General features: G+C 33.4%; 17 protein-coding genes and 1 long non-coding RNA gene across 22 annotated transcripts in view; 7 read left to right on the top strand and 11 right to left on the bottom strand.

The window, feature by feature from the left end:
* The window catches only part of LOC104880824 (seed biotin-containing protein SBP65), a 1,617-nt gene extending 310 nt beyond the window's left edge, over positions 1-1,307 (bottom strand). The window contains exons 1-2 of the mRNA XM_010658726.3: positions 237-1,307; positions 1-82 (exon numbers count right to left, since the gene is read on the bottom strand). The exon at positions 1-82 is cut by the window's left edge and continues 310 nt beyond it. Of these exons, the coding sequence (XP_010657028.2) occupies positions 1-82; positions 237-1,304 (1,150 nt within the window). The 5' untranslated portion in view covers positions 1,305-1,307. The remainder of the gene's footprint in view (positions 83-236) is intronic.
* Positions 1,308-4,621: 3,314 nt separating this feature from the next.
* LOC100255693 (protein trichome birefringence-like 39) lies at positions 4,622-7,255 on the bottom strand. The gene is made up of 5 exons (XM_002279821.4): positions 6,663-7,255; positions 6,409-6,580; positions 5,462-5,637; positions 5,218-5,376; positions 4,622-5,140 (listed from the first exon to the last, which is right to left on the bottom strand). The coding sequence occupies exons 1-5, from the start codon at positions 6,953-6,955 to the stop codon at positions 4,846-4,848; spliced, it is 1,095 nt and encodes a 364-aa protein (XP_002279857.1). The 5' UTR covers positions 6,956-7,255; the 3' UTR covers positions 4,622-4,845.
* Positions 7,256-27,156: 19,901 nt separating this feature from the next.
* Positions 27,157-28,782, top strand: LOC100266164 (1-aminocyclopropane-1-carboxylate oxidase homolog 1). Its single transcript, XM_002276272.5, has 3 exons — positions 27,157-27,794; positions 27,914-28,235; positions 28,345-28,782. The coding sequence occupies exons 1-3, from the start codon at positions 27,274-27,276 to the stop codon at positions 28,561-28,563; spliced, it is 1,062 nt and encodes a 353-aa protein (XP_002276308.1). The 5' UTR covers positions 27,157-27,273; the 3' UTR covers positions 28,564-28,782.
* Positions 28,783-32,195: 3,413 nt separating this feature from the next.
* LOC100260734 (1-aminocyclopropane-1-carboxylate oxidase homolog 1) lies at positions 32,196-33,751 on the top strand. Its single transcript, XM_002276303.5, has 3 exons — positions 32,196-32,792; positions 32,910-33,231; positions 33,319-33,751. The coding sequence occupies exons 1-3, from the start codon at positions 32,266-32,268 to the stop codon at positions 33,535-33,537; spliced, it is 1,068 nt and encodes a 355-aa protein (XP_002276339.1). The 5' UTR covers positions 32,196-32,265; the 3' UTR covers positions 33,538-33,751.
* Positions 33,752-33,853: 102 nt separating this feature from the next.
* LOC100255665 (1-aminocyclopropane-1-carboxylate oxidase homolog 1) lies at positions 33,854-36,095 on the top strand. The gene is made up of 3 exons (XM_003633226.4): positions 33,854-35,161; positions 35,223-35,544; positions 35,658-36,095. The coding sequence occupies exons 1-3, from the start codon at positions 34,632-34,634 to the stop codon at positions 35,877-35,879; spliced, it is 1,074 nt and encodes a 357-aa protein (XP_003633274.4). The 5' UTR covers positions 33,854-34,631; the 3' UTR covers positions 35,880-36,095.
* Positions 36,096-46,841: 10,746 nt separating this feature from the next.
* On the top strand, positions 46,842-48,807 carry LOC100250486 (protein trichome birefringence-like 42). Its single transcript, XM_002276347.4, has 4 exons — positions 46,842-47,472; positions 47,552-47,726; positions 47,893-48,077; positions 48,159-48,807. The coding sequence occupies exons 1-4, from the start codon at positions 47,069-47,071 to the stop codon at positions 48,637-48,639; spliced, it is 1,245 nt and encodes a 414-aa protein (XP_002276383.1). The 5' UTR covers positions 46,842-47,068; the 3' UTR covers positions 48,640-48,807.
* Positions 48,808-48,924: 117 nt separating this feature from the next.
* LOC100250516 (uncharacterized) lies at positions 48,925-54,888 on the bottom strand. Of its 2 annotated transcripts, XM_010658728.3 has the most exons (7): positions 54,754-54,881; positions 54,580-54,633; positions 52,590-52,733; positions 51,502-52,288; positions 51,313-51,417; positions 49,607-49,782; positions 48,925-49,529 (listed from the first exon to the last, which is right to left on the bottom strand). In XM_010658728.3, exons 3-7 carry the CDS (start codon positions 52,674-52,676, stop codon positions 49,329-49,331), a joined length of 1,356 nt encoding a protein of 451 aa, XP_010657030.1. In that variant the 5' UTR covers positions 52,677-52,733; positions 54,580-54,633; positions 54,754-54,881; the 3' UTR covers positions 48,925-49,328. The 2 variants fall into 2 exon arrangements, with proteins under 2 accessions (XP_010657030.1, XP_002279986.1); XM_002279950.4 differs by lacking the exon at positions 54,580-54,633 and having other exon boundaries at positions 54,754-54,888.
* A 3,925-nt stretch (positions 54,889-58,813) lies between these two features.
* Positions 58,814-72,018, bottom strand: LOC100245387 (uncharacterized). The gene is made up of 15 exons (XM_002279973.5): positions 71,632-72,018; positions 70,956-71,068; positions 70,517-70,566; positions 69,924-70,157; positions 69,627-69,779; positions 69,032-69,127; positions 68,921-68,940; positions 64,961-65,075; positions 63,668-63,699; positions 61,008-61,108; positions 60,809-60,881; positions 60,562-60,593; positions 59,623-59,713; positions 59,349-59,460; positions 58,814-59,256 (listed from the first exon to the last, which is right to left on the bottom strand). The coding sequence occupies exons 1-15, from the start codon at positions 71,916-71,918 to the stop codon at positions 58,945-58,947; spliced, it is 1,821 nt and encodes a 606-aa protein (XP_002280009.3). The 5' UTR covers positions 71,919-72,018; the 3' UTR covers positions 58,814-58,944.
* A 1,104-nt stretch (positions 72,019-73,122) lies between these two features.
* Positions 73,123-75,182, top strand: LOC100267668 (ABC transporter G family member 10). Its single transcript, XM_002276386.4, has one exon. The coding sequence runs from the start codon at positions 73,356-73,358 to the stop codon at positions 75,180-75,182; it is 1,827 nt and encodes a 608-aa protein (XP_002276422.1). The 5' UTR covers positions 73,123-73,355.
* A 1,775-nt stretch (positions 75,183-76,957) lies between these two features.
* LOC100267703 (transcription factor bHLH30) lies at positions 76,958-79,397 on the bottom strand. Its single transcript, XM_002280038.4, has 2 exons — positions 78,576-79,397; positions 76,958-77,774 (listed from the first exon to the last, which is right to left on the bottom strand). Exons 1-2 carry the CDS (start codon positions 78,858-78,860, stop codon positions 77,280-77,282), a joined length of 780 nt encoding a protein of 259 aa, XP_002280074.1. The 5' UTR covers positions 78,861-79,397; the 3' UTR covers positions 76,958-77,279.
* A 14,457-nt stretch (positions 79,398-93,854) lies between these two features.
* Positions 93,855-98,406, top strand: LOC100262542 (ketol-acid reductoisomerase, chloroplastic-like). Its single transcript, XM_002280058.4, has 10 exons — positions 93,855-94,444; positions 94,615-94,707; positions 95,504-95,569; positions 95,758-95,898; positions 96,279-96,506; positions 96,625-96,742; positions 96,824-96,963; positions 97,072-97,239; positions 97,432-97,587; positions 97,800-98,406. Exons 1-10 carry the CDS (start codon positions 94,157-94,159, stop codon positions 98,166-98,168), a joined length of 1,767 nt encoding a protein of 588 aa, XP_002280094.1. The 5' UTR covers positions 93,855-94,156; the 3' UTR covers positions 98,169-98,406.
* Positions 98,407-103,631: 5,225 nt separating this feature from the next.
* Positions 103,632-106,593, bottom strand: LOC100852554 (putative pentatricopeptide repeat-containing protein At1g12700, mitochondrial). Its single transcript, XM_010658730.3, has 2 exons — positions 105,114-106,593; positions 103,632-103,906 (listed from the first exon to the last, which is right to left on the bottom strand). Exons 1-2 carry the CDS (start codon positions 106,591-106,593, stop codon positions 103,632-103,634), a joined length of 1,755 nt encoding a protein of 584 aa, XP_010657032.2.
* Positions 106,594-110,661: 4,068 nt separating this feature from the next.
* On the bottom strand, positions 110,662-111,799 carry LOC100242026 (senescence-specific cysteine protease SAG39). Its single transcript, XM_002280210.4, has 2 exons — positions 111,329-111,799; positions 110,662-111,254 (listed from the first exon to the last, which is right to left on the bottom strand). Exons 1-2 carry the CDS (start codon positions 111,759-111,761, stop codon positions 110,662-110,664), a joined length of 1,026 nt encoding a protein of 341 aa, XP_002280246.3. The 5' UTR covers positions 111,762-111,799.
* Positions 111,800-116,967: 5,168 nt separating this feature from the next.
* LOC100247167 (senescence-specific cysteine protease SAG39) lies at positions 116,968-118,066 on the bottom strand. The gene is made up of 2 exons (XM_002280168.4): positions 117,634-118,066; positions 116,968-117,560 (listed from the first exon to the last, which is right to left on the bottom strand). Exons 1-2 carry the CDS (start codon positions 118,064-118,066, stop codon positions 116,968-116,970), a joined length of 1,026 nt encoding a protein of 341 aa, XP_002280204.1.
* Positions 118,067-119,317: 1,251 nt separating this feature from the next.
* Positions 119,318-124,562, top strand: LOC104880825 (uncharacterized). 4 transcript variants are annotated; one of them, XR_009467114.1, is made up of 7 exons: positions 119,318-120,043; positions 120,129-120,272; positions 120,365-120,516; positions 121,069-121,144; positions 121,220-121,280; positions 121,358-124,172; positions 124,324-124,562. It is a non-coding gene; the product is annotated as an uncharacterized LOC104880825 (long non-coding RNA). The 4 variants fall into 4 exon arrangements; XR_002031175.2 differs by having other exon boundaries at positions 121,220-122,924; positions 124,097-124,172; XR_009467113.1 differs by having other exon boundaries at positions 119,406-120,043; positions 121,220-121,441; positions 122,853-124,172.
* A 3,161-nt stretch (positions 124,563-127,723) lies between these two features.
* LOC100257415 (senescence-specific cysteine protease SAG39) lies at positions 127,724-128,885 on the bottom strand. The gene is made up of 2 exons (XM_002280179.4): positions 128,390-128,885; positions 127,724-128,316 (listed from the first exon to the last, which is right to left on the bottom strand). The coding sequence occupies exons 1-2, from the start codon at positions 128,820-128,822 to the stop codon at positions 127,724-127,726; spliced, it is 1,026 nt and encodes a 341-aa protein (XP_002280215.1). The 5' UTR covers positions 128,823-128,885.
* Positions 128,886-136,942: 8,057 nt separating this feature from the next.
* Positions 136,943-138,042, bottom strand: LOC100252285 (senescence-specific cysteine protease SAG39). Its single transcript, XM_002280194.5, is given in 3 exon segments — positions 136,943-137,371; positions 137,373-137,536; positions 137,610-138,042. Coding segments are annotated over 3 exon segments (1,026 nt in total).
* A 3,261-nt stretch (positions 138,043-141,303) lies between these two features.
* LOC100264311 (senescence-specific cysteine protease SAG39) lies at positions 141,304-142,396 on the bottom strand. Its single transcript, XM_002280227.1, has 2 exons — positions 141,967-142,396; positions 141,304-141,893 (listed from the first exon to the last, which is right to left on the bottom strand). The coding sequence occupies exons 1-2, from the start codon at positions 142,394-142,396 to the stop codon at positions 141,304-141,306; spliced, it is 1,020 nt and encodes a 339-aa protein (XP_002280263.1).
* Positions 142,397-142,673: the final 277 nt, after the last annotated feature.

Here is a 142,673-nt window from a genome sequence, read left to right as displayed (position 1 = left end):
TATGTTCAGTTCCCCTTGGCGACATTTCTGGCTTTCCTTGATCTGGCATTGCAGACCTAGTTTCCTCGCCTCCACTCTCTCCCTGTACAGTTAATATCATAAACTGAGACCACGGTATATGGGCATTATTTTCATGAATCTAACGGTAGAAAAATAAGTCCAAATATAATGTCTACTGCTTTAGGAGAAGAGCAGAATAGCACACATACTTTGGACGGATAATTGGTAAAGAATACCTTGGTTTCAGGTGATTGCTTGGCTGCCAACTCTTGCTGAGCCTCCTCCCTTTTCCTGCCAGTGTAGTCTACCACCTTCTCACCCGTATACTCGGCAGTACTCTGAATAGCACCTGCAGCTGCTTTAGTAGCCTCCACAGCTTTCTCAGTAGTGTAATGAGCCGCACCCCATCCAGTGGCCAATGCCTTGTCTTTCAACTCCGCAGCCTTCTTCCCTGCATACTCCGCAGCTCCCTTGCTAGTCTCCAAGCTCACATCTTTGGCTTGTGTGGCCTTTTGCAAGGTGTAGTCCTTCCCTTGCTCAGCTGTTTGCTTTGTGTAATCCGCTGCAGTCTTGCCTGCAGTTACAAGGGTGTCCTTGGCAGTGGTGTAGCCTTGTTGACTCTTCTCTAAGGCTGTGTCCTTTACTTGGGCACCCTTCTCTGTGGCATAAGTAGTTGCAGATTCCACTCGAGGAGCCACTGATTCTTTCACATCCTGCAACTTCGACGCACCCAGCTCCTTGGCCTTCTGGTACCGCTCTTCCGCGGCCCTAATAGCCTCTATCGAATTCTGTTGCGCCTTTTCTCTGAACTTGGAGATCTCTTCTAGTGAAGGTGTGGTTTCTTTCTCCTCATCACGACCACCTTCTTTGCTACTCCTCTCTGTATCAACTTCTCGTTCTTCGCTTCCTCCTCTACTGGACCCCTTCTCTTCTCCAACATTCATTTCGAACTTCCCTATGGCACGAGGCCCTCTTGACTCCCCTCCTCGTGCTTCTCCTCCTTTCCCAGATCCCTCTTCACTCGGAGGGACTGTACTTTCACTTCTGGCCATATCACCACCTTTCACTCTCTCAGAGAGAGACTCAAAGTGGCTCGTCATCTTGGGGACTCTTTCCACCTCCAGATGAGTCTCCCTCTCCTTAGTCGTGTTGTCTCTCCTTTCTTGCTCAGATGCCATTGTTTTCGACAAGGGTCGTTGTGGGTTGTGTATGAAAACGAAGTGAAGCAAGAACAAGGTTTTAAGAAGGAGAAGCCATGGCGGTCTGAAAAGGAGAAAGTTGTGAAAACATGCACAGGTGGACATGTGGTGGCTGTGTTCTGCAACGTGTTAGGGTTGTGAAAACTTGAGAGGTGACTCATCCATAAAGTACTTAAGCTGAAATACACGTGTTGGCATGACCGTGGAGAGTTGTACACCATTAAAACGACGTCGTTTGCGCTGTGCTTATCTCTAGACAGGTTCATGATCCTCTGCGATGAGGTAAGCTGTAGGCACAGCCCAACCCATATATGTGAAGATGGAAGTTCTGAGGTTGGATTCTTGCAAGGTTTCATTGGGCTCACATTCATGATCCAACACCATCTCAAGAGAGGCCCAAAAAATCATGCTAATGATTTACAATTTTACACAATCTCACCATATTTATTTTGCACATTTTTGTTTTATTTTTGCATGAGCTAAATGTATCAAATATTAATTAGTTAAAGAAAGAATTATGTCAATCATAATGAATTATATAGAAACAAAAACAAGAAGATTCTATAGATCTATATGAGATTGAGGTATTGTTCATGAGGAGAATCAATGAGGAAAATTTCTTGGAAGATAGTGCTCTCCCATTAGAGAGGTACCAATCCTTGGATCACAAAAGACAGAAACACGACTTGGGGAGTGGCTTAGCCATGATGACTAGAAATATGAGCTTCACATAACAACCCTTTATTGACTTGTTCACAAACAAAATAGTAGTTAAGAACATGTTTCATGGGATGAAACCAAAACATGGGATATGTTTCATCACATGAAACATGTTTCATGTTCACATATTTAGTATATGAGAATCGTTTCTTAGGGAAACGATTTCCCCTTGTATTTCTAAATGGGTAAAGTTTCTTTTTGATAATATGTTTGAAAAAAAAAACTTAATTTTTTAAATCATATTTGTCTTTACTAATAATAATAATAATAATAATAATAAGTGGTATTTTCGTAAATCATCATTCTATTATAGATTAATGCAGTATTTTCCTAAATCATCAATAATTTGTTTATTTTTTATTTATTCAATTCTTTAATTATAGTAAAAGAGAATTAATTAATTTAAGTTTCTATTAGATTGATTAAGTGGAAGAAAAAAAAAAGTTTCATTTTCCCTCTAAGATGACCAAAAATCTCCATTAGTTGTTTCATTAGCAAATTTCCTACCTTGGGTTGTAAATAAAACTACAAATACGATAATCACTCTATTTTCTTAGCATAAGATCTCACTTTCATAGACAAAATAGGAAGGCTTTAAGAGATGAGAAAGAAGAATTGTGTTCCCTACCAATTTTCTCAAAATGATATTTCTTATTATTTTTTAATTTATAATGATAGATTTTTTTTTTTTAGTAGTTATAAAACTCTCATAAATTACCATCCTCATTTTCTATTTATTGGGTCGGATAAGATCAACCCATTTAGACATCAAAACCCATTTTCAATAAATATCATAGTAAAATATAATTATATCAATATTTTTATTTTTAAAGAAATGGTTTTTCTTTTGGGGTTTTATTTAAAAAAATAATTATTTTGGAGTTGATATATATATATATATATACTCTAAGAGATAGGTTTTTTCTTGGCTAGTATCGATTTTTGTGCAGGAAATTTTTTTGTCCTTATTTTTTCTTTTTGAGGTGAAATCATCCCTTTGAAAGAAGGCCTATGAAATTTGTTTATCAAAAATTTTCTTAAGCAAACAAGATAATTTCAAAAGATATTTTCCTACGTGATAATTTCTGTTGTCCTACCTCGCTCAAATTATATCAATCTTCTAAATAGTTTCTTGACTCCTATATTTTGCAAATTACTTTTTAAAAAAATTCTTGTTTGTGGTAAATTTGGAATTAATTTGAAAAGTGTGATAGTTTAGAAATAATTTTGTTAAATTATCCATACTTCAATAAATAAAAAATCCTTGGTTAGTGGGTTCTGGCTTCTATGGTCTAAGTTTCTTCAAGACCTATAGCCAATTGATATTATTAGAGTGTAACATTGTAGCTATTTTGTTATTATTTGCCACATGGATGATAATTCTCTAGTATCGTGGTCTTGCAAATGCGACAACAAAAGTGTTATAGCTTCAAACTCTACCTCATGATATTTGCATTTCCTCTTCCTCACGTCTTGCTCTCATTTGTGACAACATTAGTGCCCTTCATTTGGGCACAAATCTTGTCTTGCACGTAAAAATGAAACACATTGAGATTGACTATCATTTTGTACTAGAGTGTGTCATTGACAAAAAGCTAATAGTTGAATACACCCTATCAATTGGTCAAGTGGCCAATATCATGACTAGCTAAACTGTTGACCTCATCTTGATTCTTGACATTAAGAACCAAACTCACGGTGGTGTCTCACCCCATTCGCTTAAGGAGGGATATCAAGGTGTAACTTTATAGCTATTTTGTTATTATCTACCACATGGATAACAAATCTCTTATACAGCACCTTTCTATTATATAATGGAATCATCCATGTTGATGCAAGGTTAACTGAGGTCAGATCCTCCTTACGTTATGCCTCTCAAAGCTTTTGCCTAGCGATGGAGAACTGGGTAAGCATCTTTCCTACACAAAGGATGTACGGGCACGTCCCTCCAAAACTTAGGTCGGGTAAGGATAGGTTAGGTCCCTCAAAAGAGAGAGTGAATGGGCTTACTTATGCATGTGTACTTGGGCTATGCATTAGGAGGGCTTTTTATAGTGTTCAAGAGAAAGCCACTATAGTATTGACTAAGCATTTTGACTTTCTCTATAATGATGGTTGCCTTGGAGGTGACAAAACAATCATTACAGTTTTGAGTGGCTAACAGGTGCTATCAGAAGTTGTGTCATGATACAATTGTCCGTCATTTCAACTTGTTGGAAGTATGGGATAGTGTGTGATAATTAATTGACATGGACGTGAGGATCGAGAGAGATCCCATCAACCACTTCCATGTCAGATGTAAATGATTACACATAGCAAGAGGCCTTGAAGGTTGGCTGGGAGATGTCATCCACTTAGGGAGTTCGGTGCCATTTGTCGTATGTTCGTGTGGTCCGGATGGAGGGCTTCGAGCACTGTGACAGTTATCAAGGCAGTACCGAGGGAAAGTGACACGTGGAAAAGGAGTCCCCATAATCCCTACTCTAGCTATGGGCTAAGCAAACTCTATTCACTTTGTGCTCCTTTCTTCTTTTTTTCATTTGACATTAATAATTGATATACTCATTTATTATATTTGATTGATATTAATTTCATAATCATATGATTCCCACATTCCCTTTTTAGACGGGAGCCTGGGCTTAAACCTAGGCCAGAGGTCAAGCAAATGAGCATTCCAACGTAATGTTAATAAGAACAGGCAATGATTTCAAAATTGCTAGAGATACATTTCTTAAGATCAAGGCAACTTGATGCCATAATAATATATTTCTTTACAATTAAACCATATCATCAATGATGAATCAATTCAACCCTCTTATTGGAAAACCCCTAATGCCTAAACAATGATTTTTTTTTTTTTTTTTCCCTTCCAATTGTGAACAAAAGTACTAACAAGATGAAATTAATCATAAATGACGATGTAGCTCTAGCTAACAAGAGCGGCATATAAGAGTTGATTCCAAGTGTCGGGCAGGCCAGGAAGGCACCAGTGGCTGCAGTCGGTGATGCCACCATGCTCGCCGCTATAGTCGGACGGGTGTGCGTCTATGCGATATTGCGAGAGAGTGGTGACATCAAGTAAATATACAGGCTTCTTAATCCGACTTAGGACTTTGTTGACCACCACCGCGGCCATGGGTATGCCGGCTGGGTAGCTTGCGCCGAAGTATGGCTGCATTTCTCCATCACATGACCTTGATGGCTGGTTCCAGTCCTTTCCCCTGGTTTCAGTTTTCCATCAGTAACCTAAAATCAATTAAACCAGAGAGGAGGTTTGGAGATTAAGCGATTTGCTTACTCATAATGGGTGGGAGAAATGCCCTGAAAGAAGACTTTGGTTTTGGAAGGGTCAACGTTGATGTTGACCCACCTCGCCCATGTGGTCAGCCCTTTATAATATGCAATCAGACGGTTCATATCCTTGTACAGCTTATTCCCCTCTTGCACGTAATCCCATCTGTACAAATGCAACACTCTCCGTCAGATCTAGCGATGAAACCTTAATCACACCCAGTGGTATGATAGAGATAAAAAAATCTTACGGCTGTGTTCTTCCGGTGTGGGTCCACCAGTGCCACGTGTTGAAGATCAGCATGTCCATGCCCTTCCATGCATTACCGCTTTGGATTGAGTCAAGCTTCAATACTCGCCCCACGTTTTCCCTCACCAAATCCACTAGGTAGGTTGTACGGTACAGCATCAACTTCACCCCATAGTCCTGACCAATTCACCAAAATTGAAAAAAAAAAAAAAAAAAAAAGTTATGATTTCGATGATCATCAAAGAGCCAAGCCAGTGTTGGACGGTACATGGGTCCACAAAGCTATGGCAAACAAGAAAAGTCAACATCGAGACCAAAATGATAACGTATAAAATAAAAAAAGATAATGAAAATATTTTTTTGTCTTATTTTTAATTTTTGACTTTTTAAAAGAAGTTTGAATGCACCGAATGAAAGAAGCGGGCATTTGGTGTATGATTATAAATCGGGCTGAAAATTGTCTGAAAAGCATTCCAAATCTTAATTTGAAAACAAAGGTAACTTTTCCAACAGTTAAAAAAAAAAATTACTATAAGATCCGGTGATGCATACGGGCAGACAAGTGAAAAGGGCTCGGCACCAATCACGCCCCAACACACATTTGATAAAGACCAATTCCAGCCCACAAGCGGCAACCTCATGTGATCCTCTTCACTCCCTGTTCCCAAGCTCTTACGGCTTCTCCTTTTGACCTTTTCCTAGTTTAAACCTCCTCCTTTCTCAAAATAAACAGTGCCTGAATTTTCTGGTTGCGGTGGGTGTTATTCATGATGCGTCTTACGGGACAGTGGTGGAGTGGAAGGAGCAAAGTTGGGCCGAAAATCAAAGCAAAATTGGGGGGGACAGAGAAAGGGACATGGCATGCATGCACTGGAGAAGGGCAATGATTTGACAAAATTATTAAGGAAAAGAAAGGGGGAGGAAATAATGAGGAGAAGCAAAGCAAACCTCAAATGTGAGTGAAGAAAGAGGCCCGCTCTTCATCAGAGAGGTCCTGGCGTTGGGTACCGATGAGTGTATCATACATGATAGAGACTGCCACTGGTTGAAACTCAGCGAGTCTCCCACAAACATTATCCTCTTCCCCCTCCACCTCTCCAAGAAATCCAGCCCATTAAACCTGCAAGAAAAAAAAATTTGTTAAATTAAGAAGGAAGTTTGTAAAAGAAAGAGAAAGAGAAGGAGAGATGAGAAGTAAGTACCTTGGTAAGTTGCAGGAAAGGGGCTGCCACCTATATTTGAGGTACTGTTTATCAGGTCTGCCATACTTGATGCAGTCAAATTCTGGATCTATGAAGGGGCAGCTTGAAGAATCATAGAGAGGATAAGAAGAGTCATAGACCCATTTACCTCTAAAGAAATTGCACCTACCAGCAAGCTCTCTAGCTCTGGAGAGCCTGGTAGTGTTTGCATTACTGAAATTCTCCCCTTCGGTTTGGTGCCAAAGCAGAAACAACAGTAAAGAGAGGAACATGGGTTTGAACAACAGACCCATCTTGGATTTCGATCCAGAATTTTAGACTGAAGAAAAGCTCTCTGAGATATGCGTATATATATATAATGAATTCTAGAGAGAGAAACAAGGGAGGAGTGAGAGGGAATCACATGGTCTGTGTATTTAGTATTTTTAGTTTTATGACTTTTTTTTTCTTGACCTTATTTTTTTTTTTTTTTTTCAATCTTGGATGGATTCGTTTTACTGTAGCATGTGGGGTTGGATCCTCCTCTGCTTTTTTGTTTTGAAAAATGAAAATTCATCATTCATGTTGGTTTTTGATTCTAAAACAATGGAAAAAAAAGGGAATTTAGTCTTCAAAAGTTGGGCATCGGTGGATTGAGTGGTTGGTGATTCAATACCATTTTTCAAAGGAGATGATTACCACATCTCGCCTTTCTACTTACGCTTATTCTTCCCCTCTCCCTTTCTTTATCTTGCATGTTTCCCTTTTCTTTCATTCCCTCATGATCTCACATTTCAATTTTGAAATCCAATCCACTAAAATTTGTCCCCTTTTGGGATTTTTCCAATGATTTAACAAAGTTTTATTCACATATTTTAAAAAAATACATTGCGTGATATAGATATAATTCGATATTTCGACATGTGATTCACTGTCATCAGACAAAAAGAGATATTTAATAAATAAACATTCAAATTACATAGAAGTGACTCAAATCTACGATTTCTTATTAAATCAAGTTCTGATACCGTATTGAATTATCAATTTTCTTAAAAATTTAAGTTTACAATTTTTCCAATATCCTCTCTCAAATCTAAAGAGAAAAACAAAATTTGAATTCATATTTAACAAACAAATAAAAAAAATACAAATGGTAGAGAGGAAGGTAAATTGAACCTTGAACATCTAGTTAAACCAAAATTTGATAATATATTGAATTATCAATTTTTCTAAAAATTTAAATCAATCCAATATCAATCAGGGTTTTGATTTGTGTTCATTTTCTCTATTTTGATTCTTATACGCACGAAACATGTTTTTTCATTCCTATATATATGAAACATGTTTTTAAAAAATATGCTTAAATAAATGTCAATAGTCTCATAAATTTGTTGAAAAGCACTTTACCATTTTTGACATTATATGTTGCTGATGAATTTATTTCTTAAAGCTAAAGGTGGTGGGAATTAATTAATTTTTTTAAAAAAAAAATTTAATTTATTCAACCTTACATCATATAAAAGCATTTGCTTTATAAAGATGCTTGCTACTTAAGATGTGGGGAAAGATTGTTTCCCCTTATCTCTCTAATGAATTTAATTCATGGGCATGTGGTATAAAAACTTTATTATAAGATTATAATACACTAATAAATTCATTCAAGTAAATACTTGAACTAAGTTGAAGTTTTTGTGTCACTATTCAAACATGATGGAATCAAATGACAAAATTAAATCCAATTCAGTAAGCTACATTTTGAAATTGAGGAATCTATCAAGTACAGAGGTTCAAAAATCAAGGGCCGACCATGGCATTAATTAATATAGGATCACCCATTTCACATAGGTCGAATGAATTTTAGGGGGGCCACATGGCCAATGTGTGGAGTCAAAGTGTAAGGACAAAGCTAAATTACAACATTCAGGAGTCTAATCCGGTACTTTTATCGTATGTGTTAGCAAGATTATTAAATTAAAAAATTAATTAATTAATTAATTAATGACAATGGTCCATGTGGGTCGATGAATTCGGGGTTTAGGTCGATCCTGTGCAGTTGAGTACAGACCGAATGGAATTGTGGAATTTGTTTGATTAATTGATTATTAAAAGGAGTTGGAATGGATCAAGTTGATGGGATCGAACATAAGACCAAAGTTAATTGTATTATATAAACATATGATTAATATATGTGTTTTATGATATGAAATATTGTTTTTGTAAAGAAAATATTTAAACTTTGTGGATCTTTTATTTGTCGGAAAGTATATGAGTGCAAGAAAATTAAGAATTGTTTTCTAAGAAAATATCTTTTTATTTGTTTTTATTTTTTTTTTGAAAATTATTTTAGAAATTAATTATATAAATATAGAGAATAATTTAATGTGAAATACTGCATATAAAAAGTCATTTTTAAATATATTTAAAAAATATAAAAGACATTTTAAAAATATTACTGATTTTCAAATAAATTGTTATTCTATAAAATATCAAAGAACATTTTTAAACAAAATTATTTTTCAAAATATTTGTCAGACAAGTTTGAACATCTTTGGTAATTGTTTTAAAAAATAATTATAAAAAACAATTTTTAAAAACTGTTTTTTTTTATGTTTTGTAAAACAAAAATTCATTTACAAACCTAAAATATTTTTAATCCATTTTTAATATTTTTTAATATATTTTAAAAATAATTTTATATCTAATATTTTATTTTTAATCATTTTACATGTTTATATAATTATTTTTTAAAACAGTCCTTAAAAATATAATAGAAAAAATTAAAAAATGTTATTTAAAAACATTATATTTTTTTATTCTTATAAATGAAAAATAAAAAATAAATTTTTTTTGTTTAATGTACTTTCTTGATTTATTTATTTTGAAAAATAAAAAATCATTTTTCAAAATGGTTACCAAACAAATCTTAAAACAATATTTTATCAATTTTTTCTTAAAAAAAAAAAAAGGGGTACATTTTCAAGAATTTAATTTTTTTTTCTTTTTTAAAAAGGTTAGAAACTGTTTTTTTTTTTCCTTGAAGAAAGTACATATTTCTTCCAAGGTATATATTAGACAATTTTTAAATATTCCAAGGTTTCAAATCAATCTTATCTATAAACTATTCCAAGGTATTTATTAGACAAATTTTAAATATTCAAGTCTTTGAACTTCCTTTTCATTTTATTTTATTTTTCAATAATTGAGCATTTATTGCTCTCTCATTAAGGGGGTAAGGCTAAGTTAGACTAACCAAATATTTTTTTAAACACTCTCTCTTGAATACTTTAAAATTTCAAATAAAAAAAATGTATATTAGCTGTCATTGACGGTAAGAAAAGTTCGAAAAGCACATCTTTTTTTTTATTCACTAAATTAAAAAGTTTGTTTTCAAAAATGGAAAATTTTAAAAAATTTAAAGGAAAATGACTTTATGAAATGATTTGTCATAATATTTTTAAATTATAAACCAAAAGACTTGTACAAACTGAAGGATATGGAAGAGATATAAGGGGATGAAGGTGATGGTGGGATCAAAGGAAGGAAAGGCAATCATGTGGGTGGGATAGGATTAGATGGATGGCCGACAAGTGGTGGACAGTGCCACTAACGCTCACCATCTGCCATGTGCGCTGAACCAGGCCGGCCAAATACTTTCCTCTCTGGTGTGATTTGTCGTCCTGTAGGGTTATTGTACAAGTTGATGAAATGTTGTTAAAATTAGGACGATGACTGACTGCGACCGCCCCAATTCCTCTTCTTATCTGAGCAATATGTTGCCCATTTCATCCACAGTGGTGATTAGATAGAAGCCTGAAAACTTGAGACAAATGTGAAAGCCATTCCACGCAACTCTACAGCCTAATGCGTTTACTTAAACTTTAAGAACAAAAATGTACTTTTTTAGTAACACCATGAAGGCACCATCTTCTACATCTTATTTATACCAAGTTTGATCCCATATCGTGGATCTTCATGTAACATTCTTGGTTAAGAAATTAGAAAAAAAAGAACCACATAGATTTGACGTGGTTCGATAGATTACTTACGTCCACGAAAATAAGAAAAAAAAATTTCATTATATATCAAATTAGAGTTATATAAAAAATATTTATATTAACTCTCAAATAATAAAATTTCAAAAATACCTTTAAATCATGCCGTGGAAGGTAACCCTCGTACCCTCAACCTATCGTTTGTCTTTAACAATAAAATTTTAAACATGAATGACAAATGTTGTCATTTCACTGCAACAACATTTGTCCATTTTTCTTTATATATGTCTTTTTCTCTATACGAGTCACATATTGTAATATATACTTTAAGCATTAGACCTATTGTTTTCTACCTAATGATCCCATCCTTTTATGCCTTGATTTGTAACCCCATAAGTTAAATGTTACCTCATATACTTTCTTCAATCGCGGTGTCTAAAAAGTTTGGCAGGCGCCCATATAAAATATTCCATATTATAAATACATATTCAATTTAGAAAATTGGGTCCCGGAGCAATTATAAAGGTTGACCAAAGGAGCTTTAAAAAATCCTCTGGGGCATGCCCATGGATTCTCTTTAGCATTAAATGGTTTCACTTTAGTAAATCAAACCTCCATTTGTGTCTTCAAGCGGCCGTCCCCAAACAAAAGCAAGTCGAGGCAAAAGGTGAAAAAAAAAAAAAAAAAAGTTGCCCTGTGAAGATATTCATTTTTTTTCACGGGATTTGAAGTAGTCCCCAACCATAAGCGACTTAATGGAAGAAACAATGAGTTGAGTATTTGGGTGTCCACGTCCCAATGGAATCAGAGTCCAAGAAAAAACCTCTACACAAAAAGACTAACAAATAGTGCGTTACAAGGCTGCCAATTATGACCCCATTCCATATATGGTTTCTTTCAATGCTCCCTCAATTCACATGATTGCCCACATTATGGTGGCCCCATTTGACACCCATTGAACCATTTGTCACCGATGTTGAAGGCTTTTCAAGGCTTTGGAAAAATGGGCTTATTATTAATTCTTGAGTTTGGTTTGTTGATTAAGATATACACATAGAAACTTGGACATGGTTATTAATTACTTGTCTTCAAATCAACCATTTCATTATTGGAAAACTGTTTCATCTCTATACTCATTTTTAAATGCATGGGCCCAAAGACTAGCCAGCTAGTGAGCGAGATGCAATGTCCCCAATTAACTCAGAAAGCTCATCATTTGGGTCAAGTTGAAACTTCATTTATTCTTGAAGTTAACATTTTTTTAAGAAGAAATTTTCAAAAGTAAAAGTAAATTCTCAATACTTCCTATTCAAAAAACGTGTTGGTAGTGTGAATTGGAGAAGAATAATAATCCAATTATGCCCTACAACTCAAAAGTAGTAAATATTATAGACATCATGTGATTCATCCATTGTATCAAACAACCCAACCCCCACGTTTTGGTTCAAAGAAAAACGAAAGCCATGAAAAAAGCTGTTGAATTAGGGCCGGCTTGCAAGTCTTGGTCAGATCTTGCCAGCTAAAACCACAGCCATCACCCAATAGATGGGCCTTTGTTCTAGATGGCTGGTTCCCTAGGGTTTTCATCATGTTGTGAGTGATTGGCTGATTGTTCTTATAACATATCTAATACCCAAGTTGATGGATTGGGAAGAATAAAAGAATTTGGGATCTTCAAAGTCAAGTTAAGGGCATGCAGCTTTCAAATTGGGGTAGCTGGGTTTGGAATAAATGAGCCGTATCTTCAAAAGGGTGCGCCCCACTTTGAGTAGTCATCATAGAAGTTGCTTATTCAATAAGGAAACATACTTCCATTTGCCTTCCTTCCCATGAATTAATTTGAAATATGGGGCGTGTCCCTCCTCAAATTATGGTTGCATGCTTTCATGATATGAACTTGGATGCATTTACCTAACTAATAATTAAATAAAGGCATGCAGTTTTGGAGAGGTAATTTATTGTGGATTTGTTGGACAATGATTTGCAGGTTTGAGTAGTTCCAAAGCATGAAAGCTCATCAGATAAGCTCAACCGGGTCAGGGATTAGGTTTCATTACGTATGCCATTTTGGTGGTTTCCGGCAAGTTGTTGATAGTGATTTGTAGCTTTTTTTTAATTAATTGAAATATAAAAATCTTCGTCACCCTTTTAAGAGGAAGAATAAACTTTATCAAAAGAGCTTAAAATATTTTAAAATAAGAAGGTTGGAGAGTTATAAACTCCAATGAGATTATGAGCATCTTTGAGAATGATTTTGAAAAGGGCTAAAAACTTTTTTTGATATTTAGAATTGATTCATGGAGAAGTGATTTTTCTAGGACTCAAAGCAAAATTTTATAAGATGATTTTTAAAAAAATACATAAAATTCATTTAAAAATTAATATATATTGGAGGATTAAAAGTGTTTAATACATGAAAGTATTAGGGGTGAACCTTGGATGAGTTGATCTAACTTAATTGTAATGCAACCCGATATTTGGATGGACTTAGATAATTATTTTTAATATTCGGATTGGATTTGAGTTAAGTTTTTTCTACTCGAACTTATCAATTTGGGTTGGGTTTGAACTAAGATTTGAATAGCTTGAACTTGATTTAATGATTTTATAATATTTATAATGTATATTATTCTATATTAATAATATTCATTTTCTTTTCAAAAATTAAAAAAAAAATCAAATTATATATATCATATATTTTAGAAAGATATATAAGTTTATTTTTTACATTTTTGTTGCTATTTTGAAATTTTTGTTCTATTTCTTATTTAAATTTTTATATAAATGTATAAAAAAAAGTTTTTAAAACATAATATAGATGTATTTTGAATTATGCAACCTCATCAATTCAACCAATCCAAATATAATCTGACCAACCTGAACTTAAAAAAATGAGGTTGAGTTTTCTTGAATTGAGTATTTTGGGCTAGAAATTGAATCAAGTTGGGATTGGGTTTGTTTTTTTAATTTGGATCAAGTTTGGGTTAGCCATTAACCTGATTAACCCGAACAACCCACCTAGGTTACAACCCTAAAAGGTATTCATTTTACATATTAACAAAAATGTTACATGTTAAAAGCACTTTTATCATAAGTAGCCCTGTTAAAAGCACTCCAAAGATGACCCATGGAATTCTTTGCGTGGACACAACTCTTTCTCAAGGAAGAAAAAAATATAAATCCGTAATCTCTACCCAATGATGCCTAAATGATATAGACTATGCCATCTTTGAGCTTAAAATGCTGACCAGAAAAATTGTGTCAATTATTGTCACAGTGGAAAGCTAAATTGGGTGCTTAGCTAGCTGTAGACAATTTATCATCACAACAGCAACCACAACTGAGACGTGGCAGTGACAGATCCACCGGTGCCAAAATGTCGAATCATGAGTCAGCCCATGTCTGTTGGAGCCCAGCGCCACGGAACGGGGCCAATCTACATGACTCACTTGTGCTACGTTCTCGAATCTAGTCTATATTATGACATATCATAAAACTGTGGAAGAAACGCGAATAGGCCCACTCAGTTTCAGAATCCGCCATAAATTTGGATGGTGACTGTGCATGGACATCTTTTCCTATGAGTTATGGTTCTTGATCCACAGCAAAGCAATAATGGAACCATTCAAATCATTATCAAGATGCCTAACACTTACACGGCAAAAGAGGATAGAATTTCAAACATTGAAGTTTATGATACTGATTCAAATCATTCGGATATCAAGGGTTCCTGTGCTAGCTGTTGGAATGTGGTGAAACATACTCAGTACTAACTCATCATACGGTAGCAGTGAGGTGCTACACATAACCAATAGGAGGCTTCCCTGATGGAGCTTCAGAATTTGTATGTCCTAATTTAATAGTCTAAGGGGCAAGGACAAAATAATCGGTAAATGTCAGCGGAATTTAAATATACAATGGAAGGACGTATGCTGGGAGGGAAAATAGCTGATTTTACTGGAAAGAAGGGAAAAATGTGTTTTAGAAAGCTTGGCCCACGTTGCACTAAGTCAGTCTCTCCCAGTCCTCCAGCTTCTTCCTTCATCCAAGGACAGAAGACAAATTATAAAGGCCTAGACCAGCAATATATAGATGCAGAAGAGGAGCAAAAGGACATTGTTTTGTAGTTGAAAACATACATTATTAGAAGGGGTGAAACTGGCTGGGTTGGGTCATTCACCATTCCATGCTCGACTCAAGAAAAAAAATCTGTTTGAAGCTCAGTCCAATATGATTTGTAATTTGAGTTATTTAAGTCAAACTCAACTCCAACTTTTTTCTTAAACTCAAGTTAAAATTATCTACTTGGGCGTGTAGATTCGTGTTGGGTTAATCAAGTCAAAACTTAGGTTGGGTTGGGTTGGGTCAAGTCGGATCCACTATGGAGAAAAGAGAGTATAATATATTAGTAGGTAAAGAGAAAACTTGTCCATTGAAAAATAAATCATATCATTAATTTTATAAACATCAAAGTTATCAATCTAATGCAACAACTTTGGTGTAAGATAAACCGCTTAATTTTAATAGATAAAAAGTTAATTTATCTATTTTTATATAAGATAAATTATCTGAGTATTAATTAAATTCTAAAGTTAATTAAGTTTAAATATCACTAATTAAATTATATATATAAAACAAAATATAATTGTTTAATTAAAATTATTAAATAGTCAATTTGGATTTGGGTTGCTCGACATCCCAACCCGAGCCCTAACTTGCCCAATATCAAACCAAATTAAAAAAAAAAAAAAAACAGTACCGAAATACTATCAAAATTGAGTTGTGTACGTGTTGAATTGAATTGAAGCTATCCAAGTTTTATGCTTAATAATTAAACACTTTATCAATCACCTTTGGGGCACATCATAACCATTCATGACAAGTCCTTTTCAATAATAAAGATTTGTGCCTTAAAAGACAAACAAAATGAAATAACACCTATATGCAACACACTATGGTTATATATATCTTAGAGCGATATGATGCTATTAGTTTTTATATCCATTTCATATAGATTAGATCAATACATGTATAATTAAGGGTCGGTTACATTATCAAAGTTTTTTTTTTTTTTTTGTACCTACCAAAAAGGTTCCACTAATCAAGTGGTACTATGCATGCAACTCAGGTCTCATTACTCTTTTGTACCACACATGAAGGCTCGTTACTTTATATCTTAGTTCCATCATACTACATAGAGATTATTAAATACTACATAAAATGAGTTAAGATGGGATTTGGGAGATAGGTCATGGTTTGTTGGTGAAAAAAAGTATATAATACCCTTACATAAGTATGAGGTGGAAAGAAAAAAATAATATTCATATTTATCAAGAATTACTACAGATTCTTCTAGATATCCTAATGCAATTAATAATAATTTGGCATCTAGGATTCTAATAATTCAATATTTTTTATTTATTAAAATGCATCCTCTTCTTATCTCTTTCCATGAAAGTCGAATAAAAACTTTGTTAGTTTTTAATTTAATTTTAAGGCTTAATGCATTCTTTTTATTATTTGTTTTACACAAATATTTTGTTATTAATTTTATATATATAATATTTTGTTGGGTGTAGAATTATTATTAACCCCTTGAGGGTTATAGAGAACTTTTCCACTTGAGGTGATCTATGCCCCAATAATGAATAAATAATCTTATTTAAACAATAAAAAAAAATCAATTAATCCTTAATTAATTTAGGAAAAATATTTCACATCTTATAAATGCACAATTATCTATTAAAAATTATCCAAATTCTTCCTAATACACTAATATTTAATTAACATTTTTCATTATAATTACCCCAAGTTGAATATATTGCAACTAGTCTTTGTTATGCCCAAATTTTGTGGATGAAACAAATATTGCATGATTTTGGTATGTCTATTGTATGATCATGTGTCTATTAAGTGTAATTAACACTTTAACTCGATTCAATACACTAGAACTAAGCACATAAGGAATATGTTTTACTTTCTTAAAGACCATAATGTGATTTATACTTTAGAATTTGTTAGCCCAAAAGATCAATTGACCAATGTTTTTTTTTAACTCTTAAGTGAAAAAAGGTTTATTGAAATTAAAAAGGAATTAAAGATAATTAAAATTTAATTAATCTTTAATGTTTGCTTAATTGTTTTTTTTTTTTATTATTGATGGTTTGGTTAACAAATTGCTAATATATGGATGTTGATTTTGAAAAACCAGAGTTTGGTAGGGTAACATCCAAAAGGGGGTGAATGGGTGTAATTAAAAAAATTATAAAATAAAAATTATATGTTATACCAAATGTTTGCCTTGCAAGATAATAAGAATAAACATAATATCCAAACAATCAAGATAATCAAAAGATATAGTAATAGACACGGGATTTTTATGTGGAAAACATCAACACTAATTATGGAGATAAAAAACAACGATGTCTAAGACCGTTAATCAAAACCCATTATTCGAGATCAAATTACATAGATTTATCCTACCACTTTACCCTAAAGACTTATCCTCTAGTACTTACAAAGTGTTCGCGTTTGCGACATAGCAACCTCTGATTACTTCAATGAATACACCTCAATCTCGTTGAAGGAATGCAAGTTTTCAACCAACTAGATTCAACGCTTGAATCCTCCTTAATCGAGATATCGAGAATGGTGTGGCTCATTAGGCTTTCTCATCTCAGAGTGTCCTTTTGAAATCTCTCCAATCTCTAACCTTAGAAGGATTATAATGAAGTATATATAAGCTTAGAGGCTAAAAAGGGTTGGTATCTTAAGGTTTCGAAAAAGAATTTGGGTGAAATCTTCGAAAATATTCTACCAATTTTCAATAAAATTGGCATGAATGCTTCAAGGCATTTAACCATTGCTTAAGTGCCTCGAGCGCTAGTCAATCACTTGAGTGCTGGTCAAGTGCTTGAGCAATCCCATCACTTGAGTGTTGTTCCCCGCTCGAGTGGTCCTATTGTTTTATAAAGTCACATAAAAATCAATTTCATTATAGAAAAAAGAATATCGTTCCTCTTTGTACCCTTTAAGAGCCTAACTTGCCACAAACTAAACCTTTTAAACGAACCTGTGACTTCTAGGTTAGATGACCAATAACCCTTGATCTTCAATTAAGAGTAAGTCACTATCTAAAAGGATTTCTAAGACCAAAAGTAACTTGAAACAAAATTGTCAACATAAAAACAAGGCTCAATGTCCCAACATATTTACTTTTCATGCACAATTTATGTTTATAAGATAACTTATACATTTATTGCATCCTATTATGATTTTTCATTGAGAAGTTAAATTGACCCAAAATTAAAATTTTGTGTCACTCTTAAGCATCGACTTAAGCATCAAAAGTTGAGGAAATCATGTGTACTTAGAGAAAGGAAGCAAAAACTGAGCATAAAAGCAATTTCGGATAAGATTTGACCCAAGTGTTGACCAAGTTGGTTAAGTTGGGATTGAGCCCTTTAAAAGGGCACAGATTTTTCATTTTCCTAACTCTCAAATTTTCTTCATGGGGTTTTGTAGTTCCTAGAGATTGACACTTTTAGCCTTTAAAACCCTAGCTTTCACTCTATGCATGGCTTCATGAAAGGCTCTGATTGTAGACACGTGCAAAGAAAAATGATGAGTTGAAGATTCAAAGATTGAGGCTCATACCAAAGCTAGATTCAACCCTAACTTTTTCACTGCCAATGCTTAAGTTAATTGTTTCTCCAAGTTATTCTTGACGAAGAAAGCAATTATGGGATGAAATATTGATTTTTCTAAATTGAGATATTTTGGTTTTGATAGATTGTTTGTGGAGATGGGCTACTTTTTGTGCTTTCTTAGACTAAGATTATGTACCCAAGGTTGATCTAGTGTTTTTCCTCCAACATGAGATATGATTTTGAGGATCAATCTTCACTAAAGTTAGAGTAGAGATTTCATTTGAAGTTCTAAGGTAGTGTTTCATTTTGGAGATACCAAATGACTATGTATTTACAAATCCAAGAACTAGCCAAAGTTTAGCACAAAGTTTATGTTGATTACCTTTCTCCAATATCATAGCTTGACCTCCAACTCAATCTCTAACCATTGCTAGTATACTTATACATCATATGACTAGCTATATTGTTGTTCCTAAGGATGGATGTAAGTATGATGTTTCCTTTTTTGAGGGTTTTTTTTATTGACATTATTTTTGGTTAGCAAGAAAATGATCTAGAATACGTCATTTTCTAACATATGAAATAATGTTGTGAAAATAAGAAATTTGTTTTACCTTATAGGATGATCATTACAAAATTTTTAGAAGCTTTAGAGTAAATTTCCATATACTATAATAGTAGCACCCTCCATAGGATACACTTTAAGTAGCAACCAGATGTGTAATTAGAACTTAAAGGAAAAAAAACATATGCTCATGATGTAATGATAAAAGAAGCTATTAGGATAGAGCCCTTTAAAGTATGATATAATGTAACAAATTTAATTTATCATTATTTCATGTATTGTACATTATGAGCATTTTGACTCGTCTTTCTTGCATTGTACATGAGTTGGTTGCATTAGGAGTTGCACATAACATCCAAGTCAAGAGTTCCTTGTAAGTAGATGATTTGTTCATCGCTAGTTTATGGGCTTAGGCAACCTATTTGATGTTGTAGTGTGCTACTTGCTAATTGGAGGGATGACTGATCTTAACCATTAGGATGAGTTTCCCATATTGAATGCACTAGTGTGTATGGTTACACATTGGATAAGACTTACAGTGAGTCATGATATAAGGTTGGCGGGTAGTCAGGACTTCACCAAATTGCTATGTTGTATGGTCTCTTAACCTTGAGATAATATTAAGCGTATGCCACAATTAACTTTGACCTACGGGTAAGATCCTTAAGTGGTCATAATTCTCTATAGATTGTATCATTATTGATGGAAGCTGGTAGTAATAAATATTCTCAATAGAGGCACCATGATATTTCATGGGATTGAGACAATGTGTTCCTTTGGGTGATCCTAAAGATGTGTATTTATGAAAACTATAACCATAATAGTTCCTTATGTAAAACTCATCATAAGCTCTTTATGGCTAAGATATGTCAATTGATCACATTATATGAGGATTTGAAACTCAAGAATGGTAGAGGTAATCTTGAGAGGCTAATAGTTTTTACCTCATTAGATTACAGACACTTATTTATAAAGAGACTATATATAGCAAATAGGTATTCTATTGTTGGATATTGAATCAACTTCAGAATTGCATTATGAGAGAGTCAATACTTTTCTATGGGTCCCAATGGTCCACGTTCAAGCTCATGTACCGTGATGACATAATTTATGAGGGTTGGATTAGCTCTCGGATCACTTATATGCATAAGGGTATTTTGATAATTTTATAAGGTTACATAGGGGTTAATGAACCATATTTCTGAATTGGGCTAATTGATTTATTAGATAACCCTATTAGGTGAATTAATCAATTAGAACATTTTTAGGCTACATTTAATGACCCAAACTGATAATGGACTCAAGTCACTTAAGCCTGATTAGGAACCTTATAAAACCCCTCTTAGGGTTTATAAGATGAAAAATGGAGAATTCGTAAAGAGAGTGTCACCAATTTTGTGATGTGGATCACAAGGGATAATCTTCACCAGTGAAAATTTGTCTCAATCACCTTGGCACCATTCTTGGCAATAACACTATTTTTTATTGATAGATTTTGTTGTTTATCATATCAAAACAAAAAAATTTAATTTAATTCAACTATGCTAAGGTAGCTTTTACTTGATCAAAAATGACTTTTAGAAAAAGTTAAGATAATATAGCGATTTTAAGTGTCGTACACTAGGAAAGATTAATTCTGGTGATTAAGGCTTGAATGGGAAGTAAAAAAATTAGTGTAATCAAGTGAAAATGTGAAAAATTATGATTAAAAAAATGAAAATGACGATGAGTTCAAATCGGGAAAAACATTTCAATTTAAAACAAGCAAATTTTTAAAGGAGATTAATATGAAAAAAAAACCTCTTGGAGTTAGGATTCTTTAAAGAACAATCTTTATGGTGAATAGGGTTTGAGATCTATTCTTCATCAAGTTAGATTGAAAATATAAGTTCTCATTTAAATCTATTTTTGATTTAACTTGAAGTTTAGATCTAATTTTTCTTCGAATTAGGTAATTTAATCCAAAATATCAATTCAATTCATCTAAATTCATTGGAACTATTCAATCTCATTAAATCTAACTTTAAGAATTTAATGAATTTACCTAGTTTGTATTGTAATAGTCACTCAAGATAACTGAAAAAGAAAAATCCTCAAAATTCACTTAATCAATCAATTGGATCAAGATACTTTGACAAATCAAGCTTCATTGCCCTAAATCATCTAAGTCTCACCTCTAAATAATTTTTCCTCTAAGAAAAATGAGATTTAGGTACTCATATTTGAAGATTTAACCTCATAATACATGTTTGGCTAGCGAGAAAATGAAAGAAAATTGTATGTGATAAAAAATATCTCCAGTATAAAACAACTAGAATTGATTAAAAGATTAAAAAAAAAAAGTTTTAAATGAGAGTCTCAAACTCTTATTTATTCTCCATGGTCAAATGAATACTTGACAACATCCTTAATAACATCTAGAACCTTCCTTTAAAATCAAAGGCTACAATTTGAGTTACAATCAAATTTCACATAAGAACTTCATGTTTCGCATGGGTATGTGAAATTGAAAAGAACTACACAAAATAGCTTCCAAAAATCTACAGAGTGCACCCTTTTGGTCATGTTGGCATTGGCATGCAAACTTGATTTTCTTCATACGAAAAATTCATCTAAAACATAAGCCATGTGAGATCATCTCCTCCCATGCAAAAATGTCCTTTGAAAACTCATGTTTGATTCTATATTTGGCATGGCTATGGGAACTTCATATAGTATGTGAAATTCAAACATAATGCTCTTTATATATGCACCCTTGTTATGTGAACTTAACCTCCTTTATGTTAGAAATGCATACCAACATCACTTAAACATGTGCATTTTTATCAAAACAATTTTTATTCCAACAATTCATCTTCCTTTGAATGGCTTCTTTTTCAAACAACCTGGTTTCCTCTTTCCACAAAAGTTAGTCCAAATTTCACTTCAATGTATCCTTAAAAATCACTTCACGATGTAAAAGATTTGTTAGTAAAATTACAAGAGTATTAATTGGAAAATTGAGTAAAAAGGATTACTATCCAAAATATGTAACATATATCATATTTTAACATCCAAATTATATACTTTTTTAATAATAACCAGGAACAAGTTAAAAAAAAATGTAATGCTTCAATTTATCAAGTTGTCAAACCTCAAAAGTCTTGAATTTCCTAAAAGGGAATAAGATTTCCTTGTCTTGGTTTATCAAGTTGTCAAACCCTAATTTACCATTTGGATTGAAAATGAGTTAGCCCAATATTGAATTAGACCACTCAATGATTCAACTGCTAAACCCTGGTTTAGTTAGGACAATTCCTTAGGTTTACATGTTTTTTCTTTTTTTTTTTATGTTGAAAAAAAAAATGCTTTACTACATTAGAGATTTTTGATCTAATGGAATGAAGGGAAGTTGTGGCAGCTACGATGTCGTACAAAGTGAAATGGGAGAGGGGACAACATCATTGAAGAAGCTATGGTGGAATGATCGCCATGGACTCCAACATTGTTCCTATCATGATGTTGTTAGAAGAAATAAAAAAAATGTAGGATTTGAGGAGGGTGGATTTAGAATCCATGGTGGTGAGATGGTTGTGTGAAGGAAATTGATTAGCAAAAGAATCCATGATGACTATTCGTGGGTATGGAGGAAGAAAGAGTGAGAATGAGAGAGAGGAGAAAAAAAAAATGAGATTTTGCCCATGAATATGGAGAGAAAGAAAAGACGAAAAAGAAGAGAAAAGTGAAAGGGAAACATGGTGGCGATTGTAGAGACATTTGCCTTTAGGTTCATTTGGGGTTTTGAAGGAAGTGAGCAATTAGGAAAAAAAAATAGAAATTAGATGAACAATTGGCATTGATTTATGTGAAATGAAGGCTCCTTTAGGCTTGCTCACTTTTGTCTTAGGCTTTTAGGATAATCAAATAATGTTAAATTTATATATTAGTCAACTTAAGGTAATCACCTAAAAGAGTGTAGAGGATAGGGAAGAGGATGTGGATTGAGTGATGATTACCTTTTACAAAGTTAACAATTATGAATGCCATTAATTATTATATGTAATAATATAACAAAAATCATAAATAACGAATTGCTTATAAACTAAATAGTGCAAAAAAAAATTGTAAATTTAATATTTTCATAATACTTTGGCCTAAACAACCCTACAAAGATTTCAACACAAATCTTTAAGCTTTATAGTTAAATTATGGTTCCAAGGGACCCTTATAACAATAAAACATTTAAAGATAAAGTTTTCAAACCATATTTTTTGGATTATGGTTCCAATGGAACCTCTTAGGAGATACCCTACTCTTAAGTTCCTCACATGATCCCATACTTGCTAAGCCTCACAAGGTTACAAATTAAATGATAGAAAATTGGTTTCACAAAATCCTAGTACAAGTTTAACATCTTATGAATACAAGATAAAACTAGGATTGATGTGTAGTAAATAGATATGTATACTAGTGGGGCTAATAGGGGCCCGGGGGCACATGCCCCATTTCAATTTTTTTTTTCCCCAAAAAATTCTCATACATATAATTAAAGGTTATTTGATAATAAAAAATAAAATATAAACTTTGTACTACAAAAAAGATAAATTTAATTTGGAATTTTTAAAATTTAATTTAATTTTTATATGCATGCAACATCTTATTTATTTTTCATTATTTCATCATTTATATATATATTATCATAAATTTTCTAATAATATTAATTTTTTAGTAATTTTGTATTTGATAATTTATTAAATAATTGTTTAAAATTGTATGTTCTCTTCAATTTTAAGTTTGAATTTTTATTTTTTATTTCGAGACTTAATTAAATAATGTCTAAATTAGACATAAATTAAATAATTATATTATATTGTATGCTATTTAATTATTCATGTTATGGGAATTTATATTTAGTTTTAAATTTTTGTTTGGCTAATGGTGTCATTGTAATATTATCATATCATAGAAAATTTTAAGGAAAAAATCTCATTACTTTTAGTTTATTTTATACTTAGATCCTATTTGGTAATAATTTTTTAAAATAGTTTTCTATTTTTTAGAATAAAAAAAATAGAAAAACAGATTTGACAACCAAAAAATAAGGTACTTCAAATAACATCTTTTAATTGTTTTTTGTTGTTTTTTGTTGTTTTCTTAAGGTTGTTTTAAAAAACAATTATATAAATAATTAAAAATAAAGCATTACATATAAAATTTATTTTTAAACATATTTAAAAACATAGAAAATAAATTAATAATATTTTAGAATCCCAAATAGACTTTCGTTTTACAAAATTTTATAGAATAGTTCTAAATTAAACAAGACTTAATGAGTTGGATTCATTAACAAGTTTAGTAATTTGAAACTCAAATAATCAACTTAGTGATATCATAAATTAATGGATAAAAATTGGTTCATAATAGATCTATTATTATTATTATTATTATTATTATTATTATTATTATTATTATTATTATTATTATTATTTTCATATAATTATTTTTTTTTTATAAATTTTATCGCTATAAAAATATACTTCAAATTAAGTGATACTTTGTATTAAATTTATTAACGAGTTTAACAATTTTTAAGAATAATTTTGAATTCAAAAATCGATCCAATTAATCACAGATTAAATCAAAGCATTCTAAAACATTATTTTTGTCACTCAATACTAAATGTGTACATGAGATGAAAAATTAACTCATTTACATGTTAAAAAAAAAATCAACTTTATTTATTATTGATTCTAAATAAAATATTTTTTAAAATTATTATTATTCATTTTTAACCAAAAAAAATTATGAAGCCTTATGTTTCTAATATATACTAAAATAATATTTTTTTAAAAAAAATAAAAATATATAATTTATAATTTCATTATAATATTATTATTCATGTTTTACTAAAAGCTATTTATTCTTTAATTAATTTGTAATTACAAAACTATTTTCATTTTTAATAAAACTTTAATTAAATTTAATTTATATTATATAAATTGAATTGTAATATTTTTACAAAACCAAAACAAAAAAAAAAATATTTTGAAAAATAATTTATCCAAATAAGTTTTTTTATTTTTTATTTTTAAAAACAATATGTCAAATAACCTTAATTTGATAAAATATTAATAAATTATATTTTGTTTCTTAACTCCAAAAACAGTTTTTAAAAATAAGTTACATGAAATATCTTCTTATATTCCACCATATTCCGGATTTTTGATAAGAGTACGGTAATTTTAAAAAATAATTCCTAAACTACCTATTCCGGATTTTTTATAAGATAAGGTAGTTTAAAAGAATAATTCCAAAAATACCATTGTGGAAAAAATAATTCCAAATCTACTGTAGTTTTTGCCAAATAGAAAAGAGAACGTTATTTCTTTTTAAAATTGTTTCTTCAAAAGACGATTTATATACCAAAGACATTTTTTTTTTAAATTTAGACATTTCTTTAAATAATAATTTGGGAGAAATCATCTCTTGAAGAGATGATTTTCTATAAAAAAAAAAAAAAAAAAAAAAAAAAAAAAAAAGTTGGGAGAAATTGTCTCTCCAAGAGATGATTTCCACAACAAAAAAAAAAAAAAATCTATTTTTTCATTCCCTATAAAATTTTTAATTAATGATATATTTTTAATAATATAATTATTATAAATATATATATTATAAAATTAATTAATTTTATTTACTAAATTTAATATAAAAAAAAATTATGGTTATTGAGATATTTATCAGCAATAATATTTATAAAAATATAAATTATGTTTAATATTTAGATATTGATTTAAAAAATATTTTCTTCTTAATCTTCAATTTTTTCTTTAAATTAATTCAATTAATTATAACTAATAAAATTAATTACTTTGATATTTTTTTATTTATAAGATAAATAATATTTATCTTATATATATATATATATATATATTTTGCTTTGTAATTTAAAAAAAATTATTATCAATTTTATGTGAAAAATGCGTTTATAAAAAAAATTGTTATTAATTTATTAAATAATTATTTACAAAATAAATAAATTTGTTTTTATTTTAATTTTATTATATAATTTTTAAATTTTTAAATATTAATCTTTAATTCAAAATTTAACTGTAAAAGGAATAAAATATAGAAAAATAAATTAATTTATTATTCAATAAATTAATTTTCAATAAAATTTTCAGCATTAAGATATATAATTTTTTTAAGTATTAATCAATTTAAAAAGAAATAATAATCATTTGTATATTAAAATATTTTATTTAGTAATTATAAATGACAAACAACTAAAGTAATTTGAAAAAATAATAAAATATTTCTTTAAAAATAATTTAATACACTTAAAATTAGAAATTATTAACTATTTTTTTATTAAGAAAAAATTGAGGAAATATTTTGTTATATAAAATTTTTAATCTGTTTTTTATTTCTAATGTTATACATTTCAAGAATATCGATCAAAAAAGAAAGAATAAATAAAAATTAAGAAATCATTTTTTCAAAAACTATATATCCAAATAAAAGCCTTAAAATTCAAATACACAATATTATAAATATAAACACCAAGTCAATCCTTAATTATCAAATGTTTTTAATGTTAAAGAATCTAAGTCACCTACTATCATGATTATAAAAAAAAACCAATACTATTGTTCATGTAAATACTAAAAAACCAATAAATATCTCGACAATTAATAAAGTATTAACCATGATAAAAAATCAATGATTATCATGAATGCAAAAAACCAATAACTTTGTTCATATCAACCATCAACAAAGAAATAAAAAAAATCAATATCTAAATATTAAACTTAATTTATATTTTTATAAATATTATTGTTGATAAATATCTAAATAATTATAATTTATATATGTGTATATATATTATTAAAAAATATATCATTAATTAAATTTTTTTGGGAGAAAATCGTCTCTTCAAAAGACAAGTTTAGTGTGTAATTTTTTTTAAAATAAATTTTAGAAATCGCATATAAATCGTTTTTGAGATGATTTTGAAAGGAAATAACATTCTCTATAAAAACTATAATAGATTTGGAATTATTTTTTCGATCAAGGTAATTTAGGAATTAATTTTTTAAACTGCCGTACTCTATAGTAAAAAATCCCCCTATTCCCGGTAACCACACCTTTCATATATGCATTTCCCATCGACTTGACCCATCATCTCAGACTTAACGGAAAATGATCCTGGCAAGCTCTGCAGTTGAATCTACGAGCACTAATAATGATTTATTAGTGAAGATTAGATATAGAATATTCTCATACGCCACCTGTACAGTCGGTTACTCTCTTTGCCTTGTAGCCTTATAAACCTCACTGCTTTTCCTCATTTTAGAAAGAAAAACTCCTTTTCTCGTCATCTTCATTCTTTCCCTGCTCTTTCTTCTCTGAAATTAACTTGGCATCAGAGCTTCCTCCATTCAATCCAAATGGCTACCACCAGAAATATACCTGAGTATGATCGGAAAAGTGAATTAAAAGCTTTTGATGATTCAAAAAGTGGAGTGAAGGGGCTTCTTGATGGTGGGATGACCAAGATCCCTCTTATGTTCATCCACCCACGCTATAATCCTGATGCGAAATCAGAGTCAGCTGTCTCCCAGTTCAGGGTTCCCTTGATAGACCTTGATGGCGTTAAGGACAATGCAACTGTGCGGGCTAAAATCATAGACCAAGTTCGAGGAGCTTGTGAAAACTGGGGATTCTTTCAGGTAGTGAACCATGGCATTCCCGCAAGCGTTTTGGAGGAGATGATAGATGGGATTCGCGGATTTCATGAGCAAGACACTCAAATGAAAAAGGAGTTCTACACACGCGACTTCAAGGACAAGGTGTCATTTGTTTCCAATTTTGATTTATTTGAGGCAACAGCAGCTACTTGGAAGGACAGTTTATCTTGGCCTATGGTTCCGAATCCTCCTGACCCCACGGAATTTCCAGCAGTATGCAGGTATGTCGAAAGGGCCAAAAAAACTTACAGAGAAATGAAAAATAAAATTCCTATAAAATCAAATTTCATCGTCAAGCTGTTCTCAAGTGTTCCATTGTATGTGGTTGATGAACTTGCAGAGACATAGTGACGGAATACTCAAAGCAAGTAAAGAGATTAGGGTATACTCTATTTGAATTACTGTCGGAGGGACTGGGACTCCATGTAAACCATTTGAAAGACACGGGATGTGCTGAGGTGATTTTTCATGTGGGTCATTACTACCCACCGTGCCCTGAGCCAGAATTGACTCTAGGCGCCAGCAGACATGCTGATAGCGGGTTCCTCACAGTACTTCTACAAGACCAAGTGGGTGGTCTCCAAGTTCTTCATCAGAATCAGTGGATCGATTTGGTCCCCATGCCTGGAGCACTAGTAATCAACGTTGGATTTTCTCTACAGGTAATTCTAACTTCTGTTGCAGTACTTGCTTTACTTGATCTATCTATGCAAATTAATGACATTACTAATTCATTATTAACATAAGTTTATTTTTTGTTGGATTTTTCAGGTTATAACAAATGACAGGTTTAAAAGCATAGAGCATAGAGTGTTGGCAAACCGTGTAAGCTCAAGAGTGTCAATGGCAAGTGCTTTTGGCACAACTCTTTTCCCATCCTCAAAACTTTATTCACCGATTAAGGAGTTGCTAACCCAAGAGAATCCTCCGAAGTATAAGGAAGCCACCTTGCAAGCCCATGTTGCCTACTTGAGAGGCAAAAGGGTTTGATGCAATGCACCTCTGCCCCTACTGCATTGCAAGCTCTAAATTTGGCCATGGAGATGAAGGAGGTTTATCATATCTTTGAATGGTTTTTGTTCTTGTCTCATGGTGTTAATGAATGAGATCTTTAATTAGCAGCTTATGTACAATTGGGTATTGAACCATATATTTTGGAATAGACAACCTTGATGGAATGAATATGATATGTAAGCTGATGTTTTGTTATACCTTGAGAAAATATGTAACTACAAAACAAAAATGTCCAGCAATCCCCTTTAACTTCAGAAAGATCATGTGAGCTGCAGTAAGGTGAGACAAAAGACTACTGCAAAAGACCATCTCCAGCACTGCTACTTCAACAGGGATTTGTACATATTCATTTCTTCACTGACTGACAAAGTGCCAGAACATCTGGACTCCAGAATTTCCAGCTCTTTGATGCATGTTGAATTTGGAGAGTTTCTTGCGTACCCAATGTCAATCTTTGTTAAAAAGCACTAAACATCTAGGATTGTGCAGCCGGGATAAGAAATGGAGTATAATATGAGATGAAGCTTATTTTTCAATATAATTTTCCTCTCAATCAGTTAATCAGTCTCTTCTAAAATTTGACGTGACATACAATGCACTGGTCATTCCAATTGAGGAAAGCATTGAATTAATAGGCAAATTATCATGGGATTTTAATGGGTCTGATTTGAACGGTCCCACCTCCATTGAGGAAAGCATGCATGAGTGGAGGAAAGTCTGCCAGACTTTTTCTTACTTATTACATCAAATTACTAAAAAGAAAAAAATCAAAAAACAACACTAGAAATATATATATATATACATATACCCCCGTATACAGCACTTTGGGCCACGGAATGAAGAAGTAGCTATTAAAGCTTGATAACCCGAATTCTATTTGTTCTTATTCAAAAAGTTTGCGGTGTAACATATGTGGTGAAAAAAAATTATAAGATTTTTTGGGGACTCTGTGATGGTATGAACCTGCTTTATTTATTTCTCTCTCATATATATATGATAGTAAAATTTAGAATTATGATGCCTATACTTATGTAGTATGCATAGTCACTCGATTTTCTCCTCTTTTATACCAATTTTTTACTTAATGAATTTTTTTCTTTTATATTCGTAGTTTTTTCATTTAGGTTTTCCATGTAAATCTGTTTATTCTTATTTTTTTGTTGCTTATTCCCATTTTTCCATAACAGCAATGTTACCTTCTAACTAAGATGAAATAATATTTGAAGATAAGAGATTTTGGAATTAAAAAAATAACATATTATTTTTTAAATTAATTTTGAATCTTTAAAAAATTTATATGCATAAGTTAAATCTTAAAAAATTCAATCATTGTAGTTTCTTTTATCATTCAGAATCGTAGCTACAAACTAGTTTTGTTAAATAATAATAATAATTATAATAATAATAAATAAATCTAAAAACTATTTGAAATTTTTTATGATATAGAACACAATAAAGATAGAAAATATACAATGATAAAAAAAAATGTCATCATTCTCGTATTAAAAAAAGAAGATTTCTTATATTTAGATCATAAAAGGTTAGGTTGCCTTTTGGTACACGTGTTGTGGTATCTCTTATTTTTCTTTTTATAATTATTTTTTAAGGATTTTTTTCTTAAAAATTTTGAATATGAACTGGTATGAAAATTTTTATCTAACTTGGTAGGATGAATTTAAATGGAGCATTTTTTTTTTAGAAAAATAAAATTATCAAGTGCAAAAGAATTTGAGTGAAGTTTAAATTTTAAGATTCAAAAGAATTCGTAAGAGAAATGGTACTAAAGAGAGGTTTTATTTTCATACTTATATTTAAACAATTGAAAATTAAAAGTTTTATTTTCATACTTATATTTAAACAATTGAAAATTAAAAGTTATTACAGTATAAATTAATAACCATAATACAAATCCTAATATGTAATTTAAGAAAAACTAATTACAGTACAAGTTTTATGAGCTTTTAAAGCCTTATTAACTAACAAGTAGTTATTGGATGTTACATATGCTAATTACTTTTATTGATATTTTAAAATTTGGACTTGATGGTCTGAGGCTTGACCGATCAAACCATTAATTAAATTTTAATTTGATTTAATTCACCATTTGGATGGGAAATGAGTTCATTGGCACTAAATCAAACCACCTGATGATCCAATTGCTAAACCATGGGCTAGTTCGAATGATTGTTTAGGTGTATATATATATATATATATATATATATATCACCATTTGGATGGGAAATGAGTTCGTTGGCACTAAATCAAACCACCCGATGATCCAATTGCTAAACCATGGCCTAGTTTGAATGATTGTTCAGGTATATATATATTTAAAAAAATGTTATACTATATCAGAGATGTGTGATCTAATGGAATGAAGGGACGTTGTGGAAGCCATGATGTTGTACAAAGTGAAATGGCAAAGAGGACAACATCGTTGAAAGATTTATGGTGAAACGATTTCCATGGACCATAATTAACATCATTCGTATCAAGAGGTTGTTGGAAGAAAGGAAGTGAGGAGGGTGGATTCAGAATCCATAGTGGTGAGGTGATAGCGTGATGGAAATCAGTTAACAAAAGGATCCATGACAACTATTCAAGGGTACAGAGGAAGAGAGAGTGAGAGGGAGAGAGATGAGAAGAATATGAGATTTTGTCCATCGACTATGGGAAGAAAGAAGAGACGAAAAGGAAAGGGAAAGAGAAAAGTAAAAGGGAAACATGGTGGTAGTTGTAGAAACGTTTTCTCTTAGGTTCATTTAGTTTGAAGGAAGTGAGGAATTAAGAGAAAAAAAATCAAAATTGGATGAACAATGGGCATTGATTTATGTGAAATGAAGGCTCCTTTGGACTTGCTCACCTTTCTCTTAGGCTTTTCAGATAATAAAATAATGTTAGATTTATATACTAATCAACCTAAAGTAATCACCCAAAAGAGGATCAAGGTAGGGAAAAGGGAGTGCATTAAATTATAGGTACTTTTGACAAATTTAACAATCATAAATGCAATTGACAATTATATATAATAATATAAAAAAATCATAAATAAACAATTACTTATAAATTAAATACAAAAGAGAAAAGAAATTGCAAATTTAAGATTTTTATAGTAGTTTAGTTTACAAAAACTTACATTTACTCTCTTCAAGTTTAACCACATTGAGGGTTCTACTAATTAACAAAGGTTCCAACCGAAACCTTCAAGTTTTATAGTTGAATTATGGTTGGGTCCTTATAACAATAAGACATTTAAAGACAAAGGTTCCAAACTATTTCTTTGGATTATGGTTCCAATGAAACCTCTCAACTCCGACTTTAAACTCCTCGAGTTATTCCATACTTGGTAAGCCTTATAAGGTAATGATAGAAAATTGATCTAAAAAACCTTAGTACAAGTTTAAGTTCAAATGGATGCAAGATAAAACTAGAATTGAGGTGTATTAAATGGATTGATATGTTCATGAAGAATAAATCAAGATTTTTTTTTTTTTTGTTATGTTTGCATTTCAAAATAGAATTTTGTTACACAAAATAAATTTGAATTAATTTTAAAAATTGTTCTCAATTTTTTTTTGTTCTAGTAATGATAAAAAATTGGTTGTCAAATACCTTCTTATCCACTCTTTTCTTCGTTTCCCGTTCACTTGGCCCATCATCTCACAGAGTAGACGGAAAATGATCCTGCCAAGCTCTGGAGTTGAATCTGAATATGATCGGAAAAGTGAATTAGAGGCTTTTGATGCTTCAAAAAGTGGAGTGAAGGGGCTTGTAGATGGTGGGTTGACCAAGATCCCTCTTATGTTCATCCACCCACACTATAATCCTGATGCGAAATCAGGTTCCGCTGTCTCTCAGTTCAGGGTTCCCTTGATAGATCTTGATGGCGTTAATGACAACGCCACTTTGCGGGCTAAAATCATAGACCAAGTTCGAGAAGCTTGTGAAAATTGGGGATTCTTGCAGGTAGTCAACCATGGAATTCCCGCAAGTGTTTTGGAGGAGATGCTAGATGGGATTCGCGGATTTCATGAGCAAGACACTCAAATGAAAAAGGAGTTCTACACACGCGACTTCAAGGAAAAGGTATCATTTGTTTCCAATTTTGATTTATTTCAGGCGACAGCAGCTACTTGGAAGGACAGTTTATCTTGGGCTGTGGCTCCTAATCCTCCACACCCCAAAGAATTGCCAGCAGTATGCAGGTATGTCGAAAGGGCCAAAAGACTTACAGAGAAATGAAAAATAAAATTCCCATAAACTCAAATTTCATCAATAAGCTGTTTCCAAGTGTTGCCGTTATGTGGTTGATGAATTTGCAGAGATATAGTGATGGAATACTCGAAGCAAGTAAAGAGATTAGGGTATACTCTGTTCGAAGTACTGTCAGAGGCACTGGGACTCGATGTAAACCATTTGAAAGACATGGAATGTGCTGAGATGATGTTTCATGCGGGTCATTACTACCCACCGTGCCCTGAGCCAGAATTGACTCTAGGTGCCCGCAGACATACTGATAGCGGCTTCCTCACAGTACTTTTACAAGACCAAGTGGGTGGTCTCCAAGTTCTTCATCAGAATCAGTGGATCGATTTGGTCCCCATGCCTGGAGCACTAGTAATCAACGTTGGAGATTCTCTACAGGTAATTCTAACTTCTGTTGCAGTACTGGCTTTACTTGATCTATCTATGCAAATTAACTTCAGTTTGTTTTTCTGTCGGATTTTTCAGGTTATAACAAATGACAGGTTTAAAAGCATAGAACATAGAGTGCTGGTAAACAGTGAAAGCTCAAGAGTGTCGGTGGCAAGTGCTTTTGGCACAACTCTTTTCCCATCCTCGAAGCTTTATTCACCGATTAAGGAGTTGCTATCTCAAGAGAATCCTCCAAAGTATAAGGAAGCCACCTTGCAAACCCATGTCGCCTACCTGAGAGGCAAAAGGGTTTGATGGAATGTGCCTCTGCACTACTGCATTTCATGCTCTAAATTTGGCCATTGAGATGAAGAAGGACGTTTATCATATCTTTGAATGCTCTTTTGGTTGTTGTCTCATGCAGTACTTGATGAAATGATGTAGAAATTGGGCATTGAATCATATATTTTGGAAAAGAGAAGGACCTTGATGGAATGAATATATATGATATCATCACTGCTTCTGATCATATGGTTCCTAAACAGCACATCATAAACAATTTTTTTTTTTGGATAGATGTCAATTAGAAATCACCCAAACATCATGGGCTTGGACGGAGATTCACAAGGGTATTTTTGAGAAAATATTTTGAAAAACACACGTTGCTTTTAAATCAAGCATGTGTTAATTTATGTCACTTAAATCAACCATGTGTTGATCAATATCCAAGAAATGTCACTGCTTACGGATGCATCACAAAATTCTATCGTTATCTTCTTCTCCATTTCCATAGATACCTTATCCCACGTGAGCTTTTAAATCAAGCATGTGTTAATTTATGTCACGTAAATTAAGAATATGTTAATCAAAAGCCAATGGATTCATCGCAAAATTCTTCCTTGTTTCGCTATCTTTCTTCTCCATTTCTATGGATACAGTATCCCATATGATCCTTGTCAAGACCGGATTCTAACTCTACTTTTTTCAACTTTACTTTTGTTTATAGAGAAATAATTGGTTATTTTTTTATATCAGTTTAAGGTTACAGCATACTACGTACATAGTCTAATATAGCATTTATCGGTTCTAAGATTTCTAATTTGATTGTTACTAGAAACATAATAGCTTTTATTTTATTTGCCATTTAGTATGGTACCATCATGGAAGAAGAACAAACCAAGAAAATTAAAATATATTTTTATGTTTGAGCTCCAAAACACTATTTGATTTCTTAAAATAATTGAGAAATGATTTTAAAAAAATTTCTCAAAATTTGTTTTTTGAGTACATACTATGTGCCTTTTTTTCTTTAGAAGCACATATTTCCATCTTATATTCTACCTTTCACCTTGTAGACGTAAATTTCATTCTCATTTCCGGTTGACTCATCATCTCAGAGTAAACGGAAAATGATTCTGACAAGCTCTGGAGTTGAAGTTGAACATGATCGGAAAAGGGAATTAAAAGCTTTTGATGATTCAAAAAGTGGAGTGAAAGGGCTTGTAGATGCTGGGATAACCAAGATCCCTCCTATGTTCATCCATCCACAGTATAATCTCAATGCGAAATCAGGTTCGGCTGTCTCCCAGTTCAGGGTTCCCTTGGTAGACCTTGATGGCATTAATGACAGTGCAACTCTGCGGGCTAAAATCATAGACCAAGTTCGAGAAGCTTGTGAAAACTGGGGATTCTTTCAGGCAGTCAACCATGGGATTCCCGCAAGTGTTTTGGAGGAGATGATAGATGGGATTCGCGGATTTCATGAGCAAGACACTCAAGTGAAAAAGGAGTACTTCTACAAACGCGACTTCAAGGAAAAGGTGTCATATTTTTCCAATTTTGATTTATGCCAGGCAACGGTGGCTACTTGGAAGGACTGCTTATCTTGGGCTATGGCTCCTAGTCCTCCAGACCCCACAGAATTGCCCGCAGTGTGCAGGTATGTCCTAAGGCTTGTCTTAATATGTGAAACTCTGCACTCTGACTTGATGAACTTGCAGAGATATAGTGATGGAATACTCGAAGCAAGTAAAGAGGTTGGGGTGTACTTTATTTGAATTACTGTCAGAGGCTCTGGGACTAGATGTAAACCGTTTGAAAGACATGGAATGTGCTGAGATGATTTTTCCTGCGGGTCATTACTATCCACCGTGCCCTGAGCCAGAATTGACTCTAGGTGCCCGCAGACATACTGATAGCCGCTTCCTCACAGTACTTTTACAAGACCAAGTGGGTGGTCTCCAAGTTCTTCATCAGAATCAGTGGATCGATGCGTCCCCCATGCCTGGAGCACTAGTAATCAACGTTGGAGATTCTCTACAGGTAATTCTAACTTCTGTTGCAGTACTGGCTTTACTTGATCTATCTATGCAAATTAATGACATTAATTACTAATTGATTATTAAAATAAGTTTGTTTTTTGTTGGATTTTTCAGGTTATAACAAATGACAGGTTTAAAAGCATAGAACATAGAGTGTTGGTAAACCGTGTAAGCCCAAGAGTGTCGGTGGCAAGTGCTTTTGGCACAAATCTTTTCCCATCCTCAAAGCTTTATTCACCGATTAAGGAGTCGTTGGTAACTCAAGAGAATCCTCCAAAGTATAAGGAAGCCACCTTGCAAGCCCATGTTGCCTACTTGAGGGGCAAAAGAGTTTGATGGCATCACCTCTGCACTTCTGCATTGCAAGCTCTAAATTTGGCCATGGAGATGAAGAAGGTTTATCATATCTTTGAATGTTATTTTGGCTCTTCGTCTCATGCAGTAGTTGATGAAATAAGATCTTTAATTAGCAGCATATGTAGAAACTGGGTATTGAATCATATTTTTGGAATAGAGAACCTTGATGGAATGAATATGATAATGATATCATCATTGCTTCTCATATGGCTCCTAGACAACACATCAGGGTCCCCTCCTCTCGTACCATGATTCCCTCAATTTTAATTAATGAAGACAAGATTCGATGCTTTGTCACTACTAGAAAATATCCGACTTCTAAACAAAAATGTCCATCACTCCCCGTCTAGCTTCAGAACTGTCATATGAGGTGCACTAAGATGAGACAAAAGACCCATCTCCAGCACCACTACTTTACAGGGTTTTGTACATCTGGACTGCTTCACTGGCTCAAAACTGGCTGATGGTGCATGCACCATCCCTCGTGCCAAAACATCTGGACTCCAGAATTTCCACCTCTTGGATGGTCGTTAAATTTGGTGAGTTTCTTGCTTACCCAATGTTGAGCCTTATCAAAAAGCTCTCAAACATCTAGGATTGTAAAGGTGGGAACAGAAATGGAGTATGGTATGAAGCTTATTTTTCCAATATGCTTTTTCTCTCAATCAGTTAATCAGCCTCTTCTAAAATTCAACTTTAGTTATGATGTACCAGCCATTCCAATTGAGGTAAGAAAATACTGAAAATCTACTCAATTTAATTCAACACTATCTACTAAGTAATCTGTTAGGATGAGTTTATGCAAACATAACTCATTGATACATGAATTAACAAGCAATCCATTAATCTATTTAATAAATGAGTTAAGATTTTAGATTGTGTAGGAATTTATAGTCCATGCTATTCTATCCCATTACACATGTTAATACCATTATAACTCCTTTAACATTTAATATTTTAAATTTATAAAATATTACTTTTAAATAATTCTTTTTTTTTTTTTAAGTTTTGATTTTAATTTTAAATTTTTTTTCCAAATATCAATTAACATAGTGGCATTTGAATATATTTTCTATTTTTTCTATTTTGAAATAAGAAAATAGCAGCAACCTTTATAAACAAGAATACTTGCAGGCTTTAAAAACTATTAAGAAAAAAACAAAAAAAACAAACAAACTGACAATTGAGGTATCAGAAAAGTTTCACTACCTCACATTTCAAAATTTTTTAAAGTATTTTTTAAAACTATAAAATAAATCTATATTTCTTGTACAAGAGATTATCCTTTTTTATATTAATTATTATTATTTTAAAAAAACAAAAAAATAAGAAATATATCTAAATGAATACTTAATTATTTAATTTTGAATTGTAATATATTTATAAGATAGAAGAGAACAATTTTATTTTATTTTATTTTTAAATTTTATTTAATTTATACCTCTAAATATGTTTAACTTTTATAAATTTTAAAAATATATAAAAAATTAATTAGTCGTTTAATTTTTATTATATGATATTTATAAAAGGCTAGGTCAATTTCAAACAATTCCGGTTGAAAGAGGTTAGATAGGTTAGCAATAAAACCATTACATGTTAAATACTTAAACAGTGATTATAAAATAGACACAACTGTATTTAATCTACATCTATCACAAAAGTTTAGATCTAGTTTATGGAATAGTTAATGGTGGGTGAATAAATAGTCTCTTTTAAGGATTAGAAATAAAGTAGAGAAATTCAATTGTATAAGAAGACAATGATTTACATGAAAAAGACTTTGTGAAGATCTAAAAACCATTAAGTTAGAGACTGCAAAATTATTGTATTCCTTAATGGACTCCTCGTCCCCTTGAGAGGATGAGAATCTGTCTCAAAAAGCCAAGAACTTCTCTAATATGCATATATTAGAAAAGTCTAATGGATTTGGAATCAATTTTACCTTATATTTTATAAATAAATAAAAAATTAATTTTGGTAACTTAGGAAGCTTACAAAGATATGTCTTATATGTCATTATTCTTAATTAACTCAACCATACTTATTTAATCTCGGATTGGTTATGTAGCAATCTTGAATCTACAAAAATAATGTAAATTACAAGAAAGTACACAAAGTCCTAAACAAGGATAAAAAAACAAAATTGTCAACTAAATGTAAATAGCTTAATTTTGATTTTATTGTTTCAAGGAATTAATAATGAAAAGGTTTCAAATTTAAAAAATGTGTTGAAACTTAAATGATATTAAATTTTATTATAGAAAGGATTAGTGATACAAATATTGATTTTATAAAAATAAAATAAAATAAGATATAAATTGAACAAAATAAAAAGTTATAAAAATTTATAACTCAATGACAATGTTTTATAATTAGGGGTTAATGAGTCTCCCTTTGCTAAATGGATACAATGGCTTTTAATTTTAGCTAGTTTAAAACTTTTGGTAACAATCTCACAATTAACACATGAGATATGTGAAAAACCATCTACAGAGTCTCTCAAAAACTCAACAAATATAAGAATTATAGGTCAATTAATCATGGAGCAACTTTACTAAATAAGAAAGTATGAATATATGATACTACATCAATTATATGCTACCTTCTTTTAAGAATCTTATACCAGTCAACACATACAATCACTTTCATATCCATGATGTAGCACTCTTATGCTCCTTAGTAAATACCTTAACAACTTGAGGAGATGTGACTAACCATCAAAATTAATATACACGATTATTGTGGGCACTTAAGCGTTCCTTGTTTATTTTGGATTTTCCAATTCGGTTTCAAACTTGTTATGAATCTCAACCTATAATATACCTTATTTATGTCTTTATGCTCCAAATAACTCAATCATACTTGAATCATATTGTGAATTAATCAACAATGATCATTGTAGGGACCCTCCACCACGTGCTTGTCCACGTGTACCTCCACGCGTTTATCCATGTGGCAACACCCATGTCGGTTTGTGTGTCATTCCCTCCAGTGATGCCCGGACAACCATTGAAGTATCTGACATGGGACTAAGGATGAAAATATCGATAATCACGGATATATCAGTACTTTGATTTTACGGATATATCGGATACATCGGAGATATATCGGTAGATATTTTGGAAAAGAATATCGATAAGACTAAAATTGATCAAAATTTATAAAAAAAAAAATTACAAGAAAAACTTCATAAAAATATAATTAGAAGTATAATAGATATTTTAAAGTCGTTTTATTAAAAAAAAAAATTGATATATGTATAATATGGTTTATCGTATTTCATAATAATATCGTATGCATCGATAAAAATATGAATTTTCTAAGTGTACATTTATTATTGAATTACATCAAATATTATTTCATAATAATATTATGATATCTGATTATAATATGTCTAACTTAAAAATATAATTAATATTAAAATTATGATCCATTTAATTCAATTGTATTAAATGATATAAAATAAATTATGATATATGTATAATTTTTTAATAATTAATTAATTTATTAATGATATTAAAAACACTATGAAGAAAATTTTTATGATAATTTTTATATTTTTGGTAATCAATTAAAAGAAAATTTTGTATTTAATTATAAAATAATTATAATTAATTTGCTCTCTAAAATTTTCTTTACATGATGACTTTGAATGTATATTTTTAGTATAATACATTTAACAAAGGGCAAACTTGCCCTGGTAGTATGATGAGATAAACCCCAAACCTTTTGTTTGGGGTTTGAATCCTTTCAACGGCACAAAAAAGAGGCATTTTTTAGAATGCACTATAGCTATTGTAGTGGGAGCATTGTAGCGTGTTGACCGGCCGAAATATCGGCGATTTTCTTTCTTTTAGGCTATTTTTTCTATTAAATCGGCGATTTATCGCCTAATGTCGATATATTGGCAATTTTTTGTCAATTTTCAGTGATTTTTCTCCTCTTCGCATAGGAGTGACTGACGGGACCTTCTCTCATCCCTATGTTTACATCAATGGACTGGCACACCTTGTCCCATAACTTCAACAGGTTGAAACGACGGCAAGCTACATCATGACGCGTCGTCTGACGGAGCTACTAACTACCTTGAACTGCATTGATTGCCCTGTCACTTACTAGACAACCATCATTACAGTTTACTCATCCCTATGTCTACATCAATGGACTGGCACACCTTGTCCCATAACTTCAACAGGTTGAAACGACGGCAAGCTACATCATGACGCGTCGTCTGACGGAGCTACTAACTACCTTGAACTGCATTGATTGCCCTGTCACTTACTAGACAACCATCATTACAGTTTACTTAGTTCCCCCTCCCCCCCCCCCCCCCCCCCCCCCCCCCCCAGCACTATAAAATCTAACAGTATGTAGCATCAAATCCAAATAAATTTATCAGTCTAAACTAACTAGTCTAGATCACTAACTGAACTTGAAGGCATCCCTCATGAAAACCACCACCATTGCATCCTTGGTTTTCACTAGTAGTATTGCAATTATCAAGATATACCCTTGCTCGAATAAGGAAATCAATTTACATTTAATCAATTGGGCGATGCCTTTCACACCTGGCAAGGAGAATTATGAAAACAAAAAACAAAAAAAAAATAACAAAAACAAAAACAAAACACTGATGTATCCATAATAATAAGCATCCAAAATTATAATAGCAAATATCGAATATAGGAAGAAATTCTATTGTTATGTATGTAGTAAATTCTTTTTAATTATGTAAATATGTTTTGAAGTCTTACGAGTCACTATTATTAGAGTGAAAAATATCTATGTAGGAAAAATTGGGGCTTGTTTGGTTGTTGTTCTTGAAAACTGTTTTGGAAAACAACAGTTTTTTGTGTTTTTAGAACAGTTTGGGAACTGAATTTTGGAAAATAGTTTTCGTTCTAAAGAAAAAAAAAAAAAAAAACATGTTTGGTTGAGTTAATAAAAAAGTTTTTTAGAACAAGTAAAACAAAAAACATGTTTGAAAGATGTTTTTCTTTTCTTTTCCAATTAATAAAATGTTTTCTTCAAGTAACTTTATATTATAAATTTATAAATATTTTTTAGATACACAGTTCATTTAAATTAAAAAAATTATTTATTTATTAATTTTTAAATAAAAACATTTTTTATATTTTTTTAAAATAAATCAAACATGATAAAATCATTTTTATTAACATTTTTTTCTTGATTTAATCTTTAATTTTATTAAAAATTATAGTATATTTTATTAAAATGAGATTAAAAAATTTTAAAAAGAATTAATTTAATTTTTACAACTAATTTTCACCTAACAAGCTTGTAAATAAAATAAATAGGACATGAAAATAAATGCAAGGAAAGAGATGATCACTTTCTAAGGGATTCCACCGTTGAAGATGGTGTTTTGCTTGGGTTGACCAATAGATTTTACCACCTAATATGCTTTGAAATTTTCACTTTATGTATGAATATTTTTTTTACCAACCATGTCCCTTCAAAATATCTCTGCTCATTCCACTATTGAGAAAAGTGTTTACACAATATTATTACCTTATTTACAAATGACTACCCCCACCCTCAATCGTCTCTCGTCTTCTTCAAAATCGAGAAAAAGTCACATGCAAAACCCTCTCAAAGCAACTCCTTTTCTTTCTCTTCCATGTCCTTAAGCAAGTTTTTTGTTTTTTTTTTTTTTTTTCCAACAAAACAACTCAAGAAAAATCAAAATTGAGAAACGGAAAAAATCACGATTTTTTTTTTATTTTCATTCTCGTTCCCCACTTTTTTCAGCATCCAAATAGGAAAATATAAACGGAAAAAATAAAAAATAAAAACTAACAACACATGATAAAAAATAAAAAAAATAAAAAAAAAAGCTCACATCTAAAAAAACACAAAGAACAGGTATTCTCTTTATGACTTTTTTTTGTTCTATAAACAGTAAAAAAACCGGCAAAACACAATTTTTTTGTTCTCTAAAAAGTGTCATTTTGAGAACACAGAGAATAAAAAAAACAAAAATAATTTTTTCAACCAAACAAGTTTTTAGTATTTTTTGTTTTCAAGAACAGAAAACAATTCTTGAAAACACCAACCAAATAGGGCCTTGAGTTGTTATAACTAGTATCAAGGTCAATTTTTTATCTCATCTGACTTTATAAGAATTGTTTATCTATTTAACATCACAATATCATAATTATTTATATAGAAAATGATTGTAATACGAGAAAAAGTACATTACACTATACACGTAGTGGGTTGTTTTTAACTATATAGGTGCATTTTCAAATTATGAGATTTTATCAGGCTAAAATGGGTAATATGTACATGGGAGGAGACAGTCGTTGCAAAAATAGTCATATTGTACTATGAGAAGTCTTGAATGCGAGGTCCCCACTCCCCAGCAACATTAAGACTATCACCCCCAGAGTCCGCCCACATGGTCAGTCCTTGAGCATCTTCAAACACTTCTATGTGCACCATCTTTATGGCCACCTCCATATATAGGTGTTCAAGTCAAAATCATATGTTCTCATACTAGAAGTGAGCAAGTTCTTAATATATCATTACTGTGGTTTATATCCAGGAAGCATTATACTTCATCTCAAGGGGTCTGCATTAATTATTGTTTCTATTGTATATTTTCCTCCCCTTTGATGTGTTACTTAAGGCACTTTCATGCAATTATGCTGTCCATTACTTATCCAGGTTGGGTTTTTTTTTTTTTTTTTAAATATCATTTTTTAAAAATAGGAATGAAATATTAATGGGTAGAAAAATATGGGTCATACCATAATTTCTACCATCATTTTACCTTATCAAATAAGTAATTATTAACATTTAATAAATCACTTTTATTTCATCCCATCACTATTTGTTGAATGAATTAATAAAAGTGGTGATTTGTGTAGCATCATTTCATTTCATTTTTATTCCATTCCAGATTTGGAAAAAGAATATTTTTTTTTTTTTTTTTGTGAGTGTTATTAATTTAAATGTGGGTAAGAATCTTTTAAAAAATTGTCTCATCAATTTTTAGGTTAAGGTTTCATTATGTTCATTTTCTAATTAAATTTCAAAAATTAAAATAATTGGAAAAGATAGTTTAAAAAATTTAAACTGCAAATTTCTTAAACAATTTTTTGTTTTTTTTGGCTGTTTTTTTCAAAAATATGATTGCAAAAGTTAATTTGGCATAAAAACTTAGGTGCATGTATTTGGAAATATTTTTGCTTTATTTTCGGTTCTAAAAACAACATCTTGAAATTGAAAATTTGAAATAAAATATTTTATATCAACCAAATTGAAAAACATAGTAGTAAAATTGAAAAAAAAAATAGATAAATCAATCAAAATTAATCATATCAATTTGTCAATTTTCAATAACCATAAAGGTATACTGATTGAGAATTTTAAAGTCTTACCTTATTGATTTGATTTTCAATCATTTAAACCTAACCAAACTAGTCTTAATCAAGCTTGATTTGATTCGGTTTTGATTCAAATAAAAATCAACCATGTCACATCAGTTAATTTTTTCTCAAAAAATTAACCCAAAAACATTTTTATAGATATTCCATTAGTATTTGGATATAAACCAAAAAAATTACTTTCAAAACATTTTTGATAATTTATATATTATACTAAAAAAAATTGAAAAAAAAATCATCTACTAAATAATTGTCTTGAAATCATATTACAAGCGATTCAAAATCGCTCTCCAAATAAAACAATCAAATAAATTTTGCAAAGGTGAGTATAAATTTAGTAAATCAAAGTCAATAACACAAATAGTCAAATACAAATTACCAAGGAAAATATTTAAAATTGTTACCTAAAATAAGTATGAAAAAACAGTAAGAAAATTTTCAAAAATATATTTAGAAAAAAAAATTATTAAGGATTTTTATTCAAATATTAAGGATTGTAATAATTTTCTAGGGTGCTCCTTTGGTACCTACGAAATTTGCAATCTCATCCATCAAATATGTATAATGGAAATTAGTCCATTAGTAAGGGTACAAATGTACGAATCAAGTACAATAAATTGTGACAAATATAAACAACAATTATCAAAACACAGCATGATACAAAGCAATGAGTTACAAATTAGAAACAAAACAATAGATTAAATCATATACGAGACATTGTTACTAATCATACTTTTCAATATATACCAATACCATATCATAACTAGATACAAATCAAATACAAGTAGTACATATCTTAACAAATAAGTTAATTTCATTCACTTTTCCTCGGGTTTAATTTAAATCCACCTAATCCTCAATGATTTGAAAATTCATTAAATCCCCATCTTATACTCTTTGATTTGTTATTTTCCCTTTCCTATCCTTTCGTTCAAAATAAAAATATATATATATATTTTGCTAAACTTCAAAAACTATTGAAAATAACCCGAAAAATTCTCTAAGGTAGTGTTTGTTTTTTGGCTGAATAGAAAAAGCCAAAAAAATTGGCTTTTTCTATTCAGCTAAAACTAACTTATTAATATCATCCAACATAACTAAAGTGAACTTATTATCATTATGTTCAATTTAGTTATGTTAAATGATATTAACAGTTACTTTTTGTTGAATAGAAAAAGCCAAATATTTTGACTTTTTCTATTCAGCCAAAAAACAAAAACCACCTGATTCTTCATATTTGTTAAAATTGTGGTGCTTGTGATTTCAAAGGTGAATTTTAAATTTTTCATATGCCCATGAGAAGTGGGGGGCATGATTAAAGTCAATTCTGCAGTGGCAGCTTTTGGTCTAGTAAACACAACTTCCATGTCCAGAGTCTGATCCACTCCACCACCTGCTCATGGTATAACCAACAGTACATCACTCCCATAAAAGACCTTACTCACCTGCATGTGTGAAAAGCAACTTGTCTCATTTTTTACTTTTTACAGGCCATGTATTTCCCCATATGTACATATCATCTTTCCTTTGCTGTGGAAAATCTGCAGCCTGCAGCACTAAATCAAACAAGAGAAACTGCAAGGACACTGTAGTCCTCTTGGCTGTTTGTTTCTTCATCATAATTGGAAAGTTTTGCAGAAAACGAGTGTACCCATAACATTAATGGTGCTTGAAAATATGGGAATGTTATCATGGTTATAATCATGCTATCTGCCACCACTCACAGAAATAGCATCAACCCTTCACCACCCCAGAAATTGAGGACCAATTCTGTGTTGATGAGGGTGATGAGAAGATGAAATCATCATTAGCAAGTAATCCACAACTATAGATAAAAAAGTTTCTTAAACCCTTCTCACAGATCAAAGTTTTCAATTGATTGGGTAGGTTACAGAGGAATCTAACAATTTAAGGTCACAAGACTCACAGGCTTCAAAGTTCAAACCATTATTTAATTTCTTATCTTCTCGAGTTTGCTTGAACCTCTCTCACACGCAACAATTATCAGGGCATTAAGGTGGGTTGGTGGGGCTTAAAAACATACTTTTTTAAAAATAAGCAAACTTAATTGGAGACAATAATATGGAGCTAATACAGCAAAACCCAACCACCCAAAGGCAGTACCACTGTACCAGAGAGTAATGGAAGAATCCAAAGCTTTGAAATCAATCACTGCATGATGGGTACCTTAGTATTATGGAGTAACGTTGAAGGGTTGAGCTCATTTATCATTTGACTAAACTTTGTATTATGATTTTGTTGAAAGGGTCAAGGAACCAAAAATTTAATGCAAAGACTTATTTAGGGGAGCAAGATCCAACGAAAGTGATGTTACCCTAATGTATGGTAAATATATAGTGTCCCGTATTAGCCCACCATTGGTTTATTGTTGGACGATTTGGCGTTCTTTGATTAAAAGAAATAAAATAATTACATATTTAAAATAATAAACTCCTTAAAATTAGGGTCTTAATCATTTACCAAATTATCGATTCAACGTTGAAGTTTAAATTATTAGATAATGAACAACGTGAAAGTTTAAATTGTTAGATAATGAAATAAGGATGTCATTCAACTCTAGTTGAGTTAAAGCCATTTAAATTGTTAAGAATGGAATATGAACACCTGCTAATTCTAGATGAATTAAAACCATTTAAATTGTTAAGTGGTAGAACAAGAACATCCAATGTTGAATTAAAACCGTAACAAAATGAAAATAATCGAAAGGGCTCGAAAACATTTGAGTGGTAGCCGGTTTCATGTCACAATCAAATATAAAACTCGAAAAAATTAATGTAATTCCAGCTATTCTACCACAACCTGGTTTAAAGATGGATCAATAGAAACCTCCCACTTGGGCACTTGAAAGTTGAAACGTGGTTAGAGGGTCCCAAGTCATTATCAAGTATCAAACGACAGAACTACAGTGGATAGTGCAGTTTCTAGCCATCCAAACAGAAAGTCCTCTCCCATACAGTAGAAAATTGATACTTAATGATCCTAAAGTTGTTTTGGTTGAACTACTGCCCACCAAATGTAGAAACTTTATAACTTAAGTGGCTAAGCTTACCTAATCCATCATGTACTAGCTGCTACCCCTGCATCACCACAAAAGGGGTCTGCATACTTTTCAAGTGCATTAGGGATGGTGTTTGTATGACCACAAATGCCCCAGATGTTTCCAAATCTACCCCCAATTCAGTAACCAAACCCCAATAATGCCCTCAAATTTCTAACATTCTGGCCTTTTTCTTGATAATGGTTGGGTTTATTGAAATTAAATGCATCATTAATTCCACAATCACACTCACCAGTGATGCCATTCAATTTGGGTTATGGGGGTCCATGGCAATCATAAACTTAAGTGTTAACTTGATTTTTGGCACGTAATGACAAGGACTTTTGGCCATGAATCATGACGAAGCCTCCTCTCCCATCCCACGTCACGAATGGTCAAGGTCCCAAGTAGAGTAGTCTATAAGAAATATTATATTTGAAGGAAACTAAAAGAATGTTGATTTGTCTGTCTTTTCTTCTTCCTTTTCTGATCCATATTTATTTTCTAGCCTCATTATCTATATATCATCGTATTTTCTCTGTTAATAAAAAATATGAAAGGGCATTTCAGTCAGTTGACAGCAACAAGGCTCACAATGCTTAGATGATTTATAGTTGGCCTAAACTCCTTCTAAACACACTTGACAAACTGCAAGTCTCTGCTCAACCCATTGACAGGAAGCAAAAGAAGGCATAGAGATGGACACCACCATCATTGAGAGATGGAAGCTTTGTATATGTGCAAGCTTCATAGGCTGCATCATTCTAGTGCTGTGCCTCAATCAGAGTCGCAACAGCGCCAACCTTTCAGCTCTTCAAAACCCAGCAATATCCATAACATCTTTCAATCAGTTTCCCACCCCAAGCGTTGAGTTCTCTGCAGCATCTACGCTCATTGTGTTCCGGCCGAAAGCAGTGAACCACAACGAAGACAGGTGCAACATCTTCGATGGGCAATGGGTTTACGACTCAAGGGCGAGGCCCTTCTATGAAGGACCCCAGTGTCCATTCCTCAGTGATCAAGTAAGCTGCAGAAGGAACGGGAGATCAGATACTAACTATGAGAAATGGAGTTGGAGAGCAAAAGGCTGTGAGATTCCAAGGTACTTAAGCTGAGAGAAGGTTTATTTTTTAAGTATGTTCTCATTCATATTAGTGTAGTTGACATGGTTGGCTTTTAAGGTTTAATGCCACAGACATGCTGGAGAGGCTTAGAGGGAAGAGAGTGATTATAGTCGGAGACTCCCTCAATAGAAACCAGTGGGAATCGCTTGCTTGCCTTCTTTATTCTGCTGTTCCTCCTTCACGAGCCTATATTGAAACTCGGAGCAGTGTCTACAAGGTCTTCAGAGCAAAGGCAAGGGATCAGTTTGATATAGTACTCGCATGTTTTCTTTTCTTCTACTCCATCTTTTCTCCATGAATATTGGTATTATTCTTCATGGAGCTTCACTTTTTATGTGGACCCATAACCAGTGTTTTAGGAGTTCGAATCGTTGACAGACTTTTAACTATTGCTACAGGACTACAACTGTTCCGTGGAGTTCTACTGGAGCCCATTTCTAGTGCAGCTAGATGTCAAAAAGGAAAATGGCACTAGAGTACTGAGGCTTGATAAACTTTCAGGCTCAGCCCGGCTGTGGCGAGGCGCGGACATTATGGTGTTCAACACTGGGCACTGGTGGGCGCATCAAGGAAAGTTGAGAGCGTAAGTTTACTGGGTATAATGTGAATTATAACGACAATGTGAGTAGTTCATGAATAGGATTTTGATGAGAGAAATTTGCAGGTGGGACTTGTTTCAATACAGGGGAAAATTGGTGGAGGAAATGGAGATAGAATCAGCATTAGATATAGCCATGAAGACCTGGGCACGTTGGATCAGGCGTAAATTGGATAGGAATAAAACAAGAGTCTTCTTCCGGAGCATTTCACCCTCCCACACCGGGAAGCAATGCTACAATGAAACTCAGCCCATCTTGGATGAATCCGATGCAGCATCATTCCCCAAGTCCCTGACTGAGATCATTGAGGGAACAATCAAAGCAATGAAAAACCCAGTGCGATACTTGAACATCACCAATCTATCTCAGTACCGAAGAGATGCCCATCCATCAATCTATTCCAGAAAGGAAGAGGAGCGACAACAGCGAAAAGAGTTTCATCCTGATTGTAGCCACTGGTGCCTGCCAGGGCTGCCGGATACATGGAACGGTCTATTGTATGCATCCTTGGTGTTTGACACCTCAGGACACATTTCTGATTCTTGACAGACTGTTTAGTCTTTTTCCAGTGACCCTTTGAGCAGGTGTTAGTTTCTTTCTACTTAAATAACTGTAATTATGGTAGAGGGTAAGATCATAAGACGTGTTGATTCAGAAAACATGTCCCAGGCTGAAAAATGTGTTCAAATTACACTATTTACTCCCTTATATTTATGGGGGCCTTTGCCAACAATGTAGCACCCTAAAATTTCCTGCACGAATTTCCATTAAAATTTAAATGAAGGTGAAATATGCTAAAAAAAAATTCATTATTAGCTAGCTCAAGAGGAATAAGCACTAAATCATATCCAGGCATTCGATAAAATGAAGTTGACATAGAAGATGGAACTGTCACTTGTATGTAGTGTGTGTCAAAGCAGTAAATAGAACTGAACACCCCTCCACACAGAGGACAATGCAATTTTTAATTATTTGCAAGTTTCATAGCTAGAGATGGTGGGTTTGGTTTCTTTCTTAACCATTTTATCACTGTACTCTTAACGTTATATAGGATAACTTAGGCTGCCATTATTAATGACCAGGCCCAGCTTCTCTAATGTTATATTGGATGGGGGGGGACTTTGCCTGGTATTATTAATGCCCCATCCCAGCTTCTCCAAGAACTTCAACTGCAGAAGTGCAGTAGCATTTTGTCTAAGATAGTTATTTACAGTAGCTTGTGATGGTGGGGTTATTTAGAGAAGCTCCCACTCAGATTGGCAGAAATCATCATCTGGAGATGTTCTTTTGTCCGAGTCTGTACTAGGACTTGGTGTCAAACCCTCAGCACCAGGCTGGTTGGATTCTGAATCAATGACTCTATGCCAGACAGCAAGCCGCTCATACTCCTTTCTGGCTAATCTCCTCTTTGAATAAAAAGCATTACGAAGCTTTTTCTGAAAACGAATGATATTCAGTTAATGACACTGTTAATTGGGGGGGAGGGAGAGAGAGAGAGAGAGAGAGAGAGCACCTTGACAAGCCAGACTTTGCCTTCCCTGTGAGAAACAACATGAAGTTCGTCACCATCCACCATAACACATGCGTCCTCAAGCTTCATCTTATCAAGTAAGTCTTTGGTGGTTTCAATTCCTTGCTCAATAACATCATTGATCTCAATAGCATCTATATTCCAGCCATCTGATCCTTCTGCAAAATTTTACTTACATCAGTGCATATAAAAACTATGGTACTTCTGGATGAAGATAAATGCTGTATGTAAATATATAGGACAATGCACAAAACTTAACAATCTGCTCATCAACAACACAAGTGTATTGTTCTTGATATCAGTAAATACATCTCTGATCATCCTGTAAAATTTATCCAACTTAATAAACATAACCAAGGATTAAAAATATACAACATTACAAAGAATTGCATGCAGTACCAATATGCATATATGTACAGCATCACTGATATGGATGAGAGAGAGTGAGTGTGAGAATTTAACAAAATGCAAATACTAGGACCTGTACAGATTGAAAAAAAAAAAGCTGATAATGCTTATGAGAAGCATTTACATACGCTAAACTTCAGGCATTCCCTGGAATAAACTCGTTCAATTGCTTTATGTCTTTGTAGGATATTCAAAGGATTCATCCCAGGTCTGAGTGTTTCATTTGCAAGTCTAAACATTTTCAGATTTTTTTTTTCTTTTATTGGACTTACTATTTTTTCCTCGCTTGTAAGCATGGAGGGGAAAAATTGCATTGAAGTGTACCCAAAGGGGACTCAAAGAACAGAGGAAGTACAACCGATGGTAACAGCTTCATCTGTTGAGATACTCCAATCACAAGATGGTATGGTACTTTCAAACACTATAATCAAAAGATTCAATTTTAAAGAACGTTCAAGCATTGTCCTTAATCATGAGCCAACAACACTTGAAATGATTCCCACACCATTTGTGAGGTGTAATTTAAGCTTCTATAAAGCTGCTAGGGGAAGTTCTATTTGATCCCAAGCAACCGGTTAATTCTCATGCAATCGTATAATGATTGTCCAACTTTTCATAAAGAAGAATACAAAAATATCTCATGATTTCAGCCAGTATTGAAAGCCAAGAATGCAACCGATGGGCAATTTAAAGAAAATGATGCATTTATTCAAGACAATGTATGATTAGAGGTTCTATGAAACAAAATTAAGCTGTCAGATAATTTAAAATTTTCTGCATAATAATGTGCATGGTGTCCTTTTAAAGTTCTGAAAATCTCAAACAACATTGGTTGACCAACCATAAAAACATAGGAATTTAAAGAACCACCATGCAAAATCTACATCTTTATGTGAACAAAAATACCATTGACAAACATGAAAAATGTGGCAAGAAGTTATCTCACATGGGAAAAAACCATAAAGGCAACTAAAGCAGCAAGACAAATCACACCACTATTCTACTGCTTGTTGAGAAAGCAAAATTTGATAAATTGATTTTTAAAAAATAGAATGAAATAATCTGTACTTCTCCAATATTGAAAAAGGAAATTATTGACTTCAGCTATTTACCATAACAAGCCTTTTTTCCCCAAAAAGCAGGTCATAAGCATCATTCACTATTTTTACGCATGATTGCCCAACAGGATCACAATATGGCAATCTTAACAAGCTTATACTTCCAATCACATTATTGAAAAGAAATGGAAATTTAACATTCATTCAAATGAGATAGAACACCTGAATGGGACAAAAGGTCCTTCTTTTCTGCAGTTTCATTTTGTTGAATATCCCTGAAGGACCCAATCAGAGAACCCACCCCATTGTCCATGGGGATGTTTCCAGCTGTTAATGCAGTGAGTCAGGAGAAGGATGGAGAAAGTGAGGCAAAAAGAAATAGAAAATGACAAGGACTGAGGAAATGGTCACCATTTAATTCTGATGATAAGCCACCTCTGGAAGAAAACACCATCTCCCTTCCTTCCTTCCCAACGGATTCAACTAAAGGAACTGATGGAAGATCAACTGAAATAGCAGTCACATCAGCAATCTCATTACAAATTGCCCCTTCCAAGTTGCAATCTGTAATCTCAACTGAAGCTGGGGACGAAGTTATAGCCATCTGATTACACTTGTTTTCACAATTTTCGTTCAGGGATGATGGCAGTCTGCTTACATCACCTGAGATAGGAGCGATTACCCCTGACACCTCAATTGGAAACTGACTCACCTTTACAGGATTTCGTTTGATACCAGCATCTAGATTCTTGCACATGACCCCATCATCATTTTGCACCAAATGCAAGTCAGAGCATGCCCCTGTAACTGAATTCCCAGAATATGATTGGAATAAGTTATTTACACCATGCAGCCCAGTGAAAGATGATTTGTGCTCCACATCCTCATTTAGATCAGCAATTTCAGAATGCTCAGTCAATCGATCAATATCAAACTTTATGAATTCTTCCTTGATACTAACTTTTGGCTCTTCCTTGAAGCCAACTTTTGCCTCTTCCTTGATACCAACCTTTGGCTTTTTACACAACTTGACATTATCATGTTGGTCCAGGGACAAGTTAGAATCTGTCACTTCCAAAGAATCAGGAAGCAGCAAATCTTGCACAATTTCTGAACAGAACTTTTTAACACTTTCACCAACTGTTTCCACCTGATCTTCAACATACTTAACATGATTTTCAAAGTATTTAACAGTGTCCTGTCCATGAAAATCAAATTGTAAGTTACAAAAGTTTCCACCTTGATAAGAGCTTATGAACAAGGAGTAATAAAATAAGTCGGCCAACTAAACAGATAAATGATAATGGAACTGATCTGTCAAGTCAGAGGAACCTACAATCCTCCCTGAATAGGAATTTTAAGGGACCGAGTCTTCAAAAACCCCTTAGCAACTTAAAAGGAACATGGTGAGAACCCATACTACAGGCTAAAGTTTAAGTTATCTAGGAATAAGGCATACCAGATACATAATTTTTTTTTTTGATCACTAAAAAGCATACCTGATACATAATATCTTCCACTTCCAAGCAAATAGTTTCAAACTTCTGGTACATATTCCCAACCCAGGTTATACCTTTGAAATCCATAGTGACTATAAATTGCTTTCGTGAGAATTCTTCCTACTCCAAGAAAGTGCTATTCATCTGCAGAAGTTCCAAAAAATTTTCAGTCATGAACAAATTTGCACTCTGCTGTTTCACTAAAAGATCCTCCAAGTAAGAGAAAGAAGCATCAACAATTTAACCAAGGTTACACAGTAGCTCAAAAAGGATTCTTAAAATCTCATCATATTCAGATACAGCAATTATGTTCATACAGTGACAACCCACACATGATAGACAAGTAAGAACAATATGTAGAAATGCTCAAGAGGCATAGCTGGCCAACCAAATTGCCAACCTAAAAAGGCAATTGCTAAAGTGGTGAATTAAACAAGCACGGTCTGATATTATTTATATCATAAGGATACTTTAATTTGAAATCTTACAGGATATCTTTGCTTAGATAGGACTAAATTTAGAGGAATTCTTTTCTTATATCTGCAGATAGTTGTGGTCACAAGCACCAATACAGTAAAACACAGTGCCAACCCAGAATACCAAACTCAAGAACCATGTTGATAAAAATACGGATAATCAAGGAATGGGTAACCAGGTTCAACAACCCAGCTTTAACCCACTTACTCCTATACCTACCATGATTGCATCCAATGAAACCAGCATGGGTCCAACTATCTTTATACCCCTCAAAATCCAGAAACAAGAAACAAAAAATTCCATCCAAATTGAAAAATCCTCTAGCATGGTCTCAATTCCCCATGCAAATAGTTTCTGAGATGAACAAATGTTCAAGATTGTGCAACCTACGAATCATGCAAAAGTTCCCCTACATTAAAATATATAATAAAAACCTAGCATTGACCAACTCAAGAGGCTACACAATGACATACAAAACAAGAAAGACATTTTTCAAGGGCACCAAATGTGTGTCAAGATACATTTAACTACTCCACAATTGGTCTAAGATTGAGAAAACACCTGAGGTTTACAAATGAGACTCTGACGCATAAGTTTAGATGCTTGATGCATTCGCAGCAGTAGCACTGCTCCACAATTGGCCTTAGAGCGACGAAATACTTAAGCCTTACAAGTGAATACAGAGACATAGACTCAAGGTTTACAAGGGAACACTAACATATATACTTAAGGTTTTTTTTTTTTTGATAAGTGTAGGTATATTAGAATAAAAAAGGAGTATACACAATGTATACAGAGCAACCAAAAACCCAAAAGAAGTGCGGGAATACAAAAACCATCAGCCGTGCCCTACAAAGAGCTTATCCATATATACTTGAGGTTTACAAGTGAGACACTGAGAAAAATTGCAGGGCAATCTGAATGCATATGCATATGCATATGTGAGGCTATCTGAATGCATTTGAATGTGTGGAGGCATTCAATAGCCTCCCATTCCTAGAAGAAGAAGAAGAAGAATTTGACAGCCTCACTTTTTCATGAACAAAAGAACTGCCGAGTCCTAGAGCTTAATGATCCTGACTCCTGATCCATTATGTACATAAGAACTGCTAAGTCCTAGAGCTCAATGATCCTCACTCTTGATCCATAAAAAAGGAGCAAAAGGTAAAATTTTCAGGGAGAAATTAAAAAGAAAAAAGAAAGCACAGACCCAGGGAAAAGGAAACACGTTTTTCCCACTAATCAACCTCTCAAAACCCAAATTCCCAATTGGGTCGACTTGGCTAAACCTATAACGCAATTAAAAATGTATGTCAAACTCTTCAAACCCTTCAAGTAGTTAATCGAATATAACCTATAAACTAAACAAATTCACCCCAAACTCCAGGGATTTTACAAACACCCAAGTAACCAAACACGGAAACAGACATGCCAGCACTAGCTTTTTCAACTACTCATTTACTCAATCATCAAGAATATCACAATAGGAACAGTTTAAGAACAAAAAGAATACCTTTTTCATCATTCCCAAATTTCATGAAAAAGATATAAAATTGTTGATCAAACACTGGACAGAGGCAGATAAGACGAAAGAATAAAAAACCCATCATAAATCATTGAAAAACTATTACAACAACCGTGGCAAAATTTGAATTTTTTGTGCAGAATACGAAGATGAGGCGCTTACCAGTGTACCCAGAAGCCACAATTTTGAAAACGAGAGGATCATAAAAAGACCCAACTTGGGTTAGCTTTGGAAAGAAATAAAAAAAAAAGACCCAAAAGGAAACAAACCAGGAAAGCCAGAAGCACTCAGATTATAGAGACCCATATACACAACTCTCTTCTGGTGGTAGGTTGACACGTGCGACACAACACGTGTGGCAACGAGGATAGCAGAACTCTAACTTCACAAGCCTGTGACGGCTGTGACGATGGAGGAGGTGTAGTTGGGTACAACTCATATCGTTGAGGTCCAGCTCCAATTCTTCCAACGATGCATGGATCACGGTCGATCATATATTCCAGTACGGATGTTAATTTCCAATTTACTAAATTGATGGCTATGAATTTGCCACATCATCAAATAAAAAAATTCACGCTGTAATTCATTCACCCATTGTTAAATTCTTTAAATTCCTTTGCTTTCTAATTACTTATTTCCAAAACCAACATTCATCTGTTTTTATTTTCTAATTTCCTGAATTCCTAAATTATTTACTTCTAAATTTATAGAAAAAAAAAAAGTATCAAATTTTAGCAAATTTTGAGACATATTTTTATTCAATAATTTATTAAGAGAGTGTTTGATAAAACTTAATAGTTATTACTTAATAATTTAAGTTGATTTTAGGTTAAATTATATTTACTTAAAATTTTTTACTTTAAGTACTGTTGTTTTATAAAATAAATTTAAAATTTATAATAAATAATCAAATTGACATATTTATTCTCATAAATTATAATTTAAAAGAAATCATAAAGGTAATTAAAATAAATAAAGGTAAAAATATAAAATGAATATCGTGAAGTTTTTAAGTTGAATTATTAAATACAACTTATGTATTACTTAAAATATATTATTTTAGTTGAATTTCATATATTAATTTAATTATTTTATCCAAAAATGAGCCATATCAAAAAATAAATAAAAAAATAAAAAGTAAGAGAGAAGGATCTAATATGACTTGCATTGACCTTATTCATTTAATTAACATCTAATGCATGGATGATTGGATGGGCCCACCACCTCTCCCACTCAATTATCAAATTCTGATTTTCTTTTTCTTTAATCACGGATTAATTTAATATATTAATATTGGAATTAAGAAAGATATTTAAATATGAAATAATAATGCTGGTAGCACTAATAAAATATTATGTATTTCAAAAAAAATATTTAATAATTTAAATATGAGAACAAGAGGGGAAAATGAACAAAATTTATATATTGTGGGTTCCTACTTCCTATCTCAATTGTCCAAATTTATGATAAAGTTTAAATAAGAGTGGAAACAAAATTTGGCACACATCACCTCTTAATCTTATCTTTTTGTAATGTCCCTACTGCAGATTTATGGCATTTTATATATATATATATATATATATATATATATATATATTGGAAAAATGAAAAATCATGATGTTAAATGAAATGATGGTTGATTCATGATCAAGAGTCAAGACTAATCACCTGTTAGATAATTACAAGATAATGGTATAGTGGATTAGGTTCGATAAAACATCTTCAGGGTTTTAAATTCTTAAAAATTAAAAGCCTAAACTTCGAAAGAAAATTATAATAATGGTTAAAAATATTAAATTAAGGGTTTGTTTGGTAATTTTTTTTAACAATGTTATGTTATTCAGAACTAAAATACGTTGATAATCAAAAATTGTATTTTGTTTTTCAGTTTTAAAAACAAAAAAAATGACATTTTCATAAAACATCTAAAAAAATGTTTTATATTGTTCTCACCAATTTTGTGAGAATTATTTTAAAAATAATTATATAAACGCCTAGAATTAATTAAAAATAAAATAATAAATATAAAAATTATTTTTAAAACATATTTAAAAATATTATAAATTGGTTAAAAATGTTTTAAATTTTCAAATACACTTTTAATCCACAAACCATTATAAAACAGTTTTTAAAAATTATTCTCAAAAATTATTTTTCTGAACTGTTTTCAAAACAAGCAATTACATTTCGAAAACAAGCAATTATAATAATGGTTAAAAAGATTAAACTAAGTGCTTGTTTGGTGATTTTTTTTTTTTTAGAACAATTTTATGTTATTTAGAACAAAAAATATCATAAAAAATACATTGATAATCAAAAATTGTATTTTGTTTTTCATTTTTAAAAACAAAAACTATGGTATTTTTATAAAACATCTAAAACAATGTTTTCACTTGTTTTCACTAATTTTATGAGAATTCTTTTCAAAAAATAATCATACAAACACGTGGAATTAATTAAAAATAAAATAATAAACATAAAAATCATTTTAAAACATATTTTAAAATATTAAAAACAGATTAAAAATATTTTAAATTTTCAAACACACTTTTAATCAACAAACCATTATAAAACAATTTTTAAAATTAGTTCTCAAAAACTATTTTTGAAAAGAAGACCTTAGATTTTCAGTACTTTATGTTAGAAAAATTAGGCTAATCCAACCTATGGTAATCATCCTAGAGGGGGGGGGGGGGGATAACTAGGGTGGTGGTCTCTTTTTACAAATTTAAATTATGTGAATGTAAGAGACAATTATATGTAAGTATATAATAAATAATATAAAGACAATTACATATAAATTAAAAGAGTAGGGAAAAGAGAATGCAAACACAAGATTTTATAGTGGTTCGGCGCAACCCGGCCTACATCCACTCTCCTCTAGCTTCAATCCGAAGCTTGAGGTTCCACTATTTCAAGGCTTCCAAACCAAGCTTTTAAGCAATACAATTGGATTATGGTTTCAATCCACCCCTATTGAACTTTTGACTCCAAGCACCCTTTACACTTCTCAAGAGATACCCCACTCTTGAATAACCACTTAAGTAATACCCCACACTTGAAATCTTCATCTCAAAGATATACAAATAAATGATCTCACAAAATCCTAAAACAAAAACTTTAAGTTCAAATAATACAAGAAAATTAGGATTGAAAGGTGCACTAAGGATATGCAAATTTTAGAACAATAGTACACTCAAAAACACTCTTCCAATAATCAAATATATTCAAGAAAGGTTTTGAAAGGTTAAACTTTTGAAACAATGAAGATTGGAGCCTTTTTATAAAAGAAAAAAATCAAACTAGTCATTAAGTGTTCGATCGGTCGAACTGGGGGTCGACTGGTTGACTAGCCTTTAACATTTAATGCTTGGCAGGTGACCATTGGATCTCAACCGGTTGAGGTTCAACCTTGACCGGTTGAACAACCGTTTTGAAAGAAAGAGAAAATTTTCTTGCACTCTCGATCGGTTGAGTTGGGGGTGTTATTGTTCATACCCTTGACTGGTTGGGTTGGGAGTTGACCCGAACTTCGACCGGATGAGTTGGCAGTCGACTGGTTCTTCAACCGGTTAAGCCATTTTTGGCTCAACAACCAACTTTTTCAATTTAAAACCTTTTTAACAAGTTTGAAAAAAACATTTGATACAAGGTTTTAGTTGAAAATATGAAATCATCCAATTTTAAAAATATTTAAAACAACATAACTCTTGGATGATTTCGGTGCATAAGTAAAGATAATGAATGGAAATCCTAATACGCCAATAACCTTCACAAAGAGATCTTCTGAAGGTCGAGTCTTGAAAAACACTTCTCTTTGAGGTGGTCTTCTTTTTCATGGTTTTTCTTTAATTTGATTTGTATTTGTGATTGCCACTTTGAAAATCATCTTGCCTAATTACACTTGAAATATAATTATTAGTTCTAAACTTTGTTTTATTATCATCAAAACTGATATCAACCAAAATTTGGTTTCACACTTTCTTTTTGCAACACTTAGAGATTGAAGAATTATTTATTTTAAATAAATTGAAAGAAAATTACAATCCTTGGCAACCACCCCGGTTTTAAATATTTAAAACAATTTTTCAGAAATAAGACATAACAGAAATACAATACATTTAATTTCAATATAATTAGTGCAGTATGAGAAATTGTTTGAAGAAGTGAGGTGGTAAGTTTTCCATATCCTCTGTAGCAGCACATTAGAGCTCATTGTATGTAGCAGAAAAAGGGAAATTTTCATTGGGGATACTGATACAACTGCAACCACCACCACATACATCAAACCATTCAGAAAAACAGAAACTAAAAAAATTCAGGCATTTGAGTGTATACATAAACAAAATCAAACTATCCTGCTGTTTGAAAATCCCCGAAGTCATCATCTGGTGTATCTTGGGGGCCTTGCTTTTCAAGAGAAGGTGGTTCTTTTGATTCTCTTATGGAGTCTTGGGCCTCATCTTTGGAAGTTCCCTCGAGGTTGAAATTTGGTACCCAGTTTGATGGGGAATTTGGGCCCTTAGCAGCAGGTGAAAGTGGTCCTGGTGGAGGTGGCGGGGGTTTGATACAAATTGGCTCTTTTTGGTTGGTCTTTTCTTCCAGTGAGAGATTGTTCATACTTTGCTGCTCAAAAAACTTGGACTTCACCCCATGCCCACTTTTCTGTTACACCAGCAAGGGTTAAGTTCTATTAAAACGCTCATGGACACTTTGCAATGTAACGATAGCAGACAAAGGGATGCTAGTGAACTTACATTCTTTATTTGTAGAACTAGAGTCTCCCCATCTTTTAAACTGTAATCCACAGATGAAGCTTTCTGGTAATGCTGTTCCATCTCTTCAGCTGTTTTCTTTTTGTTCAGATATCTTTTCAACAATTTAAGAGGACACATCTGTGAAAACAAGTCTTAGAGCTGGGAAACATGCATCACAATATTAATTTATACTAAGTGCTCAAGACTGGTAGAATATGCAGAGCATATGACAGAAGGAAATGGTAAAACTTCATATAGATGAATTTGAGGATACTTCATATGGTCATGCAGGGCTGCCTGGAAGTCATAAGCTTCCGGCCTTTCTCTAAACCCAAGGCCAATGAAAGCATGTCGAAGACGACCACCTGCATAATTCCCAAATGAGTGACATGCTGGAAAAAAGGAACTAGATATAGAAGATGACCAGAGAAAGTAAATAGAGCATTATAATATTTACTACTTCCCAATATGAGCATCATATAAGAAGGCTGACAATGATTCAAGTAGTTTTGACTTGTGGGTTCTCAAGAAACTTTCTACTAGATGTGCTACTATGACTAGCACTACTGATAATAATAATAATATCAATGTTTCTAGATTCATGAAGGTTTCAAAGTAGTTGCATCCCATGTAAAATAGCATGTCAGATACTTTAAGTGATAAAAACATTTTCACTAAATTGAAGCCAGCTTGAAAATATTTCAACTAAGGATTATCATATGCTGCTTCCAAGGGTTACAGTTGTATAAGCTTGGTGTGTATCATTGTCTTCCAGTTATACTCTAGTTTTTTTATACTAAAATTCAAATGCATGAGCAATTACATGTTGCTTGGGGGATTTGAGTATTGGTTTCTTGAAATACAGAACATTTTATTCTTAAAATTTTCAAAATCAGGTAAGATGGATTTTCATGCTCTTTTATCTTTTCTTTCCATTTTTTTATCTTCCTCATTGTGTGTGTGTGTGTTGTGAGTGTGTGAGAGTGAGAAAGAATTAAGGCTGGAAACAATGTTAGCCAATCCTTTAGCTGCTGTTTGAGGCAATACTAAAAAAATAAAAATAAAAATTAAGAAGAATAACATTGTACAGTCTATAATCTATATTAGAAACAGAAACAAAGAGGAGAAGTTATGATTGGAAACAAAATCATTTAGCAGCTATGCTGAATGAAGAAATTGAAACAAGAAGGAAGAAGGAAGCTTAGTAGCATACCAATGTTCTCTTCTATGCGAAGAACAAAGTATCTGCAGAAGAAAGGATTTAAATTTAGGCACCCATAACTAAAAAAAATCAATTTTGAAGCAAAACAAGAGAACATCAAGGTAAACAAACTTAAATTAACACTTCAAAGTTTGATTCCAAGTTTGACTACATACTTGTGAATAACTTAACAGCACAATGCTTCAAAAGTAACAGTTCAATAAAAATGGATTTTGGTTTCAGTGACAAATGACTCAACCTGCTGCTATCAATTACAGGCTCCACAGGATGTGGCTCTCCATTTCTCAAAAATGCCCGAGCATATAATTCACCTGTTTTGAATTATCAAATCATTAATAGGCAAAATACAAATAACATAGAGGAAGTCATTCCATTTTCTTCTAATTGTAATTTGAGGATATACTTTCCTTTTCATAGGAATCCCAGTATGTTCTTACCTGTTTTCTTATCTTCAAGTTTGATAATGCATTCTTCTCCCTTGCTAACAACTTTCAGTGTCCCCTCCCAGGCCCATTTGTTGACATTCCATTCATCAGCCCTAAAATGAACTTCAGATAATAAAATCTTCATCCTCCATAAGTGTAAATAAAATTTCAGCAGTAAAATTTTTGGTTGGGGGGTTGGGGGGAACACCCCCCTACAAATTCATTTCATCTGATGTCATATGGGCTTTTACAGCAAATACAAGAAATCGAAACTTTAGTAGAATTTAGGTAGCCAGAATGCCAAATCAACAAATAATATGCCCAATTGACAGATAGCAATAATGTGCATATAGATTTGCTCCCCAAACAAACAAAAAAAAAATGAAGGAAAAGAGACAGAATATGAATTTGGAAGCCCCATTTAGTAGAATCATCAATACGGTCACCAAGAAATGGCAAAAGATCATTTAACCATTTTTTGCAATTCTATCTTTCCAAGCCAAACTAAGATGTTTTTTATTTTATTTTATTTCACTTGAGTTTTAAAGCAACTTGCTTTAAGGGTTAAGTCATTTCTAGAATTGTTTATTTTTTAACTTATTGCTTTTTATAACAATTTTATCTTAATAGAAAAAGGGATCTTTTTTTCCTTTAAACTTAATGAAACAAGTCACTTTTTCTCCTTTCCCTTTTCAAACCTTTAACTTTGTCAATACTTAAACCAATTTGTCACATAAAATATAACCGAATTCATTTTTGAAAATTTTGGGTAACTTTTGTCTTAAAAAAAAATTAAACTACTTCAACTTTGTGCAATTTGATGAGAAATTAATTTACTATAAATTAGCAAAGTTGTCATGAAAAAAAACCAAATATGATTCAAACAGGTTTTATTTTTGTTCATTTTTCTTTTGTTTCTCACGAAAATTTAGATTTAAAATTTTTTTTCATGAATTATAACTAAAAAAGAAAACTAATAACATAAGAATTACTTAATTTGGACAAGAAATTAATTTAAAATAAATCCACAAAATTCCAAAACTGAAATTAAAATTATACTGTATGCAACTACTATTTTAGTCTCATAATTCATTCAATTCTTAATGAAATTAAATTTTAAAAAATTTAGTAGATTCCTTAATTCAAAAATTAAAACAAACAATACTAAAATAATAAAATTTGAATTAGAAATGTTTTACTCCAAATTTTCAAAATTCAACCTCCTATGGTACACCAAAACCAAAATGACTATCATCAATTATAATAAAAAAAATTTAATTAGAACTTCAAAACATAATTCTTACTTATCTAAACATTCACTAGAATCAACTGTTCCAATTAATTTTAAAGAATAAAAAGTTATGCTTTGATACTCTTTCCCAAACTAAAAATCTGAAAATTAATGAAGTATCCCAATAACAAAACATATATTTTAATCACAAATTCATAAATTCAAGGGTGCACCATATGAAAACAAGTGTTGACTTAAAATATTCTATCATTAATCCACCCTTTGGCTTAGTTATGTGGAACTCTTAATAGTTGACCAACATGATCCCTTTGATCACCTCTTATGGATCTTCCAAGGTGTGGTACCATATAGCCTCCTTGAACTCACTCCAAGGATGGGATTGAATAGAGAATCATACACAATTGAGAGAATGGTTGTAGGTTTTCAAATCAATAAAGAATCCAAGCACAATTCAGGAGTGCCCCACTAAGATCTCTATAATTCAATTTCTCTCTAGCTCTCAATTGCCCTTAGGAGGTTATGAGCTGAAAATGAGATATTTATACCCAAATCTGGAAAGGGGATCTTTTAAGGATGTCATCAGCAAAGTGGAAAGGTCCAGAAAACTTAGAAGTACAACACAACTCTAATGGTTTGGTCGACCCCTGTAGAGATGTATAATTTCAAAGCACAATCACCTTTACAGTCCAGATGAATCGGTTACTGTAGCATAAATTGTCCTCAGTCTGGATCGATTGATAAACCATAAAATAAAATAAAAACAGCTCTAAGGACTTTTCAACTTTTCAAAAGATATATGCAACTATCCAATATAAAACAAAGCTTTTGTGTGAATTTTTCTTGCATAGAAAGCACTCAAGTATCTCACAAACTTACCTTTCTTACCTCCAAGATCCATGACAAGATGAAACAGAAGCTTTGACTTTTGATTTTCAAATAAGTCCAAGGTAAAATTGTGATCAACATCCTAAGCTGATTCTTTAGACAACTGGACTGAAGGAGCTAACAACACAACCTTACATTTAAAGCCAATATTACATAAATTTGACTCAACAACATCCTAACATTAATTGCAGAATGCAAAGGTTTCCAATTGACTTTGGTTCCATACTTTTTCTACTTCTTTTTTTCTTTTTCTTTTTTTTCTTTTTTTAATCTTGAATATTATTTTTTCCATTCCATGAATGAACATTCATAATAAGCCATTAACTACGAGGGGAATTTGTGAAAATTTATCATGTAATATATATTGACTAAGATCACTGCAACTATAAAAATTAAATATACAACAACAAATTTAGCCTTCTAGTCAGCAGAAGATCAGCATAAATATGTGAACACTAAAATCAAGAATGTCTTAAGAAAATCAAGTCAATGGATATCAAAATATCAAGTTTTAACAGAACTGTTGAGTGCAAACCTGTAGGAAGCTGCACTTTTCCTTGGGGGTATCTGCATTAATAACATACAACAAGATTAGGTTGACATCAAAATAACTTAAACACAATCCATACAAAGACTGAAAGAGATTAAAGTACTGATTGGAAACTGTTACTATTTCCATAAATGTTCACAGCATCTCTACTTTGTACAATTTAAAAGGAGAGAGGGAGAGAGAGAGAGAGAGAGAGAGAGAGAGAGCATGCAAATGATCATCTAGTTTATGATTGAATATGTGACTGTCTCCAGATTCTCACAGAATGGAGAGATTTTATGGTGTTGAACATGACAATAATTCAATTCATCATAGCCATAACAACCTCAAAATTCTCTAATGAGCATCCCAACTGGTGGAATTAATTGTTCTGTAGCAAAAGAAACATTTATTGACAAGGAGAGCCAAAATTTTTAATAAAGCACCTTTTTTTGTACTTTTTGTCCCAAAAAACTTAATATTCCACAATTAAATTCTTGAAACCCGAATAGCGTTCACCGGGCTTATGAAAGTGTTCTCAGGTATACATGGGAAATTGTTAGAAGCCAAATAGAGTTCAAGGGAATTGAACCATCCCCGGACTGAAACACATAAAATTTAAGAAGTTTATATCCGAAATGCAAACATTGTTAGGATCTGTAGGATTCAGCATGACTCTTAAGAAAAATTGATCAAACGAAACAAATTCCCTCACAACATCACGGAATTGGCATTTATCATTTAAACCCATGAGGATTCCATAGTCAAGCATTAGACCCAATAGATTTCATTAGGATTCCATTATCAAGAGTTAGATCCATGAAGATTTCATAAAATTCTGTATCAATTTCCCTTGACTATCATCTCCAAATGCACTATATTTTAGTGATGGCAAAATGCATTGATTCCATTAAATCTCAGAAACCCACCCATACCCGACCAGTATAAGCCACTCAAAAAACTCATAAACCATCTCCTGATTCATTACCGCCATTTTTTTTTTCTTTAAGCAATTAGGGTCTCAGAAACTTGATCCCCTTACTCTATTCCTCTTGTTCTCCAGCTCCAATTAGATGCACGAAGAGAAAATAGGTTCATTTCTCGATTGACACCACGGAGGATTATCATCAGAACTCAATAAATTATGAATAAAATCATTGGTTCCCGAAATCCCGACAGCAAATCCACAACATAAACCCTCGATCACAGATAATTACAGAGAATTGGGATTACAATGTTGATTACCAAAACCCCACAAATAACATTGACGCGAATAGAGATCAGAACCCAAAGGCTTACCAAATAAACATAGCATTCAGAGACTTGAAAGAGGATGAGCTCTACTGCTTCAGTCTCTTCGCTGTCATCAACGCCTTCCTGATTGTTCGATATCTTCTCTTCTATGTCCATGACCGACAATGGACTGCAGAGATGAACTCAATCACCTAAGATCAGATCAAAATTGGGCTGAAAATGGTGAAAACGGGGAGAGACGTTTGGGATTTAACGGGGAATTAGAGAAATGTTTAGGGTTTTAAGGGATGGACACGAGGGTCGACTATCGTTCTCAGTTATCACAACGAGTTCTCCCCACGGAGGTGGAAGTGATCAGAGCCGTCGATATGTTAGACTAAAGCTGGCCCCATCTATTGACTATCGGTGTTATATCCTCATTGAACGGCTGTGATGTTAGATGTAGAGGAGTATGAGGCTGGGTTGGTAAGCTGGTTGCTTTATTTGTAAGAAAGGTAGAGCCGCTCTGTTCATCACGAAATTCAATGAAATCACCGCACACAGCTTCAATGGGGGAAAATTCCGCTATTCTGGAGTCCATACTATAAAACTACCATCACGCCAGGGTACCAAGTCTTGTTGGACCCTGAAATTTTTTTTTTTTTTTTTTTTATAACCGTGGATGTCCGGGCCAACTTACGCGCACCTCGACTAATCCCACGGGGCCCTGAAGTTAACGACCGGGTAAACCTCCAATGGCCCTGAGGGGACTCGAACTGGTGACCATTGGGGAGCAAACCCAAGGCCTGACCAACTGAGCTACCTGAAATTTGCATCGTATCCAAATTCAAATATTACTTATTTAATAATCATATTATATTTAATAATTAAATCAAGTTAAATCTTATTTAACTCAATATAATTAACTTCTTAATCTCATATGTTTATGATTACTATTTATTTAAAATCAAATTTTAAATAAATCAAATATTGGTTAAATAGGTTATGGTTACCATAACTAGGTTAATCGGCACAATTATTAAACATGTCAATTTAGATCAAATTCATGTTAAACAATTAACCTAAAAACAATTTATTTATTTAGTAAATTATATAAATAGACATGAAGTTTATTTAAATATAGTTGTACTCGTATCAAATTAATGAAAAATGTGTCAAATTCGAAACATATTAACAAATTATATTAGACTTTGTCATCCCTATTATTGCCTTGGTTATTGTCACACCCATGAAAACTATTGTCAATTTTTTTCTTAGTGTGTGGTGCTAAGATATTGATCTTAGCCTACCTTCCCGAAAGACACATAGCAATAACAATCATAACAATCATAAGTAACAACCAATTTACAAGAACCTTCCTAACTTACATTTATTTAAAACTACAAGATTACAAAACTGTTCTTAAAAGTGTCCCAAATGCTTAATAATTTTTTTCAAAGTCAAAGAACCTAACCCTCACTAGGGACTATTACAATTTGATTATTCTCTATGATTGCTCACAATTGAATTACTCACCCTCTCTACAATGTAGGAGGTTTTTATAAATGTTGATAATATGTTTGAATTTTGAATTCAAAACAGGAGCCTAGGGTGGTGGTTATGCAATCGTCATAACCACCAAGTTGAACACACCCCTTCAGCTAAAGGTTTCTCTTCACACGGCATGAAACCCACCCCCTTCAGCTAAAGGTGTCTCTTCACATGGCATGAAACCACAAACCTATATAATGTTTCTTTACATACTGAGCCATGTCCTACCCCTTCAAGATGTCTCTTGCCAACAAGTGTCTTTATAAAATCGCCTTATGTAATTGAACCAAACACACCCTTCTCTAATCAAATTAGCCCAAGGAGATGTCTAGTGCTCTTATTGCAAGTCAAGCCCATGCCAATTTAGACTTTGGCCCCTTTTCATGTCGACCAGATCAAACACCTTGTGTGCGTGCCACTAAGCTTGCATTGGTCATCTTGCCTTAGCCATGCCCACGTGTTCTGCCATCTTTGATGCATCAATATGCCCTAACGCATTAGTGTCCACCCTTGTGCCATGTCTAAGCACCCATGGTCACCAAAGCTTGTTGTCCATGCTTATGGATTAGTCTTGTTTCAAGGCCCTTCCTTGCCTTATCCATGTTAGTCACACACCAACATATTTGTCTTGATCTTATCACTGTAGTAGCAACCTGTGCCATGCCTAAGTCCCTCTCAATTGTAGCGATAAGCTATGGCATTGCACCCATGACTTGTCATTATCATGCATAGGGCATTACACCCTTGTACTAAGCATCTGCTCATGCTTCTATGGCATCTATGTTGATGCAGCAAGACCAATTTTGTGCCTAAGACCCTTCTTGGTGCAACAACCCTCCATGTCATTACACTCATGGCTTTTCCATTTTCATGCATAGGGCATTGCATCCTTGTGCAAACCACTCGTATGAGGCGTCCTTATCATTTCAACAACACCATGCCATGCCCAAGGCCCTCCTTGGTTGCAGTAACATGTCATAGCATTGCGCTTATAGTCCTTCGATCTGCCTTAGTGCACTAGGTTAAGCGCTCTTGTGCCAGCACCGGTGAGAGGAAAGGGTGCATCACACACCTCGTGTTGTTAGGACCACAAGTTGCAAACCACACATGTCGTGGAACCCATGTGTGCATGTTGACATTCTAATCCATGTGTCATGGCCATGCTTAAGGTCATGCCTCGATGGCCCCTTGGTGTAGCCCATGTCTTGCCTAGATACCCACCTTGAGCCAACTCCCCTCAAAAGAGCATTTTAAGTTATTTTGAAAATTTTTGGAGAATACATCAACCTTGCTTGAGGAGGAATAATGGATTTATTAAATAATTAAAAAAATCCAAAAAATTCCATTTCCACTTCCAAACCTCCTTTTCAAGGTTCCCTTCAAAGAAAAATACCAGCATGCAAAAATTCCAAAACCTTCAATTTTAGCCAATTTGGTCTGTGCCACCTACTGCTTATGCGTACGCCTTATACGCGAGCTGTTGTTGTGATGCCTCATTTGTGGGATGTGTTGTGTGAGTCCCTTGCACGGGTGCCATGCGCGCGCCTCATGCGTGGGCTACCATGCGCAAGTGTCGTGCGCGCATGCCTGTGCATGTGACCTTGTTTACGCACAGGTTGTGCGCACCATGCTGATGCGCCTGCCATGTTGATGCACACACCTGTCTGCGCCTTGCATTGTGTGAGCCCTAGTATTGCCTTAACACTTTGCCTTTGTGATTCCCTTCAAACCTCCAACACCTTGCCTTTTTCTCGAGCTCAAGGTGCCCTCATTAGTGCAAGGTTCCAGCCCATGAGGCCCTTTTGCCAGAGTGTTAAGAGTCAAAGGGCTAACAATCACCACCAACATTGATTTTATCTCATATTTTCAAGTAGCATTTTGGAGAAATTCATTCATTATATAAAGCATTTTTTTTTCATGTTATTTTAATAAATAAGAAAATTAGTGAAATAAATAAAAGTTGCATTAATTATATAAGTTCGTCCACTGAGTTGCATGGTTTACAGAGAGTTATCAAATTTTACAAGAAAAAATGAATGGGTGAAGAAAGACTTTGATGGAATGCGTGAAATCCGTAAAATGATTGGGACTCAAAAGTCAAAACATAGAAATTCCAATGAGAATCCTGGCATGCTTCTGATGGAAGTTGAGGGCTTAAGTGTTTAACAATGGCACGTTATAGAGGTACTGTTCCAGTCACCGTCCTGTGTCTCTTGTCTGTCAAAACTGTTGTCACATTCACAAACCCAGCCTCTCGCATTCTTCCTTCCAGATCAGTGAGGTAGTATTCATCTAGAAATGGCTCCGTGCTCTTCATTAACGTAAACAGAACTGGAGACAATTCCTGCAACATCACGGAAACCGATCAAACAATGTGATTTCAGCTCTCATGACTGGTTTCAAAGCAGACTATTTCAGAATGCCCTGTTTCCATATGATGCCTAAAATCAGATTAGGAGGTGAACAAATTGTACCTGAAGGACCTTTGACTTCGGCTGCACAATACAGCAAACAATATCATGAATGAGAGGTGTTCTAGCAGCACAGAAGAGTGACTAAAAAAACACAAGAGAGATGGAAACTTACTGAATTATCTGTCAAAGCAATCGTGCCTCCAGGCCGAAGCAGCCGGAAGGCTTCTCTCACCAAGCCAACTATGGCTCGTGCCGGACATTCATGAAGCTGCATATATTCTTAGGGAGTCAGAACCATCATAATTATTTGAAAACGTTTCCCACTATGAGCTTCCCAAGAAGGAAGTCCAACTTTTTTTTTCTCTCATGCTAAATTTTTGTACACTCTCATGAAAAACAACGGAATCCTCGATCTAAAAATGGCGGTATTGTTAAACACTCCAGCACACAACCAATCCAACAGATGGCACTAAATGGTAAGAAACTGTTCCTTGCTATTTAGAGAACGCAAACCTCAGGCGCATCCCTGAAGAACTCGTTTTCTTCGATACTTAGCTAGTTAGCTATTTTTTTATCAGTCAAAACCCAAAAACACCAAAATGACTTTGGAAAACAGGCAGTAGAGCATGAGATTTTGCATTAAATATTTCTCATTTTCAAGAAACAGGGCATGTTTGCAATTCATTGAGAAATATTGTGAATCTTTGGCAGAACTCGAGAGGAAGATAAAGTGTATTCATGCAACTTACTAGTCAAAAAAGACATACCACATAAGCCATTGAGACAATGTCAAATGATTTAGAAGGCAAGCCTGAATCTTCCCCATTTGCATGTACCCAGTTGATCAGGTTCTTTCTTGAAGCTCTTTCCTTTTCCTTAAATTGAGCTACAGCAAGAAAGTAGGGTGACAAATCCAGGCCCTGTAGCAGATTCATCACCACATAAATAAACAAACATGGGAAGGCCAGGTAAAACCCATATCCAATATTGGACAAACTTCAGTTTGTGAACTCTCATAATATCGAGAACATCAAACTTTGCACTGTTGGCAATTTTCCACTTACAGTGACTTTAGCTGAAGGAAATTTGTCAGCAAGAAATCTGGTGCTGACACCTACAGAGCATCCAACATCTAGAATGTCTCTGACCGTGGAATTTCCTGAATACTGTAGATGATGCCGCTCAATCGCTTGAAGCCAATTCCCACGTACTATTTTATTTGCTTCTTCTAATGAAGAGGCATCAGGGGTCGCTCGCCTCACCATTGACATAGTTGCAGCTTCTGCTTCTGCTGCAGCCTGCCATAGATAAACAAATTTCAAAGGATGTAGCTAACAAGTACCAATGACTTATCTTTGTTACAAAATTTTCTTTGTCAAATGAAACCTTGGCACTAAAATTATTACAATTAAATATGTATTAAATCAACAAAGATAAAGAACATTTTCACTTATGAACACATTAACCCTTCTCACTGAACAAAATTTAGAATGAAATAATAATACATTTTAAGAGCATGAAAATAATAGGTCAAAAATTGCTCAATAAAACTAAGTATTCATGCATGTGATTCAGCCCAGAAGTAAGGAAGTTGTCCTGTTCTCTCAAATAAAATGCAAAAATTGCAACAAGTTCAGACAATAGAATGAAAATTTACCAGCCATGAAAGGTTGCCCTCATCATATGCATGGAAGGGATTCGAATAATCTGTTCAAATTACAATAGGAAAGTAACAACATGAAACATTAGCAACCTGCAAGAGTCGAAAAAAAGAAAGCACTACTATTTTGGTTATATACAACATCACCATGTTTCTGTATAATTGGTCAAGGCCAATCTCTTTCTTCTATGGTAAAAAATTGCAATATAATTGCTTTTAACCAGTGCTTAGTCCTCCTGAAAATATCTGATAAGATTTTATCGAAGCAGTGATTTGAAGAAAGAAATTGTGCAACCAATTAGACAATATGCAGTAGAAATCCATATCATCTAATTGAATGCTTCCTCATGTTTTTGTCCGAAGAGGAAAGAAAACACTAAAAGGCTGGAATACAGGAAAAGGAATAAGTAAGAATTTGAGGAATTGACAAAATTACAATCTGGGTATACGACCGAAGGGTTCTCGATGCTTTCCATCTCCTTGTAAACATCTGACTCCAGAATCTCGTTCGTCATTTCTCGCCATGGTATATTTGTTTTCTCAGCTGTACTGTTCCAGTCCATATTCCTAATGTTAATTTTATTTTTTATAAAATCAAGTGAATATGCTAACTATACCCTTCAAATTCTCAATCACTTACACTTGGAATACAAATTCATAAGAACATACCCACAGTTTGGCTGCAAGAATGAAAATTTTGTGTCTTGTGTTTTCTTTATCTTCTCAAAATTTAAAAACTCATCTAGAGATGCATAGTTGGGTAAGGTTCAATTCATAGAAGTTCCCTTTTACTCGGAATCTTATCTTAAATAATGAAACATGTAAATTCAAACCTTTTTAATTTCCATTTCTTTTTCTCACATTTTCCTGGAAGCCAAGCAACAAAAAGCCTAAGAAAACCCAATACCCAATTGGCTATACCCAACCATACCCAATTGGTTGCTGAGAAAACAAAGGAAAACAAAACAAAACAAAACAAAAGTTTTGAGACCCATAAATTCCAGTGCGTTTTTTTCCCTTCAAAACAAAACTCAATAGGGCATACTTTTCTCCGTTTCTCTCTTCCTACATTTTCTCAGTAACCAGACAGAGAAAGAGAGAGAAGAAAGGACCTGATAAGAACTTGTCTGGCACCGAGCTTGAGAACAGAATAGAGAGGTTTGAAGGAAATGATAGCTCCAACAAGCCGAGACAAAGGGGTTTCTCCTGCCCAATTGGGTCGCTCCAGCTGCCCCTCCTCGTACGCCGCCATTTCTCCACCTCCACTGCTCGACACCTCAGACGACGCCGTTCTGACCACCACTGAGTCTCTTCTTCTCCACATTCCTCTCATTCTTGCTTCAGACCCATTGGCTGAGAAGACTACAGAGAGGTTCTGTGCTGGTGCCCACAACGCCATTGGAGTTTTTACAGAGAGAGAGAAGAGAGTCCGGTGACTGTGGTGGAGCTCCGGGATGGCCGGCTATCTGAATACGATATATGCATCCGAATCTCTAAATGGCCTATTATATTCTGACACGTGGATAGAAAATGAACACGGTTATCTTCCAGGCCTCGAGCGTGCCACCTGTCAAAATGCTTATCACGTGTGAGGGTGAGTGGGTATTAATTGGGCCGGAGTTGGGTCAGGTTTCGTTTAGGTTTGGGCCGTAGGAAGAACCCCCTTCATCCTTATTGGCCCAAATTGAATGCAGGCACACCATTTATTTATTTGAACATGCACCAACTCATAGACATGGTATTTGGAGTCCGTTAGACAGTGATTCTAGAAAACGCTTTTAATTTTTCAAATACTTGAAATTTTTTATCAAGTGTTAAAAATATTAGAAACATTTTTTAGAATCACTCCCAAACATGCTCTTAAATTCCTTTGTTTGAATATTTTCTTTAGAAAATCATATCCATTTACTAGTATCACAACAACATTGCATTAGAAAGAGAATTAGTTTTTACTTTCAAAAACAAAAAAAAGTTGAAAACTGATTAACTTTCTCAGTTTATTTTTGACATTATAACATGCACTGCAACCAGGAATAGAGCAGAGTGATAAAAGGGCAATGGAGAAGACAAATAAATGGGGGAAGTGGACAGATCCAAGGCATGAGAAATCTCCAACCTTATCCCAAGCTTCTTGATAAAATCAAAGCCCCATTTAACGGCTGCTCAGAAGAAGAAATAACTGCAACCTTACTTGTCAGAAGGCAGAAAGCAGAAGAAGGATGCATGATTTGTGAGGCTACCTGCTACCACCACCATTCCCCTCAAAAATGCATTTCCCAATTCACTTGAAACTGTCAAAACCCCAAATGGAATCCCACAATGATACACACTTTCCTTTACTTTAAAAGCAGTGGAAAACTCTCCATAAACATGAGCTCCCCATTCCCCACTTAGCCATTGATTCAAGTCTTGAATCCAAATTTCTCAACCAAAGTTTTCTCAACTTGCTTCTTATCGAGATTGAGGAAAACAATCCAAGTATGAAGACTTACTAATCTCGTGGCATTCATAGGGTAATCTTCCTGGGTATAGGGTGGAGGTTTTGGGGGACAGTGGTCCAAAATCTGCCCCTATACACCTGTATGAGGACACTAAAAAGCTTAAAGCTCTTTAAACTATTGCCCTCTGCGAGCAAGTAAAACCAAGTGGGTCCAAAAATTTGTCCTTATAAACTTGCCTAAGGGCACTATAAAGTCTGGAGGCTTTAAACTATTGCCATTTGCATGCAGGTAAAATCAGCATTGCGGCTGGCTGGCGTGTACAAAGAGGGCGAGTTTGGTGTGTTAGTTCATCTTCTCCTCCCTGCTGCTCATCTCACCACCCTTATTTTTGTCTAATGGAACTACCTGTGAAGGCACCAGCCGGCAGCTGCAAAGTTCAATATAGAATAAGAACCAAGGAGTTGACCTACAGGTTATCTCGGGGATATGATGAACTCAATTGCTTTGGCTCTTGGGATGAACCCAACCATGTTCCTAGGTATATTTTGAAGAATGTAAACTGTGAAGCCAGGCCAGGGGAGATCACAGCAATCGCTGGTCCGAGTGGGGCGGGGAAGACAACATTGTTAGAAATTCTAGCAGGTGTTGTCCGGCCAAGTCGAGTCTCTGGTCAAATTCTTGTGAATGACCAGCCGATGGATGCTACTTGTTTTAGGAGAGTATCGGGTTATGTCACACAAGAAGATGCTCTCTTCCCGCTTCTTACCATTGAAGAAACCCTCATGTATAGCGCCCGGCTCAGGCTACGTGGTGGGCGTGACAGGGCTGCAGCTAGAGTAAAAGAGCTGTTGAAGGAGCTTGAACTAGAGCATGTTGCAGGTGCGAGAATTGGTGATGAATCCAGCCGTGGCATCTCAGGTGGTGAGAAGCGCAGACTTTCCATTGGTGTTGATCTAGTTCATGACCCAACTGTTCTTCTGATCGATGAACCAACATCAGGACTGGATTCAGCTTCAGCTCACCATGTAGTTCTGTTGCTGAAATCCATGGCTACAAATCAAGGTAAGACAATTGTGCTAACTATCCATCAACCAGGTTTCAGGATTCTCGATCTATTTGACCAAGTTGTGTTGTTATCAAATGGAACTGTTCTTCACCATGGGCCCTTGCATCTCCTCGAGCATCGGCTAAAGATTGCAGGTCATTGCATTCCTCAGCATGTCAATGTGCTGGAGTTTGCCATTGATGTTACTGAAAGCCTGGTTACAGATATGGAAGAAAACAAACCAGTAAATGGTGAAATAGAACAAGGTTTTGGGCATATCAACGAACTTCCCAACTTGAGTAATGTTGATGAAAGTCGTATATGTTACCCCAATTCCCACTTTGAGGAAGTTCTACTACTGGGGCAGAGATTCTCCAGAAACATTTTCAGAACCAAACAACTCTTCACTGCAAGAACAACACAAGCCGTGCTTGCTGGATTTGTACTTGGGACAATTTTTAAGAACGAAGCTAATGACCCAAGCAAATTTAAACTACATACTCAAATTGGATTTTTTGCTTTCAGCCTCACCTTCTTGCTATCTTCCACGACAGAAGGGCTACCTATTTTCTTGCAAGAGAGGAGAATTTTAATGAGGGAGACCTCAAGAGGAGCATACAGAGTCTCTTCTTATGTTGTAGCAAACACTCTCATCTTCCTTCCCTTCCTTTTAACAGTGGCTCTTCTCTACACCACCCCAGTCTACTGGTTAGTTGGGTTGAGGAGGGAAATCGATGGATTCCTCTATTTCTCTCTAGTGGTTTGGATCATTGTTTTGATGTCAAACTCTTTCATCGCATGTTTTAGCGCGCTTGTACCGAATTTCATCATTGGAACATCTTTGATTGCTGGCCTTATGGGATCTTTTTTTCTCTTTTCTGGGTATTTCATATCAAAGGAGGACATACCAAGGTACTGGATTTTCATGCACTACTTGAGTTTGTTTAAGTACCCATTTGAGTGCTTTATGATAAATGAGTATGGAGGAAAGAAAGGGAAATGTTTGGAGAGTGTTGAAGGAGAATGCGTTCTATATGGTGACGGGTTTTTGTTGCAGCAAGGCCTGAAAGAATCACAAAAGTGGAGCAATTTAGGTGTGATGTTGGGTTTCATCTTTGGATATAGGTTTCTTTGTTTCTTGATTCTGTGGTACAGGTCCTATAGACATAGAAGTTAGAAGGTCTTCATCCATCAAATTAAAATGAAAATATGAAAGATTTGATGAAACATACGATTGTCAGCATTTCCTCCTTATCATCATTTTGCTTTACTGTTTTAGACAACTCAAGAAAGATATGATTGTTGGCAATTTTTTTCTCTATCATCATTTTGTTTAGCTGTTTGAGATTTGTGTCACTATACTCATTCACAAGTTACTCATTATCACTGGAACTGTAGGAATTTGCTGATCCCCATAGCTCAGGGCTATTGAACTCAGCTTTAACTCCGCAAGTAATTTGGCTAAGTTATCTTAATATACTTCTCTATAAGCATGTCTTTTCCATTCCTCTCTGAATTATCTCCTTTTTATCATCTGCATGCTTTCCTTAATTGTACCCCTATTTTTTTTGTTGGTGGGGGCTGCAAGGCGGTTTAACACATCATGACCAGCTCACTAGTAACCAACTATCCAGTTTAAAACGCTGATCTGGTAGGGCACACCTGGAAGGAATTGTGCCAAACTTGAACCTAAATTTGTAAAACCTGCTGGTCAACTGAAATCTGCAAGCCATGAGTTTCACTCTACAATGATCAATTTTCACTGCTTCTAGAGAACATGACCTGACACCCAATAACTAATTTGGGCATTGCCTATGCTGGACTTGATTGGAGGCATAAATTCAAAAGTTTCAAGGTCACATTTGACAAAATTTCATAAAACTGTCATTTGATATAATTAGTACCAGATGCCAAGGTCATGGTGGCCTAGCTGGTGATGAGCCACAGTAGTGTTTAGGAGATATTGGTTGGCATTCGTGGTGATAGTGAGGTGACAGTTGCAGCAGTAATGATGTTGATAATGTGTGGGATAAAGATGATGAGAGGATGGGAGATAGACTTCCAAGCACAATGTAACCTTTTCTTCCAGAGGTTAAACCACTACAGACTTCATTGTCAAACCACAAATCTCCTTAGCAACAGGATTACCACCCAAAAAGAGGTCAAGGCAAATAAGGGCCACCTAGAAACTCTATGCTATATTATAATTGTGCCTGCCGCAAAGCTTTTGGAAAAGTTGACCTAAGACCCATGATAATCTTTAAAAAGACATGGTTTTTTTCTATGGTTAGCTGAAAACTAATCACAGAACTTGAGCAAATAGATATACTATGAACAACCTACAAATGAAAAACTCGTACCATATGTCAACCAACATGTATCATTTGCACACAATTGTCCTCACTAATTCATTTTGTATTTGCTTTAGGGATATGGCCGACTGTAATTATTAAATATTAAATACTCTTTCAAGGAAGAAGCATGGGAGTTTTATCCTAAGAGAATCTTGAAGAGCCGTTTTTGAAAATGATCGAGGAGGATGCAGCCTAAGTCATAGTCCTAGAAAGTGGCCACCGCTTCTTCTTGATCATCATTGCAACTAGAATCTCTTTCCCTACTCTTTCATACTTGAATCAAATTTTTATGTATTCTTAAATTTAGCCATTCTGCTACCATCCCTCACCTACGCAGAATTGGGGCTTCCCCGTGCCCACTGAGATCAGCAATCATATAGGAACGTATTAGTATATTACATATCCCCAGAGTACAACAGATAAAATTGGAAGACAACAAGCTTTGCATATAAGGAAATAGCATTTCCTGTGATAAGTACAATAAGGATAGGCACTGCAGAGCAATGTAAGACACTACTACATTCTGGATGCCTACTCAGAAAACAGGAAGCAGATGAAAGCATTCATGCTAATAAAAGAATATGCCAAGTTCACCAAATTTATCATCAAGCCAACCACAAGATTGGAAAATGTCTTTCATAAATTGACTAATTAGTTCTTGGGCATCAGAGAAGAACTTTTCAACTCCAATTACAACAAGGTACCTCTGTTACATTCTATAACTCATATTACATCCAAGTATATCACATTCAGCCATCTAAGAAACAGGCATATGACATTTGTACACATCCTCTTGTGTCTATAGTGAAGAATTACATGCTACCAATCCCTGTATACCAACCTGAATGCCAGCCAATGCATATGGACATAGGAAAACAACGCAAAGAAAGATGCAAATTATAATCAAGAAATCATTCGTCTCACCAGAAGTCTCCAAATGGAGATGAGCTCGAAGAATTGAAAATAGAAATCCTTTGCCTCTTGTTCGAAGACGTGCTTCTTGATGAGAAATCCTGTGAAGCAGGAAATTTATCAAGCACAGACCTGAGGGCCTGATGAACAGAGTTTGCATGAAGCTTCCTCGTTTCAGTATCTTCAAGGTTGCCATCTTTACAGCCAGTCATCACAAAAACATTCTTCATCCTACCTCCAAGGGTCGCAATCTCTGCCCTAACTGTTTTCAGATGGACAGTGTCAAGTGCTCGTCTTAAATCTGATAAAACACCAGGTTTATAATCACAACATAGAGATGCCTTGATAGAATACGGGGCCTCATCTAAACCACCCTCTTGTTGCTCAACCCTTACTTCATCGATATCCATTGGAACAAGAAAGCCTTTACTAATTTCTGCTGCAGACCTCTTCAGTTCCTTCAAGTGGCTAACAACTTCACCAAGCAAAGATGCCTTGTCCATCTGCGAATACAAATCGGCATTTCAGTATCCTTTTTCAGGAAGCCCCAAAAAAGCAAGAAAGTAATGCAGCTTTATTCACAGGCAATGATACATAACTGAATCATCATACTTCAAACAGAAAGAAAATCCTAGATTAAGTAATATCGATATCAATTTCCACCCTGAAAACCATTTCCTCAACATCGACTGTCATGAACTTAAACAAATCCTAAGGCAACAGAAAATGAATACTGACCAAATACAAAAATAGAGACTAGGTTCGTGTAAATTAGTTAATTGACTAGGAGTCCATTACTGGGATTAGCATATGAGTCATCAAAAACCATTCTAGGTCTCATCAATGATCATTTCTCCTTACAGTTGCTTCCAAAACAAGGCATGGCTGTAATTAATACTTCCAAAACAATGGACCCACCTTCAAGCAACCAAACGCAACACAAGGGTTCTAAAACTCTAATTGGAAATTGCAGCAAAACCTTGTGAGTCCAGTGAAATGGATTCTATTGTTTTTTATAGGAAAAGAGCCACTACCAAATTCACCCAAAGAGGAAAAAACAAAAAAAAAAAGCTTACAAATAATGGATTTCCAAACAAATTTCACAAACATGTTCATGGATTCAAAATGAATTAGCTTGTGGAATTCTCATAACACTAGATCCAACAGATACCAAAAAAATTTATGTTCCTTCACCAACATCCAATTCTTTCTGAGTAAACCACAGAATTCATATAAAATTGCAGAGCCTTGCGGAATGGCACATGCTAAAACTGCAAAGCAATCAACCAAACAACAAAATTTACCTTCTTTGTACCCGGGATTATGCCCCGGAGCGTGGCTAGATGAGCATTAATCCTCCCTCTCCGCCTCCTCTCCGCCTCACTATGATTTTTCAGAGCCACCATAGCCTTCTCCGCCTTCACCTCATTTGGCCCCAACCTCGCTGGAGCCCTCACAAGCTCTCCTCTCTCACTATCCAACACCAACAACGACGACGACGATGACCCACCTCTAATTATCGCCCCATACCCCGAATTCTCTGAAAACCCATCAGAGAACCCCGGGAAATCCGTAGAAAACCCCTCCATTAACGCCTTAAAAGTTAGAACCACCAAACAAGACGGCACAGGAAAAGAGGCAATCAGTGCAATTCAGAAACCACCCTGAAATGGGGCTGCATAGTTTCGGCAATCTCCAAATGGGTGTAGTTGTTTCTGTTAAACAAAGAAGAGGGAGGCGGTTCTTGAAGTGAATCAATGTGAAAAGATGCAACAGTAGGCGTTGTTAACATGGGGTATTGGGGTTCACACATTGTTTTTGGGAAGCATAAACAATACAACAATTAAACGAGGCAGAAGTCAGAAATGGAAGGCTTGGAATCTGGTGATGTCCATACTGCGGAAAGGTGAGGAGAGTTCAGAGTGGGAGTTCAGAGAGTACTTTAGTAAGGCAAGGATTCAAGGGTGCTGGGTCAGGTCTGTCTGAGATTGAGACTTTAAAAAGCAAACACACTGACAAGATAAGACTAAGAACTGTGAATCTCAGACTCAGAGCCAAATAATTGATGTATTAATGAAAAATCATGTATTATTAAAAAGGCTCACAAAATTGCAACCAATCATGTCATTTAACGCATGTATTTAGATCTTATATTTATATCTATCTCACATATATATATATGGAAAAAAAACAATATGCATATAAAATTCTATATAAAGTAATTCTTCTTAAAATTATATTTGGTTTCGTAATTTTTTCAGAGAATAGTTTTTTGAACAAAAAAAATATTACTCGACAATAACATTTTTATACTTTAAAATTATTCAAAAATTATTTCTATATAAAGTAATTCTTATTAAAAAATTCATATTTAACAATCAAAAATTATTTTTTGTATAAATAAAATTAGAATTACTAGATAATAACATAAAAATATTTGAAAAAAATTGTTAATCTTTTATTTTTTTTAATTAAAAATATTAAAAACATACTTTATTTGGTATAAAGGGCTTTTTGTTGAAAATTATATTCATAAACTTTTATTAAATAATAAAAAACTATTTATTTCATAGAAGCAAAATGCCAAATAAGCAAATAAATTATCATGTCAGGGCATAACTAATCTATAACACCCTATATACATGGGATAATCGATTAAAAGGGATGAAATCTTTCTCACTTTGAAAAACTAATTCTTCACTTTTTTTCAACCTAAAAAATACCCATTTTTGACAAAAATGCCCTCATCTTTTTCTTATAAAAGTAATCATTTCTTTTAAAACAGATATGTAAATAATGAAAATGTTGAAAGACATTTATGTCAAAAATTGGTTACTCTTCAAGTTCGAAAATAGGAAATGTTAGTTTTATAAATTTGGAAAGTTTTCATCTTTTTAATCAATTAATCCTATACATTTTTCATTTTCTTGGGAAAATAATTGAACTTTGTGTTCATTTTTGACAAAATGAAAATTGGAGAACCATTTACAACCTTATTTAAATAATAAAGGTTTTGAAAAAAAAAATTAAAATTAATTAAAATTCTAATATTCATAAGCATTTCCACTGTGTTGCACCATGGGTTTTGGTTGGGGGTTTGATTAGATATGAAAATGAAGGAACCCACATTTTCTTCCATGCTTTTGTCCTCTTTGGCACCCACTTCTAAAACTTCCATTGAACATCATAATGAAGAAGAAAATTGTGGGTTTATGTTGAGGGATTTCAAATGTGTAGGGCACTGAGGCCAAAGGACAAAAAAGGGTTAGGGCCCTTGAGATTGAGAAGCCAGCTCATTACTTTTGAAGAGCCAATCACCTCCCCCACCAACCCACCTTTTGACATTTGGGCTGTGACCCATTCCCCACTTATTCATAATGACAAAAATCAAAGCTTTATTTAGGCGATTTACCATTTGTTTACGTGGACCAAGTACCCACTTTTATTAGAGGATTTGTCATGTGGTGGTCAACATCCTCATTATTAAATTTTTTTAAGGAAAAACATTATTATAATGAAAAAATAAAGAAACACTGCCTTTGAGATTGATTTTATAAATCATTTTGAATGATAATAAAAAAAAAAATTAAGTGTTAAAAATATTAGAATTATTTTTTAGAATCACAATTAAAGCGGACTCTAAGAATCTAGTTATGATTTTAAAAAATATTTTTTGTTTTAAAAATAAAAAGAAATTAGGTGTTTGATAAAATTGATAAAATTTGGGAAAAAAACCATTTTTAGTGTTTTTTCTTTTTAAAAAAAAATCATTTGATAAGTGATTCTCCTAAAAATATTTTTAAAGAAAATACTTTTCTTGTAAATATTTAAAATAAAATTAAAATACATTTGATAATAATTATAAGAAGTATTTTTAATATTTTTAATACTTAACAAATAAAAAATTTCAAGTGTTAGGTATGATGGAAATGCTTAAACAACATAATCTAAATATACTATTTATAATATTTTTGAGATTTGGTACTTTAATTTCTTATACCACTTTTATACTAAAGCACTTAACAAAAATATAAGATGTGTCGGTATCCAAGACCTACCATATTTATAATTTTTGAAGGGTGGAAAAGTCCTTTGCCTAAAGTGGACATTATTTTTGTACTTTTTGGCATAAATAATTCATTTTATTTTTTGTGTTATTTAATTAAAATAAATTCTTTTTCTCCTTTTCCTATTGATTAGAAGCATCTAGCACACCAATAGAAAGAGTGAAGCTACTAAGCTAAATTATTGTTAGGGAACTCGATAGAAGCGTTCCACCTCTTTAGGCTTTATAAACCCCTATAGAGAATGAAAAATAACTCCCCTCACAAAAGAACCAAGCAAAGCTAGTTGAAATGAGAAGGTTGATCGTAGATCAGATTGCTTGTAGATCAAGTTGGTTGTTTATATCAAAAAAGAAAAGAAAAAGGAAAACCTTTACATACCTACAACATGAAATATAATGTTTTTTAAAATAAAAATACATCTCATCAACTTGTTTTTATCCATCCCATGTCAAAGCATTTAAGAAAAATTGTGATACCCATATTATATTTATAATTTTTTTAAAATGAGAATTGATTTATTTTCTTTAATAATGATCTATTTATCAAATCTAAAAGTTTTTTTATAATATAACCAATATTTATCATTTTAAAAAATAATAAAAGTGATATATCGATATGTTTGATTTATTTAATTAAAATTTTGAAAAATATCAAAATTGTCCTACTTTAATAAAAAAAAATTTAAAGTATAGTACCCAATAACCCAAATATCAAATCAATCCATAAGTTTTATTTCTTGAAATTTAACATTCTCCCAAACATGGTCTAAAATTTAGCTTGGAATTATAAGCTTTACATAAAAACCCTGATATTATTATTCATAATTTGAAATTTTCTTGTGAACATTAATTTCATAAAAGTTAATAATGATAAGAGCCAACAAAATATCATGATAGTGAGAGATGCATTGAGCCACAAAAATAAAGACATGAGAGAGAGGAATTGGAATGTCAGATTTAACTAGTCATAGTAGGAATAACCATGTTTGAATTGGCTTCTAGTTCCACATGTTTTATGCCTCCCCTTGACGACAGGAAGTTAGGCAACATCCCCATGTGAAACTGGTGGTCTATGATTGATCCTTTGCATAGGTTCAAAGAATCAACCATGACACCAAATCTATTGCTTTAGATGACAGACTTCTTTGAGGTATGACTTGGGTCATGTCAAATGATTATTATTATTATTATTATTATGTATCCACACTGTTGACATCTTTTAATTGTGTAGCTATTCCCTTGAGTTAGATTCGATGTTAAGAAATAACTACTGATTAATCTAATTGTTATAATAAGTTGAGAGAATATGTTTGTCATTTTCAAATAGAGATGATACATCCTACATTTACAAAATATTTAAAAATAAACCTCATTTTCAGATAATGGATTATATCATGATTTATATAAAGAAAATGAGAAAGAAAACAAAATTAAGAGATTTTATATGATACGTTTCTATCGAAACTGTTTTTTTGTTTTCTGTACTTTACTATTGTCTGTGAAATCTTGGGTCAAAAGTTATGTTACACCAAAAAAGATTTAAATAGTGTCATAATAATAAAGCTAGAGGGAGGTGAAAACATCTTTAGGGATCTTCACACATAGTTGAAGTGTTCGTTGGATTAGTTCAATCAAAGGTTGCAAACTTGAATACAACAAATGAGATCCTCACTTGGGATGATTAGAAATTGTGATGCTAGGTGCATGCGCAATTGTCTCCCTCTATAACTCTAATAAACCTTTAGCATCACATTCTTAGTGTAGTGTTTTTGTTCCTTTCCTTTCCTACTCCTTGAGAAGGAGAAGGAGATTCAAAATGGGACAACTAGACCAATTAAGGAATGTGGAATCTTGAAAATGTGGTTTAATTAATTGAAGGCTGTTGTGGATTCCGTCAGCGGAAAACTTTCCATTTCTCGAGTAATAGGATAATCTAAGGATTGCCAGGTACCACATTCACCTATTGAATCCTTGATGCGGAAGTCTCCCATTGGGTTTGTGTTCCTTAAGTTTCAACTCCATAATGGCTTAGGGAACCAAGTAGATCCTTTAATGCATTATTGATAACTAATGACACTAGTATAGAGGAATGATCCCCTTATATGCAAAGTTTTTCCTACAAGTTTACTAAGACCCACTTTGGTTGGGTTCTACAACTTTCCAAATTGATCTATCTCGACTTTCTCAAAACTCTACATTATATTTGTTTCTCAATACATGTGCTTTTATCACCAATTTCAAGACACGGATTCATTGTTTAATGTTAGGATGAACAAGGAGAAGGCTTTGAGGGAGTACATGCAATCAATGATGAAAATATCGGTAATCACGGATATATCGATACTTCGATTTTACAGATATATCGAATATATAGGAGATATATCGAATATATAGGAGATATATTGACGGATATTTTGGAAAAAAAAAATCGATAAACCTAAAATTGATCAAAATTTATAAAAATATAAGAAAAACTTCATAAAAATGTAATTAGAAATATAATGATATTTTGAAGTTGTTTTATTAAATAATTTGATATATGTATAATATGATTTATTATATTTGATAATAATATCGTATGCATCGATAAAAATATGAATTTTATAAGTGTACATTTATTATTAAATTACATCTAATATTATGATATTTGATTGTAATATGTCTAATTTTAAAATATATATTAATATTAAAATTATGATCTATTTAATTCAATTGTATTAAACAATATAAAATAAATTATGATATATGTATAATTTTTTAATATTTAATTAATTATTAATGATATTAAAAACATTATGAAGAAAATTATATAATTTTTATATTTTTGGTAATCAATTAAAAGAAAATTTTGCATTTAATTATAAAATAATCATAAGTAATTTGCTCTTTAAAATATTTTTTTAATATTTTCTTTATATAATGAGTTTAACTATATATATATTTAGTGCATATGATATAATAAGAGTAAATTTGCTCAGATGGTAAGTGGGTTGAACCCCAAACCAAAAGGTTTGGGGTTCAAATCCCCTCATCAACAAAAGGAAGGGCCTTTTTTTAGGCATTGTAGCGTAGCGCATTGACTTCCCAAAAATTGACGATATATGGGTATTTCTCCCGAAATTTCGCCATATATCGCCGACATATCACGATATTTTCCTCCTTGCATGCAATGCTTTTTAATAACATTAGCATAAGTAGAAGCATATGATGATGTGATAGTTAGAATTGCTCTAAAGAAAGGTTTGCCCCATAATTTTTTAATTTTTGTATAGATCATGTACAAGAAAAAACTGCAAGTATGGAGGAATCCTTCTCAAAAGCCTACAAATAATAGAGTTAAACACTTCTTAGTATAAGTAGCCATGAAGCAAAGGATAGCATGATTAGTGTGTAGGATCAGAGCAATTGAGAGAAGTACAGATGTGGTATTCACTAAATTGAATGCTTCTTCTACAAGAGTATTTAGGAGTTATGCTATAAAATCTCATTTTTTTTATATCCTTCAATGTAATAGCTCAATATCAATAGTCTGTTCTCTAGTTAACAACTATAGCATGATAGAACCTAAGTAAAAGTGTAGCATAATAATGAAAATGGAATACAAACATGTGTCTTAAGAGTTGGGAAGTCTTGAACTTGTTGTGTTGAATTCGACATTTATCATTGCATGGGGAGTAGTGATGTATCGACCATTAGTATCCTTTAATTGTGTAGTTATTCCTTTAATTTGGATGCTTGTCAACTTGGTGGATGATTACCGACTTTTGAAGATTCCCATCAACTGGATGTTAGGATAAAACCCTTAAAAGTATGACATGATGTAATAAATTTGGAATTTATTTTTTATTTAATGATGTTTCAATTTCACTTTTATTTATCCTTATTCCATATATCATACTTTATAAGCATTCTTGCCTACATCTTTGCATTGTACATGACTTAGGTGTATTAAGAGTTACACAGAAGATCTAAGTCATGGGTTCCTTGTAAATAGATGATTTGTTCACAACCGATTCATGGGTCTATCCAACCCATTAAAGGTTGTAGTGCACCACTTCCTAATTGGAAGGATGGCTGGTCATGGCTATCGGGATGGGTTTCCCATAATGAGTGCACTAATGTGTATAGTTACACATTGAACAAGACCTACGATGAGTCATGACTTAAGGCTATTAAGTAGTCATGGCCTCACCAAGCTACTTCATTGTGTTGTTTCTCAACCTTGAGTTTGTACTAAAATTAACAATGACTTTGACCTACGAGTGAAATCGTAAGCTAATCATATATTCCCTATGGATTGAGTTATTATTAATGGAAGTTAGTAGCAATAGGTATCCTAATAGAGACGCCATGATATCTCTTGGGATTGAGACAGTGTGTTTCATTGAGTGATTTTAAGGAGGTGTGTTTATGGAAACTATGGTCATAGTAGTTTCTTAAATGAAACTTAACATGAGCTCTTTTAAGAGCTAGTATATGTCAATTGAACACACAATAAGAGGATTTGTAACTCAATGATGGTAGAGGTAGTCTTGAAAGGTCGACAGATTTCACCTTGGTAGACTATGGATACCAGTTCATGGGGAGACTGAACACAATGGATAGTAGGTCACAGACCTGAGCACTTGGTGTCTCGTTGTTATTTACATAGAATACTGGAGTCCGGTTGATTCTTTATAATAGGATGTTAAATCAACTTTAGAATTGGATTCTGAGGGAACCAGTATTCCTATAGATCCTAATGGTCCCCACTCTGAACTCGTATACCTTGTTGGCATGGGTCATGAGGGTTGGATTGACTCTATGTTCACTTTTGTGCATAAGGGTATTTTGGTAATTATGCAAGGTTGCATAGAGGTAAGTGAACAAGGTCTCTGAACTGGGCTAATTGATTAATTAGTAAACCTTATTTGGTTAATTAATCAATTAAAACTCATTTTAAGTTAGATTAAGTGACGCACTTAGAAACCCTATAAATACCCTCTAGGGGTTAGGGTTTTCATGACTTTTGTCTTCCAACACCCATAGAAATTGAGAGTCATAGCCTCTACCATTTTTTCTTCCCCATCGAAAGTGTATCAAAATCTAGGTTCGAGTAATCAAGTGGAAGACTTCGAGTTTACAAGACTTCTATGATTTCGATCTCTATTTTCATTATGTAGATTTGATTCAGGAACATCCGAATCTGAGGTATGGTTTTCGTTAGCACTTTCTGAATCCTTTTAAAGTATAAAAATTTTATTTTTCTGCTCTGCATAGGATTTAGAAAAAGTTTAGGATGATTATACATGTTCCTAACCTGATTCAAACTTGGAAAATTGAGAAATCTAGGTTTTTCCCTTCATTGGATAAGTCATCTATATACAAAGAATTAATTATGTACCTAATTGTTGCACTCATGGGCTAGTATATCATGTATAAGTAAAGAGATTAGGTGTGTCATTTTCGGATAAGGATGACATGTGCCCCACTTAAAAAACATTTACTAACAAATCCCAATTTCCAATTTTGATAAGATCAATAGATTTCTATTTGGAATTGTCAATGAAGAGAACAATCAAGTAGTTCTACTGCCACCATCATTATCATTACTTCTACTACCATCTCATTAAAAAAACAAAAAACAAAAAAAAAAATTTGTTATTAATTTTTTTTTTAAATTTTCATTATTTCTACATTTAAAATTGGAGAAAAACAAAATGTTCAACTTCATAACCAATTAAACGATTGTTTCCAACAACTGTTGCAATAATCCCTATTAATGCAGAGATGGTTGACCCAAATAGAAAATAAGACTCACCAACTTGTACTTCAACCTTTTTATTCAATTGTATATATTATATGCAGTTGGGCTTTCACCTTCTACCGTCATGCTCGATCATGCACCTAGATTATTGCCCTAAGGTCCAATCGATAGCAGCTCTACTCGTACGGTCGTACCAAGTAAAGCCCATGAAAATCAGATGGGCCTACATTTCCCATGAGCATTCAGCCCAATTTAGGGCAGGAGAAGGCCCATGTAAAGTGTAAACAATCTCAGATTCATGGCCCTTCTTAAATAATAATAACAATAATAATAATCCCCTTTTATAATTATGTATAGGGAATTAGGTTCCAACACGCTTTTTGCGGTTTCAATTGAGTATAAATGATTTTAAGTCAAATCGGTATCGATCTACATAACTCATAAATGAGGTAATTTTTGGATCAATTTTCATAACAATAATTTAACTTGAATTATATAATAATCTCATTATTAACTTAATTATATCTTTATGCCATTTTACCCATAAATTTATTTTTCAATAAATAGGTTAATTGAGCTATAAACATGTTTGATTAACACATTGATCACAAAACATATATAATACTTAATTAAACTTAATTATTAAATAGGATAACCCTATTATTAAATAGGTTAAATGAGTTACTCAACATGATACTTGTTTAATAATTGATAGTATTTAAGTTTATATTTTTAATATAATTATTATTCGTGTCGGGTTTGGGTTAAGCTATCTAATAGGGCTACAACTTGGCGGGTTGATTAAGTTGATCACTAATTTGAGTTCAATCTAAATTAAGAAATATTTAACTTGAACTCAACTCAATCTAAACTCTTAACATAAGGTACTTAATTCAAACACAATCCAACTTCATTTTTCTAAACTGAGGTTGAAAATGACGTCCAAACCTGCCCATATGTCGAGTTGAGTTTAGGTTTGATCGAATTAGTCTATTCAAGTTACACCTCTACTATCTAGTATAATACATCGACTTTGATAGGACACAAACCCAATCCATATACACAAATTATCATCACTAGTGACTTCTATGTTCAGTATAAAAAAAAAAAAAGGAAATGAAAAATAACTATTGTTGTGTTGTTAGATTATTAATCTTTTTTTGAAAATGTTTTTATTAAAAATAAAAAATATATGAAAAATTACATGGACATTCTTAAGGTAACTAACAATTACATTTTAATCCGTTAATTTTCTTATATTACACCAACACCCCTATTGATATTGTCTTCCAACTATACTCTATGGGGAGTTGAAATATAAAAAATATTTTTAACTTTTTAAATATAAAACAACCTAATTTTTCTTTTGTTTTATATTTTATTTTTTTAATAATCACATGAAGTTATTTTGTCCTTTCCATGGTTGAATATTGTGGATATAAATTTTTTAAAAATACTTCTAACTTAAAAAGTGTTTTTTTTATTAAAAAAAATGAATATTTGATAAAATTTAAGGAATATTTTTAAAATTTTGAACAGGTATGAGAAGGGCATTTTGGGAAGGGAATTGTACGAAATTCTAAATATTTTTAAATTTATGAAAATAAATTTATTTAAAAATGTGAGTATTATTTTTCTCTTCTTTTATATTGATAAGTTACAGATTGCGTTGGAGAGAATGTGGTGGCAGGTGATGCATGGGATATCAAGATGCTGTAATGGGTGTCAGATAATGAAAAATATAAAAAACGGTGAGAAGTGGCACGTGCAACTGTGGCACCTGGCACCTGCTGCCAACACTTCCGACACGTGCACGCTTGTCGGGCATTGAGGTTTGTTTTTTCCGTTCACGTGTCTGATCCATGTCCCCCAAAGATTCGCTCTGAGTTGCGTTTGAGCGGTCTATGGGGCCATTTGTGGTTGGGCTTTGCTCTTGGGCTAGGGCTAGCCCTGGCCCAACCCAACATATATTTTTTACTTAAAGAAAGTCTTGTCTAACTCTAAGAAATCAAAATATCCTTTTAAGTTTAATAATAGCTTTTATATTAATTATTTTATTAAAAAATTATAATTTAAAATAAAAATTAAGAAGTTTTTATAATATTAATATTGTCTTTTCAAAATTACGACTTTAGTTTCAATTTCAATTAAAATAGAAAGTTGTCTTAAATAAGATTGAATTTTTTTTTAAAATTCATCTAAGTTGAGTGACGTCAAGTTAAAGTTAAAAGTCCAACTTAAATATTGTCTTAGGAGTTAGGTTCATTAATTTGCTTATTTGTTTGTTTTTTATTGATTACAGTCATTCTCATAAGGGTTAAAACGTCTCTACCCATCTAATAGAATATATATAGCCAAATTGTTTCATTCAATGAGAATGACTTTCCTTTCATATATCATTTTTCTTCTACCAAACATTAATCTAATTCTAACTTTATTTCATCCTTTTCAATTTGGATTCTACCATCCCTTTTCACGTCTCGGCCAAATTCACATGCCATTAGTTTTGGTTGATTTAGTTCCATTTGGTCAAAATTTAGTAACACCAACTCCTTAGTGATCAACATACTACTTCTTCATTTTCTTTATTTATAGCCAACAACCATCTTATTTTTTCTACTCCTATCAATTTTCCTTTAGTTCTTAATAATCATCCAAACCATAACCTCACAACTTATTCAAAAAATGCTTATCTTATTAAAAAAAAATGCTTATCCAATGCAAATCAACTTTGAAGTTGGTATTTTTAAACTTAAAGTCTATATAGCCAACTTAATCCCAATGTGTGAACTTATGATTGTTGAATCAACCACCAAAGCTCAAGTCTTAAGTGACAAAAATTGTAAAGGTGCCATGCTTAATGAGTAAAAGGCCTTAATGAACAATAGAACTTGGAGTTCGGTTTCAATTACCCTTGCTATGAATGTTATTGGAAACAAATGAGTTTCAAAGTTACATACAATTCTAAGGACACAATTCAAGCATATAAGGCTAAACTTGTGACTAAGGGCTTCCAACAAACTCTAAGTGTTAATTACTTTTGAAACTTTTAACCGAGTTCTAAAGACTTCTACTATTTGAGTCATCCTTACCTTGGTTATACATAGATGTTGGAAAATCCAACAAATTGATATGAATAATGTATTTCTTAATAGGGAGTTACAAGAAATTATATACATGCATAATTCGAGCACTTTATTGATTATATTTATCGTTTACATAAAACTTTGTATGGCTTGAAGCAGACTTTCAGAACTTGAATTTCATATACAAATCATTTAGTAAAGTTCTTCTTCTTTTAATTTATGTGAATGATATCTTAATTATTTGAGATTGCATTCAAGTTTAACAAGTGATGAATGATTTAAACAAATAATTAGATTTAAAGAGCTTAGTGTCATAGACTTAGTCTTTTTGTAAACTCGTGCGACACTTAAACAAGTCAAGATACTTGATCTTGCTAAGTTAGCTTTACTCCCAATACTTAGCTTGTTAGGTAAAGATGCTCACAACTTGGAAGCTTTAGAAGGCGTAATAGACAACTCTTAAAAAATAAAAGCTTTTATTGTTCAAATGAAACTTTACAAGTGCTTTTGGAACTCACTTGTTTGGTTAGGAAGTGATTTGGGTGGTGTTTTGACCAAATGAGGTCTTAACCTATCTATAGGCACCTTAGGAAGTCTCCAGAACCTTGGAGGGTTTTTTACAAATCAATAATAATCTAAAAACTCCTACATTCAAGGATATGTACAAGATGACTTTAAAAGATTTTAGAACACCCCACACCATTCCAATGCTCTCCTAGCCAAGTGTAGAGATGTGTGGACATCTCTAACATTTTCTAGAAGTTTCCATACTTTTCCACTTTGTAACTAAGTGTAAATGTTTCCAAGGGTCTTTAAAAGCTTTTCACCTCCTATATAAGCATATGAGGAGGGTCATTTGAAGCATTTTGTGACATTAGACTTTCTTAATTATTTCCTACTAGATTAGAACATAAATTAGATTTCGTTGGTTAAAACAAAGATGCAAGGTGCAAAAAGTAGCACAACTTTAATGTTTCTCAACGTCAAATTATCTTTACATGATGGTGAATTGTTTTAATCATTACCGACAATGATTAAATAAATCTTGGGAGAATTACCCTTAAGGGTAGGTTGGGAAAAAAAATTACTGAAAAGGGTGGATAGATTTGATAATTCTTATGAAGGTCTCATATTTTTATTAGACCAATTTACCCTGAATTTCTCAAGTCCATTTACCAATTGAGAAGTACATCTTCTTTCTTGACAATTATAAAGTATAAGTACAATACAAATGCAATATAGTTACAATGAAAAAATATTAACATTACGATACATTACAATGTACCAAAATGACAAAATATTGAATTCGTTTTTTTATTGAATTAACGTTTCTAGGCTATCATATTGTATTCCTATCATAAAGCATCCTTGCAAGCCAAAATTATAAAAAGACAATAAAAATACATGAAGTTGCTGATGGTAATCCAAACGTATAAAAAAAATCTATAAAATTAATTTTTTATATAAAAATATAAATGTACAATAAAAATACACTACAATTACAATATAAATACAATAACATTATGATACATTATGATAATGTAAAATTTTGAAATTTTGAAATTTTTTATGAAACTGGACAATTGTGAGTTTTTTTTATATAAAAATATAACTGTACAATAAAAATACACTACAATTACAATATAAATATAATAACATTACGATACATTACGATAAGATAAAATTTTTAAAATTTCAAATTTCTTATGAAACTGGGCAGTTATGGGTTTTTTTTGGCATATATATGTCTAATATACAACAAATATTGTTCTTTATTATACAAAATATGTCTCAATTGATTACAATTTTGAGTTTTCAATGAAAATTCAAATATGTTCATAAATACCCAAATAAAGTGGTTCCAAACAACCAAGAAACAATTGAGAAAATTTTTTCTTCTGCCATGTCAAACAAGTTTCAACAACAAAACTAAAGTGCAAACATTTTCAATGGAAATCAATAATAATAATATCAAACAACCCGAAAAATAAATTAAAAATAAAAAAACATCTTCAATATGACCAAAATAATATAAAAAATTCAAAATAATAAATTTAAATAACATTTTATACAAAAAATGTAATTTCTTTCTCAAAACCTCCTTCAATATTTCAGATCTAATATCTTACATCTACATTGTTAAAATTATTAACTTTTCATTCCTTCAATCTGATTTTTAATTATTTATTTTTTCCATAAACTGATTTTTTTTTTTTTGGCATTAAAAAAAAACTCACCTTTAATGGATTTCTTGCTAGATTCATACAAAAAAATCAAGCTTTGTGTAAACAATTTCAGATCATGACCTGAAGTGTTGGACAATTTTCCTTTTTCCCTTTTTTCTTCTACAACACCACTGACAAGCTGAAAGTAAGTTAAAAAAAACTCTTTTCACTTTGATGTTACTTTTCACTTTGCTATTGCTTTTCATTTATTAAGGACTACTTGACATTTAAACAAAATAAGACCTTTGGAGGAATTATCATAATTTCATCGTACCATTCACAATAATTATCAAATATATCCACCCTTCATGTTAATTTTTTCCCCCAGCCTACCTTCAAGGTAATTCTCCCATAAATCTTTGATATATATAATATTTTAAATTAAAAGTACTAACTTGGAAGTCAAGAATAGCGGGAAGGGAACTAAGACTCACAACTATATATATTATATAATGTGATTACTTAAGAAAAAAATGCTTGAAGGAAACGTCTAATATTTATTTGCCCATCTCACTTCATCACTGTGTGGGAGCCGCCTCCATCATACAAATCATATCTTCTCCATTATCTTTTGCATGAGAATTTGTTAATATACTAATATAATCCACATAATTGATAGATGACGTGGAAATTGCTTTATGATTATTATGGCAATCTTAGAAAGCAAACCACAAAAAATAGTTTAGGGTGTCTCCTTACAAAATTTGTTTTGATGAAGAAATTTGAAAAAAAGAAAAAAAGAAATAGGGAAGTTGGGTATTACATTTAAAAGCATATAAGATAATAAATATTTTTAAATTATACGATATAAATTGAAATATTAAAAGATAAATTTTCATTTGCTTATATTTATAAACGAGGGTAAAAATTTATTATATTTTATTTTTAATTATAAATTTAAATCTAATTAGTTTCTTTCTATTATTTTAAAATAATTTAAGATGGTTTGTAATTTTATTAAGGTTACAACTTGAATGGGTTGGTCAAGTTGATAATTAACCCAATCCCAATTTGAGTTAAGAATTTTATCAAATCTTTAACTTGAGATATTCAATTTAATGTCATTCCAATATCATTTTTTCTAAGTTTGGATTGACTTCGGTTTGTTTTGAGTTCGAGTTAGTTACGGTGTATAATTCAAAATCCATCTATAATGTATATATATAAATTTCTATATATTTATATGAAAATTCAAATAGTAAATAGGAAAAAAAAATTTAAAATAGAGAAAACAACACAAATTTATATATTTTTATTTAAAAAATAAAAAATAAAAAATATAATATAATATAATATGATATTTTATTATAAAAAATATATAAAAAAGAAATATTATTAAATAAAATAATATGTATCATATATATATATATATATATAAAATATTATTAAATAAGATAATATGTATTATAAATATTATAAAAATATAATATGGATCAGGCTCGATTTATTCAAAACTTGACCTTCTCTATTATCACCGTCTCCCCCTCAAGGAGTAATAGATGGTTCAAAACTAATTTTTGTAATAATTTAAAAATATATTAAATTATTTCTTTACCGAACCTAAAAATTGCTGTCTAGCCGCTGGCGGAAGAAAAGTCGGATCCAAATTGAATTCTTTCCTGTGAAAAAAAAAAAAATGGAAAGAAAAAAAAATCCTATCAGGCCCAGTTGTGTAGAGCGCATCCGGCGCACAATAGCCTAGTAAATGGAAGCCCTATAAACTCATCTCTTTGTCGCTTTAAGTGGGGAATAGAGGCAAACAATGGCGGCCACAACTTCCTTCGCAGCAGCGGTGCCGTCAGCTTCATCATCTCTCACTAAAACCCTAAAATCAGACTCCACAAATCTTAGTCCGAACCTAGGGTTTCTATCTTCCAAGGCCTTTCAGTCTCTCAGAGCTCGAGTATTGCCCACTAGCAGCGTCGGCGGAACTGGTTCAGCTCTCGCTGCAAGGATGGTGTCTACTCCACTGATTAAGCCCCCCGCTCTTCTCGATTTCGAGACCTCCGTCTTCAAGAAGGAGAAGGTCTCCCTCGCTGGTCACGACGAGGTATTTTACCCTCTTTTCTCCCCCTGTGGCTTTCTGCTTGGGTCTCGGGAAAATGGCCGAGAAATACTTCATTTCTTAAGCATTTTTGTGCGTTTACCCTAAATTTCCCACTTTCTATTCTGTACCGAAATGGGGTTTGAGTTTATTAGCGAGTTATTGTTTTTTTGTAGTATATTGTGAGAGGAGGACGGGATCTGTTTCATTTGCTGCCGGATGCTTTCAAGGGGATTAAGCAGATTGGTGTTATCGGTTGGGGCTCACAGGTGACCTCTCACAACCTCCGCTGATCAATTGATTTATTATTTAAGAATTTGTTTTGTTTTTTGTTTTTTTTTGCTCTAATTGGTGGATGATGGTGCCATTTCCAGCTCTTAGAGATAAGAGTGGAGTGTGAAACTTAGATTTTTCTACATTCTTTCACGTACCCACAAATAATTCTCATGATTGTTAAAATTTACCTCGTGGGTTACACCTGCATGTTGAATAAATTGAGGATAATGTCTTACCTTCAATGGAAAGTACATTGTTCATTGAACTCTGAAATTGAATTATATGTAGTATTTGACATGTTTATGAATGGCTCTTGAAGTATTTAATGGATTTTGAATGTTTAATTTTTCCTTGTAGAATAAGGTTATACACAGATCCTGAAGAAGTCAAGTATAATGTTCGGATTTTTAATCAATTTTTTTTTTGTTGGTCATTGGAATTTAAGCCACACAACTTTCTTTCTGGTGCTATTTCAAAGATGGGTCACACATGCATTTTTTGCTTTAGGTGTTTCTCAAAAAATTAAGGGGATCTTTTCAAAATGTATTTTTTTGGCAGCTTTCTTCTGTTTTTCTAAATGTAAATTATCTCATGGTATGCTTCTATGTTGCATGGCTCATTTGACATATAAAAAAATGTGGCATCACTCTTTCGTTTAATGGGATACATCATATTTGGATTTCTGAGGTCCTATGTTATTTTGTTTTCTGTTCTTTTTGTGTAGATTTTAGAACATACTTCTTTCTTGTAAAAATACAATCCACTTATCTTCCACTTGCTGTCATGCAGGGTCCTGCTCAAGCTCAGAATTTAAGGGATTCTCTTGTGGAAGCAAAATCTAATATCGTGGTCAAGGTGGGTTATTTTCATATTTTTTAATAGATGACTGGACTTTTTATTTTTTTATTTTTTATTTTTATTTAATTTATTATTATTGTTATTATTATTATTTTTTTGTGGCTGAATGGAAGTAGTCTATTTGTGATTGATCATATTTTCTCTATTCTGAAGTTACTTTTATGTGGCTGCTTTGTATAATACAGATAGGTCTCAGGAAGGGATCCAAGTCATTTGCTGAAGCTCGTGCTGCTGGGTTTACCGAAGAGAATGGGACCCTGGGAGATATATATGAAACCATTTCAGGCAGTGACCTTGTCATGCTATTGATTTCCGACTCAGCCCAGGTTAGAATCTTTCTTAGGAAAGAATTGCTTCTCATTTTTTTGCCCTTTTGATGGTGTGTGTAAAGGATGATTGAATCTTTCCATTCTCTTTCATGTACACTGTACAATAAAGAAAATGAGGAAGAGTTACTGACTGGATTTTAATATTTCATGATGAATGATTTCATGTGCGTAAGGATGTTCTGTAGATTCTCCAAGACTGTAACCAATTGGATTTGGAAATTAGTTCAAGATTAACAATGCTATTATGAAGTATTTGATGATTTGTGCATTTTCTGCACATTGTGTGTTTGTTTTGTTCTTGATCCCCATTTGCTTCCGAGGTCTGTATTTTTTTATTTTTATTTTTTGCTGATTCTTAATTTCACTGTGTGTTGCAGGCTGACAACTATGAGAAAATATTCTCACACATGAAGCCAAACAGCATTCTTGGACTTTCCCATGGGTTCCTTCTTGGTCATTTGCAGTCCCTGGGCCTTGATTTTCCAAAGAACATTAGTGTGATTGCTGTGTGTCCTAAGGGAATGGGCCCATCTGTGAGGAGACTCTATGTCCAAGGCAAGGAGGTAAATGGTGCTGGAATTAACTCCAGTTTTGCAGTCCAACAGGTAGCTCTCTCTCCAAACCACACCCTTCTCCTCTCTCTCCACTTATCTCTCTCTCTTGATTGGTGATGCTTTCTTTCATTGTAGCTAACCTCTTGAACATTAATGTCTGTATTTATAGGATGTTGATGGTAGAGCCACAGATGTTGCCCTAGGATGGTCAGTTGCCCTTGGTTCACCTTTTACTTTTGCCACTACACTTGAGCAAGAGTACAAGAGTGACATCTTTGGGGAGCGAGGTTTGTGTAGCTTCTTTGTTCTTACCTATTTTGAAGTTCACCAAATATGTGATGTTTGATTTTTGTTTTTCTGTTCTCCAGGAATTTTGCTTGGTGCTGTTCATGGAATTGTGGAGTCCTTGTTTAGAAGGTACACTGAGCATGGAACGAGTGAGGATCTGGCTTACAAGAACACTGTTGAGTGCATTACTGGAATTATATCAAAGACCATTTCAACTCAGGTTTCATTCTTGTGATTTAATCCTTTATTTTTGTTTTTCCTCTGTAAATCTCTCTCTTTGTGGGACACCAGAATTTTAGTAAATGGTTGGATTTGCTTCTTTTGACAGGGTATGTTGGCTGTGTACAATGCCCTGTCAGAAGATGGGAAAAAGGAATTTGAGGCTGCATACAGTGCCTCATACTATCCTTGTATGGACATTTTGTATGAGTGCTATGAAGATGTAGCCAGTGGAAGCGAAATCCGCAGTGTTGTGTTGGCTGGGCGTCGCTTTTATGTATGTGATTTTCTTCCATCTTTTGTTGTTGTTTCTTTTTTAATTTGTTGAGAATGCAGTGGTATTCTGTAAATTTGTGTTTTGAGTGTTGACACTGCATTATCTTGAACTTGAAGGATCACATCGGCTTAAGACTATTCAATTAGTTTCACTGAACATCCCACTGAATTATGTTATGCCCTTGCCTTACAGGAAAAAGATGGTCTACCAGCTTTCCCTATGGGTAAGATTGATCAGACTCGAATGTGGAAAGTTGGTGAGAGAGTGCGCTCAGTACGGCCAGCTGGTGACTTGGGTCCGTTATGCCCCTTCACTGCTGGTGTGTATGTGGCTTTAATGATGGCACAGGTTAGAGTTTCCTTCTTGGAGTTCCAAGTGCTGTTCATATTGTTCTTTTTCTTAAAAAAGAGGCAAATTACATTGCAAGATTTTCAGAATGGTTCCTGTTGATTTCATACCATCCTTTAAAGTTTGTTCTGTTGACATTTCTAGGGTAAAGAAGTATGATTTTTACACTTCAATTTATCTGACATTTCTTCTTAAAAATGAAATAAATTCAGATCGAGATTTTGAGGAAGAAAGGGCACTCATACTCGGAGATCATCAATGAAAGTGTGATTGAGTCAGTAGATTCTTTGAATCCCTTCATGCATGCTCGTGGAGTTTCATTCATGGTTGATAATTGTTCAACCACAGCACGTCTAGGATCAAGGAAATGGGCCCCACGATTTGATTACATCATCACCCAACAGGCGCTGGTGGCAGTGGACAATGGTGTTCCCATCAATCGGGACCTCATCAGCAACTTCCTCTCTGATCCTGTGCATGGAGCCATTGAGGTTTGTGCCCAGCTGAGACCAACTGTTGACATCTCGGTGCCTGCAGATGCAGATTTCGTTCGCCCAGAATTGCGCCAGTCTAGCAACTAAATTCCGGAGATGGTTAGCTTGCTCGGGATGTTTCATGGTGTTTGAATCTAGGTGTGTTAAGAGTGCTATCTTGTTTTTTTTCGGTTGAGTCTTATCCAAAATATCTATCGCAGTATATGTTGTGTGCTAGAGCAATGGAACACAAGATCATGCACTTCCTATTAGTTATTTTGGGACAATAATACATTAGTATTATGAAAAGTGATGGACTCCCTGGAGTTCGTTGTAGGTTTTCTCAGCCTCTTATGGTCATGAACCCAGCTTGAATTTTGGTAATTTTCAACAGCGACGACTAGAGCGCCTTGGCTTTGGTTTAGCTTTCACCATTTTACTAGGAGAGCTCCACACCCTATTTTGTGGCATTAAAATCATGCATGAACTACAGTGATGCCCTTGGACGAAGTTTGATGTGGTGTTGTTCCATATTAGTCATCTTTCATGGAGGCTCTTAATTTGCAGGATTTAGCTGATTTCTCTCATTAGCTTGTACATGAGTTCTTTGAAAACCTTACCTCCTTCCATTGTGGTAACAATTCCTTATAGACCTTGCCCCACCCCCCCTCCCCTTGCTCTAACCACCAGTTCAGGTGCCCATATATGATCGGTCTGCTTTCCTTCCAAGAATGTTGCTTTTGATTAATTTGAATGGTTTTTCTTTTTTGAAGGAAAAAGTGTTGTGTAGGTTGCTCTGCAGGAGTGATGAGGAAATGATTTTACCAAGTGTTTGGGATAGCGACATCTCTCGAGGTAACTTCAAGCCATTGTTTGATTTTACCAAGTGTTTGTGATGGATGCATTTGAAGGCATTGGCCGTTGACCTCCATTACGGCCTTGATCCCCTCCACTAGGGTCAGAATACTTACCATTTTCCACTTTGGTGTTCTATCCTTGATGGCTGTTACAGCTCCTTTCTTTGTCCAGTCAATCTGGATCAAATCTTCAATGGTAAGGTCTGAAAATTTATTACTTCTTTGCTTGCAAAGTTTGTCCAGTCAATCTGATTATTATTTTTTTTCTCTTAACTATAAATTTAAAATCGTTTTTATAGAATCAAAATCATTGGTAAAGTTGTTTTAATAAAATGGAATTTTTTTTACTTAAACTGAACTAGAATAAAATAGAAAATCATTTTTGGAAAATACAAAAAAGGAAAGAAGGTTTTTTTTTAAAATAATTTTGTAAAGAGTTTAGATTTTAATACTATACAAATAAAATTGTAACAGTCTTTGTTTTAAATAATAAAAAGCACTTTCATTGCAAATAAAATAAAATTAAAATATATTTTGTAGATAAATATATATACAAAAAATATTTTTCTAAATGATTTGTAGAAAATCGCTTTTCCTAAATTGTAAAGATTGCAAAAAATCATTCTCTCTCTGTCAAGAATAAATAATTTTTTTTCTTGTAATAAATTTAAATTCAAAATTTTAATAAAATTATATTCAATAAATTCTTTTAATAATAATGCGTAAAAATGACTTTCTTGAAAACAAAAATATAAATTAAATTGAATCAAATTATTTGTTGTATATAAGTGGAAACATTTTTTTATGAAATCGTAAATTCAAAATTATTTTTAATGTAAATAAATTCTTTTCAAAGTTTTTAAAATTGCCTCGTGACATTTGGAATATTAAAAATTATTTTTTTAATTAATCTAGTAAATCAATTTGTGCATTTTTCCATGTTTACATTTTTTTGTAATATACTTTTATTATCACGATTCATATATATTTTTATCATTTTTTTTATGTTTATAATTAATTAATTAATTATCATAATTACATTTACATACTTTCTAAAGACCTTTTTAGTTATTAGAGGAAGTTACCCTATCATATCTTTGAATTCGGTTTTTATAGAAATGTTTTTTCTTTAAAAAATGACTCATATTAGAATTTTATTTCTTATTATTTTTTCACAGAGAGAGAGAGAGAGAGAGATTATGATATCAATATTATAATAGATGTGTTAAAATATAGAACACGCATTTAGGAAAAATGCAGTCGAGACATTGATACTTTGGACAAAAGGTTTGGAGTGTTAAATATATATGGTCGGATCTAAACAAAAACTCCTTGCCACATGGTCATATGAGAATCAGTTTGATAGAGTTCTGAAATTCAATATTGTGATGCCTTTTCGTTCCCAGTATTTTCTCAGCAGCCAAACAAACCGTAAGAGAAAAGTATGTGCTCATGAATGAACCAAGAAAAAGTGCTGGTTATGGCACAAGGTGGGAATAGAAAATCTCTCCTCTTTTCACTCAATTACTTACACAATTATGTTGCATTCTTATCCCAGCCAGGGAACATTACCCCAAGCCATTGAGTATTTATCCAAATAGCAAACACATCCATCTCATATGGACTATTTTCTAAATTACATAAATTCTTCATAGCCCTCCAAATATATTGCAGCTTCTTCTCACAACAAAAAACTTGGTTCATTTACCTAAATGATTCTGAACATAAAACTCTGCATGGACCATAGGATCAACTGTTGGATTCAAGCCTCTCAAGACATGCACTAGAACCCCATCACTGAACCAATGGCAACCAAAAGAAAAGAGTATGAGTCACAGCTACCATGAGCCCATGCATTTACAATATGACACAGGGCCAAATAGTCTATTGAATAAAGAAAGGACATAGATTCAGACTCTTAACACTAGAAATTTTCACAACCTTTGTAGCATGTTCTCTACTACAAGGGTATGCCAATAAAGTCCTGTAGACATGAGCATATACAATCTAACATTTCAAAGTGTAGAGATGACAGACTGGTAATACAGCCATGCCCCTGATGCCCTAAGATTCGTGATTAGTAGCATGTTCTCTACTACAAGGGTATGCCAATAAAGTCCTGTAGACATGAGCATATACAATCTAACATTTCAAAGTGTAGAGATGACAGACTGGTAATACAGCCATGCCCCTGATGCCCTAAGATTCGTGATTACATGAATCTGATATCCAGATACATGCAACAGATGAATGCCCAACTCTATGAATGATTCACAAAATGATCCTTCGAACGGCTTCTTAACTAGCTAACTCATCCTATTAAGACACATCAAGGTCAGAGATTTGGTAGCCTTTTAAACTAATTTAATTACTTGTTCTGGTGGAACCACCAGAGTTCAGACATTATCAAACTGGTTTCTATCAAACTGCTTGCATCATTCAACTCAAAAACCAACTCAGTAGAGCATTATCTCAACCATTTGGAGATACATGAAAAGTTCTTCGCCTTTGCTCTATTCAAGAAGATGTCTTTTATAGACAAAAGAAAGCTACAATCTCTTTTCCCTCAGCTTCAACCTAAGTTCATTTAAGTTTCCCACACATTCTCATGCCATCTTTAACTTGACCTAAATAACTACACATTTGTGGAGAAGTGGCACTGTTTCTCCATAGTGATCAAACTGTTGTCTTCTACCTCTCACATTTTGTCTGACATTGGTGTCTCCTCCCAACTTCTAAAAAAAGCATTCATTTCTTATAACCATGAAGCATGGTGATCACTTATAACCATCTTGTGAGGATTTACCCTCTAATTTGAGAAGAATTTGCTGATCACAGCACATGATGCGATGATCTACACTTCAACCATCTTGCTTCAATGCTATGATCAACATCTTCTTCAACCTCCACCATTGTTGGATAATCAATCCAATATAACAGGTTTCAGAATAATCTAGATTTTGATTATCCTTATTCCCTCAATTCTACTTGTACCCTACCCCAGCCCCACTCTTTTTTTTTTTTTTTTGACAGTAAATGACCATCCAAGGCTAACAACAAGAGCATTGCAACACCTTCAGTTCTTCCAATTACTAACAGATTTAACAGACCAAAGCAGGTCTTCTGTAAGTAGTTGCTCCTTTCTCTTTTGAAAGAAATTATTACAAATAGAAAGTAATAAAAACTATACATCATCCAAAAATAGAATGATCGGTCACAACCATCTTAACAGTCTCAATATTTAACACTTGGATAATACTCATGAGACTAATTATTTAAGAAATATCTTGAATAGATTTTGAAAAATAAAAATTCTTAGATAATCAATAAGTTACCAAGGACATTTAAGAAATTATTACAAATAGCAAGTAATAAAAACTATACTTCATCCAAAAGTAGAATGATTGGTCACAACCATCTTAACAGTCTCAATATTTAATGCTTAGATACAATTCATGAGATAAATTATTTACTTTTTTCTTCTTAAACCGCACAGGAGTGGAGTATAGTACAAATGCAAGTCTATATTCTAACAGAAAACACAACAACAAAAAGAAGAAGAATACAAAGAGAACAGAAAACACAACAAAAGAAAAAAGAAAAAAAAAAAAAAAGAAGTCCCAAACCGCACAAGAGTGGAGTATAGTACAAATGCAAGTCCATATGCTAACAGAAAACACAACAAATGAAGAAGGGGTATACGCAAGGGAATAAGGAGTTCTTGAAAAAATTAGAAACCAAATAAATAAGCTAAAAGAAACCAAAATCTTCAGCTGTATCTGCCTCTATTTTATCTAAAAACGCATTGGGAAAGCTAGCAACCCAATGGAAATCACCTTAATCCTTTTAAGGAAGAATGAAAATATCCTTCTTTCAAGCAGATAGTTGTCCATGAGCCCTAAAACTTGGAAGTCAACCCACTTCATGGCATAAAAAAATTCCCTTTCACCTGTGATCTGTTCCATCCTGAACATTTAGCTTCTGTAATGCCTTCAACAATGAATTTGATAGCATTACCAAATCTCATGGCTTTGAATAAGCTAACCATAGACCTAGATTAAGACATAATTATGCTCACTAGCCTCAAGTCTTCAAAGTGTTTGTGTAGTCTTTGTATATTGGATGAGGGATGCATCTTGGTTGACAAAAATGACTTCCATGAGTTCATTTGAAGCAACAGTGCACAGGTTACAACAGCATCTTCCTTTTTCCATAACTTGAAGAAAGACAAAGAAAAAAGGTTGCCTATGGTTGAAGCATAGCATGTTTCATCAACTTTCAACTTTAAATTAGAAATTAGCACTACAATGTGTCTGAAAAATCTGTTACTGGTTTGTTTGTGGAATTAAACTAGATAAGCATAAAGGGCCATTACACAACAATAAAAATATATGCATATGTACACATGTGTATGCATAGAAAGAGAGAAAGATGTATGATAGAGACTACATCATGTTGAAAAGAGTACTATGTTGATTAGAGTCTTTACCGTCACAATGCTATGGCCTAAAGCCTCAATAAACAGCCTGATCTCTTCTTCATGGCCCAAATTTCCATAATTCTTGCAGATTAGAAGCTCTTAGGTGAATCGATTGAAGTCCCTCATCTCCATTTCTGAGTGAGCTGACAATGTGCTCAAGAGTCAAGAAAATCATGTCTGCCTCAAGTGTTTCCAGCCAGTCATTTGGATCAGCAATCACATTTCCAACAGTGATTATATCATTCTCTTTACATAACATGGAGTATCTATCAACTGGGTTCTCACTGAGGGAACATGTCCTTCAGCTTGTGGGCTTCCTCTAGATACAGAAATATCATTTGGCACAGGCATATCAGTCTTCCATTCCACCACCTTCTTGAGAACCCTCTTTATAGTGAGCTCTTTTGAGTCATTTACTTCCATTTCTGGAATATTGACCATTAGCCAAGTTTGAGTGAGCCCCATCATTAGAGAAGAGATGAATTTCTTCTCCAATTTCTTCAAACACTCTGAAATGTATAATCACCTTAAATCTAACAATGAATTCTTTGTAACAATCATTTTTTATTATCCAAAGACAAGTCTTTTCTTTCAAAATTATAAAAAATTTTTGGTTTCAGCACAACCAAATTGCTAGGAACATCAACATCATTTTCAGCATAGCTTGCATCTGGATGCTCCATAGTCTTTCCTGCCTTTGAATCCAAGTTGGCTCTGATGTATTCTCCAATATTGTTGCATCCAGGAATTTCCTCCGATAAAATTCAAGCCAGCTTCTAGATACCACATCCCCTTCTCCTTCTACAAAGCACTCATTGTTTTTTAAATGAAAGTAAAACCTAGAAAGCTAACAATCCCTAACAGAATATGCCTCAAGAATCACACTGTGTCCAAGATTGAAGCAAGTGTAGATGCATGCATTACAAAATTTTACTAGATATCTTTATCTTCAACTATTGGATGTAATTAGATTTCTAGATGAAATAAAATTTTAAATGTTACTTAAAACATATATCATTCAGAACACTAATTAAACAGACGTGATCCTGTAAAGTTTCTAAGACAATAAGAGCCCAAATTTATAAAAGACATCTACTAGACATAAATATAGAAGAACAAGAAAATCCTGTAAAGTTTCTAGTGCAACCAAGGGAGCTCAAACCTAAGTACAAACAACTTCAAGTGACACCAGTGGCAGTAACCAATGAATCATTGCTCATAGCATTTTTAAAAGATAATCACTGTAAGGTCCATTAAATGAATCAAATTGGAAGGACATCAATGGCAGGAAAAAATACTGTACTAACAGAAATTGCAATTAACTAGAATTATCTCTTGCAAAACCATGACATTTCCATAAATCCAACTCTTTTGCTTGCAAAACCACATTGATGCAATCAAAAGTCAGTAACAACCACAAAGAAAAGTGGGACCCTCCAAGAATTCCATATTTAGAGTTGGTGAATATCACAACTCTTTACTGCACAAACTCACATAGAATTTGTTTAACAGATTGATCCAATCCATCATCAGATAACATTTCCACTAACAATGTGGTGGTGGATACATCAATAGAAAATCCCCTTGAAAGCATTTCTTGAAAAAGTTGAATAGCTCTCAATGTCTCATTATTTCGTAAAAATCCTCGAGTAATCAAATTATAAGTGCAAGCATTTGGTGAGCAACCGTTCTCATCCATTTCCCCAAATAACTTACTTGCTTCGGCCAATAACCCTTGTTGACAAAGCCCATTGATCATTATAGTATAAGTCCTAACATCAGGATGCAAACCTTTGGAGGAGAGTTTGGAAAAGAGATCCCTTGCAGCTTCAAGCTCACCAGCTCTACACATGCCATCCATGACAATACTATAAATATGTATATCAGGATCCAAATTAGTACCTTCAATAACTTTCAGCAAGACCATTGCTTCAGCAAGACGATGATTTTTGCATAGATAGTCAAATAAAATGCGGTAAGTAACAAGATCTGGAATTTGACCATAAACTACCATCTCATGAAAAAGTGCTATGGCATCCCGGAGTCTTCCCACATGGCATAAGCCGTGTATAAGAGTGTTGTAAGTCACAGTGTCAGGAATCAATCCTTGCTGAGACATTTCTTCAAAGAGACCCATGGCCTTATCCATTATTTGAATCTTACAATATCCATTGATCAAGGTTGTATAGCTAATAACACTCGGCACACAACCCTTACGAACCATCGTATCAAATACATTAACTGTCTTACCCATTTCAGACCTCAAACAATGTCCATCCATCAGTGAATTGTAAGTGACTACATCAGGCTTCAGATCACTTTGGATCATCACGTCAACTACATAATGTGCTTTGACAACCATTCCTTCTTTACAGAGTGCATCCACTAATGTATTAAAGGTTAGCTGATCTGGCATTATTTTCCTATGTATCATTGCATAAAACAATCTTATGGCTTCTTTCCAATGACCTAAAATGCATAGGCCATGAATTAGTGAGCTGTAAGTAAAATTGTTGGGTGAAATGCCTTTAGCGAGCATATCCGAAAAAAGGCTCAATGCTTCAGTCAATTGTCTATCCTTACAAAGGCTATCAATGATGGTGCTATATACAACAACGGTAGGCCGGCAATTTCTTTGTTCCATGCTCCTAAGAAACCTGATGGCTGTACTAGTATTTCCCACTTTGCATAACCCATTTATCAGAGTTCCATAGGTAAGTACATCGGGTTGAAAACCTTCCCCAGTCATTTTATCAAACAGTTGGAGGGCTTCACCAATTTTACCCTCAACACAGAGCCCCCTAATCAGAGTAGTGAAGGTTGCAGTACTGGGTTGATACCCAAGTTTAAGGATATCGCCTAAAACAGAGAAAGCAAAACCCAAGCGGTTCAAATGGCAGAAAGAGTTAATGAGGATGTTAAGGGTGTAAGTATTGTGTGGAATTCCAAAAGAATCCATTTGCTTATAAAGAGAAAGCACAGTAGAGTAGTGTTTCATTCTAGTAATGGAGGTTAAAAGTTTAGAGAAATCAACAATGGAGGGTGGAGGTCGCATACGTAGCATTCGATTAAACAAAGAGAGGGCATCATCAATGGTATTAACATTCAGGGATTTGGAATGAAAGGCATGTGAAATCATCCATGTACCAGAAGGAGGAGGAGGAGAAGAAGAAGGCCTTGACAAAATCTTCATCATCTTCGTCCAGGCGGCTGTGTGTCGTATTTGTTCTTGTACAAATCCCGCCACATTTTGCAGGTAACATAAAGCCCTCATTCACTTCTTTGTATGAATTATTGACTTCTTTGTACATTCATTCATTCCTTCCATCCCAGCATTTACAAATTTCTCAAAGAAATCTCACATGGTCCAAAGAAATATTAATTAAAGCTGTGGAAGAATAGAAGAGAAAGAAAGTAGAAAAGAAAAAAAAAAAAAAGTAAAAAAAAATTGAAGTTAATAAATTATTTTTACATTTTTAGTATTATTTCAAATTTATTTTACCTTTTTTTTTAATATTTAAGTTAAACTTGGATTAAGGTTTTCCAATCCTAATTTAATTTGGGTTAGGTTCGAATTAATGTTACGATGATTCAAGCCTAACTCAAATCTAATTTAATATTTTTTATAATATTTATGATTTATATATTTTATATAATAATATTCATTTAATAATTTTCTTTTTAAGTTTTTAAGGAAAAATATTAAATTATTATCTCATATATTTTTTTACAAATATTTATGAATTTATTTTTACTATTTCATTATTATTTTAAAATTTTATCTCATTTAATATTAAAATTTTAGAATTCATTTTACAATGCTTTTAAAAAACACTTTTAGTTTTAAAAATATTTGTGAGAAAAAAATTAACGGTTTGAGAAATGTTTTTGAAGACAATTTTCTATTCTTTAGAACAAAAAGCACAAAAAATATGTTTGATAACCAACAACTGTTTTTTGTTGTTAAGAATTGTTTTATATTATTTTCACTTGTTTTCTAAATGTTATTTTAAGAAATAATTATACAAATATGTAAAATGATTAAAAATAAAACATTTCGATATAAAAAGTATTTTTAAAACATATTTAAAAATATTAAAAACATGTTAAAAACATTTTAAGTTTTTAAATAGACTTTTGTTCTAAAAAAAATAGAGAATAGTTTTAAAAAACTCTTTTAAAAAACTATTTTTTAGAATTGTTTTAAAAAACAATTACCAAAAAGACTTTAAATATTTGATAAAATTAAGAAAATATTTTTCAAAATCACTTATAATTCTTTCTAGAGAAGTACTTAATTAATAGGTGATGTTAAAAAAAACAACATTCTTAGATAAAACACTTTAATAAAAATATTTCAAATGGAAACACTATGGAATCTGTTTCTTGAGGCTATGAACTCTTCATTGGTAAGGTCTGCAAACTCACTAACACTAAGCTTGTAAGATTTTGTTGATTTTCGTGCAATGATTTCTGGTGAAAAATTAGAGAAAAAACAAGAAAAAGACATAAATTTAACATGGTTCAACAAATTGCCTATGTCCACGAGAACATGGAAGAAGACTTTCACTATATGTTAATTAGGGTTACATAAAAGGGTATTTATACTAACCCTCAGCTATTAAAATTCCAAAAATACCCTTGAATCGTACCGTATAGGGCGTGGCTTGCGAAGCTCAAGCTGCCAAAATGAAGAGCAAAGCCAAACACATGTGTTGACATTGGATTTTGAAAGCCATGGTATATAGTATATACTCAAAGAAGTTAGGATTAATGAATTAAATTGAGAGAGGAGATGGATATGCTTCATGATTTGTCTTGGGATTTATATAGGAAAGTTTCCCCTCCCGTCGCATGCAAAGTGTGATCACTGTCAAGGAAAGCCTCTCCCATCTACGTGCCTTAGAAAATGTTCTGATCTGGATCCATCCCATTAGCTACTTTCTTTGATGTATAGCTTCATGAAATTACTCTTTAGGTTTGTCATTTTATTTGTATTTTAACCCCTAGTTCATGGCTGAAATCTTAAATCATTTGTAGCTTTGTTTGTTTGTATTTATTTAAACTCTCAATGTACCGTTTCATTCATCCACGTTGACGTTGTATGATCATGATTGATCACCCAATGGTTGGAAGGTAAATTTAACATATTAGGATTTTAACTAAAGAAAACAATGGAAGAAGCTTCAAAGCAGAAGGCTAGGTCTAACACTATAGACAAGCAAACCATCTGAAGTTGTTGGACTTTTCCTGATGTGTGGTCTGTTCAACATGTAAGTTTGAAGGCAGCAAAAGCTTTAATGAAGGCCAAGCTCCCCAACTAAAGCTTAAGAAAGGATTTACCTTTTGTCAATGCACATCAGTAGTGTTTTTTCCTACAACAGGATAGCTTAACTTGGGCACCGATCTTCGTAATTCATCTTGGTTTTACTGTACAACAACACCATTTTTTATAAAGATACAGGCAAATGGGAGAAGGCCACTCTTATCCATGGTTAAATAGTAAATTCTTCTGAAACCTTCCCATCAAATTCTCTAGAAAATTTCCTTTCCAATGGATTAGCCTGTGGAGGGTGCATGCAAAATGGAAGAGAGGACAATAGAAAATGGTGCACTGTGTAATAGGCTGTACTAAGATTACATTGCCTAAAGACCTGTATGATTTTTAAAACACGTCTATATAATTAAAAGATAAGCTCATACATACACGTACCGATAGGAACTTTTCTCCCTGTTGATCAATTTGGGATATCACAGCTTCTCAATTCATCCCCTCCGTAAAAAAGAAACTGGTTGATAGAAACTGCCTTTTGTAAGGCCTTCTTACTGCCTCCGACACAAATTGTTACTCCTTTATCTTGGTTGCAGGGCAGGCTGCCTTGTTATGGTTGCAGTTGCCATTAGTTCCCATTTAAGGGTAGTAAGCTTCAGTGGTTAGACCTTTATGGTGTTGGGCGAAGCTGAAGGCTTCAACCTTGGTACCAACATCGCAGCCTTGTCTCTCCTCACTCACATTATAGTCGACCAGCTCTTGCTCAGATAAAGATACTAATTTACCATTCAGTATCTGAGTGATTCTCTCCAAGGCTGACGCTACATAGAAATGATTTTATATAGTGATTTTACAGCAGACTCGAAAAGAGAGGTAATCTTCCTCAGGTCGTCTAGAGTTGAGTCTAAATACAGTCATCCTATTCTTATCTCCTTATTTTATTTTATTAATTAGAATTGCAAACAAACATTTCAGTAGAAGCTATTAAATGATAAATACAAATAGATTAAAGCTTTGTAAGAATAAAAATCCCATTTGTCTTCCACCCATTTTTAATCGTTCCACGTTCACCATGTTCTTGAAAGAAAGAAAATATTCTGAAGAAACCCCCACTCGAATGTACTTCTACATTCGATATTTCAACCTCCTCTCCTTCACTGTATCTGTCCATATATTTAGTTTTGTTATCTTCTTTGAACGATGGATTCTTTTTGAATAATTATTCTTCCTATCATTAAAACTGATAGATTCCTTTTAACTCTGACTTTAGATTTATTTTGTAAATATTGATGATAGGATATTACCAAATTTAAGGAATTGAACTTTGTTGTACATCTTGAACAACAACCCATCTGCGCTTTGTTTTAATTTGACTAAATATTTTGGTGGCTTTCGGTGGAAAAATATCATTTGCTGAGGAAAATAGTTTGATCAGAAACAAGTAGGACTCCAACTCAAATGGGCTGGGTTTAATTAGTTGCCCATTTGAGGTACTCAATTGGTGTGGAATCCATCTTATGGTGGAGTTGCAAGGGGAGTGACCCATGATATATTTTGTTAATTCATAATCTGATAATGAAATTAATTGCTTAACTACAGTCCCAGTCTTATTTTAGGAAGTTTGTCCAAACAATATTGCGGCCGTGTTAATGTTTTCTTTCCCCCCTCAATTTGTAGTGCTGTCTCGTCCTTATTCTCTTGTTTGTCATTCATTCATTAATTCGTTTTGCTTTTTAAGTTTAGTTTGAGATCTCCTGTCATCTCTCATTCAAAGCAGAAAAATATATATGTCTGGGAAGAAGCTGAAGATCAGGTATTCATACGTATATAATGGCCATAGATAATTTACAGGTCATTTCCAGTACCACCAGACTACTTGGGGTTCTTGTTGATTACTTATAAGCAACATAGCTTGGGAAATTATAACCACACGTATCTTATAATTAACTACTTGTGTTGTAGTAGTGATTGTTTTTTTTTTTATATTGAAGTTCATGCAGTGGGGTACGATGCTTGCATTGCAATCCCGCAGAGACCTTCCTTTGCAGTCACATCTCTTTGCATCCGTATGTAACCTTCCTCACCCCATCCTGTGCTCCATGAGTTCTTTACCAGCCAATACTTCATCCCATCATCGCTTGTTCCGTAACCAACAGCAGCAACACCATGGTCTAGTTCTGTGCCACACTGTCCTGTAAACACACCACTTGAATAGAATTGGAACTCAGACCCCGAAGCATCAATGGCAACGGCAATAGGTTGGTGGGCAACAGCCTTTTGTAAAGCCTTCTCATTGTTGGCTGGCACATCTTCATACCCATTTATCTTGGCTGCAGGGTGGGCTGCCTTCTTGCGGTTGCAGGTGCCATCAGTTCCCGCGTAGGGGTAGTTGGCTTCGGTGGTGAGACCATGATTTTGTTCGATGAATTTGAAGGCATCATCCATTAGACCACCACTGCAGCCTTGATCCTCCCCACTAGTGTCACAGTCAACCAACTCTTGTTCAGAAAGAGAGATTAGCTTCCCAGTCGATAGCTGAGTAATTCCTTCCATAGCTGCCACAGCCGAAAATGCCCAGCAAGACCCTGCATTTTTTTTATCGTAAAAGAGTGAGAAAAACATCAATTTCAAACCATACTACAAAAATATTTTCACTTACCGCATTGGCCTTGGTCCTTGATGGGTGTAACAGCTCCTTTCTTTCTCCAATCGACAGTAGATGGCACTGCAGTAACATTCTCGTATTTGAAAGAAGTTGCTTCGGTGGAGCAGATGTGGGCCTTGAATCTATTTCGTGAGGCTCTGAACTCTTCGTTGGTGAGATCTGCAAATTCATTGATGCTCAGCTTGTAAGATTTGTCCATGGCCTTGTTGAAAGATTCTATACGTGCCACATTATCCTTGAATATCTTGTAGCGCTTGCTTTTCTCATCAGCATCCTTATATTCACGCCCATACTGAACCATCCAATCCTCATGTCTCTCATACATTGATGCTTCATGAAGGCTGCGGGCTGTGGCTTGAGATGCCCAAGCAGCCAAAACGAAGAGCAAAGCCAAACAGATGTATTGGTACTGGTTGACAGAAGCCATGATATTGGAAGCAGTAGGGATTGATGAATTAAATGAGTAAGCAGATTGATACACTCGGAGATTCCAGCAGGGGTTTATATAGGAAAAATTCCCTCCCATAACACACTGATCTCAAATAATACCGCCAAGGAAAACCTTCAATACGCTTATCTACGTGCCTTGGAAATTAAAATGTTGTGATTTGGACCCATCTCCATCAGCTACTTTGTTTAATATTAGTTGGTTAAATTATTACTAGAATTGTTCTCTTGTGTATATATAAATCTCTAGCTAGTTCGTGTACGGAATCCTAAATTATTTGTAGTTTAGGATGTTTTCTTTTTGTATTAATTGCTCTAGTGTTGAACTACGTGCTATTAGGAGGATGTTCTTGTCCTCTTTGGTGCATCACCGTACCGTGTCATCCATAAATATAAGAGAATGGTTTCTCATCATATAAAACAATGGATGCTTGATGATTGAATGCCCAACCATTGGAAAAGAATTTTAGTGTATTATCACGATATTCCATAGATTTCATAAGAGGGCGTTGAAAGCAAATCACGACCTATATTGGAGCAAAATTATTGGAATATCATATACTTTAGGGATAGAAGGAGGTAATAATTAGTCCAACATCCACATAAATTCCATAATTGATGTGAATGCTATAAAAAGTAAGGGTAAAAAATACCCTTATAAGATGTCACATCATATTTCATATAATAGTTGATTGGTTGCTAACATGGCAACATGTTCTCCAAAACATTAAAACCAAACATTAACTAAGTCTGATTAAATCCAAACCTACCTTTGATTAAAATGGGGGTACTGTTTCATAGCCCTAAACCCACCAAAGGACACTGCAACACCATCGTAGAGAAGATAGACGAATGACCTTCATCATATTCCTCTTTCTCCTAGGATTGCATGGTGATTACAAATTTGTAAGGAAACAACTCAGGATATAATGCCCTAAACCCATTAGAGTTATATGCCCCAAACTCATTAGAAAGAAATATAATAGCCCATCGGGAGGGAGGGAGGGAGGGAGGGAGGGGGGGGGGGGAGGGGGGGGGGGGGGGGGGGGTGGGTGTGGAGCTCAACCCTACTCTCAAACAACACAAATAGAAGAAAACTCAATATCTCCATGGTATTTCTACTTCCATATTTTCCCTTAGTTTTTGTGTTTTCATTAAACTATGTTTGGTTGCTAGGAAAATAGTAGAGAAATAAAAAGTTGTTTGTTTGATTTATTATTTTTATAAATAATTTCCTTTAAAACTAATTTAGGATGCTAAATTTCCAATTTTCTCAATTTTCATAGACATTCTAGGCAACTAAGCATCTAAAAATCTTTGAAAGATATGGGAGAGGTAGCTTGTGTGATTGGAATTGAAATATTATAGGATAGGTCACATGAATTATTAGGATTATCTCAAAATGCATATAAGAATATATAGAGTCCTAGAAAGATATGGAATGGAAAATTATTTCGCAACTATTGCATTAATATAGAAAGGGATCGATAAGTTCAGTCTCATATAATGTGCAAGAAATGATTTAAAATACAAACAAATGGAAAGAATCCCTCATTTATGTGTTGTAGGAAGTTTGATGTATACCCAAACTTGCAACAATCTAAACATCAGTTTTGTGGTAAGCATGTTGAGCAAATAATAAAGTAATCCAAGGATGGATCATTAAAAATTGCAAAGAAGATATTGAAGTATCTATTAGGAATGAAAGAGTACATGCTCAAATTTAAGAGATTTGATCATTTAGGAGTGATTAGATATTAAATTCAGATTTTTCTAGATGTCTTGATAGAAAAAAGTCCACTTTCGTTTATTTACTCTAACTAGCTAGAGGAGCAATCTCATGAAAAAGTGTGAAATATTTTGTCATAGCTTCATCTACTATGGAATTCAAATCTTTTGATTTCTTTGAGGTTACAATTCATGAAATGTGGTGTTGTAGAGCATTATTTTAGAACTTAAAATTCATCAACTCTATTGTCAAGCGTCTAAAAATTTATTGCGATGATTCTATGACTATCTTTTTCTCCAAGAATCACAAATATTCTAAGGGTGTGAGATTCATAGAATTGAAATAATTTATCATTAAAAATGAGGCCTAAAAACAAAGAGTACCAATAAAATACGTAAGTCTAAAGTTTATGATTGCTTATCCATTGATGAAAAGATTACCATCAGAGACATTTAAGGAATACATGGAAATGATGAGTCTTTGTTGTGATTATTAAATAATAACTTGTAGATCTGCATTATGATTATTGTGAAATCAAGGTTTGGTTAATCTTGATTTTGATGATAACAAAATAAGGTTTAGAACTAATGATCATATTTCAAGTGTGATTAGGTAAGACGATTTCCAAAGTGGCAATCATAAAGAAAAATCAAGCTAAGGAGAAATCATGAAGAAGAAGACCACCTCAAAGAGAAGAGTTTTTTAAGACCAAAGCTTCATAAGATCTCTTTGTAAGGTTGTTGGTGCACTAAGACTTTCATGCATTTCATTCTTTATTTATGCACCAAAATCATTAAAGAGTAATATTGTTTTAAATATTTTAAGAATTGGATGATTTCATGTTTTCAACTAAAACCTTGTATTAAATGATTTTCAAAACTTGTGTTAAAAGGTTTTAAGTTGAAAAAGGTTGGGTGTTGAGCCAAAAAATGGCTCAATCGATTCAACCGGTTGTGCTCGTCCGGTTGAGGACCGGTTGAGGGATGCCAAAAAGTTTTTCTCTCTCCCAGTGGCCTTCTCTTTCCGGTCAAGGTTGAACCTAAACCGGTCGAGGTCCGGTTGAGGCCCAACGGTCACTTTTCCTAACGGCTAGTCAACCGGTTGACCCCTAGTTCGACCGGTTGAACCCCTAACGGCTAGTTTGACTTTTTTCTTCTATAAAAAGGCTCCAATCTTCATTGTTTCATAAGCTTAACCTTCCCAAATCATTCTTGATTATATTTGAGCCTTGAAAGAGTGTTTTTGAGTGCACCATTGTTTCATAACTTGCATATCTTTAGTGCACCATTCAATCCTAGTTTTTCTTGTATCTTTGAGCCTAAAGTTCTATTACTAGGATTTTGAAAGATCATTATTTGTATATCTTTGTGAGGAATTTTCTCAAGTGAGGGGTATCACTTGAGAGGTTGTTTGAAGAAGTGTAAAGGGTGTTTGGAGCCAAAAGTCCAAGAAGGTGAATTGGAACCATAATCCAATTGTAAAGAGATTGGAAGCTTAGTTGAAGCTTCAAGATAATGGAACTCTCACTTGGTTAGGAGGTTGAGGAGAGTGGACATAGGCAAAGAAGTGCCGAACCACTATAAACTCTTGTTTATTATATACTTGCATATAATTGTCTCTTATTTTTGTATAGTTTAAATTTGTGAAAAAGAGACCATCACCCTATTCATCCCCCCTCTAGGGTGATTATCATAAGTTGGATTAGCCTCAAATTCCTAACAATTATTAATTAAGTGACATTTTCAAGTAAATAATGTGGTTTTGATGTTTCTTATCTTCCCTTTTGTGTACACATAAGAGATTAAATGAATGATAATAGGAGTAGTATGTGACAAAGACATTATTGTGGACATTTATGAATACTTCCCATTTATAGACCGAGTTACTTAGATTGCTAGTTTGTATATATAGAAGAAAATGTGTTACAGTAAATGACAAACAACTGCCATGACTCACATTAGTATTCTAATGAACTATAATATTTATGATAACTTATTTAAGTATGAATTTGTCTATTGTATTGTGTTCCATTAATGTTTCCTTATGGAATTTTACTTTGATGGAAAGTAAGTTGTTTGTGATCTGAATCTGGTCCTCTCTCAACCTATAAAAGCAATAGATCCATCATTAAATGATATTAATTATTATTGTATAAAAAATTAATAGGGCTAAGAGAGAGGTATCAATTTTCCATGGATTGATGTTCAAAGGTCTTCATTTGAAACAAAGTTTCAATCATGGATCAAGGTATATCTAATAACTTAATTATATTTATGTTAGTAAAAGTCATGATATTCAAAAAAATTTTGGAATTATGATTTTTTGCTTTCATGAATGATTAACAAAAAATTATTAAGAGAAAACTTTACAACAACTCATTTTTCCTTTATTTAATTATAGATGGAACTAACATCTTTGTATTTGAAAGAAGTTGCTTCTACAAAACAAATGTGCACTTTGAAATATTTTGTGAGGCTATGAATTCTTTTATCAGTAAGACTTGCAAATTCATTAATTCTTAGCATGCAAGTTTGTCCATGGGATTGTCAAAAGTTTCTATATATGCCACATTATGCTTAGACATTGTGTAGCTAGCCTTTGTCCTTTTTATCAGCATTCGTGTATACATTTCATAATAGGTCATCCACCAACCCTAAAGAGAGAATTTCACCCCTCTAGTGTTGAGATTCAAAGAGACTCATCATGGCAGAAGATCAGTGGGTTCACGATATCTATAGCGACTACAACAGCTTTGACATTCCTCTTCCCCAACTGGATTATATCTAGAAACACCCAGATGTGAGGTAAAGTGCTAAACTCTAGATCTTGATTGTTTTTTTATATTTGTTGCTAATTATGTTACTAAGATCTAGAGGCCCTAGGAAGTATTGCATGCACCTTAACTAGTCCTAGGATACGGAATGGAGTAATCCAAGTACTCCCTACATAATCAAGCCTCTCAACAATTGTATCTTAAGTTGAATGATATAGTAACTTCCTTTGAATTAAGAAACACCGTTGATTGTTGTGTATATCTAAAGGTTGGTAAGCAAAATTTGTATTTTCCATTATGTATGTTGATGATATCTTGGTGATCTTTGTGTGTTGCATAAAGTTAAGAAATTGTTTTGGCTAATTGCAATGTTAACCAAAAATTTTCCCTTTATTTTTTTTGGGGTGTCATTTTCCATCCTTACTCTTTTTCTTTATTTAGTCTGATACTTTTAGTATGAGATCCCCTGTCATTTCTCATTCAAAACACAGAAATAGGAAGGAACCAACTGAAGGTGTACGTTCATATTTATATATTATGGTCCATACATAATTTTATGGACTCTTTTGACCACAGGGCATCCTTGCTGAATTATACACAACTATAGACTAGAAATTATCAGCGCAACATATCTTGTAATTGATTAACCACAGGATAGTAGGGATTGCCTTTTTTCAATTAATTTTATGCGGTGGGGTAAGATGCTTGCATTGCAATTCCACAGAGACCTTCCTTTGCAGTCACATCCCTCTGCATCCGTATGTAACCTTCTTCGCCCCATCCTGTGCCCCATGAGTTCTTCACCAGCCAATACTTCATCCCATCATCGCTGGTTCCGTAACCAACCGCAGAAACACCATGGTCTAGTTCTGTGCCACACTGTCCTGTAAACACACCACTTGAATAGAATTGGAACTCAGACCCCCCAGCATCAATGGCAACGGCAATAGGTTGGTGGGCAACAGCCTTTTGTAAAGCCTTCTCATTGTTGGCTGGCACATCTTCATACCCATTTATCTTGGCTGCAGGGTGGGCTGCCTTCTTGCGGTTGCAGGTGCCATCAGTTCCCGCGTAGGGGTAGTTAGCTTCGGTGGTGAGACCATGATTTTGTTCGATGAATTTGAAGGCATCATCCATTAGACCACCACTGCAGCCTTGATCCTCCCCACTAGTGTCACAGTCAACCAACTCTTGTTCAGAAAGAGAGATTAGCTTCCCAGTCGATAGCTGAGTAATTCCTTCCATAGCTGCCACAGCCGAAAATGCCCAGCAAGACCCTGCATTTTTTTATCGTAAAAGAGTGAGAAAAACATCAATTTCAAACCATACTACAAAAATATTTTCACTTACCGCATTGGCCTTGGTCCTTGATGGGTGTAACAGCTCCTTTCTTTCTCCAATCGACAGTAGATGGCACTGCAGTAACATTCTCGTATTTGAAAGAAGTTGCCTCGGTGGAACAGATGTGGGCCTTGAATCTATTTCGTGAGGCTCTGAACTCTTCGTTGGTGAGATCTGCAAATTCATTGATGCTCAGCTTGTAAGATTTGTCCATGGCCTTGTTGAAAGATTCTATACGTGCCACATTATCCTTGAATATCTTGTAGCGCTTGCTTTTCTCATCAGCATCCTTATATTCACGCCCATACTGAACCATCCAATCCTCATGTCTCTCATACATTGATGCTTCATGAAGGTTGCGGGCTGTGGCTTGAGATGCCCAAGCAGCCAAAACGAAGAGCAAAGCTAAACAGATGTATTGGTACTGGTTGACAGAAGCCATGATATTGGACGCAGTAGGGATTGATGAATTAAATGAGTAAGCAGATTGATACACTCGGAGATTCCAGCAGGGGTTTATATAGGAAAAATTCCCTCCCATAACACACCGATCTCAAATAATACTGCCAAGGAAAACCTTCAATACGCTTATCTACGTGCCTTGGAAATTAAAATGTTGTGATTTGGACCCATCTCCATCAGCTACTTTGTTTAATATTAGTTGGTTAAATTATTACTAGAATTGTTCTCTTCTGTATATAAATCTCTAGATAGTTCGTGTCTGGAATCCTAAATTATTTGTAGTTTAGGATGTTTTCTTTTTGTATTAATTGCTCTAGTGTTGAACTACGTGCTATTAGGAGGATGTTCTTGTCCTCTTTGGTGCATCACCGTTATTAGGAGGATGCTCTTGTCCTCTTTGGTGCATCACCGTACCGTGTCATCCATAAATATAAGAGAATGGTTTCTCATCATATAAAACAATGGATGCTTGATGATTGAATGCCCAACCATTGGAAAAGAATTTTAGTGTATTATCATGATATTCCATAGATTTCGTAAGAGGGTGTTGAAAGCAAATCACGACCTATATTAAACCAAAATTAATGGAATATCATATAATTTAGGGATAGAAGGGGGTAATAATTAGTCCAACATTCACATAAGTTCCATAATTGATGTGAAGGCTATAAAAAGTAAGGGTAAAAAATACCCTTATAAGATGTCACATCATATTTCATATAATAGTTGATTGGTTGTTGACATGGCAACATGATCTCTAAAACATTAAAACCAAACATTAACTAAGTCTGATTAAATCCAAACATACCTTTGATTAAAATGGGGGCACTGTTTCATAGCCCTAAACCCACCAAAGGACACTACAACACCATCATAGAGAAGATAGACGAATGACCTTCATCATATCCCTCTTTCTCCTAGGATTGGATGGTGATTACAAATTTGTAAGGGAACATAGGATCTAATGCCCTAACCCATTAGAGTTAGATGCCCCAAACTCATTAGAAAGGAATATAATAACCCATGGGGGGCATGAATAGAAGAAAACTCTATCTTTTTGTGTTTTCATTAAACTATGTTTGGTTGCTAGGAAAATAGTAGAGAAATAAAAAGTTGTTTGTTTGATTTATTATTTTTATAAATAATTTCCTTTAACACTAATTTAGGATGCTAAATTTCCAATTTTCTCAATTTTCATAGACATTCTAGGCAACTAAGCATCTAAAAACACTACTACAAAAAACCAAAACAAGGACGCTTATATCCTTGGCGCTTTTAAAAAAGCGTCATTATTTAGTTGGATATACACAAATGTTGGCGCTCGTTTACTATGGCGCTTTATAACTGTCATTGAGCTGAATATGCTTAAAGACGTTGGCGCCTATTTTTAAGTGTCATTGTGTACAAACATCAACACGCATCCTTGGCACTTCTCACAAGCGTCATGTACTTTTTAACACAATATTTAATATTTTTTATTCCCTTCATTGAATTATTTGCACCCGCAAAAAGCATATTTCACAACCCGATAAACCTTGGCCATTTTCTTACACATCATACTAGATGTGAGTATAAAAGCCCTTAGAAGACCCAAACCCTCAGAGCATAAAAAACCCTAAGCCTTCACTCCCTATCAAAAACCGTAACCCTTGGAAGAGTACCATATTCACACCTCGATCTATATTTCTCTTGACTTTTAGGGAATGGAATCTCATAGATTTGAATGGGAACAAATAAGAAGTGAGGCAGAAGGCAATTTCGAGGTGATTCATCACATTGTGAAGTGACAACATGTAGTTGGTCATAAACTAGAGCTATTTGGGGTTTTCATTTTCAAGATCGTCTCTTTTGTGAAGCTACTAGAAGATGTGGAGGTTTTCATTTCAAGACCCATGCAAATCTGATTTTGAAGCTATCAAGATGTGGAGGTTTTGGGCTATCAGTGTTTTCCGGCCTGGTATGGTTTTGGCGTGGATTCATTTTGCTTCTTTGTTTATGGGTTTTTGGTTGTTTACAGAAATTTAAGGTTTTGTTGGACGTAGGTGTAAGGTTCTCAGAGATTGTGGGGAGTTCGTACTATATGGCGCCTGAGGTTTTGAAGCGAAATTATAGGCCTGAAGTGGATATATGGAGTGCTGGAGTGATTCTTTATATTTTGCTATGTGGAGTTCCTCCATTTTGGGCAGGTACTTTGTGGTTCTTGAATTGTGAGTATGTCTGTAATTGTTAGATTTGATTATGAAGTTGTTTGCTTTTTTGTTTTTGGCTCTTTTTGTAGAGACGGAACAGGGTGTTGCTTTGACAATTTTAAGGGGGTGATTGATTTTAAGAGGGAACCTTGGCCGCAAATTTCTGATAATGCAAAGAGCCTTGTTAGGCAAATGTTGGAGCAGGATCCCAGAAAGCAGTTGATTGCTCAACAGGTGCTTGGTAAGTAGTCTTTTGCAGATGTTTGATACTGGAATTTTTAATATTGTGTATGGGTTCACAATTTGCCTGGTCAGCTGAATTCTTTATATTTAGGTAATGTTTTCTGTATTTGTGAAGAAGATTTATTTTGGGGTCAATGTAGTAAAGATCAAATGGCCAACTAAAGAGACGAGTCTATGGGTTGGAAAAAGAGGAAGTTTTATGGTAATGGTAGTCGCTAAAGGCAGCATAGACGTGGAAATTAGACATCCTACAGTGAAAAGCAAAAAGTTTTGGCAAAAGTGAAAATTTTTTAATTGGAAGATTTTAGAAATTGGGACTGTGGATATGAATTCGTGACTTCCTAGGTTAGGCTATTTGGAAGGAGTTTTTACATTTTTGTGGAATCAAGTTGAAAATTTTCATATTTTTTTAAATTGTGTTGTTTATAAATTATTTAGAATTCATAGATTTTTAAAATTGTTCATAAATTTAATTGATATTTGGAATGGGTAAAATATTTTGAAACATGCCAATGATCAAATTCTGTGCAATGACCTTGGATTGTTTTAGTTGGGTTGCTCATATCGTGAGTGAACAGAGCATCAAAATCTCACTTAATAGCTGTTGCAGAGAGGGACTCAAAAAGGTATCGAATCAATTTGTTTATCTTTGGAATTTTGTTTTCTTTTATGCTGAGATTGTTTGGTGTCTATATTTGCAGGGTTTATCTTTTGCTGCACCAATTCCCACCCAATATAGAGATTGATGCCATGATAGAGAAGGTATCAGATCAATAATTACCCATTTTTATTTACTTCATTAATTTTTTTATTCTTACTAATGTATTATGCCCCAATAGTGGAGTTGCCTTTAGAGATGTCTGTGGTACATCCCCACAGATAACTTTAGATTTGTTGAGGGTGAGCTCAAAGAATTACACCAGGTAAGTTATAGTTTTTTGTTTTATGTATCCTATCACTATTTATTCTTGATAGTTGTACCATGTGCTCTTGTTGACTTTTGAGATATTATTGATTCAAGTAACCTACGGTGCTTTGGTATACGTGTGATTGAAATCCTATCTCTAGAACAGGCCATTGCATACATACATGGGCAAAAAGGATTATCATATTTTCCTTCATAGTGATCAAAGCAATTAGTTTGGTTGGTTTTTGTCAAGGAGTTTGGCACCATGTTGGAACTTTTATGACCTTTTTTTTTTCTCATTGTTATGTTTGTGGCATGGTGATAATTTCATGATTTGGGAACTTAAGATATGAAATAGTGTTGATTTTAGGTTATTATATTTTCTCTTTATTTAACAAATATAGGAATAATGAGGGATAATTTGGGAACTTAAGGATGAAATAATGTTGATACTTGACTCTTATATTCTCTCTTTATTTAACAAATATAAGTATAATTAGGGAAAAACCTAGAACAAATGAAATTGAAAAGTACAAAAGTAATACAGATGAAACAAAAGAAGGATTAAGTGTTGAATTATGTTGAACAATTTAAGAATGTTGATTCTAATTTGGGATTTCTTCATTAAAATTTCAAAATCCATGAATAAATTTTTTACTTTTTATAAAATATTTATTGAGATAAATAGAGCATTAATGGTTTTGATGTTTTGGATAGAAAACATAAATTTCAAGTTGGTTATCAATTTGTAAGTCTAAAATAATTGATCATTGAATTCACTACTTGCTGAATGTTTAAAAGAATTCTTCCATGTATCTTAAACAGATTGAAATTAAGATGTTTTTGCCTGCTAGATGTTCAAACAATAGTGTCATGATGTAATTAGATAGCTTTATATAGTGCTAGATTCCTGGGTCTATTGTTTTTTCATGATGTTCAATCTATTGAGAATGAATATTAAAAGAAGTTGCAATTAGAGTTGTCAGACTCAACATAAAAAATAAATGATCCAATCCAATTATTTTTGTCATGGGAATTTTTAAGGATATGAATGTATTAAATGGTTAATTAAAAAGTTATAAGGTTTTAAATAAAATTTAAAACTAAAAAAAAAAAATTAAATTTCAAATTTTCCAAAGAATTTGAAAAATGTAGATAAACCTTTAATTTTTAATTTTAATTTTTATTCTTTATTTTAAAAAAAATTTAACTTATCAAATATAGATTTGATTTTAGAGCTTCTTAAAGGTGTTAGTGATAACGAAGACTGTTAACTTCTTACCGTTTTGGATCATATATGAATTATGTTATTAGCTTTGATAAATAATTAAGTTCCTAATTTTTTTTATGAATAAAAAAGTTAATATTTTCTTTTCTTCTTGAAACACAACTCATTAAATGCCATAATTTTGTTAACTAACTTGCAGGAAGCCCAATTCTGATACTTGGATTCTGTCTCCCTAAAGTTTTTCACCCTTTGGTTTTCAATCTTTCTCCAGGTACACTACTAGAATTTTAATAGTTAAGTGATGGTTTGGATACATTTTCTATTTTCTTTTCTTCTTTTTTTATTTTTATTTTTAAAAACAAGAATTAGTGTTAAGTTATGTATAAAATTTGTTGACATTCTTTTAATCATTCACAAATTTTAAAAATTTGAGCATTATTTTGATCCTATTTGATAGCAAAAATGATAATTATTTTCTTACAAATTCCTTTCATTATAAAAACAAAAACAGTGAGAAGTTTCATTTTGTTTTTCCTTTTTTTAGTTCTTTTCTTTTCTAAAATGTAAAAATATTAAATTTTTTTTTTATAAATGATAAGTCTAGAATTATTTTTTTAAAAAAAATTGAAAAATGTATTATCAAAATATTATTATACTACTTTCTTACTTTTTCTTCCTCTAAAGAAAAAGGAGTTTTTCTTCTTTGTAGTGTGAAAAAGAAATATGAAATAATATGAAAACAAAAATTAAATTATGATTGCGCCATTGCCTTAATATTGAGGTGATGGTATTCCATCATACCTTGATGTGGTATAATCTGATGGACGCTCGAGGACAGGCAAATATAGGAGAGGAGACCCTTCACAACATTTACACTTGTGCCTCATAGAGCATGTCTTCTTCACCCCATATTTGTAAATGAGGACCATATCCAATGCCTTTACCATGGTTAGTATAAGGAGAAGTAAATAAGCAAAAGTTCATTTGCTATACTAATAACAACTTACAATATCAATTAGTAATACATAAAATCAAAACAATTGCTTGCTCATGGGTACTAATAAACCTTGGAAATGATGATGGATGAAGTTTAGGTTGGGAGTGCTAGATGGAAAATGTTGTCAACACGATTGCTTAATGTAAAAATAAAATCATTGTCATGTATGTTTTGAGCAATAGTGAATTATCTTGATTTGGCCTAGTAGTGACTCTCCAATAGCCTTCCTTCTTTGCAACCTCCAGCAGGATTTAAAATCCATACTAAGGTATATGCATTGAGATCTTTCTATTGTTTTGAATGTATGCAGCGGGTTGAAAGGTATGTTGACTTGAATAGTATGGGATGATTCATTTTATCTATTTCCTTAGGTTATCAATTTTAGGCTATTTGATTAATTGTTAATGAGATCTATATTGATGCATGTATCATCATTGATTCCTTAGGTTCAATTGTTGCTCTTCCCTTGACTGCATTATTGAAAATGGGTTCTTTGGCTTTCAACTAAAATTCAATGCCAAGGTGAGTCAATTTTTTTCCACATTTCATTTGATATTGGTTCTAACTATTATATTTTTCTTAAACATTTGTAAAAAGTCATAATTTCAATTATACTTATTGGTCATTGCATGTATAATTTAGAAATTTTCTATCCTTCCTATCTTTGTTACAGGTTGCAAAGGAAACTAGTTTGTTGAAAGAAGAGAAATCATTATATTGATGAAGGCATGATGACAAAAACCACGAAGATTACATTGATCAATGAACTCATTAGGAGGTTAAATTAGGTTTTTGTAGATTATGGTTTATCTTAATCGTCATTGCATTCATGTTTGTTCTTTTATTGAAGGACTTAGAAATTGTTGTTGAAATATTTTGATATGATTAATAAATTTGGATGTAATTATTGTATATAAACTAGTTATATTAATTATTCGAACTAAGTTATTTTACATCCATATTTGAAGATATTTTAATTAGTAAAATTTGAATTCGGTTTATGACTTTTAATTGTTTTTTATTTAATTATACAGGAAATTTTTTATTTTAATAAGAGGATATAAATATTATTTTTAATAGCAAGTGTTCAAAGATGATGCTTTTAGAAGTGTCATTGATAAAACTATTCAAAGATGACGTTCTTATAACTGTCAAAATTGGTAATTTTGCAAAAAATATTTCAATAGAAAGTATTCAATTATGACACTTATACGAGTGTCATTGTTAATATTATTCAAAGATGACACTTTCTTAAGTGTCGTTGAAAGCATAATTAAAGATGACGCTTCTTAAAAGCGTCATTGTTGGCTAATATATACAATGACAGGCCGGAAGATGACGCTTTAGAGAAGCGCCATCTTTCCTCTTTCTTGACACTTAATAAACGTCATTGTTTCTCTTTTTTCTTGTAGTGAAATCTTTGAAAGATATGGGGGAGCTAGCTTGTGTGATTGGAATTGAAATATTATAGGATAGGTCACATGAATTATTAGGATTATCTCAAAATGCATGTAAGAATATATAGAGTCCTAGAAAGATTTGGAATGGAAAATTGTTTCGCAACTATTGCATTAATATAGAAAGGGATAAGTTTAGTCTCATATGATGTGCAAGAAATGATTTAAAATACAAACAAATGGAAAGAATCCCTCATTTATGTGTTGTAGGAAGTTTGATGTATACCCAAATTTGCAACAATCTAAACATCAGCTTTGTGGTAAGCATGTTGAGCAAATAATAAAGTAATCCAAGGATGGATCATTAAAAATTGTATAGAAGCTACTGAAGTATCTACTAGGAATGAAAGAGTACATGCTCAAATTTAAGAGATTTGATCATTTAGGAGTGATTAGATATTAAATTCAGATTTTTCTAGATGTCTTGATAGAAAAAAGTCCACTTTTGTTTATTTACTCTAGCTAGCTAGAGGAGCAATCTCATGAAAAAGTGTGAAATATTTTTTCACAGCTTCATCTACTATGGAATTCAAATCTTTTGATTTTTTTGAGGTTACAATTCATGAAATGTGGTGTTGTGGAACATTATTTTAGAACTTAAATTCGTCAACGCTATTGTAAAGCCTGTAAAAATTAATTGCGATGATTCTGACTATCTTTTTCTTCAAGAATCACAAATATTCTAAGGGTGTGAGATTCATAGAATTTATATAATTTATCATTAAAAAGGAGGCCTAAAAACAAAGAGTACCAATAAAATTGAAGTTTATGATTGCTTATCCATTGATGAAAAGATTGCCATCAGAGACATTTAAGGAATACATGGAAAGGATGAGTCTTTGCTGTGATTATTAAATAATAACTTGTAGATCTGCATTATGATTATTAAGTGACATTTTCAAGTAAATAATGTGGTATTGATGTTTCTTATCTTCCCTTTTGTGTCCATATAAGAGATTAAATGAATGATTATAGGAGTAGTATGTGACAAAGACATTATTGTGGACATTTATGATTACTTCCCATTTATAGACCGAGTTACTTAGATTGCTAGTTTGTATATAGAAGAAAATGTGTTACAGTAAATGACAAACAACTGCCATGACTCACATTAGTATTCTAATTAACTATAATATTTATGATAACTTATTTAAGTATGAATTTGTCTATTGTATTGTGTTCCAGTAATGTTTCCTTATGGAATTTTACTTTGATGGAAAGTAAATTGTTTGTGATCTGAAACTCATCCTCTCTCAACCTATAAAAGTAATAGATCCATCATTACATGATATTAATTATTATTGTATAAAAAAATTAATAGGGCTAAGAGAGAGGTATCAATTTTCCATGGATTGATGTTAAAGGTCCTCATTTGAAACAAAGTTTCAATTATGGATCAAGGTATATCTAATAACTTAATTATATTTATGTTAGCAAAAGTCATGATATTCAATTTTTTTTTGGAATTATGATTTTTTTGCTTTCATGAATGATTAACAAAAAATTATTAAGAGAAAACTTTACAACAACTCATTTTTTTCCCTTATTTAATTATAGATGGAACTAACATCTTTGTATTTGAAAGAAATTAGTTCTAAAAAACAAATGTGCACTTTGAAATATTTTGTGAGGCTATGAATTCTTTTATCAATAAGACTTGCAAATTCATTAATTCTTAGCATGCAAGTTTGTCCATGGGATTGTCAAAAGTTTCTATATATGCCATATTATGCTTAGATATTGTGTAGCTAGCCTTCGTCCTTTTTATCAGCATTCGTGCATACATTCCATAATAGGTCATCCACCAACCCTAGTGAGAGAAAATTCCACCCCTCCAGTATTGAGATTCAAAGAGAGTCATCGTGGCAAAAGATCAGTGGGTTCATGATATCTACAACAACTGCAACGGCTTTGACACTCCTCTTCACCAACTAGATTATATCTAGAAACACCCAAGATATACGTGAGGTAAAGTACTAAACTCTAGATCTTGATTGTTTTTTTATATTTGTTGCTAATTATGTTGCTAAGATCTAGAGGCCCTAGGAAGTATTGCATGCACTTTAACTAGTCCTAGGATAGGGAATGGAATAATCCAAGTATTCCCTACATAAACAAGCTTCTCAACAATTGTATCTTAAGTTGAATGATATAGTAACTTCCTTTGAATTAAGAAACACTGTTGATTGTTGTATATATAAGACCAAATTTGTATTTTCGACTATGTATGTTGATGATATCTTTGCTTGCTAGTGGTGATCTTGGTGAGTTGCATAAAGCTAAGAAATTGGTTTGGGTATTGCAATGTTAACAAAAAAATTGTCTTTCTTTTTTTGGTGTCATTTTCCATCCTTATTCTTTTACTTTATTTAGTCTGATACTTTTAGTATGAGATCCCCTGTCATTTCTCATTCAAAACACAGAAATAGGAAGGAACCAACTGAAGGTGTACGTTCATATTTATATATTATGGTCCATACATAATTTTATGGACTCTTTTGACCACAGGGCATCCTTGCTGAATTATACACAACTATAGACTAGAAATTATCAGCGCAACATATCTTGTAATTGATTAACCACAGGATAGTAGGGATTGCCTTTTTTCAATTAATTTTATGCGGTGGGGTAAGATGCTTGCATTGCAATTCCACAGAGACCTTCCTTTGCAGTCACATCCCTTTGCATCCGTATGTAACCTACTTCACCCCATCCTGTGCCCCATGAGTTCTTCACCAGCCAATACTTCATCCCATCATCGCTGGTTCCGTAACCAACAGCAGCAACACCGTGGTCTAGTTCTGTGCCACACTGTCCTGTAAACACACCACTTGAATAGAATTGGAACTCAAACCCCCCAGCATCAATGGCAACAGCAATAGGTTGGTGGGCAACAGCCTTTTGCAGAGCCTTCTCATTGTTGGCTGGCACATCTTCATACCCATTTATCTTGGCTGCAGGGTGGGCTGCCTTCTTGCGGTTGCAGGTGCCATCAGTTCCCGCGTAGGGGTAGTTAGCTTCGGTGGCGAGACCATGATTTTGTTCTATGAATTTGAAGGCATCGTCCATTAGACCACCATTGCAGCCTTGATCTTCCCCACTAGTGTCACAGTCAACCAGCTCTTGTTCAGAAAGAGAGATTAGCTTCCCAGTTGATAGCTGAGTAATTCCTTCCATAGCTGCCACAGCCGAAAATGCCCAGCAAGACCCTGCATTTTTTTATCGTAAAAAAGTGAGAAAAACATCAATTTCAAACCATACTACAAAAATATTTTCACTTACCGCATTGGCCTTGGTCCTTGATGGGTGTAACAGCTCCTTTCTTTCTCCAATCGACAGTAGATGGCACTGCAGCAACATGCTCATATTTGAAAGAAGTTGCTTCGGTGGAGCAGATGTGGGCCTTGAATCTATTTCGGGAGGCTCTGAACTCTTCGTTGGTGAGATCTGCAAATTCATTGATGCTCAGCTTGTAAGATTTGTCCATGGCCTTGTTGAAAGATTCTATACGTGCCACATTATCCTTGAATATCTTGTAGCGCTTGCTTTTCTCATCAGCATCCTTATATACACGCCCATACTGAGCCATCCAATCCTCATGTCTCTCATACATTGATGCCTCAAGAAGGTTGCGGGCTGTGGCTTGAGATGCCCAAGCAGCCAGAAAGAAGAGCAAAGCCAAACAGATGTATTGGTACTGGTTAACAGAAGCCATGATATTGGAAGCAGTAGGGATTGATGAATTAAATGAGTAAGCAGATTGATACACTCGGAGATTGCAGCAGGGGTTTATATAGGAAAAATTCCCTCCCATAGCACACTGATCTCGAATAATACTGCCAAGTAAAACCTTCAATACGCTTATCTACGTGCCTTGGAAATTAAAATGTTGTGATTTGGACCCATCTCCATCAGCTACTTTGTTTAATATTAGTTGGTTAAATTATTACTAGAATTGTTCTCTTATGTATATAAATCTCTAGCTAGTTCGTGTCTGGAATCCTAAATTATTTGTAGTATTAGGAGGATGTTCTTGTCCTCTTTGGTGCATCACCGTACCGTGTCATCCATAAATATAAGAGAATGGTTTCTCATCATATAAAACAATGGATGCTTGATGATTGAATGCCCAACCATTAGAAAAGAATTTTAGTGTATTATCATGATATTTCATAGATTTCATAAGAGGGTGTTGAAAGCAAATCACGGCCTATATCAGACCAAAATTATTGGAATATTATATAACTATTAACTCCCAGCTTAAAGTAAGTGAATATTTTTGTCTCAACTAAATTGGGATTCATTCAATTGTGTAATACATCATCTTTGAAATGTACTTAATTAATTATTAGCACACGTTATCACTTTCTTTAACAACAAAAGAAAAATCTTAGGATCTTGTAGGTGTCCCTTGCTGGAAATCAATAGTTGAAAATTATCATTTAAATCAGAGTAACCCTAACAAACACAAGCAAATAATAAGGGGCAAATAAATGTAGGAAACCAAAATATAAAAATTTCAAAAGCCAAACATGAATAGTGGAATAAAACTGCAAAAACAAAATATGAAGAAGAGAACCTGTGGCACAATTTGTTAAGGCGGGTAACCATTGCCTTTAAATAGATTTCGCCCGGTGTAATACGGGGAACAATGGTGGTCTATCTCCAAGGACAACATCCTACTATTTGTGATGGTGAACTCCAATCACAAGCAGTAATACAACTACTCAAGAGTATTCCTTGAAAAAGAAAAACATGAGAGAGATTGCAAAATAGTGGAAGATCGATCAACTCTTTATGTTTTCATAATATGACTCTTTCATTCTCCATATAGGTCTTTTTTTCTTTTTTGTGAAGGAGAAAGTTTTTTTCTTTTATTGGAGTTTAATATATTGCTATTTTTAAGTGAAAAATATTTTCGATGTTTTTAGGAAACAATTGTTGATTTTTAGGAAATACATCAGCAACAAAACTGTGACGAATATTATTTTATTTTATTTTATTTTTTGTACTTCCTATTCTCATCCACTTCCTATGTGGGATATAAAGACTTAGGCAACCTTCTCTCAATCCCCCATACATTGCATGGTAGTAGAAAAAAAAAGGTACTATAATGGCCGAAGAAACATAAGAACTCAATGCATCAAACTTACCTTACAATGAGAAGTTATGAACCACAAAACTTTGATGAAAATTTAATTTTCTATAAACATTCTTATTGTGGATCAAGGAGCCACCATCGACATTGCTTTATTTACTCATAGTTGTGCAAGAAGGCTAGCATGAATAAGCTTTGAAACTTTTCTAGGTAGTCATAAAAGCCATAAAGAACTTGGCTAAGTTCTTATAGAAAAATGGTCCTGCTTCTACTCTCGTATAGGTGAATCCATCAAGTGCATTCTACAACTAAACAGGTCATTCCTAAGGAATATGGTATTAATTAAGAGAATGCACTTACCGTCAACCATTGTAGAGTATACACCATCTACATCATAGGAATGGACTCTTACAAATAATTAAATAACCAATGGTGCATGATATAGTCAACAAGTGACTTATCATTACCCATATGAAATTACTTCTTGAGATCTCCATTCATGTTGGTTGGGTTACTATATGTTAGACATAAACCTCATTGCCCTTGGTGTTTCTTCCATTACCTTAATATATATTTAGTTGCCTTTGTAGTGGAGCAATCAAATTCAAATCTAACATCATAAAATCTAGGGATATAATATATATCTTAAGTAGTTGTTACATAATATTGTTAGTTAAGCACATAAGTTCATTCTTTAATTATATATTTTACTCATAGCCTTTGTTGTTGTATGTAGCTTGGCTATCACAATGCTATAAAGGTTATGAAAATCTTATACCACTTCTAGTCATTATATCTTTTAAATCTCATAAGTCTCTTTGATTAAGACTCAAGAATTTTGTTTGCCTTTTGTATTGACAAGTTTTCCTAGTATTTTTAGATTCTACACAACTTTCACACTTCCTATAATTTTCTAAACAAAATTTTAGGTATCAACTTAATGTTTGCTATTTTTCTTTTTGTAAGAATAATGCACATGTCCTAACTTGACATACCATAAATCATGTGAGCCAACAATACAAGTAGAAAGCATTTTTATTAATAATATAAATAAAAAAAAATTAACATGAGCAAGCCTTGAGAAGCACATTCCCTTAATTTGTTGATCACAAGCAAAGGCCTCAAGTCACCTATAAATACTTGTTCATTACCATCCCCTCCACATATGTGCCTAGTATCCCTAGAGTCTACCACCTAGACCTATTATGGTTATCACATAAATCTCAGCTAAATGGGCCTTAGGTTTTGGTTCTTCATTCCTCTTCCTATGTTTGCATTATGTTGCATGCTGCCCAGGCTTTCCACACATGAAGCAATTTCTTTTTTCTTTTTTCTTTTTTTTTTTTAAATTTTGGGGTTCTAAGACTTGTTCATAGAATTTGAGTTAGATTTTCTTATTTTTTTTATTTTTTTTATTTTAGGACTTATTGTTGTTCTTATTGTTATTAGTACTCCTATTACTTTTGGGTTTGTCTTACTAGATTAGCCTAATAAGTTCTTTGGTTTTCTCAACATTGTCTTGGTTTTTATTTTGTTCTTCAATTGTAATATGGATTATCATGTCCGCTAAAGACATTGGTTCACTCTAATGTTCCATACCTTTTTTTTAGTCTTTCTAGGACTCAAGTAATGTTATGCCTAGTAATGAATGGTTTAAGTAGGTCAAAGTGTTCATTTTGTAGATCACTAATTAAGACATGTTATGCATGGATTAGAGATGATATATCTCTATACTCTGTCATTTGGAAATTTCAAAAATTCCTATGGTATATTTTTGTATTCTCACATGCTTTGACATTTTTATTCAATTTTTCCATTTATATTTTGCATTTTTAATAGAGCAATAAACATCAAGTAAGTTATTTGATAGGGGGTACTCAAGATCGCATGGAGAACTTGTTGATTTATTCCCTCTTACTTGGTCAACATAGCGTTCAAATGTTTCATCAAGTTTTTTGTTCAGTCAAAACATGTGTAGATTAACCACATCAATGGTAGAGAATGCACACTTCTTCTTTCTCTTAAAATGAGACCCATTGAATTGGTCTTACATATGCCAAGTTTGACAAGCACTAGGGAAGCGTTCATGGTTCTAGATCTACCCTAAGATTATTGCAAATTAATTTTTGAAAATTATTGTTTAAATTAAGGCAATCCTGTTGAACATAAGCAGATAATCTGTAGAACAAAAAATGTAAGAAACCAAAATATGTCGCAAATCCAAATCTGAGTGGTGGAATTAATGAAACCACAAGAACAAATTATGAATGAGAGAACTTATTAGGATCCATTAAGACGTACATGTAATCACTGCTCATAGAGTAGACCTCACCCCCTATGAGATAATATCTTAGTGCATTGTGATGAATAATGGTAGCCTACCTCCAAAATACATCATGTTGCTTATTATGGTTCCCATACCACGAGTAGCAACACAACTACTTAAGGCTAGGGATGGCAACGAGGCGGGTTTTTTCGGGTACCCGTCCCGCTCCGCCCCTAATGGGACGGGGTTTAAATTTAATAAACGAGTTTGGGACGGGTATGAAATTTTTTTTTTAAACCCGGGGCAGGTTCAGGTATTGCCTCATCCCCCCCTCCCCCCCGCCGTCCCTATTATATATAAAATTAATTTTAAAATTAATTTAATTTAAAATTTTATTTTACTATTTTTAATATATAGATAATAATAAAAAATTTAATAAAATAAGTTATAAAAAATATAATAATTTTATTATTTATAAAATATATTTATTTTAATGTAATTAAAAAATTTGAAAGTAATTAAAAAAAAAACTAAACGGGACAGGGATGAGTATTGTTTTTAATAAACGGGACGGGGTTGGGATGGGGGTGACCCATCCCGAACCCGCCCCGTTGCCATTCCTACTTAAGACATATTCCTCCATAAATGATATGGTTAATTTTTAATAGGGAAAATGTCAGAATAGTGGAAGATCAACTCTTTTTATTTTCCAAACCATGACTTCTAGTTTTCCATGTATGATTTTCTCTTTTTTTTATTTGATTTTCTAGATAGTGTTTTTCTCCTCTTTTATGTGAAAAGGGCTAATTAACTTGAGAAAATACCTAAGAAGGGGGGAGAATTGAGTGTTAAAAACTTTTTGTAAATAATTTACCATAATATATGATAAAATTAAGGTACAAATCAATATAAAGAAGTTGAGAGAAGAGAAATCCAAACGCTTTTATAGTGGTTCGGCAAGTCACCTAAGTCCACTTTCTTCAAGCTCCTAGCTGAGTAAAGGTTAAAGTCAAAGTCTTCAAACTCTTTACACTTGGATTCCAAGGTTTCAATGAACCTTCACAATCTCTTCAAGTAATCAACCTACTTGAATAATTTTGAGACAATTATGCTTTAGGGATAGAAGAAGCTAATAGTTAGTCCAACATCCATATAAGTTCCATAATTGATGTGAGGCTATAAAAAGTAAGGGTAAAAAATACCATTGTAAGATGTCACATCATATTTCATATAATAGTTGATTGGAAGCTGACATGACAACATGATCTCCAAAATATTAAAACCAAACATTAACTAATTATGATTAAATCCAAACATACCTTTGATTAAAATGGGGGCACTATTTCATAGCCCTAAACCCACTAGAGGACACTACAACACCATTGTAGAGAAGATAAACGAACAACCCTCATCATATCTCTTTCTCTTAGGATTGCATGGTGATTACAAATTTGTAAGGGAACAACCCAGGATCTAATGTCCTAAACCCATTAGAGTTATATGCCCCAAACTCATTGGAGAGAAATGTAAGATCCTATCGAGGGGAACTCAAACTTACCTTGAAACAACGTGAATGGTAGAAAACTCAATATCTCCATGGTATTTCTACTTCCATATTTTCCCTAAGTTTTTGTGTTTTCATTAAACTATGTTTGGTTGCTAGGAAAATAAAACAAAAATAGCAGAGAAATAAAAAGTTGTTTGTTAGATTTATTATTTTTATAAACTATTTCCTTTAAAACTAATTTAGGATGTTAAATTTCCAATTTTTAGAGACATTCTAGGTAACTAAGCATCTAAAAATCTTTTAAAGATATGGGAAAGGTAGCTTGTGTGATTGGAATTAAAATATTATAGGATAGGTCACATGAATTATTAGGATTATCTCATAATGCATATAATAATATATAGAGTCCTAGAAAGATTTGGAATGGAAAATTGTTTCACAACTATTGCATTAATATGGAAAAGGATAAATTTAGTCTCATATAATGTGCAAGAAATGATTTAAAATACAAACAAAAGGAAAGAATCCCTTATTTATGTGTTGTAGCAAGTCTGATGTCTACCCAAACTTGCAACAGTCCAAATATCAGCTTTGTTGTAAGCATGCCGAGCAAATCATGATAAAGTAATCCAAGAATGGATCATTAAAAATTGCAAAGAAGATATCAAAGTATCTACTAGGAATGAAAGAGTACATGCTCAAATTTAAGAGATTTGATCATCTAGGAGTAATTAGATATTAAATTTAGATTTTTCTGGATGTCTTGATAGAAAAAAGCCCACTTTCATTTATTTGCTCTAACTAGCAAAAGAAGCAATCTCATGAAAAAGTGTGAAATATTTTGTCATAGCTTCATCTACTATGGAATTCAAAATTTTCGATTTCTTTAAGGTTACAATTCATGAATTGTGGTGTTGTGGGACATTATTTTAGGTCTTAAATTTGTCAACTCTATTGTCAAGCCTCTAAAAATTTATTTGGATAATTCTATAACTATCTTTTTCTCCAAGAATCACAAATATTCTAAGGGTGTGAGATTCATAGAATTGAAATAATTTATTGTTGAAAAGGAGGCCTAAAAACAAAAAGTACCAATAAAATACATAAGTCTAAAGTTTATGAATATTGCTTATCCCTTGATGAAAAGATTACCATTAGAGACATTTAAGGAATACATGGAAAGGATGAGTCTTTATTGTGATTATTAAATAATAACTTGTAGATTTGCATTATGATTATAAAGTGACGTTTTCAAGTAAATAATGTGATTTTGATGTTTCTTATCTTTCCTTTTGTGTCCATATAAGAGATTAAATGAATGATGATATGTAGGAGTAGTCTATGGTAATGACATAATTGTAGACATTTATTAATACTTCATATTTATAGACTGAGTTACTTAGATTGCTAGTTTGTATATAGAAGAAAATGTGTTACAATAAATAAAAAACAACTGCCATGACTCACATTATTATTCTAATTAACTATACTATTTATGATAACTTATTTAAGTATGAATTTGTCTATTGTAGTGTGTTACAGTAATATTTTCTTTTGGAATTTTACTTTGATGGAAAATAAGTTGTTTATGATATGAAACTAGTCCTCTCTCAACCTATAAAAGTAATAGATCCATCATTAATGATATTAATTATTATTGTATAAAAAATTAATAGGGCTAAGAGAGAGGTATCGATTTTCCATGGATTGAAGTTCAAAGGTCCTCATTTGAAACAAAGTTTCAATTATGGATCACGGTATGTCTAATAACTTAATTATATTTATGTTAGTAAAAATCATGACATTCAAAATTTTTTGGAATTATGATCTTTTGCTTTCATGAATGATTAAAAATAAATTATTAAGAGAACTTTTCAACAACTCATTTTTTCCTTTATTTAATTGTGGATGGAACTAACATCTTTCTATTTGAAGGAAGTTGCTTCTACAAAACAAATGTGCACCTTGAAATATTTTGTGAGGCTATGAATTCTTTATCAGTTAGACCTACAAATTCATTCATTCTTAGCATAGAAGTTTTGTCCATGGGATTGTCAAAAGTTTCTATATATATATGCCACATTATGCTTAGATATTGTGTAACAATTGTCCTTTTTATCAGCATTCGTGTATACATTCCATAATAGGTCATCCACAACCCTAGAGAGAGGATTTCATCCCTCTAGTTCCGAGATTCAAAAAGAGAGTCATCGTGGTAGAAGATTAGTGGGTTTGCGATATCTACAACTACAACGACTTTGACACTCCTCTTCACCAACTGGATTATATCTGGAAATACCCACATCTGAGGTAAAGTACAAAATTCTAGATCTTGATTGTTTTTTATATTTGTTGCTTATGTTGCTAAGATCTAAAGGCCCTAAGAAATATTGCATGCACCTTAACCGGTCTTAGGATAGTGAATGGTGTAATCCAAGTATTCCCTACATAAACAAGCCTCTCAACAATTGTATCTTAAGTTGAATGACATAGTAACTTCCTTTGAATTAAGAAACACCATTGATTGTTGTGTTTATCTAAAGGTTGGTAAGACCAAATTTGTATTTTCGATTATATATGTTGATGATATCTTGCTTGCTAGTGGTGGTGTTGGTATGTTGCATAAAGCTAAGAAATTGTTTTGGCTAATTGCAATGTTAACAAAAAATTGTCTTCCTTTTTTTTTGTGTCATTTTCCATCCTTGCTCTTTTTCTTTATTTAGTCTGATACTTTTGGTATGAGATCCCGTTATTTCTCATTCAAAACACAGAAATAGGAAGGAACCAACTGAAGGCGTACGTTCATATTTATATATTATGGTCCATACATAATTTTATGGACTCTTTTGACTACAGGGGATCCTTGCTGAATTATACACAACCATAGATTAGAAATTATCCGCGCAACATATCTTGTAATTGATTAACCACAGGATAGTAGGGATTGCCTTTTTTCAATTAATTTTATGCGGTGGGGTAAGATGCTTGCATTGCAATTCCACAGAGACCTTCCTTTGCAGTCACATCCCTCTGCATCCGTATGTAACCTTCTTCGCCCCATCCTGTGCCCCATGAGTTCTTCACCAGCCAATACTTCATCCCATCATCGCTGGTTCCGTAACCAACCGCAGCAACACCATGGTCTAGTTCTGTGCCACACTGTCCTGTAAACACACCACTTGAATAGAATTGGAACTCAAACCCCCCAGCATCAATGGCAACGGCAATAGGTTGGTGGACAACAGCCTTTTGTAGAGCCTTCTCATTGTTGGCTGGCACATCTTCATACCCATTTATCTTGGCTGCAGGGTGGGCTGCCTTCTTGCGGTTGCAGGTGCCATCAGTTCCCGCGTAGGGGTAGTTAGCTTCGGTGGTGAGACCATGATTTTGTTTTTATGAATTTGAAGGCATCGTCCATTAGACCACCATTGCAGCCTTGATCCTCCCCACTAGTGTCACAGTCAACCAGCTCTTGTTCGGAAAGAGAGATTAGCTTCCCAGTCGATAGCTGAGTAATTCCTTCCATAGCTGCCACAGCCGAAAATGCCCAGCAAGACCCTGCATTTTTTTATCATAAAAAAGTGAGAAAAACATTCATTTCAAACCATACTACAAAAATATTTTCACTTACCGCATTGGCCTTGGTCCTTGATGGGTGTAACAGCTCCTTTCTTTCTCCAATCAATAGTAGATGGCACTGCAGTAACATTCTCGTATTTGAAAGAAGTTGCTTCGGTGGAGCAGATGTGGGCCTTGAATCTATTTCGTGAGGTTCCGAACTCTTCGTTGGTAAGATCTGCAAATTCATTGATGCTCAGCTTGTAAGATTTGTCCATGGCCTTGTTGAAAGATTCTATACGTGCCACATTATCCTTGAATATCTTGTAGCGCTTGCTTTTCTCGTCAGCATCCTTATATACACGCCCATACTGAGCCATCCAATCCTCATGTCTCTCATACATTGATGCCTCATGAAGGTTGCGGGCTGTGGCTTGAGATGCCCAAGCAGCCAGAACAAAGAGCAAAGCCAAACAGATGTATTGGTACTGGTTAACAGAAGCCATGATATTGGAAGCAGTAGGGATTGATGAATTAAATGAGTAAGCAGATTGATACACTCGGAGATTGCAGCAGGGGTTTATATAGGAAAAATTCCCTCCCATAACACACTGATCTCAAATAATACTGCCAAGGAAAACCTTCGATACGCTTATCTACGTGCCTTGAAAATTAAAATGTTGTGATTTGGACCCATCTCCATCAGCTACTTTGTTTAATATTAGTTGGTTAAATTATTACTAGAATTGTTCTCTTCTGTATAAAAATCTCTACCTAGTTCGTGTCTGGAATCCTAAATTATTCGTAGTTTAGGATGTTTTCTTTTTGTATTAATTGCTCTAATATTGAACTACGTGCTATTAGGAGGATGTTCTTGTCCTATTTGGTGCATCACCGTAACGTGTCATCCATAATTACAAGAGAATGGTTTCTCATCATATAAAACAATGGATAATTGATGATTGAATACCCAAACATTGGAAAAGAATTTAGTGTATTATTACGATATTCCATAGATTTCATAAGGGAGTTGAAACCAAATCACGGCCTGTCTCAGGCTAAATTTTTTGGAATGTATAACACCTAGCTTTTAAAGTAATGGAATATTTTGGTCTCAACGAAATTAGGATTCATTCAATTGTGTAACACATCATCTTTGAAATTTACTTATATTAAACTGATTGAGGTATTTTTTGTTTTTCTTGTTGTAATAAGCTAATTTTTGAGCTGGGAGTTTGTTATAAGTTAGTTACAGGTTACAAACCATCCCCATGCTCCTGATATATAGCCTTGTATTTCCTCTTGTATAATGGCTTGAAGGGGCAACCAAAACGTCAACAATACCAGTTGTCAAGTCATGGGTTCCTCAAATATGTCAACAATAACAGTTGTATAATGGCTAGTTTTAGATTTTCAATCCAGTGGTGGAACCCTCAACCCTTCGTATCATGCTCACCCTAGCTCTATCCTCACATTGACCGATATGACAACTAGATATCGAGAATGCATTCCTTAATAGGGATCTTCAGGAACAAGTCTACATTCACCATCCACCTGGGTTTATCAATAACCAATTCCCATCCCATGTATGCTGTCTTCACAAAGTCCTCTATGGCCTCGAACAAGCCCCCAGAGCTTGGTTCACCAAATTAAGTAACTCTCTAATTGAATTGGGATTTCAATGCTTCCGGGCTGACAGCTCTTTGTTTTTCCGGCACATAGATACAGAAATTCTATTTCTTTTAATCTATGTAGATGACATTCTCATCACCGGTAGTGATACCTCTCCAGTAAATTCCTTCATTTCTCACCTAAGCAACACATTTGCACTTCGGGACCTTGGCACTCTCAGTTATTTTTTGGGTGTTGAAGCACTCATTGACTAAATTCCCTCCATCTCAACCAATGGAAGTATATTCAGGACCTTCTCAAAAGAACCAATTTGCTTGATGCTAAATCAGTTATCACCCCGGGTGCTCTGGGTAAACAACTCTTATGGTTTATGGAGATCCTCTTCCTGATCCTACTCTATACAGAAGCATGATTGGGGCCCTTCAATATGTAACTCTCACAAGACCGGACCTATCCTTTGTTGTTAACAAAGCTCGCCAATTTATGGCTCAACTCACTGGTGTGCAGTCAAGAGAATCCTTCGCTATCTGAAAGGCACACCCTCGCTACTACATGTTTCTTCCTCCCTTGATATTCAAGGGTATACTAATGCATATTAGGCATCTTGTCTTGATGATCGCCACAGCACTGGTGGATATTGTCTCTTCCTAGGACCCGACTTGGTCTCATGGTCCTCCACTAAACAAAAGGTAGTCTCCTGAAGTAGTTCAGGATTGGAATGGCGAGGTCTTGCATCTCTTACAGCTGAGATAACTTGGGTACAATCAATTTTGAAGGAGTTGTGCATACCTCAAGTTCTTCCTCCTCTAGTTTGGTGTGACAATCAAAGTGCAGCTACCTTAGCTGCCAATCCCGTACTTCATGCACGCTCCAAACACATTGAACTATACTTACACTTCATTCATGACAAAGTCCTTCAAAAAGATCTGATCATACAATACATTACTTCCACAAGTCAGGTAGCTAATATTTTCACAAAACATCTTCCAAGTTCACTGTTCTTCACGTTTAGTTCCAAATTATCAATAGTCCCACGCCCAATGAGCTTGCAAGGGGATGATAAACATCAAGAACCTAACTAGATCAGCAGTTGCTTAACGGACTCCCCACCAAAATGATATCTTGATTAGTTGAATGGTTACACCTGTAGCTTGTTAGTCTAGTTGTTAAACAAATCTGTACATAAAACCATCTTCTTGCAATAACAGAAAGCAAGTTGTCTTCTCCATTGCTGAAGCTCTTTCATGGAGAACCAAGGAGAAGATTTAGGACTGAAGTTTTTCCTCGGCCATTTTAGCAGAAAAGGGAACTTTTTTATAGCGCTCCAAAATGGTATATTGCATGATGACAAAAGATTCTAGACTGGAGTTTAATGAAGTTAGCCATACATTAAAGCCTGGAGGTAAGATGCACCTAGTGCCATATTATTGGAGACTTGTTCTGGCCTTGTGGTACTAAGTCCAAAAAAATGTGACATTCTATGACCTGCTATATCAAAATGATGGATATGTATCATAATTTGGGCATGGAGCATGCAATGAGTGGGTCATGTATAATCTGCAAAATAAGACTTCAAAGCCACAGGCAACAGCTAGGATTGATGAATTAAAGGAACAGGCTTGAATTGAATTAATATAAAGTTGGTTCAATGGGTTCATGTAATAAAAGGTTTCCATCAGTTATATATCAATTGGATGGCCTCACCGATGAATAAGTTAGCCTGAGAAAGATGTTCAAGACTTTTGATACCCATATCCTGATAGCAATTTTGATTGATATAGATTCACTGTACTAATCAAGTTGGCTCTATTATGAATGCATGGCTATTGCAATGTCAACATTTTTTTTTCTTTTGAGGTGTCATTTTCCATCCTTATTCCTTTTTTTGTTCAGTCTGCTACTCTTAGCATGAGAACTCCCCTCCTTTCTCATTCAAAACACAGAAGTAGGAAAGAACCAGCTGAAGGTGTACGTTCATATTTATATATTATGGTCCATACATAATTCTATGGACTCTTTTGACTACAGGAGGTCCTTGCTGAATTTTACACAACTATAGATTAGAAATTATAAGCCCACGTCTTGTAATTAATTAACCACAGATTAGTGGGGATTGCCTTTATTTGTAATTAATTTTATGCAGTGGGGTAAGATGCTTGCATTGCAATTCCACAGAGACCTTCCTTTGCTGTGACATCTCTTTGCATCCGTATGTAACCTTCTTCGCCCCATCCTGTGCCCCATGAGTTCTTCACCAGCCAATACATCATCCCATCATCGCCGATTCCATAACCAACAGCAGCAACACCATGATCTAGTTCTGTGCCACACTGTCCTGTAAACACACCACTTGTATAGAATTGGAACTCAAATCCCCCAGCATCAATGGCAACTGCAACAGGTTGATGGGCAACAGCCTTTTGTAAAGCCTTCTCATTGTTGGCAGGCACGTCTTCATACCCCTTTATCTTGGCTGCAGGGTGGGCTTCCTTCTTGCTGTTGCAGGTGCCATCATCTCCCTCGTAAGGGTAGGTAGCTTCAGAGGCGAGACCATGAATTTTGATGAATCTGAAGGCATCATCCATTAGACCACCACTGCAGCCTTGATTCTCTCCACCAGTGTCACAGTCAACCAGCTCTTGTTCAGAAAGAGAGATCAACTTACCAGTTGTTATCTGGGTAATCCCTTCCGTTGCTGCCACCGCTGAAAATGCCCAGCAACACCCTGCAATATTTTGACTATGAGGAGTAAGAAAATGTCGAGTTTTCTACTGTTATCTTTAAAGATTACCACTCACCGCATTGTTGTTGGTCTTTGATGGGAGTTACAGCTCCTTTCTTCCTCCAGTCAATGGTAGATGGGACTGCAGTAACATTTTCATATTTGAAAGTAGTTGCCTCCGAGCAAATATGTGCTTTGAATCTATTTCGTAAGCTTCTGAATTCTTCATTCGTAAGATCTGCAAATTCATTGATGCTTAGCTTGTAGGTTTTGTCCATGGCCTTGTTGAAAGATTCTATACGAGCCACGTTGTCCTTGAATATCTTGAAACGCTTCTCCTTCTCATTAGCATCCTTGTACATACGCCCATAGCGAGCCATCCAATCCTCATGCCTCTCGTACATTGATGCCTCATGAAGGCTGCGGGATGTGGCTTGAGATGCCCAAGCGGCCAAAATGAAGAGCAAAGCCATGGAGACATATTGGTATTGGTTTGTGGAAGCCATGATACTGGTACGTAGCAGTAGGAACATCCACCTAAGAGCTCTCTAGAGGTTTATATAGCAAAAAAAACATATACACTACTGCCAAGGAAAACCTTGATGGTTAATCTCCGTGCCTTTGAAAATTTTCTGATTTGGACCCATCTCCATGGGCTACTTTGTTTAGTATGATTTCGTCAACTTACTCTTTCAACTGTCTTTTTTTGTACATGTGCTATATTAGTCTCTAGCTTGTTCATGGATCAAATCCTAAATTGTCTTTAGTCTTTTCTTTTTGTAT

This window comes from Vitis vinifera, chromosome 12 (genome assembly GCF_030704535.1).
Source record: "Vitis vinifera cultivar Pinot Noir 40024 chromosome 12, ASM3070453v1".
Classification (NCBI taxonomy): Eukaryota; Viridiplantae; Streptophyta; class Magnoliopsida; order Vitales; family Vitaceae; genus Vitis; species Vitis vinifera.
Note: the sequence above shows the minus strand (reverse complement) of the source record. Positions and strands in the feature narration are given on the sequence as shown.

Coding starts and splice junctions, on each gene's coding strand:
- LOC100255693 (XM_002279821.4), bottom strand. CDS start 6,955: ATGGGTCTGTTGTTCAAACCCATGTTCCTCTCTTTACTGTTGTTTCTG. Junction 6,581..6,662: donor CTTTCCTGCAACTTACCAAG/GTACTTACTTCT, acceptor TTTTTCTTGCAG/GTTTAATGGGCTGGATTTCT. Junction 5,141..5,217: donor ATTTCTCCCACCCATTATGA/GTAAGCAAATCG, acceptor AACTGAAACCAG/GGGAAAGGACTGGAACCAGC.
- LOC100266164 (XM_002276272.5), top strand. CDS start 27,274: ATGGCTACCACCAGAAATATACCTGAGTATGATCGGAAAAGTGAATTA. Junction 27,795..27,913: donor GAATTTCCAGCAGTATGCAG/GTATGTCGAAAG, acceptor ATGAACTTGCAG/AGACATAGTGACGGAATACT. Junction 28,236..28,344: donor ACGTTGGATTTTCTCTACAG/GTAATTCTAACT, acceptor TGGATTTTTCAG/GTTATAACAAATGACAGGTT.
- LOC100260734 (XM_002276303.5), top strand. CDS start 32,266: ATGATCCTGCCAAGCTCTGGAGTTGAATCTGAATATGATCGGAAAAGT. Junction 32,793..32,909: donor GAATTGCCAGCAGTATGCAG/GTATGTCGAAAG, acceptor ATGAATTTGCAG/AGATATAGTGATGGAATACT. Junction 33,232..33,318: donor ACGTTGGAGATTCTCTACAG/GTAATTCTAACT, acceptor CGGATTTTTCAG/GTTATAACAAATGACAGGTT.
- LOC100255665 (XM_003633226.4), top strand. CDS start 34,632: ATGATTCTGACAAGCTCTGGAGTTGAAGTTGAACATGATCGGAAAAGG. Junction 35,162..35,222: donor GAATTGCCCGCAGTGTGCAG/GTATGTCCTAAG, acceptor ATGAACTTGCAG/AGATATAGTGATGGAATACT. Junction 35,545..35,657: donor ACGTTGGAGATTCTCTACAG/GTAATTCTAACT, acceptor TGGATTTTTCAG/GTTATAACAAATGACAGGTT.
- LOC100250486 (XM_002276347.4), top strand. CDS start 47,069: ATGGACACCACCATCATTGAGAGATGGAAGCTTTGTATATGTGCAAGC. Junction 47,473..47,551: donor AAAGGCTGTGAGATTCCAAG/GTACTTAAGCTG, acceptor TTGGCTTTTAAG/GTTTAATGCCACAGACATGC. Junction 48,078..48,158: donor CATCAAGGAAAGTTGAGAGC/GTAAGTTTACTG, acceptor AGAAATTTGCAG/GTGGGACTTGTTTCAATACA.
- LOC100250516 (XM_002279950.4), bottom strand. CDS start 52,676: ATGGATTTCAAAGGTATAACCTGGGTTGGGAATATGTACCAGAAGTTT. Junction 51,418..51,501: donor CTTATCATCAGAATTAAATG/GTGACCATTTCC, acceptor CTGCATTAACAG/CTGGAAACATCCCCATGGAC. Junction 49,783..51,312: donor GGACCTTTTGTCCCATTCAG/GTGTTCTATCTC, acceptor AAAATTTTGCAG/AAGGATCAGATGGCTGGAAT.
- LOC100245387 (XM_002279973.5), bottom strand. CDS start 71,918: ATGGCGTTGTGGGCACCAGCACAGAACCTCTCTGTAGTCTTCTCAGCC. Junction 69,780..69,923: donor TTCCTTCAGCTAAAGTCACT/GTAAGTGGAAAA, acceptor AATCTGCTACAG/GGCCTGGATTTGTCACCCTA. Junction 59,461..59,622: donor GCCCTGCATGACCATATGAA/GTATCCTCAAAT, acceptor ATTGTTGAAAAG/ATATCTGAACAAAAAGAAAA.
- LOC100267668 (XM_002276386.4), top strand. CDS start 73,356: ATGGAACTACCTGTGAAGGCACCAGCCGGCAGCTGCAAAGTTCAATAT.
- LOC100267703 (XM_002280038.4), bottom strand. CDS start 78,860: ATGGAGGGGTTTTCTACGGATTTCCCGGGGTTCTCTGATGGGTTTTCA. Junction 77,775..78,575: donor TAATCCCGGGTACAAAGAAG/GTAAATTTTGTT, acceptor TTGTATTCGCAG/ATGGACAAGGCATCTTTGCT.
- LOC100262542 (XM_002280058.4), top strand. CDS start 94,157: ATGGCGGCCACAACTTCCTTCGCAGCAGCGGTGCCGTCAGCTTCATCA. Junction 95,570..95,757: donor AATCTAATATCGTGGTCAAG/GTGGGTTATTTT, acceptor TGTATAATACAG/ATAGGTCTCAGGAAGGGATC. Junction 96,507..96,624: donor CCAGTTTTGCAGTCCAACAG/GTAGCTCTCTCT, acceptor CTGTATTTATAG/GATGTTGATGGTAGAGCCAC.
- LOC100852554 (XM_010658730.3), bottom strand. CDS start 106,593: ATGATGAAGATTTTGTCAAGGCCTTCTTCTTCTCCTCCTCCTCCTTCT. Junction 103,907..105,113: donor AGGGTTATTGGCCGAAGCAA/GTAAGTTATTTG, acceptor TATACATTTCAG/AGTGTTTGAAGAAATTGGAG.
- LOC100242026 (XM_002280210.4), bottom strand. CDS start 111,761: ATGGCTTCTGTCAACCAGTACCAATACATCTGTTTGGCTTTGCTCTTC. Junction 111,255..111,328: donor CAAGGACCAAGGCCAATGCG/GTAAGTGAAAAT, acceptor AAAAAAATGCAG/GGTCTTGCTGGGCATTTTCG.
- LOC100247167 (XM_002280168.4), bottom strand. CDS start 118,066: ATGGCTTCTGTCAACCAGTACCAATACATCTGTTTAGCTTTGCTCTTC. Junction 117,561..117,633: donor CAAGGACCAAGGCCAATGCG/GTAAGTGAAAAT, acceptor AAAAAAATGCAG/GGTCTTGCTGGGCATTTTCG.
- LOC100257415 (XM_002280179.4), bottom strand. CDS start 128,822: ATGGCTTCTGTTAACCAGTACCAATACATCTGTTTGGCTTTGCTCTTC. Junction 128,317..128,389: donor CAAGGACCAAGGCCAATGCG/GTAAGTGAAAAT, acceptor AAAAAAATGCAG/GGTCTTGCTGGGCATTTTCG.
- LOC100264311 (XM_002280227.1), bottom strand. CDS start 142,396: ATGGCTTCCACAAACCAATACCAATATGTCTCCATGGCTTTGCTCTTC. Junction 141,894..141,966: donor CAAAGACCAACAACAATGCG/GTGAGTGGTAAT, acceptor AAAATATTGCAG/GGTGTTGCTGGGCATTTTCA.